The sequence below is a fragment of the Oryza glaberrima genome, chromosome 11 (assembly GCF_000147395.1).
Source record: "Oryza glaberrima chromosome 11, OglaRS2, whole genome shotgun sequence".
Lineage (NCBI taxonomy): Eukaryota > Viridiplantae > Streptophyta > Magnoliopsida > Poales > Poaceae > Oryza > Oryza glaberrima.
This window is the reverse complement of record NC_068336.1, coordinates 5016417-5123463: the sequence shown is the minus strand read 5'-3', so window position 1 is coordinate 5123463 and position 107047 is coordinate 5016417. Positions and strand designations below refer to the sequence as shown.

The following is a 107047-nucleotide window of genomic DNA, read 5'->3' as shown; positions in this document are numbered from 1 at the left end:
ATTGGGTCGTGGCAATTCTGTATTCTTGGCCCATTACTTCATAAGTCTGTATTCTTCACCCAAGGGCTTGGGCCAATGAACTTGGCCGTTGTTTTGACGGCCTAGGTGGTTTCGGCAGGTTGGCTGAAGACCCTCATGACATACCTCCCCAACAGTATTCTTCCACTCAAATCAACCACATACAGAAGTAGGGTGTTACGCTCCCATAGCGGCCCGAACCTGTTTAAATCCCTTCCATCTTCAATCGCTCCTGAGGGGCCCGACCCCCTCTTACCCTCTCATCGGTTCTCAGTCTTTCACCCGTGTCCCCGGTCCGAACTAGGCGGCGGTGGCAAACATGGGCGTCGCAAGGGATGATCTCCTTGCCGACGAGCTTCGGCTCGCTGGCTTGCCGGCCGCCTCTCCCCTACCTTCTCAGACTTGCCGGCCACCTCTCCCGTCGGCCGCCTCCCCTTGCGTGGCTAACACCGAGGCTGGGGAAGAAAAGAGAAGAAAGAAGAGGGCGTGGGCCCTATGTCTTTTCTTGTCACTTACATAGGGCCCCACATAATATTTTTATTTTTATTTTGCTGACTAGGATGCTACATCATTAAAAGCAGGCATCTATATTGCTGTGGGATCTAAATTGCACGGTTTTGTATAATTTAGAGTAAAAAAACACGACGTAAAAGTCGAGGAACTGACAGGTGGGCTTATTGCTAATTACTTCTACTACTAGGATGGAAGGAAAGGGACCGTGTCCGTTTGGTGTTGGGTAATCCAGCCCAGCGAGTTAAGTGGGCTGGGCATTGGTTCCAGGTACACCGTATCCGATTCCTACGAGGATAGGTATCCGCGTCCGCGCATAAGGGAGAGAGGAGGTCGGGCAGGTTGCGGCGGCGGTAGGCGTAGCAGTAGAAGATATGAAGCGGCGAAAAATTCACAAATCAACAGCAAGCCGGGGGCTCAGATCCGGCGTACAATCCCCAAAAAATCCAGGGAAGAGAGCAGCGAGTCGGAGCGGCGCCTCCTCCTCCGATGGCCCCCGCTTCGGCAGATTCACCTGTTACCACGGGGAGGAGGAGAAGCGATGGCACCCTCCGGCCAACGAAATCCTCCGGTCCATACAGAAGCTGTACGACGAGGCGGCGCGGCGGCTGCCCTTGGACGAGATCCCGGAGCTCGTCGACTGCCTCGGCGAGGTCGGACACTGCTTCGGCCTCGCCGACCCCGTCAGCAACATCATCCTCAACGCCATCGCCCACCTCTCCGGATCACCGCCCCTCCAACTCCAAGACCACCCGCCGCCGCTCCCCCGGAAGAGGACCCGCAGGAGCTACAGCGAGTGGTGGGGGTTCATCTCATCCACCTCTCTCAACGGCCTCATCGCCTTCATGAAGGTCTATTTCCGCTACCTCATCGGCGACCAGGCCAGGCGCTACCTCTACCTCGCCTCCTACGACCTCCTCCTCGCCATCAAGCTGGTCCACCATGACCGCCATCTCCCACTCCCGCCATCCCCCCTCCTCCCCGACGGTGGCAAGATGAAGAACGCCCTCCGGATCGCCGCGCTCAAAGCAGGCCACCCCGCGCCCGACGACCTGGCGCGCACCATGACCGCGCAGTACCCCTCTCATCTACTCTCCCCTATCGTCCACAAGCTTCAGGGGTCGGACCTGTTCACCACCCATGACGTCCAGTCCATCAAGGACCTGCTCCTCAACGCATTCCAATGGCCCCCGCCCAACATGGACTTCTTGTGCTGCCCAAATGGCGAGTCTTGTGCTCAAGCCGCCCCCGACCGTTTTGCTGGAATCTCACCAAATCATGTTCAATTTCAGAAACTCCTATACATCTCGGATCTTACGATAGATAGCGCAGCCGTAGAGACAAAGCTATCAAAATGCGTAGCGAAAGTGCTTGGTGGTTGTGAAGAACATGGACATGTGAACTATGATGCCTCCCCGCCATGTGAGCACATATTGTCCCTGAACATGTGCCTCCTCGACACCATCCATTGCTTCTACATCAGGGCACTTGCCGTGCTGCCCCTGCCCGTATCCGATGACTCCATGCGCCGCGGACGCCTCCTCCGCGCAATCCTCATGTCTGGACAATGCTTCGGCCCCTTGGATCCCGTATCAAACATCATCATCAACACCCTCTGGTACGACGCCGCATACCCTCCCCTGTATTCAAAGGAAGGCGGTGGCGGCGATTGTGAGGTTGAGTTGCCGCAGGATATCTCTGACACCCGAGCCATGTCTCGCATTGCATCCCGTTCCCTCAACGGCCTTGTCGCCCTACTCCGTGCCATCACCACCACCACCACTGGCTGCTCGCTCTCCAAGCATGAGGCCGTGGAGTACCTTTGGTCCAGGCAGTGTGACCTCACTGACAAGCTACAGCAGACGGTGATGACGAACAAGAACCCCTACTCTGCTGCAGCCAAGGCTTCAGAGCACCCGCAGCACACCATGCTTGGGTCATTCCTCATGTCCCTCTGCGGCGAGAACCTTGATCGCCTGCGGCACTTGCTGAGATCCATTAGTGATGGCTCCGGCTGTGTAATCTCCAACGCTGATTGGGAGCAGCTTAACGCGATGATCCAAGAGCAGCTAACCACGATGATTGGCAGAAAAAGACTGCCTCCATTTGATACACAAGCTTTAGCAGCATTATCGAGGAGAAGGTCAGACTATGTGAACCGGCAAAGGTTTGTTCGCAGCAAGCTGGAAGAATTGCTAGTCACATACTCCAGACAGCATCCTTGGGTAAATTTAGAGTATAAACGTTTTTTTATTTTTGTTTGATTGCTGCATTTGCTTTCTTCCAGTGTGCTAAGACTTCGTCTACCCTTGTTTGTTATTGCAGGAACCAAGATATAAGCTTGACCTCATATGTGGAGTGGAGGAACCTCAATCCCACTACTGGAGATGCTACCATGCTAACTTCTTGGCAAGCACCCATGGCACTGTGCTCAAACTAAATCGTGAGGCAACCACAACACCAAACCCTAAGCGCACACTCTTCTTTGCTCAATTCTGGGACTCACAACCTGGTCGATTTAATGAATCAAACTCGAAGCCCATCTGCTGCCCTGTTCAAGATAGCACATGTTTTGGTGAGTCACTGAACTCTAAGTTGTGGTGCTCCTAATTTATTTTTCGTCAAGTAGTACACAAATTGTAGCAACCATTATTGCCATTGGCATGTATGTTGATGTCTTTGTTTTGGCTTTATGAACAGGTCTTTGCACCACTTGTGAGGGCAATGCAAGTACAATTTTGCACCCACCATCTGGATATCTTTTTGAGGATGATGTTGATGACGCCATTGAAGTTTATGATGTTGATGCTGCTATTGATGTGTTTGGTTCTGCTTCGTGCAGTCTTAGTAAAGATAAAGATAAAGGCCTGCTAGAGTCAGATTTCATATATTTTGATCATGGAAGGAATGCAAATCTTACAAAGATTCTGAATGACGACTCTATTTTATGATGAAGACAATGGTGATGATATAGCTCTGCTGTTAGATTTGGAGGGGATTTATTGACATATATTGAGGTGTGGAATTATTTATCCTCGAACCCCTCCAATCCCTCTGAACAAGGCTTAATATGGATGAGGAGGGGATCATTATTCAGGTTACAAGTTTGTCTAGTCATTGTAATAACAGAAGAATCTATATTTGCTTTTGGACAATGAGTCGCAACACTGTATATTTGTATATTTGCTGTAACTAGCAATGGGGCCGTGCTTTACAACGGAAATTACAGTAACCAATACAGAAAAACTGTATCCCGTCGGAGGGACAATGTAGAGTGTGTTTAGTTCACGCCGCCAAAATTAAAAGTTTGGTTAAAATTGGAACGATGTGATGAAAAAGTTGAAAGTTTTTGTGTAGGAAAGTTTTGATGCGATGGAAAAGTTGAAAGTTTAAAGAAAATATTTGAAACTAAACTCGGCCGTAGTTAACGATGTCCATCCATCATTACACCTCACGTGCGGTGCGCTGAGCTGAGACGAGCCGTCCGCCTCAGGCCGCACGACACGTTGTTTCTGCCAATGCCAAAGCTAGCTATTTTCTCCGTAAAAAAAAAAATTAACCTAGTGCTATAATGGGTGATTTTTTTTTTTACGAAGGGAGTATACATGCTAGCTGCATGCTACTGTCTATTCTCTTCCTTTTAAGTATCACCTGCAAAAAAAAAAAATTGTGACTATATATCCAGGCCAACTCTTCTATTATCTTCTCAAATTTCATTAATCCACTTTTTTTTCGCGTGTGTATGTCTATTCTCTTCCTTTTAAGTATCACCTGCAAAAAAAAAATTGTTACTATATATCCAGGCCAACTCTTCTATTATCTTCTCAAATTTCATTAATCCACTTTTTTTTCGCGTGTGTATCTACATGATATATATCTCGTCCTTTCTTTTGTTTTTCTTCAATTTGTTTTTGCGACTTTTGTCAAATTTTATTAGAATTTAGTCAAAATTTGTTAAATTGTAAATAATGTCATGCAAAAAGTTCCAAAAGTCTTGAAATTACCGAAATTTTGACCGTTTCTGCAAGTGTTAACCCTAAATACGCCTACAATATCTATGATACAAACATTAAATATAGATGATACTCATGAAACTTATGTGGTACTATGATATCTCGTGGTGCCTTCAAATTTCATGTCACTGTTACCATGGTACCACGTGATACTTCGTACCACGCGATACTTCCTTGTATCATAGTACTTTTCCAATATCATGTTACTTAGGGGTGTTTGGGAGAGAGGGACTAAATCTCTCAAAAAATAAGTCTCTTCCTAGGGACTTATTTTTTTTGTGAGAGCTCTCTCCCAAACACCCCCTTAGGATATCATGATATCTCGTGGTACATCTAAGTGTTATGGTACTTGCAAGTATCATGGTATGCACGATACCAATGACACCTCGTAGTACCTCTCGGTATTTATTTATAGTACCTAAAAGGGTATAATGTTATCTACAGTATCAAGCATGATACTTACATGTATTAGGCATGATATATAGGTACTAGGGGATGATACATGTGTATTAGGTCTGATATTTATGATATTTATGGGTACCAGCTCTGATAGCCATGTACTAGATTTAATACGTAGTAGTACCAGGTCTGATACCTTATGGGTATCAAGTACTAGCTGATAAAAGTAGGGGTGGGTAGAAAAAAACCGAACCGATAAGACCGAGACCGAGAAATTCGGTCATCAATTCGGTCCTAGGTAGTGAAAGACCAAATTTTATTCGGTCAATTCAGTTACTCTCCTCGGGTAGCCGAATAGACCGAAAAGACCGAATTATCAAAAATGTCTAAATGCAACATACAATCCACTATGTTTAATAGGATTAAACTCTAATTTTCACATCCCTACTTCTTCTAGGCATGCAACCTAATAAGAGTCTTTACTTATAAGTGCTTACGAATTTTTTTTTGTGATTTTGTGTTGAAAATTTCCATTATTTATTTGTATATATGAAAACGTTGTTGAATTTCGGTCAGGACTGAGACCGAGACCGAATTTGTCGGTCCTAACATTTTTGCGCTGAAATTCGGACTTCACCTTTCAAAGACCGAAAAGACTGGAAGACCGAAGACCGAGACCGAAATTTTCGGTTAGACCGAATGCCCACCCCTAGATAAAAGTGAAGAGTAGAAGTGATTTAGCTTAGAAGGTTAACTTGGAGGTGAAATTATAGGAAACCTTAGTGTAAACTGATTTAAATCAGTTTTACCTAGACTCGGTGACTATTTCGGTAGTGCTATCAGGTGGTTAGGCTAGATTTAGTTCGAACAATGCTCCCAACTGTGAAATTATGTCATGATTAATATATGTGATGAACAATTGGTTGTGCAAATGATTTAATTAAAGAATTGGTTTAAATAGATATGTGGATGTTGGTGTGAGTGCGTGTGACTAATGTGGATTAGGTTGTTATATCTGTGCTCAGAAACGGTTGTTTTTTCTGATTGTGTGTAGGTGACTTGAGGTCAGCCTTGATCAATGGTGAGGACCGGGACTATGCTCAGGGAGGAGCAGAGGTCTAGTGCGGTCGAGATATCATGTGAGAAGGTAACTAGAGTCAGGATTCTTAGAGGTCAACTTCGGTCAACGGTTGGGATCGGGACTAAACTCAGGGAGGAGTTGAGGTCCAAACGGTTAAGGATACTGCGTGACGAAGTTGGATACAAGATGGTATACGGTGGATGAACATCATGTGGGAGAAGAGATGTTCGTAACGGGCTTCACAAGGTGTGTGTGCAAGTGTTGGTGTTCGTGAAGGAGATTGGATTAAATTTGAGGAGGAAAAGGGATGCATGGTGAAGCATGTATGTGTGCATGATCGGTTGCACCGAGCAGCGGCAGAGCGGCTCGGTGGTCTTCGGTGGCAGCTGGCTGGAGGCCGAGCTGGTCCAGGAGTAGGAGGCCCAGCTGGCCCATGCGGCAGGAAGGACTTGCGCACGAGGAGTCCGAGTGCGTATGGGACACGCGTCGACAGCGGAGAGGAGTCCGTTTCGATGCTGGATTTTATGTGGCCGGTGCGGTTGCATGTTTTGAAAATTAAGGTAATATGTCCGTGCTAACGCTACGATAATATTTGGTAATATAAAACATGATTATATTTTTAAGAGCATAATCACAATCATAATTTAGAATCTATCTATATCGAAACATATAATCTGTCGAACTGATTGTATACATCATCATAAAACTTACAAAAGTAAAACAATCTTATTAACAACAGAAATGCATAAAAAGGTACTAAAGCAATTGGTAAACAGGGTACATATAAAACTTGAGTCCTCCCCCAATTTAAGGATCCATCAAAGTTGGAAGGATACATATCCTTGTCAAATTTGTCCGCCCAAACATTTTTTCATGTAATTTTTTTTTCTTGTTGACCTTAATTTCTGTGGATCCACAGGTAAATCCATAAGTATATCATTGAACAAGCTTCAGTCAATGCCTCATGTTACATTAGAAGGCCATTATTCCTTTCATTTAGACTGCATGAACTATCTGTGTACTTCTGCCCATAGCATAGGTTTTTTTAAAAAACTTGGCCATATCATAGTTGCTTGTCATTTCTACTATTGGCGTACCTGTTAGTGTCAACAAATTCAGTAATCAATAATGGACAAAGGCTCTTGAAAGAGAGATAATAAGATACATCGATACGATATGTAACCCTGTGTGCCAAACTAAACTCTTATAATTTTGATACAAATAAAACAGTAGAAACTTTTATTCAGTAAAAATAGGATGCTAGATCTCACAGAAACGACCTACAATCATTTAATAAAGTAGTTATATCCTGAAACTGTGATAGTAATACCATAGTATATATTAAGCAACAAATTACATTCTGTAGATAACAAATAGTTAGAGGCAATACCAATTTACGAATCGTGGTGTCATTGCCGGCTACCACTATGTGAGGTTCTGCTAGTGAACCTACAGAACACTGCAAAACCAACTTCAAGATCATGTAATAAATTATAATTTGTGTCGCATAAAAAAGCAAAAAAAAACATAAATTTGTGTCTGTAGACAAAATCATTGTCTCATCATCTAATTAATATACTCTAGCATGTGTACGAAGTTCTGGAAGCACAAATGTAAATACTACCCAAAATGCTTCAATTTCCATACTTGCAACAACTGAAATCAGGTCATAGAAATTGATTCTTTATGTGCATATAATTACTCTGACACTTAATAATATACATGCACGGACCATTTCATACTTTGGCATTTCAAGATATGGTGGGTTGTTCACATGATACGGCGTGCAGATCAGTAACAAAGGACTCTGCACTTTGCTGCACAAATTAATACAATATTCAATTTAAATGATAAGGAAATATGATGAGAAACTGTTTTCTTCGCCTCAAGTGCAAGTGACATAATAACGATGCGCTTGAAGACAATTGTAAACGTGCACAATTCTGGTTTCATGTTCTTCCCAATAGTAAGTATGCAGGTTATGCTTAAACATGTATGCCTGTTGGACTGCAAAGGGAAAACTGTAACCATGCACGACATGAGTTTAAAATCAGATACATACCTTATATATTGGCATTGATCTTGTAAAATAAGATGCATGAATTTGTTAGCAGCTGATTGGAATAGAAAACCATTCTGAACAAGCACAAATTACCCGCTTCCAGATGTAACAAACATGAAGCAGTTATTTGCCCGGAGCTTGGCCACCATGGTGATTCCAATCACGTTAGAAAGACGTATATTCTTGCTCATTGTCACAGTCCCACTTCAGTGATTAAAGATTGGACTCAAATGAAACAATAAGCCATCCTGAGCCACTGATCAATCAAAAGTCATTGACAGGGGTGAACTTTGTCCAAAAAAGAACATGCATCTCTCTCTCTATACCCTATATTTCCTGAAACAATCATCCACTTGTTTTTGATTTTTGATAGCAGGGAATTACACGATGATAAATGGAATAAAGAAGGAACTATTAGGAGTAAACTATTTTTTTGCCATTATGTTGTTTCAACAGAAGACCAAACTTTCTTTCGGATAGTCAGTACTTCCAAATTAGAGAAATCTTCAAAACAGGAACTAAATTTCGCCGCGATTACCTTTCCAAAATTCCAGTCTCTTCTACACAATTTTGAGATTTTTGTTGAATCCATGATGATACTGAAAAGAAAAATCAAAACATGTTTAAGATCTCCCAAACAGGTGAGTTAGCTAGTTTACTTGAGAGGAAAAAATATTTCTCACATGGAATACATCATAGATCAACTGAATGTAAAGGAGTCAACCTCTAGTGCATCCGAGTATCAGACACAATGAGGAATGCTGTATTCAGCCAAAAAAAGTACAGAATTATTATTTTAAATTTTTTTATGAAAAATGATGTTTGCATGTGGCTTCTAAGCATCAATTTGGTTTTACTGAAACCAAACATGGAAGAAGTATATTGTACCTAGATTTGGAAAAACGATAAGCCAATAGTAATATTTTGCTGCAGTAGTTAAGAACCGAAAATTCATACTATTTAATATATACTCATTTGATCTACAGCAGTCCTTTGCTCTGAAATTTTGCTCATGCCAACTCTTGAGATTAACCCTTAATATTTTATCTGCGATTAACCAGCCTACCATACTATTCGAGCTCATGCCGGATTTCAGTTGGCAAAACACATCCTAGCATCACCTAGAGTTTGAGAAATCTACAGAGGAGTTACAGACTGAAATTAAACTTATTACTCCAAATGAATTATAAGAACCACATCTACGTAGCTTATTTATTTGTTTAGAATTACAAATTATAAGGGATTGAAGGGGCTTGTGCTTCAGATTATTTTCTCGTAGCTTATTTATTTGCTTAGAATTACAAATGATAAGGGATTGAAGGGGCTTGCGCTTCAGATTATTTTTTCATGGTGAATTGAATCTTATTTATCCATAGCAAATCCAACTGGGACTTTTTTTTTAGATAATGGAATATAATATCCCGGCCTTTACTCAAAAGAGCTACAGCCAATTATTACATAGTAGTTTTCATGAATATAGTGTAAATCTAAATGAATAGAACACACCGAAGAGAAAAACAAAGAAACCAGCCTAACGTAAGGAGATCACAATTATTGAAGTCTATTTGTAAATCTCCAACCATAATTAGCAAAAAGTTGTATAACTGTGGTCTCCAACTTTCGGCATGCAAATTTCAGAAACTCTTCATCTTCATCACACCTTTGTAGTTGTGTCCAAAACCGGAGCCAATGAGTTGCCCTGAAAATGACCTGCATATAGGAAAATGATTGTTGTCGAAACGACAACCGTAAACGTCGAAAGACGTGGTTACTCAACAGTGGTTGGAAAAGAAGTGAAGTGTATTAATTTGAGAATTTTTTACTTGGGATCCCCACATTACATGGCCCTATGGGGCTATTTATAGCCCCCATTACAGGTCTTACTACTAGGGCTTTGGTTATGCAGGGGAATTTACATGATTGCCCTTATGAGAGGGACATTTACATGGGTATATATCGTAATTGCGGTCCATGGACCCTTAGTGGGCCGACGGGTTATTGTCGACCCAATTGACCCCTAGGCTTGATGGGCCAGGATAGCTTCTTCGGCCCTCCCGGGGCCGAACCTGCTACGGCGAAGTCGTCCCCCTTCGGCATATGCTCTCCACCTTGCGCCCTTCGCCCAGGAGGCCTCTAGTTTGGCTGCGATTCCCTGCCTCTCGCTGTCCTTGCTCCATATTTTTCGCCATGGGGAGGGTTCGCCTTGACTAACCCTGACGTTTCGGGCTTGAATCCTCATCGGTCGTACGCTTTCGGCAGGTTTGGTCGAAGCCCCTCACGGGCAAGGGTGAGATAGGAGCTTCAGCCGAGACCGTGCAAACCATGTGATATGGTATGTGGCGCCCCCTTTCGACCGGTGCTCCTGCCGAAACCTACATCGTTCCTGCAAGTAAAGTTTATTTGTTTCTATGCTCAGAGAAAATTTCTTTGAGAAAAAACTCCTCTTCGCATTCGTTGCAAAGCGTCGACCAGGGGGGGGGGTTATTTAGTCTCTTTTATTACTATGAATAGTAATGGGCCCTGTGGGCTTTTCCTTCTCCGTATTCGGGCTTTTTACTGTTCGGCATCGTTCCGATGGGAATTTACCGTTTCGTTTGCCCTTTGACACGTGCCAGAGCTTGATTGGTTGGCAGGCAAACGGTCTCTCTACGGGGTTATATATACTCCCAAACCGGCCTACCATTTTTCACTCTCCCCGTGCTCTTCCCTTTTTTTACCGTTTGACACGCTCCGTGCTCTCTTCGCTCTCCTGTTTTTTAGCTTTTTCGCCATCGTCGTGCTCCTAGCCTTTCGGCTTTTTACCTCTCTTTTCTGTGCTACGAGCCTAATGGCTCCCCGCAAGCCTACCAAGGCCGGGTCAACTGGCGAAGATCCTGGAAGCCTTGGCGAAGGATGGTCGTGCTTCCTTGGCAAATCACTTGTCAAATAGGTCGACTTAGGCAAATTAGTATCATCCGGTTCTCTCACAGAGGGCCAAGGGTCGTGTGGGGGCGAGGCCGTTGTTCCCTCACCTAGGGATGGGCGAACGGTTGTCTTTGCCACATACTTCGCTGCTGGGCTTCGCCTCCTGTGCGACAACTTCTTGCCTTCGGTGCTTTCGATGTATGAGGTTAGGCTTCCCCAGCTTAGCCCATCGGCGTTCCCGAAGCTGGCGGTTTTCGCTTGGATGTGCTGGACCTGTGGGTTCGCCCCTACCGCCGAGCTTTTCGCCACTCTGTTTACTGCATGCGCCTCGACCAAAGACGTGCAGACGCCGGCAGGTCCGAGGAAAACCGTTTTCGGCTGCGTGAACTTCATGCTGCGGCCGGAGCATTCAGATGCTTGGCCAGTGCCTGCGTCGATGGTGAAATGGGACAGGAACTGGATGCAGAAATGGTTCTACATCAGCAACCCCTACTCCACCGAAGATGCTCAGGCAAACTGGCTGCTTTTTGAGCGTTCTGCCGTCTGCATCAACGCGAAGCTAAACATGGAGATCGACGGGACTCTTGAGTCTCGGCTCATTCTCCTTCGCAAGGTTGCCCGGCGGCTGAGCACCCGGGATCTTTGCGAGGAGTTTTGTCTCCTTCGGATTTCCCCTCTCGCCCGTGTGTGGGACGTTTCCGTGAACGAGGGCGAAGAAGTTCTTGGGCTTCCCCGCCTAGTTCTCCCCGCCAGGGCCGAAAGTAAGGTTTTTTGTTTTTGACTTAGGCCGCATACTTCCTTCATGAAAACACTTTTTAGGGTTAAACGGTTGTGTTTCTCTCTTTTCGCAGTGCGGACTTTGGAAGACGCTGAAATTGAGGCGTCGAAGATGATCGGGGCTCTAACCAGAGCCGAGTTCGCCCGCTTGCTCCAGCGCCAAGCCGACGGCCGAGTGAATTGTGTTCATACCGGCGAATTGCCTAGCTGATCGAACCCCTCTTGGGTCGGCGATGATGAGGCTGGCACTTCGAAATAGCGCAAGCGTGCGGTCGCGAAAGGCGACCAAGTCCGAACTCGCCGTAGCGCGAAGGCCGCCGTCGAAAGTGATGGGGAGGAGGAAGAGGAGGAGGATGCGGAGGCCGGTTCTGAGGAGGATGGCTCTCATGGCTATACCCCCAGCCCTACCCCTGCGAAATCTGGGCAGTCTCTCATGTTTCGCCTACGCGACCACAAGATATTGTCGTGGCGAACACCCTCTTGGCGATTTCCAGCATAGCCGCGAAACCAATGATGGCTGTTAGAAGGAAAAAGAAGAAAGGGAAGGTTGTGCAGGTCGGCCATGGCTTTTCGGACAGCGAAGGGTCTGACGGGACCCCTACTTCGCCGGTGTTGCGGCTCGTAACTTCTCGTGGTAAGCGCATGTCTCCGCCACCCGCTAGCGATGGCGAAGCGACGATGGGCGGGAGTGCCTCAGCCCCAGCCGCTGGGGCGAACGTTGCTGAAGACAAACGGGTTGATGTGGTCCCTTCACCTATTCGCCAATGAGAGGGGAAGGGGGCGGCGGTTGAAGCAAGCGTTTCGGACATGACGCTTACCGCCCCACATTTTGTCCCCGCCGACTTCGCCACGCGGCCGGAGATCACTCCGTTCGTGGACGGGGTGTGCCAGGTCATAACGCAGACCGAAGGCCTTGGGCTCTTCACAGAACTAAACGAGTTCGGCGAAAGTTGCGCGGCTGTGGAGAGCCTATTTGTGCGAGTATGACTTATTTTTGCGTGCTGAATTTTGCTCTTTCGCTAGCTCTCTGATGTAATGTATATTTTTTTATCAGGGCCTTGCCACGCACCTAAGTGCCAGGAAGTCCGCCTTAGAGCGACTAGATGGGTACCGCCTTCGCCTTCGCAAGTCCGAAGAAGATCTTCGCCACAAGGAAGACGAAAGGCGTGTGGTGGTAGAGACTTTGAAGAAGGCAAATGGTGAAAACAGGTCTTTCCGCTCTAACCTTGAGGCAGTACGTAAGCGGGACGCCGAACGAGACTGACAACTTGCTTCGGCCGAGGAGAAGATTAAATCCCTTGAAGCCCGTCTTGCGTCGGCCGAAGCTTCTGCCGAGACCCTGGTACCAGCCACAGAGTCCGCCAAGGAGGCCTGTTACACTCTCAGGTTGGTCCTTAACGACCTTGGGGCGCGAGCAGAAGGTGCTCCGGGCGAAGGCGGGACTGCACTCGATTTCTTCGAATGGACACAGGAGGCGCCCGGCTCGGTTGTCGAAGTGGCAGGCGCCTACGGGGACTGTTGCGCTCGTGTTTCGGCGGGATTCGTTCTCAGCCTCTTGCACGCGCACGGCTGTGACCACATTGGGAATTTTCTCGATTTCGTGAAGGAAGAATGGCCTAGCAACACGCAGTGCTCCGGAGCTGCGTTAAGGGCCTTTCAGAAAGGGTTTTGGGAGGATGGCGGCCGGGATTGCGCAAAGATTCGACTCTGCGAGAACCTTGAGAGGATCGCGAGGAACGAAGAGGCCGCTGCCGCCAACTCCGAAAAGGGTCCCGGGCCATCAGAACGGTCACCCGGGCACGAGGGCGGAGGCGACAGAGGCCAAGACCACCCTGAGGTGTGAGGCCCTTCGCTCTCGTGTATTTTTATTATTTTTATTTTATTCTTGATCTTTCGGACCTTCTTGTAGCCTAAGTTTTTGTATATAGGCTTTTTGTCTGTCCGGCTTTAAGCCGTGTATTTAATATTGTCTCTATTCTACTGGCAAAAGTATAACCCTTTCGCTTATTTAACTGTTCTATTCGAAATCGGGACTGATCTTTATCTATATTTGCCTCCTCTTTTTTTTTGGCGCTTTGCCTACAGCCGCTCGGCCGAAAGGTTTGCGTACGACCTCCCGCTAAAAATTGGCGAAACAACAATGAGAAGTTCGTGGCGTTGAAGGGTTTGCCGAAGGTGCGATGCCCATTTCGGCCTGTTTATCACGAAATGGTGATAAACGGCCGCAGCTACAAGGTGTTCAATGTCGCCGGCTGGATGCGGGCGCACCCCGGACGAACCTTAGAAGGCTACGACCTTGTTCATACAAGGCGACTGGAGGATATGATTTGCTTTTGGCGAAACCATCAGAAGACTGATCGGCAGGAGTTAATCTTCCAGTGTCGTTACAGTCTAGTCTGTATTTCGCCTCCTTCTCCTGTTAGGGTCGTGTATGACATTAGTAGTGATGACGAACCTAGTTCGCCTGATCTTTCCTTAGAGGAAGATATTGATCGCGGGGGCGTAGATGTAATCTATCTGTAAGCTGGGCTGTAGCGCTATTGCTCTTTTCTTTTCACTTGTACCATGTTTGTCGGGTTTGTATTCTTTGATACATCAATAAATGTGCGTTTTATTTCCTTTTCGCTATTTTCGCATTGTCACCTTTCGTGCTTTCGTTAGGTCGAAACATGTCGGCCCCTTTGCGTATAACAGCGCAATAGGTATGCTAACTTTTCAGCTTTCGACTTCCGTTTTCGATCTGTGGTATTCCGCGCTGGAAGAAGCGCTTTTGTTTTCACATTGATCTAGTACAACGGTGTTCGGTTAGTTATTTCCGAAGTAAGTTGTCGCGGTTTCAACGTTCGGCGAGCGATGCTTCGGCCGATTCGTTTCGCCCCCCTAGCATTTTCGTTGATCAGGCGTTTGCCTTGGGGTTTTTCCACGAATTATCATTTACACAGGTAAAGAGGCGAAAGACACAAAGATTTTATACTGGTTCGGGCCTCCAAGGTGGATAATAACCCTACATCCAGTTTTTTTTTCTTTTTTTTCATTTTCCTCTTTTTTTGCATTTTTGTGTCGAAGGCCTTACATAGTGCCGAAAGGCTTACATATCAATATGTACATTTTTACAAGTTGGCGATTTGGGTGCCACCCGTCTTAGACATAAAAACGCTTGAGAGAGGCAGCGTTCCAGGAATGGTCGAACTCTTCGCCTTCCAGTGTCGCCAGTCGAAAGGACCCCGTTCTGGACTTGTGCTTGATGAGGTACGGTCCTTCCCACTTCGATTCAAGCTTGCCAACGGCTATCGGGTTCGCCTTCTTTCTTAGGACAAGGTGACTGGGCAACAGCTCCATCGGTCGAACTTTTTTGTTGTAAGTTGCCGAAGTGCCTGTGGCATACTTGCGCATGTGCTCGAGTGCTTCGACTCTTACCCCCTCCAAGAGTTCGAGCGACACCTTGCGCCCCTCTTCGTCCCCAGAGAACGTCACCCTTGGTGAGTTAGCCCTTAGCTCTGTTGGGGTCATTGCCTCATCGCCATAAAGAAGCATGAACGAGCTGAACTTGGTTGGTCTTGTGGGGGTCGTTCGAAGTGCCCAGAGAACAGATAGCATTTCCTCTGGCCATTTGCCCTTCGCTGCCCCCTCAAGCCTTTTCTTTAGTGCTTCTAGGATCTGTTGATGAAAAACACGAGGCCTGGGAGATCTGCTTAACTCCAGTGCAGGTCCAAAACTCACCTTCGGGTATGCTAGCGTGCCAGTTGATTTGATCCTGCAATCGACAAGAAACAAAGACAAGGAAACCGCGGTTAAATCCATAAATGATAGTCGATCGGCTAAATGCCGATGACATATCATTTACCTCTGAGCCGATGTCATGTGTAAATCGATCGGCGGCTGGAAATAGATAATAAAGAACTAAATCTACTCGATCGGCTGTAGATATTAACAATATATAATTCTTATATCGACATATACTTAAATCAAGTGATTGGGATAGATCGGTCGCTATGCCGAGACAGTATAAATCACTTAGATTGGAATATATGTTAATAACGGAACTATATATGTTTACAGCATAGCCGATCAGATAGATCTAGCATGTATCAGCTAATACTCCGATACAACTCTATGTTAAGATATTAAAACAAGCAGAATATACCAAACAGAAGCTTAATATACGTAAATGCAACAATATCTTGACATAAAGGGCATATTTAACATATCAACGAAGCATGTAGAGCAAATGTAGTTAAACCAGATAAGATCGGCTGAAACTCCGATGCTACCCTAATCGGCAACTAGAAAGCAGGCTAGAGATTGATATTCTAAGCACGACTTAATAGATCAAACTCAACTGATACATCATTAAGTATGAAAAGAAGAACAAATCTAGACAATCAAGCCGCTGGAAGTTTCATAGAGTGGTAGATATCCTATATAATCTAAGTCAACATCGATATCTAACCTAATCGGCTGCCCTCTACCGACAGATGTTAGCCGATTGTAGGTTAGATGACGATATTGTCAGAGATTATGTAAGATATATGATAATTCGACGAATTACATAAACAAGATTAGAATATCATAAAGATGGAAGCACTAATCCCGAGAACGCAAGCCGCCATAACAAGTTTTACCTCTTGTTAAAGATCGAAACCGATGCAGCTCAACTCGAAAGCAAGAACTCGTCGAAGTAAAACAAAAGCAAAAGGGTGGCGATGCGCCGAGATTGTATTGAACGTGTGTGTTAAAAATTACATAGGGCTCGGGGTCTTATTTATACCCGAGAATTACAAGATATGTCCATACCGGACACAACTATTATCTCTAACAAACTCTAATATACCATAAGTCTTTGTGGCAGACTTTTGCCCAAGCATATCCCTAAGGAAATTACATAAAATATCCTAATTAATAGATACAATTGCCTTCTCAGGACTCTATCCATGCGCGGCAATCATCTTGAAGCACCTCAATTCAACCCGATGTCATACACCAAGTTGTATTGTCGGAATCGGCTGCATCAGCCTACCTAGTCCGACTCAGACTCAGCTGATCCTAATCGTAGCCGATCTAGACTCTAGCCGATTCCTGCTCTGTTCCCGAATCGATCTCCGCCTCCGACTCCACTTTGATCTAATCTTCTTTTTCGATGCCGATGTTACCAAATTTGGTTGTCAACACATGCCCCCCAAGTCTGGAATATTTGGTAATGTTTCGGATTTGCCATACATCGACTCCGAGCAAGATTCGCACTCTGCCGTTTCCTGACCGTTATTCCAGTGTTTTAAATACTAACCGTTGCACCCGAGAAACTCACACCGTTTTCCTCCGTTTTCACCGCCAAAGTTAACTTTGCCCTCTCTCTCTTCGACGATTCCTCCGACGCACAAGGCGATCCCCAGGCGATTTCGTCTCCGGTTAGATCTCCGCCCGCGGTGATGTCATCCTCCGCCAATCCATCCGCTGCGCCATCGGCCGAATACGCAGAGGTAAGTACCCATCGGCTAGATCTCGTTCTTTCGCAACAGATTGATTTTCTCTTGCCCCATCTTGTTTTCATCTTCTCTATCCCCATTTGCCTCTATAGCATCTGTCTAATCTGGTCGCAATTCCAAGTCTATCGCATGAGAACCATTACTTTCTCGGTCCAATCGGCAACCTTGACCCCATTGATTTTATCACCGGTGAAACCAACAGAATCCCCTTTAGATTATCCAACCCTAATCTGGGTCACTGGAAGAATACCTTCAAGTCTTGGCCATCTCTTGAGAAAACCACCCCTGAGAAGAGTTGGACCATATGGTACAAGCGTGTATCGGCTAGTAAGGCAGTTCACTGGGATGAGATCGGGATCGGCCAAGCGCTTGCCCTTACCATACCCAATTCCGCTAAGGACGAACCTCTGATGGCTGCCGCCACCTATTTCTGGTCCAACACCATCAACGCCTTCCTATTCAACCAAGGGCCGATGACCCCAACTTTGATCGACATCACTATGATCACCGGATTAGATGTAACTTCATCGGCTAATCCTATGAGCTTGAACACCAAGAACCAATTTGACTTCAGGACCAAAAGCATAGGTGGTTGGTCTGGTTACATAGCAGCATATATGGGTAAAGGGCCTATCACTCCTCGAGAGCATGTAGCCTTTCTGCTGATGTAGCTGGAGAAATTCCTCTTTTGTGGATCAAGCTGTGGCCCTACAATCAATTGGCAATTTATAGCCGAAGCCCTAGAATCAAAGAAACAATTTCCCTTGGGCAAAATCCTCCTCGGCTATCTATACCAAATGTTCAACAATGCATCGACCAAGATAGCCGTCGGCTCAGTAGTTCGGGCAGGTGGACCATGGTGGTTGCTGCAGACCTAGTTAAACCTGGTGGTTATGAAAGTCGTCAATCGGCCATCTGTGACAGAAGCTGAATTTCCGAGGTTGGAGCCGATTGTGGAAGATGATGGAGAAGAACGTACTCAACGTAGATGCATGTCATATGGAGAATATGCATCTACGCCAACTGATGCTGAAGCAAAGCTGTCGGCTGAGCTGCTTAAGGATTGGTTCTGCAGCTTTTATGAAGGCTTTCATAAAGATGCCCGGGTTTGGTTTCCTTACGAGGACTCAGCAGATCTTGAACTTCCATCAGACTTCAGATTTGAAGACATCAATCATGAAAAATACCAGAAATCTAGGGATATTCTTACAGCTGCAATCAGCCCATGCATCCTTCCTGTTGGCATTCATCAGGGCAGAAACATCCAAGTCTCTTATGAACTTTACCACCCAATGAGCTCGGCTAGACAACTTGGATTGGGCCAACTCCCAATTGGCTTATTCTTTGCCGGCAAGATCCAGTGCCGAGGAGAAATCTCATCAACTCTGATGATGGATCGGCTGCTTAACCTCTAATGACCTCCTCTGGGCAATATTGAAAATATTGAATTGGCAGGATTCAAGAGTAGAAACTTCGATAGATGGTGGGGCTAATGGAAGCTGCACCTATTTCATCAATCGGCCTCGATGTATATGACAGATCTATTCCCTGATGTTGTACCCCAGGTAAACCTTATCATTACTAACCTGAGTAATTGTTAGCCGATTCATTACTTGACTAATCTTCTGTTCTTGTTTTGCAGACAATCGACTCTTCCCCTCCACGTCAAAGCAATAGTGGCAGAGACATTGAATATGCTCCAGGTCTAATTCCCAATGGAGGTGGACCATCTCCCCCTGTCATCGGCTATCATGCCCCCAGGACTTCAACCCTCCTCCAAGGCCTAATCAGGGAACCAGCCGATGCAGGTAAGAAAAGAAAAAACCAGATCATCGGCTGTGGACACATCAGCTCCGGCTCCCAAGAAGAAAACCAAATCAAAGAAAACCAAGCCAACTGATGACCTGCCTGCCTTGGATCCATCCATCGAACAAGCTCTGGATGAAGATGATATTGATCAGGCTGCAACCAAAGTGAGTGATACAGAAAGAACACCATCGGCTTCGCCCAAGCAGACACTTCCAACTCCTTCTGCCCCCACTCATTTCTTAAGAGTAAGCATCTCTCTTCGATTTCCTCTGTAATTACTTTACCTTTCGGCCGATTACTCATAGATTTATAATCACAGAAGAAGAAAACTGCCGTGAGGAAGAAATCGGCAGCACCAACTCTCAAACCGGCTCCACCAGTAAGATATTCTCATTCCTCTCATTAACTAATCTTAGCCGATTATGTCTAACACTTATCTTTTTACAGCCTCCTCCTCCTCCTTCGCCTCCTGTACAACTAGAATCAAGCAACCGTACTCCATCAGCTGCAAACAGTCACAATGTCGAAGAGGAAGAACAACCAGTTGCTCCTGCTATTCCAGTAAGTTTTTGTTAACACAACTCTGAGATCGGCCAATCATGCTTTGATCCTTAATCATCCATAACATTATCTCTTGCAGGTCTTAGCCGATCTGTTTTCCTTCGACATCAAGGATTATCTCGATGAAACAGAAGAAGACACCACCAGTAAAGCCATAGCTCCTCTGTCCGATGATGTGAAGAAAATGCTTGAGGATATCTCTCATCGGCTAGAAGCATCACTAGACAACTTGGTGACCAACTGTGGCTCGATCCGGGCAAGGTTCACAGATATCCAAGCTCTACTCCCAGATAAACTAGCCGATGCCCTTCCTCCAGCCGTTTACCTTGAGCAACACCAATTCAAGTTGGAGAAGGCCAGGCAGAGATTAGCCGATCACCGGGAGCGCAAAGATATTGAAGCTACAATCCAGCACAATCGGCAACTTGTGCACGTAGAGAAGTCTAAGCTTGATCAGCTGTCTGAGGGCCCGATCAAGTCAAATATCGATCGGCTTGAAGCTCGTAAGATTGATCTCATGGCACAACTTCAAGAATGCAACGGCGAGCTGGATATGGAGCACAAAAAGTTAGCCGATCTCCCGAAGTCTATCGAAAAACAAAAAGCTAGACTCAAATCGGCTATAAAGAATGTTGCGGATCTGACCAAGTCTCTGAAAGTCATCCCTGGAACCGATGCTCTAGATGCCCAAGCTATTGAGGAAGTAGAACAAATTAAGCAAAGGGCTATTTCGGCTATCCAGCGATACTTGTCTCAATGACTTTCTGTGTAATAAACCTTAGAAATTCCTGTAATCGGCTAAGATACTCTAGTACTTTACTGTCTTGACAATCCTTTGTTCCAATTAATACAACCTCTAAATTCGCTCAAAAATTTCCATTATTTGTATATATATGCCCCCCCTAATTTTACAATGTCAAAAGCATTGATAAAATTATAAAAACAACTAAGGGCGATATAACAATATCGGCCATTGTATATCGGCAAATCACAACCGATTACAAATGGAAGAAAAATGACTAAGGGCGATAGAACAATATCGGCCATCTCAAGGCGATGAAAAAGCATCGGCTATCATGTATCGGCAACATCAGCCGATCATGCATTAACCCAAACACTTGGGTAATATTTCTTCAAGTATTTGCCATTTAGCGCTCTGCCATAAACTTCTCCATCAAGTCCTTGCAACATGTAAGTTCCTGTAGATACCACCTTATAAATTTGGAACTGTCCTTCCCAATTCGGCGATCACTTGCCGGATTTGCTATCCCGAGTCCCAATCGGCAAAATCAATTTCCATACAAGTTCTCCCTCCGAAAAATCTTTGGGGACTACCTTCTTATTGTAATGCCGAGCAACACGCTCCTTATCTTTGGTAACTTTTGCAATGGCTCGCAATCGTGACTGAACCAGATCTTCCCTCTCATCGGCCATAAGGTTGTAATACCCATCGGCCGTTAAATCAGTTTGTAATTCCGTTCTTCTAGAGCCGATTCTAACCTCCCATGGCAAAACAGCCTCATGTCCATAAACAAGCTTATAGGGAGGGACTTGAATTGATCCATGACATGCCATCCGATACGACCACAATGCTTCGGCCAACCGAGTATGCCATTGCCGAGGATAATCAGAAATCTTCCGCTTAATCAATTTGATCAAGGTCTTGTTAGATGCCTCAGCCTGCCCATTAGCTTGTGCATAATATGGTGAAGAATTCAACAATTTGATACCCATGCTATCGGCAAATTGAACAAACTCATCGGACACGAAGATTGAGCCTTGATCAGTTGTAATAGTTTAAGGAATACCAAATCGGTAAATTATATGCTCTTGAACAAACTGTATTGCATCCCAAGAATCAACTTTCTTTAAAGGAATCGCTTCCACCCACTTAGTAAAATAATCGGTCGCCACCAATATAAACTTATGTCCTTTACTCGATGGTGGATTTATCATACCGATCATATCAATTCCCCAACCTCGGAATGGCCATGGCTTAATAATAGGATTCATAGCCGATGATGGCGCTCGCTGAATTGCCCCAAACTTCTGACAATCTTGACACCCTTTGTAATATCTGAAACAATCTTCCAGCATTGTCGGCCAAAAATACACTGCACGCCGAAGCAACCACTTCATCTTATAAGCCGATTGATGAGTGCCACAAATTCCTTCATGAACTTCGCCGATTGCAACTTTAGCCTGATTGACACTCAAACACTTGAGCAACACCCCATCAATCGTCCGATAGTAAAGCTCATCATCCAATAGAGTGTACTTCAACGCCTTATATCTCAATTTCCTAGAAGCCGATTGAGATGGATTCTGTAAATACTGGTGCACATCATACCTCCAATCATCGGCTGTCATAGCTGCAATTTCAACCTTAACATCTTTGATCATCGGCTTATACCCCGATACCCCCTGGGCCAAATCATTAGCTTCAATATTTTGTTCTCGAGACACATGTTTCAAAGTAACCAGCCGAAATTCCTTCATCAATTCTTGGCACTTCTCATTATAAACTATTAATGTATCATTCTTGCATTCATATTCTCCTGCCAATTGACTAATTACCAGCAAAGAATCCCCCATGATTTCAATAGCTTCGGCTTCAACTTCCTTGAGTAATTGCAACCCTTTGAGCACTGCCTCATACTCAGCTTGATTATTAGTTGCATAAGGTGTAATAGTATAAGCAAACTCGAAACATGCCCCTCGAGTGGAAATTATAACCAATCCGATGCTACAACCATGAGTACATACCGACCCATCAAAGAATAAAATCCATGGCACAATCTCGACCAAGCCGATTGAATCATCACGATGTTCCACAATAATCGGCTATAGCTTGTCCCTTAATTGCCTTTGGCGACTCATACCGAAGATCAAATTCAGTTAAAGAGAATATCCACTTTCCAACCCTTCCTTTCAAAATTGGAGCCGATAACATGTATTTGACAACATCGGCCTTGCAAATGACAGTACACTCGTTGGATAGTAGATAATGCATCAATCTTGTACATGAAAAATATAGGCACAAGCATAACTTCTCCACAGGTGAATATCTAGTTTCAGCATCCAAGAGCCGACGACTGAGATAGAATACAACTCGTTCCTTCCCTTCCAGCTCCTAAGTCAAAACTGAGCCAATTGACTTCTCACCGGCCAATAGATACAATCTAAAAGGTATTCCTTTATGTGGAGGAATCAAAACATGAGGAGAGCTAAGATTTTCCTTAATATTATACAAAGCCTTTTGCTGCTCTGTCCCCTAAGTAAACTGCTGATCGGTTTTTAATCTCAACAATGGTGTAAGAGGCTCTAACCTTCCAGACAGATTAGAAATAAACCTCCTAACAAAATTTATCTTGCCGATCATTTCCTGTAGTTCTGTCTTGTTCTCTGGAGGCTGAATCTTCTTGATCGCATTAACACTCCTTTGAGTCACCTCAATCCCCCTTTCATGAACAAGAAATCCCAAAAACTGGCCAGCTGATACACCAAAAGCACATTTTGTCGGGTTCATCTTCAGGCCATATTTTCTGGTTCTCTCGAAAACATTCCTCAAATCGGCTATGTGGTCCTCTATTTCTTTAGACTTAACAACCACATCATCAATGTAGACTTCAACCAACTAGCCGATTAGATCATGGTAAATGTAATTCATAGCTCTTTGATATGTAGCTCCAGCACTCTTCAAGCCGAAAGTCATCACAACCCACTCAAACAAGCCGATTGCACCAGGACACCTGAAAGCTGTCTTATGGATGTCTTCTTCAGCCATAAAGATTTGATTATATCCCGTGTGTCTATCCATAAAACTCAAAATCTTATGTCCCGAAGCAGCATCAACTAGTTGATTGGCTACTAGCATTGGGTATTCATCTTTCGGGGTAGCCTTATTCAAATTTTGGAAATCAATGCATACCCTGACCTTGCCGTTTTTCTTGATAACAGGAACTATACTAGAAACCCACTCAGCATACCGGTAGGGACGAATAAAACCAGCATCATATGATCGTTTAATCTCAGCCTTGACAGGTTTAAGCATGTCGGCTTTGCATCTCCTCGGAGGTTGTTGATGTGGCCTAACCCCTGGTTTGATAGGTAGCCGATGTTCAACAATCGATCGGCTGAGTCCAGGCATCTCATAATACTCCCAAGCGAAGCAATCTCTGAATTCTTTCAACAGCTCTATCAACTTGGTTCTAAATTCTACAGATAAATTCTTACTAATAAATGTCGGCCTTGGTCGATCACCTAGACCTATATCAATTTCTTCCAAATCATCGGCCGACATAAATCCCTGTCCTTGTTTGTCATCGAGATCATCTACTGTGTCCTTGCTGTAGACATCTGAACCCTCCACGACGCCCTTAAAATAATAGCTTGGGTTCTCCATCTTCAATTGGCTGTATATCAGAATCGGACACTTTTAGAAAATCTCCATCCCAAACTTTGCCAGATAAACAATCAAGACCATCCATCTCCCAGAGAGCTAAATCAGCACTGGCAACATTGACTGACCTGTCGGCTGGCACAATTTCAATCTTGTCGCCTTGCCACTGAATCAAGCATTGATGCATGGTTGAAGGAATGCAACAATTAGCATGAATCCAATCCCTTCCAAGCAACAAGCTATAAGAACCTTTCCCATCAATGACAAAAAATGTTGTAGGGATGGTTTTGTTGCCGACTGTCAGCTCCACATTCAAAACTCCTTTGGTTTCTGATGGGTTGCCGCTAAAGTCTTTGAGCACCATGTTTGTCTTTATGAGATCTTCAGCGTTTCTGCCCAACTTTCTGAATGTAGCGTAAGGCATTAAGTTCACTGCGGCCCCACCATCGACCATCATCTTGGACATCGGCTTCCCATTGACATAACCATTTATATACAATGGCCTAAGATGCCGATTCTCTGTCCCCTCTGGCTTCTCAAAAACTGCCTGCTCTGGTGACAAAATCAATTTAGCCGATTCTTCTTCAACTTCATCAACGTCGGCTTGCTTAATCCCAAACTCAGCAGGCAATGTGAAAACCATGTTGACCGAAGCAGTTACAACACTTTTTCCTTTAGCCAACCTTTTTGCCTCATGGGCTGCGGCTTCATCGGCTACAGGAACTTGATTCTTGACACGCCACTCCTGCCTCGGCTTTGTCTTCTTCAGCCGATGGTTAATTTCCAGCTCGACCTCCTGAAAGCGCTCCCAGCTCCTCAATCTTTGAACGCTTCTTTTTTGATTCTTCGTAAAAATACCAGGAGGACACCATTGACTTTTCCTGTTTTCATTGTCCTCTTGGCCACGATCCTGATTCACTGGACCCAATCTTTGATGAACAGGAACTCTTGTCTGCTTTAGCCGATTGCCCCTACTATATGATCGACTCAAGCTCTCTGCAATATCACTGCACCCAGGACAGTCTTCAATAGATGGCAATCTCATACCTTCATTCCAACAGAATCTAAAGAACTCGCAACCCCAATGAGGATCAAAGCCATCGTCATCTGCTTCATCATGCTTCTCCTACTGCTTGTCATACCTCTTCTGATATTTGCTGATAATCTTAGCCGAATTTACCTGAAAACCCCTTGCACGGCCCCCATCGGCTGTTCGGCCAGCTGTATGCACCATATTAACAGGAAAAGGATTGCCATCAACCTTCATCAGCCTCTTAGAATCGTCAAACTTGATCTTGCCTCCTTCATCGCACCATACTTGGGCAGCGACCGGTTGAGCTTGCAGTTGCACGTGAGGGGCCGGATGCGCTGCTGCGGTCGATGGCTGCCCGGCGAAGTACATTGGCGCTTGCGCGACTTGTGGCGGAAGGGGCTGGGTCAGCACTTGTGGATAGACTTGGGGTGGGACATAGCCTGCCGAATACTAGAGGATTGGGGCCGAAGTGACCTTAGACTGCCTTGCCGCCTCGTATGCTTGCTGCTGTTCTTGCATTTGGCGAAGCATGTCTTGGAGTCGTGTCATGTTCTGTCGCATGGCTTCCATGTCAGTTTCAGTTTGTGTTTCGGGGTCAGGGTTGACTTGGGCTTGCACAGCGGCGAGCGCAGTTGGGGCCGCTGCCAGCTACGACGGAGCGGCTTGGAGCGCCAGCAGTTGGCTTGTCGAAAGGATCTCCGCCCTAGTCTGGAGTGCCCTTGCCGCCGCAGCCGCCTTCGCCATGTCAGCCGCATTCGGCACCTGCACGGAGCTGGCAAGGGCTGAAGGCAGTAGTGATGGCGCAGGTGCGGAAGCAGATGGCGCTCCTCCATCTTCGGTGACGGGCGCCGAAGGCTCCGCTCCTTCTTCGGCGGCCATATCCACCCCGGCGTCGCTTTCCTTTCACCTTGTAACCTTCTCCTTCACGACCTTCTTCGGTGGCATTCGCTCTCAGTGGTTTTGCTCGGAGGTCCCCACGGTCGGCGCCAGCTGTTGTCGAAACGACAACCGCAAACGTCGAAAGACGTGGTTACTCAACAGTGGTTGGAAAAGAAGTAAAGTGTATTAATTTGAGAATTTTTTACTTGGGATCCCCCCATTACATGGCCCTATGGGGCCCCATTACAGGTCTTACTACTAGGGCTTTGGTTATGAAGGGGAATTTACATGGTTGCCCTTATGAGAGGGACATTTATATGGGTATATATCATAATTGCGGTCCATGGGCCCTTAGCGGGCCGACGGGTTATTGTCGACCCAATTGACCCCTAGGCTTGATGGGTCAGGATAGCTTCTTCGGCCCTCCCGGGGCCAAACCTGCTACGGCAAAGTCGTCCCCCTTCGGCATATGTTCTTCGCCTTGCGCCCTTCACCCAGGAGGCCTCTAGCTTGGCTGCGATTCCCTGCCTCTCGCCGTCCTTGCTCCATAGTCTTCGCCATGGGGAGGGTTCGGCTTGACTAACCCTGACGTCTCGGGCTTGAATCCTCATCAGCCGTATGCTTTCGGCAGGTTTGGTCGAAGGGCCTCATGCCATATCACCAACAATGATGGTGATTTGTCAAAAACCATATCGTTCCTACTTAATCATATTGCCCAACAAATGGCAGAAACTCCAATAAGTATCAGTTTACTCATTTTCTTATCAACTCCCAAAAGCCACCCGTTAAAAATATGAGATATGCTAACTGGAAGATTAAAATCAAAAGAGCACTGAACTGCTCTCCATAGACACTTCGCAAAATGACAATCCATAAAGAGATGTTGAATAGACTCATTCTTCAAACAAAAAGAACACCTCAAGCTGCCATTCTAGTTACGCCTTGCCAAATTATCCTTAGTTAACACGACCCCTTTAAGCAGGTACCACATGAAAATTTTAATCTTAAGTGGAAACTTAAGCTTCCAAATACACTTGTTTCTCTCGATATAACCATTATTAATTAAAGCTAGGTACATAGACCTCATCGAGAACAAGCCATTCTGATGAAAATTCCATCTAAAACTATCAGACGAATCATTCAACTGAATATGTACTATAGAGGCACACAACTCATGCCAACAAACAAGATTCTGACCAACTAAAGCTTTCCTGAAAGAAACATTAAGCGGAACAGATCCCATAACAGTGGCAATAGAAGATGTTTTCCTCCGAACAATTGCGTACAAAGATGGATATTTATCCTTAAAAGCCAAGTTACCAATCCATCTATCTTCCTAAAATCTAATTTGTTCCCCATTATTGACAATCCAAGAACCCATATTTAAGAAAGTACTTTTGACATTCATAAGACCAGACCAAAAATGGGAATCACCTTATTTCTTGTCAACTTGGGTTATAGATTTATTATAAAGATATTTTCTCTTCAATAAATCATGCCAAACCCCTTCCTCATTAATTAACTTAAACAACCATTTACTTAAAAGACATTTATTTTGTATATCCAAATTATGAATCCCAAGACCCCCCCTGGTCCTTGGGTTGACAAACAACATCCCACCTAGTGAGCCTGTATTTTTTCTTATGGTCTTCCCCTTGCCAAAAAAACCGTGATTTATAATAATCAATTTTACGAAGAACCCCTTTCGGCATCTCAAAAAAAGATATCATAATCATGGCTAAACTTGAAAGAAACAGAATTAATCAACACCAGTCTACCACCAACAGATAAATGCTTGCCTTTCCAACTACTAAGCTTTTTCTCAATTCTCTCTTCAACAAGTTTCCAATCTTTATTAGAAAGCTTCCTAAAATGCATCGGAATTCCAAGGTATTTAAAAGGAAAGGTACCTAACTTACAGCCAAAAATATCAGAATATTGTTCATAACATTCCTTTGCCTAACCAAAGCAAAATAATTCACTCTGAAAATTTATTTTTAGGCCAGATAACTTTTCAAATACCGATAAAATCAGTTTCAAATTCTTTGCCTGTTGCAAGTCATGCTCCAAAAAGATGATAGTATCATCTGCGTATTGCAAGATAGACAAACCATCATCAACAAGATGAGGAATAACCCCATTCAAGAGTCCCACCTCTTTAGCCCTATTAATCAATAGAGTAAGCATGTTAGCTACTATATTAAAAAGAATAAGAGATAAAGGATTCTCTTGCCTAAGACCTTTGTAAGTTTGAAAACAATTACCAATTTGATCGTTAACTTTTATACCAACATGACCACCTTGAACAAAAGAAGCTATCCATTCACACCATCTAGGAGAAAAGCCTTTCATTCTCAAAGTTTGTTGTACAAAAGGCCATTTAACTTTATCATAAGCTTTCTCAAAATCAATCTTAAAAATCACACCACTTTTATCTTTGCGATGTAATTCATGTAAAGTCTCGTGTAAAATAACCACCCCTTCCATAATATTTCTCCCAGGAATGAACGTTATTTGAGTAGAACTAATTACCTTTTGATCGACATCCATTATTCTATTTGTAGCAACTTTGGTAAAAATCTTAAACCTAACATTAAGTAGGCATATAGGTCTATACTGTTGAATCTTTAAAGCCTCAGCACACTTAGGCAAAAGAATGATAGTACCAAAGTTAAGCGAATATAAAGGCAAACTCCCAGAATGTAAGTCCTTAAACACTTCTAAAAGGTCAAATTTAATGACATTCCAGAAAACTTGGTAAAACTCAGCAGGAAATCCATCTGGACCCGAAGCTTTGTTATGTTCCATTTGGAAAATAGCATCCTTAACCTCATTTTCCGAAAATTCCTTAGTTAAGGCTTCATTCTCTAAATATGAAACTTGAGGAATGTCAGCAACATAATTCTCATCAAACTGAAGGTCAGACTCATCAGGAGGGCCAAAAAGACCTTTATAATAAGTGGTAATATGCGACTTTAAATTGGCATCACCACTTATTAAATGATCACCCTCCTATAATTGATAAATTCTAGTTTTCCTATGTTTTCCATTTGCCACTAAATGAAAATACTTTGTATTAGAGTCACCCTCCAAAATATCCTTAGTCTTAGCCCGCTGATACCATTTAATTTCTTCTTCCCTTAGAATGACAGATAACATACTCCTGAAAAACCATCTAATATCAACTTCCTCTTGAGACAGGAGAATAGTCTCTGCCTTTTTATCCAGCGCCTCCAACTTATCTAAAATCTATTTTTTCTCTTTTTTGTATAAACCGCTGGTATGTTTAGCCCATCCCCTAAGATGCTGTCTTAGGCGGCGAATTTTCGCTTGCCAACGCTCCATAGGAGTATTGCCCTCATCAACCCCAGACCAAACTTCCTTTACCATATCAACAAATCCATCACGTAACAGCCAACCAAGTTCAAACTTAAAACTATGTTGAGTGTTACTAAAAGAGGAAGATTTTGTATTCTGGAGCAAAGGAGTATGGTCTGAAATATCTCTATTGAGAGCAACAACAGAGGATAAAGGGTATTTTTGCTCCCATTCCGTCGACACTAAAACTCTATCCAGTTTCTCATAGGTTGGGTGTGCCAGATTATTTGCCCAAGTAAAATTCCTACCAGTCATTTGTATCTCCCTAAGGCACAACCCATCAATAATAGCATTAAACAAGAAGGGCCATCTATCATCATAATTATCATTATTTTTTTCATTAGGACTACGAAGAATGTTAAAATCACCACCAATAAGAATTGGTAAGGTCTCATGACCGCACATGTTAACTAATTCTGCAAGGAATTGGTCCTTAAACTCATTTTGTGCAGGTCCATAGACCAACACTAAGGCCCACTTAAAATTATCAGCTTTATTTCGCAAATGAAACTTAATATAAAAATCCCCCTCATCAATCAAACCAATGTCAGAATTTAATAAATTAATACTCAAAAGAAGACCACCAGATCTTTTAGGGGGAACAAACTAAATAACTAACTAAGAGAAGAGCATCATCCAGATCTAGAAGAAGCTAGGGTTAACGCAAGAAAATTCCACACAAAAATGGGTTGGAGATAGAGAGATGAATGACAAAGAGGATGTGTATGCTCACCGGGATGCAGCAGGACGATGGTGCTCCTCTCCTCCTCTGCTCTGCTCGTGAGATGGGGATTGGAGCGGAGGCGATGATGCGGGCAGCGGTGCCGGTCGGCAGGGGCCGCGGAGGAGATGGCAGCGTTGTGGTTCGGGGCGTCGCAGGATTCGGGCGACAGCGATCTCGGCGGTGTCAAATGGGGCGGTGCAACACGATGGGACGACGGCGCCCTCACCTCCCCTACTCTGCTCGCGACTCGCGAGATGGGGATCGGAGCGGAGGTGGCGATGTGGGCGACGGTGTGGTCTGCAGCGGCCTTGCATGGATTTGGGGGGCGATCACACCTGTGGCGGCACGCGAGGGATCGGCATGGCTCTAGGATTTCGCCGGTGGTGAGGAGAGGGGGAAGGATGGGCGGAGGTGCGTGAGCCGTGGGACGGCGACGACGGCGTGATTTGTGGAGCCGGTGAGGGTGGTGGAGGCGATGCGTGATGGGGTGCGGCGGTTGCGGGAGAGAAGGAGGTGCGCGAGAGAGGGAGGATGCGGGAGAGGCGCAGATGTGGAGGGAGGAGGTGCGTGCGGCGATTGCGGCAGAGAAGGAGGTGCGAGAGAGGTGTGGGACACGTGCGGATCCGGGACATTGCATCATATGGTTTTCGATCGTCAGATGTGTCACATGATGAATGAGTAAAACCATTTGTTGAACTATAGGGTAGATGAGTCCTATTGGGAATAGGAGTTTTACACCTACTTTGAGTAGGGGGTTTTTGTGGTATAAATAGAGAGGGAGTGTGAGGTCTCCCGGTATCGCTTTGAGAGCAATTGAGTTGCTAGTTTAGCTAGGGTTTCGAGTTTAGTCGAGATTTTTGTAAGGGGTGCTGTTGTTGCACTTTGTAAACACAAAGAGAAGCAATAAAGTTATCATCTACTTTGAGAGTTCTTCGATTTGTGTTTCATCGGGTTCGGCGGCATCCCGATGGTCAGACCGGCAGCATATAGGCGGTCAGACTGGCGGCGGCGATAGGCGAAGGCAGGCGATCTCGGCAGTTCGACCGATCGATCTACATCGGTCAGACCGACGTGTTCCAGGCGGTCAGACCGGCGCATCTACTTCGGTTAGACCATGATCCGTCGAATTTGAGGGTAACTTTTATTTCCGCTAAAAGTTTTTGGGTTTTTGGTTTTCCCTACCATTCACCCCCCCTCTGGTAGGCTTGGTTACTTGTGTTCGATCCTACACCAACACTTCTCCCCCTCTTCCTTCTTGGTTCTACACTGGCAAACTGAGTGCAAAAAATGCAAAGGGGACACTGATGCTCGGACAGTGGAACGGCGAAATTGCTAATTGGCGCACAACTCGCGCGCGTTTCCGGCCCAAGCCTCACACGCGGCCCACATCCTCATCCGCGTATGCACGATATGCTTATCGGTGCATGGGGCTAAGCCCACACCGGCCCACAGAAGCGGAAGCAAGCACGTCTGACTTGTTTTTCTCTTTCTCTTTTCTATCTCACGTGATTAGCTTCATATCATTTATATACACAGTGTATGAAAAAAAATGAAATTCGAATGAACTTTATACTGAAAATTTAAAACTTTCAATTTAAATTTGAAAACTTTTAAGTCAAGATTTGAAAACTTTCAACTCAAATTTGAAAACTTTCAACTTAAATTTGAAAACTTTCAGTCAAGATTTGAAAATTTTCAACTCAAATTTGAAAACTTTCAATTGAAATTTTTAAACTTTCAAGTCAAGATTTGAAAACTTTCAACTCAAGATCAAAAACTTTCAAGTCAAAATTTGAAAACTTTCAACTCAAATTCGAAAACTTTCAACTCAAATTTGAAAACTTTCAACTAAACTTTCAATTTGTATTTTAAAATTTTCAACCCAACTATTTTATTTATCATTTCATTAAAAAATCAATTAGTGTAAACCGCTAAAGATTAGCACTAACACATATATTAGCGGAAGGCTCGGAAGGTGCTCGTGTGGGATTGGGAGCAAGTGCGCGTCTGCGCGACTTTGCTTGGCAGCGCTTACACGCCTATTAGCATCACCCGTGGAACGGTGGCAATGACAACAAGAAGAGATCCCCATAGGTGCCAATTTGGTATGACGTTACGCAGTTTTCATAACCCATACATATGAATCTGACAGTTATCACTCAAGTACCAAGATTTTATAATCCGATCCAACTAACAGTAGCTCAACTAGTACACATAATACATATCATAGAGTACCATGAAATAACTCAAGTATCGATAAGATTCACTACTGGAAAAAGGATCTTCAATCATGCTTCATAACCCGACTACAAATACAGGACTAAAGATGTCCATCTTCCTGGTTAAACTAACCGAGATCTAAAATGGATTTTTGTCCCGGTTGGTATTATACCATCTTTAGTCCCGGTTGGTATTGACTATAGTTTTTTTCATTTTATTTTATTGCATTCATATTGATCAAATCATCCCCAAATCGTGAAATCCCCAAACCATCTCTAAATCACAGATCAAATACATCACAAATTCTAAAAAAAAAAATCACAAATACATCACAGATAACTTCACATATTCAATACATCACAAATTCTCAAAAACAAATACATCACAAATCCTCGAAAAAAAAATTCTTCGTCGTCGCTCCACCGCCGCCGCCCCCGCCCGGCCGCTGCCGCCTCCCCTCCCGCCGGATCTGGCGGAGCGGAGGGAGAGGTCGCCTCCTCCCCCACCTAGCCGCCGCCGCCTTCCACGACGCGACGGCTGCAGCCGCCCTCCACGACGCGACGGCCACGGCCGCCTGCCACCTCCCCTCCGGCCACCCCTTCCCGGCAGTCGCCGCCCTCCACGACGCGACGGCCACCACCGCCTGTTGCCTCCCCTCCGGCCGCCCCTGCACGTCCTCCGCCGCCTGCCGCCGGCCGCCGCGACATAGAGGGAGAGGGGAAGGGGAGGAGGGAAAGAGGAGGAGGATTGAGAAGGAGTGGAGGAGGAGGAGATAAAGAAGGAAAGAGAGAGAGGGGGGATAAGATATGGTAGGCAGCCGTGCCAATCGAGGAGGATGTGTGAGAGATTTATTTCTGGTTGATAGTACCAATCGGGATTAAAAATATGATCTTTAGTCCTGATTGGTATCACCAACCGGGACTAATGATCCGGGGGGCCTAACAGCATTTGAACCGGGACTAAAGATCACATACTCCCGTTGCGTTTATAAACCGAGACTAAAAGTTCTTTTTAGTCTCGGTTTTTAGTGCAATCGAGGCTATTGTGGATTTTATCCGACCGGATAAAGATGGTTTCTCCAGTAGCGATTGTATTATTCAGCTAACAAGTTGTAGTAGTAGCTACAGCTATTTACAATAAATCCAGAACCATGTATAGGTAGCCATACTGGTGACACATAACTGTGCTTTGCACAGCCCAAAGCCAAAGGAAGGCCAAACCACTGCTACGGTATACCCTACCAGGTAACCTCATGTTGGTGCGGAGAGCGGAGCTGTGGTCTACTGGTCTGCAGAGCATGAAGCGATACCGAGAAGGAACTTCGTGGACAGCGTCCGAGAGCACAACTGCTTCCATTGGTGGAGACGTACTTTTTAGTCCCGGTTCGTAACCCCTCTGTAGTCCCGGTTTTTAAACCGGTTCAAATACCCGGGACTAAAGATCGATGATCTTTAGACTAAAGAGAGAGGATCTTTAGTCCATATCCTATCAGAATATTGGTAACCGGAACTAAAGAGAGGGTAGCGGCATTGAGATGGTCCCCTTTCTTTTTTTTCTTTTTTATTTTCTCCCGAATCCAGTGGGATATATATACCAAATCAAACCCTAAATCCCCAAATCAAAGTAACATCCCAAATCTACATCACAAATCTTAAAGTTACTTATACACACAAATCAAATACATCACAAATCCTACAAAAATTACAAACATATCAAATACATCACAGATCTATACAAATGTGCAATTATTGGATTACTCAAGACTTCCACTGGATATGATTTTATATGGATAATCGTGGATAGACTTACTAAAACTGCACGATTCATTCCTGTGAAAACAACTTACACTGGAGCACAACTTGCAGAACTCTATATGACAAGAATTGTATGCCTGCGTGGAGTACCAGAGAGAATTATCTCAGACCGCAGTACTCAATTTACTTCACACTTTTGGCAGAAGCTTCATTATGAACTGGGAAGTTATTTGGATTTTAATACAGCATTTCATCCGCAAACTGGAGGACAGATAGAGAGATTAAATCAAACACTAGAATATATGTTAAGAGCTTGTGCTCTAGATTTTTCTACTAGTTGGGATAAATGTTTACCTTATGCAGAATTTTCTTATAACAATAGTTATCAAGCAAATCTGAAAATGTCACCTTATGAAGCCCTTTATGGAAGAAAATGTTGAACACCATTAATATGGACTGAAAGCGGAGAAAGAAGTATACTCGGAACAGACCTTGTAAAGGAAGCTGAAGAAAAAGTTCAACTTATCAGAGACAGACTTAAAACAACCCAATCTCGACAGAAAAGTTATGCAGACTCTAGACGAAGAGAGTTAACTTTTGTAACAGGAGATTATGTATATCCAAAGGTTTCATCTTTACGAGGGATAAAGAGATTTAAGGTAAAAAGAGAAACGAGCCCTTCGATATATTGGACCCTATCAAATAATTGCTAAACATGGAGAAGTAGCCTATCAATTGGCTTTACCTGGCTACTTATCAGACGTATACCCTACATTTCATGTCTCGCAATCAAGAAATGTTGGCGCATTCCAGAAGAAGAAATATCAGTAAGTATTGTTGAAATCGACAAAGATCTAACTTATCTGGAATATCCTATCAGAATATTGGAAGAAGCACACAGAACAACTCGTACCAAGGTGATACAAATGTTAAAAGTCCAATGGAATCATCATACAGAAGATAAAGCAACCTGGGAATGGAAAGATTATTTGCAATCGGAATTTCCGTATCTTTGAAGACTCTTAAGCAAATCTCGGGACGAGATTTATTTAAGGGGGGTAGGTTTGTAACATCCTCAAATTTTTAAACTAAAATTTGACTGCATCATGCTGGCTTTTGACTGGTTTTAATCTTAGATTAGCAAAATCAAAATTCTCTTTAAAAGTTCTCCTTTTATTTTTGATTTTTGGTTCGAGTATTAACCTAGAACCCCCTTAACCTAGTTTACCAATAAACCATAAATTGTTGCCCTATCCTAAACCTTAGTGAATTTAGCAAATTTCCTTCAAATTCCAAAACTTAGAAACTTTCTCTAGATTACTCCTCTATTAGTGAGACTTTGCCTTAGAGCAAAATCTTAGCAAAACCTTTCCAAAACCCTAGATTAAATTCCTTCTCTTTTAGGCAAAATATTCAAAATTTCTAAATAATTCTTTTGGGCCGAAATCCCTTTTTCTCTCTTCCGGCCCATCCCTTTCTCTCTTCTTCCCTTGACCCAGTCGGCCCAAGAGGCAGCCGCCTCTTTTCTCTTCTCTGTGGGCGCGTGTGTGACAGTCGTTGCCGTGCGCCAAGGGAGCGCCGCCACCCACGGCTTGCGCCGCCACCGTCGCCGTGCCGTGTCCTTCCTCTCCCGCCGCCAAAAACCCCTGCAGTCGCCATGTACGCGCGCCGCCGTCGCCGACCAATCACAGGACGAAGCCGGCGCCGCTTTCTTCCGCTCCACTCCACCGGCGCCGTGTTTCCCTTCTCCCTCGCCTCTGCGAACCGCCCTTCGCCGCCTATAAATAGCCGGCCATCCCTCCTCTTTTCCCCAAATCAAACAGAGCTCTCTCTCTCCTCCTATGCCGGTCACCGGCCGATCTCCCTCACCGGTGCCCCGTCGGCCAAGCCCTTGCGCCATCACGTTTGCCTCGACGAGGAGAACCCATTTCACCCCTTTACCCCATCCCTTCCACCTTGAGTTAAGCCATCACCGCCACCTCCCAAATCGGCCGAGCCAAGCTCTTGCCGCCGGCGTTCCGGTCTCCTCCCTCTCCCTCTCCGCCAGCCACCGTCCTCACCAGGTGCATGGTGCTCGGGAACACCACCCGCCGCCGGCGTCGCCGCCTTCCGCCCGCCGGAGAGCCTACGCCCCTCCTCTCCTTCTCCTCTGTTGCTCGGCTGGAAAGAGAAGAAAAGAAGAGAGGAAGAAGAAGATGAGAGGAGGAGAGAGAAAAAGAAAAGAAAAAGAAAGGAAGATTGACAGGTGGGCCCATCAACAGTAAATTTTCGTATTTTCTCTATTTAATTTGAATTCCAAACTTTACAAGCCCATATCTTTTAAAATATAAACCCAATTCCAGTGAAACTTGGGCCAAAGTTCTTCTAAAATCTTTCTCTATCTTTTGAGACCACTTTTTCTATTTTCTTATTTTATTTTATTTTATTTTTGCCTATTTTTGGATTTTATTTGAATCTCTTTTGAATTTGAATTTTATATGCTTAACCCTAGGTCTTGAGGAGTATCCTGACCTATTAGATAATCTCAATCAATCTCACGACATCGAGCAAGGCAAGTTACTATACACCTTTTGATCATTTAAGCCTATATTTTACAAACTATTTATTTATAGCCATTCTATTCAATAGTTTATTTTATTATGCATAATTCAACTATATAAACCCAGATAATTTAGTATTGCTTATTTTGCTTACAATCTAGTAAAAATATCTTATACTTAGATTGGGGCAGTATGTTAGAATTGGATGATTTCTGGGTGGCTAGTACTGTCTCCATCGATATAGTTATTATCAGGTACTTATGTCGAACGAACGGGTACGACCGCAGTTTCTAGAATGGGGACAGACCTAGTCATTATGTTACTTAGCAATGTGGTAACTCTGTGTAGTGGTTCTTATTTTTAAGTCCTCGAGCAGGAGGCAACTATAGTCGCGAAGGGCAATTTCTACCATTACCATGTACAGGTAATTGGTTTGTTGAGCTCAATTATAATTATGGTTATAATTCTAAACCCTGATCGAGATGACGTGGTGTCATATGATCAGTTCCCCTCAAATACCCCGGGAACGCCAGAACTCCTCTCGCTGCTGTTAACGTCACGTTCAAAGCACATGAGGATATAAGTTCATGGAACAGGTACCACAATTGTTAATAACCTAATACTAGGCCATGACTAAGCTAATGAATATTGGCAAGTCGTGGACTGCGGGTAAAGCGTACATCTACTACAGTAGAATATTCATGAAACTATTCGAATAGCCGTGCTCACGGAATTGAGTACCGGGACTCATATGATACCCTGGTTAGAAACCTAAAGTATATGTTTTACAAACTCTTACTTTAATATTTCTAGATTGTCTATAATTGCTTTCTGCAAAGAACTCTACTCCATGCCAACGCATAACATGTTTCCATGGTAACTTGCTGAGTATTGTGAATACTCGCCCTTGCTCTTATTAACCCTTTTTCAGATTCGGGTCAAGAGGAGGACCCCTATGACTATTACTATGATGACCCTGATAACTTAGAAAATCCCTAGAGGTTATATACCTCCCTATTCAAAATGTATTAGAACCTCCGCTGTGTAATATTAACACCTATGTTTAATTAGGTGAGTACCTAACCTTGTAAAACCCCTAGTATTGTAAACTTTAACGTATGCAATAAAGAACCAGCTATATTACATGTATCAATATTTACTGATCCAAGGATTGATACATTAATCTCAGTCGGATCCAAGTTATTAGTTTTGGGACCCGACACATCGGCCGCCGCTGCCACCCGTCCGCCGCACGGCCGCCTCGCTCCGCCGCCGCCACACGGCCGTCGCTGCCCGACTGCCTCGCTCCGCCGCTGCCGCACGACCGCCGCCACCGTCCGCCGCGCAGCCGGCTCGCTTCGTCGCCGCCGCCCGGCCACAGCAGAGAGAGGGGAAGGAAGAGGAGGCGGGGAGGGGGATCGGAGGAGAGGGGAAGGCCAGAAGGGGGAGAAGGGGAGAGGAAGAAGGAAGAAGGGGAGGAGGCGGATACCGAGACTTAGTCTCTCGGCGGTTTTTAATGAAGGAGAGAAAAAAGGGGAGGGGGATACCGAGGAGATATCGGCAGTTTATTTTGGTCCTGGTTGGTATAAACAACCAGGACAAAAAATAGATCTTTATTCCCGGTTGTTTATACCAACCGGGACTTAAAAATAATTGGAGCTTGACTGTACCCACCAACTTGTTTGAACCGGGACTAAAAATGATTAGATCAAAAAAATTTTAAGCGGAACTAAAGATAATCTTCACTTGTGGAGAAACCATCTTTGGTCGGTCAGCCGAAATCCACAATAGTCCCGGATCCAATTAAAACCGGGACTAAAGATGATCTTTAGTCCCGGTTGGTGGCTACAACGGGCATATGTGATCTTTCGTCCCGGTTGTAAAGATGTCAGACGTTGTCAGGCCCCCCGGGATCTTCAATCCCGGTTGGTGTTACCAACCGGGACTAAAGATCCCCCCTATATATATGCCTTCTTCCTCCTCCAGCCCGAGAGCAAGCTTCAAAATTTCTCAAAGAAAGAGGGGAGGTCATGCCAAAATTTCTTTTGAAATTTTTTTAGTGATTATATACAAATCGGAGGTGTCTAAAAGGTTAGTAACTTCATCCTCCAATGTTTTTTGTTGTTATATTACTTTTGCAGCTATGTTTCACACATTTTTTTTTGTCTCCAAAACTTTGTTGTAAGTTGATGAGAGAGAAAATTTGTGTGGGGAAGAAGAATATATAGAAATTTTGTTTGTATACTTAAAAGAATTTTATTCTCATAGTTTAAAATATGATGAAAATTAATCTTAAAAAATAGAAAACAAACTAAATTGTAAATTAAGAGAAGTACAACATTAATATTAGTTTAGAACTTCAAAAATTGTTAATAAGAATTATTTGTTGGATTATTTTATAATTATTAATTGTATGAGTAATGATATGTCATTATTGTATGCTTGTCGAAAGAGTTTTTAATTATTTTATCATTACTGTTTGATTGTCATTATTGTACGAAAATTTATTTATGTACGATTTTTTTTCATTTTACGTAGATGGATCGGCAATGGATGTACGCTAACCGGCGATCCAAAGAGTTTATCGAAGGCGTGCATTATTTTTTGAGAGTGACCTAAGCTAACAAGCCTAATGGTTTTATTTGTTGTCCATGCAATAAGTGTAAGAACCAGAAGGAGTATTCTGCATCCAGGACTATTCATTTCCACTTGTTTGAGTCGGGGTTCATGCCAAGCTATAATTGTTGGACATCCCACGGTGAGCAAGGGGTTGAAATGGAAGAAGATGAAGCGAAGGACGAGAACATTCCCGACTGGGCTCAGTACGCTAGATTTGAAGGAAATCAAACGGGCGAGGTGGACAGGGATGCTGGCGATAACGACGCTGCGGATGATCTTGGTCAGATGTTGCAGGACACAAAGGAGGACTGTGAAAGTGAAAAGGAGGCCCATAAATTGGACCGGATGTCAGAGGACCATAGAACGTCGTTATACCCAGGTTGTGAGCAGGAGCACAAAAAGTTGGATACCACTCTTGAGTTCTTGCAATGGAAGACAAAAAATGGTGTTAGTGACAAGGCATTTGGCGATTTATTGAAACTCGTCAAGAACATTCTTCCAGAGCGAAACAAATTGCCCGAGACAACGTACAAGGCTAAGAAGATAGTCTGCCCTCTAGGACTGGAGGTTCTGAAGATTCACGCATGTCCGAATGATTGTATCCTATATCGCGGTGAGGAGTACGAGAACCTAGAAGCATGCCCTATTTGTAAAGCACTACGATACAAGATTAGACGAGAGGATCCAGGTGAAGTTGACGGGCAGCCAACAAAGAAGAGAATTCCTGCTAAGGTGATGTGGTATTTCCATATATTACCACGGCTAAGGCGTTTGTTCAGGAACAAGGGAAATGTTAGAATGATGCGTTGGCACGCTGAAGAACGTCAACAGGACGGGATGCCGAGACACCCCGCCGATGGTTCGCATTGCCAAAACATCGACAGAAAATTTAAAGACTTTGGAAAGGACGCACGAAACATACGATTTGGTTTAAGTACGGATGGCATGAATCCTTTTGAAGAGATGAGCAGCGGCCATAGCACTTGGCCCGTTACGATGTGTATCTACAACCTCCCCCCTTGGCTATGCATGAAGAGGAAGTACATAATGATGCCGATTATTATTCAACGCCCCAAGCAACCTGGTAACGACATCGATGTGTACCTAAGACCACTGGTCGAAGATCTTAAACTGTTGTGGAAAAAGGAAGGTGTCCCCGTGTGGGTCGAGGACAAACAGTAGGAGTTTAACCTACGAGCGCTGCTATTCGTAACCATCAACGATTGGCCTGCACTTAACAACCTTTTCGGGCAGTCCAACAAGGGGTACAAGGCTTGCACTCACTGTATGGATGAAACAGAAAGTATGTATTTTAAGCATTGTAAGAAGGTTGTGTACATGGGTCATCGTCGATTCCTTGCTGCAAACCACCCGGTACGGAAGAAAGGCAAGCACTTTGAACATAAGGTGGACCACCGTACGAAGCCTAAACATCGCAGCGGAAAAACAGTGTTTGCTATGGTTAAAGATCTTAAATTAGTGTTTGGAAAGGGGCCTGGAAGCCATCCTATAGAGAGCGAAGATGGTCACGCGGCGATGTGGAAAAAGAACTCTATATTTTGGGAGTTACCCTATTGGGAATTCTTGGACGTCCGCCATGCAATCGACGTGATGCACCTCACTAAGAACCTTTGCGTAAACCTTCTTGGTTTCCTAGGTGTATATGGAAAGTCGAAAGATACACTGTAAGCACGTAATGATCTGAAGCATATGGAACAACGCGGCAACCTTCACCCGGAACCAAAAGAGAAAGGAAGCCATTACTTGAGTCCAGCCAGCTACACTCTTAGCAAGGCAGAGAAGAAAAGCATGTTTGAATGCTTGGAGAGCATCAAGGTACCGTCTGGATACTCCACGAGTACAAAGCGAATAATAAGCACGAAGGAGAAGAAGTTCACAAACCTAAAGTCTCATGACTGTCACGTGTTGATGACACAACTACTACCAATTGTAATAAGGGGTATCCTTCCAGACAATGTCCGGACAACAATAACAAAGCAATTTACTTTCATGAACGCAATTTCGCAAAAGGTCATCGATCCGGATAGATTAGAAGCCCTTCAGAATGATGTGGTGCAATGTCTTGTCAGCTTTGAGTTGATATTTCCACCTTCATTTTTCAATATAATGACGCATCTGCTTTATCACCTTGTCAAAGAGATCGGTATTCTCAGGCCTGTGTACCTACACAACATGTTTCCTTTCGAGAGGTACATGGGCGTTCTGAAGAAGTATGTTTATAACCGTGCTCGTCTAGAGGCAAGCATCGCCAAGGAGTATGGAACAGAGGAGGTCATTGAATTCTGCGTAGAATTTATTGAAGACCTTCGCCCAATCGGGGTACCTGAATCACGCCATGAAGGGAGACTACGGGGAAAGGGGACTCTTGGAAGGAAAGCAATAATGACGGTAGACAACAATTTATTCCGTAAAGCCCATTTCACGGTTCTGCAACAATCTTCATTGGTGGCTCCTTACATCGAGGAGCACTTGGCTCTAGTTCGCGCCAGAAACATCGGTAAGTCCGATGCATGGATTACACGGCATCACATTGATACTTTCCCCGCGTGGCTGCGACAACATCTCATGGGTAACGAGACGATTAACCAACAACTGGCCTTTCTGGCGAGGGGATCATCTGGCTCGATCGCGGCATTCTAGGGATATGAGATCAATGGGTACACATTCTACACGAGAGCCCAAAACATGAAGAGCACGAACCAAAACAGCGCTGTTCGTATCGATGCCATGGGACACGATGGAACAACTGGCACGTATTACGGTGCCATCGAGGACATATGGGAACTTGACTATGGTCCTCTCAATGTCCCTCTATTCCGGTGCCAATGGGTTACGTTGACTGGTGGAGGCGTAACGATTGATGACAGTGGGATGACAACGGTTGACCTTAACAAGGTTGGATACTTGGACGAACCTTTTGTCCTTGCCAATGATGTAACGCAAGTCTTTTTACGTGAAGGACATGTCTAGCAAAGGAAAGAAGGGCAAAGGGCCTGACGAGCCGAAGCGCCACGTGGTTCTCCCAGGCAAAAGAAAAATCGTCGGAGTAGAGGACAAGACTAACGAGGATTACGATCAGTTGGATGGGCAACCCCCTTTCACGGTGACGATTGACCCTAGCATCCTCCTATCAAATGAAGACACCCCTTACTCACGTAGCGATCACAAGGAAGGAACAATAGTGAGGAGAAAGTACGTGCGGTCAACCGTCACCGCCGATGTATTGCCGTAATTGTTGTGTACATGATGTAAACTATTTTGGGTGTATTGAATATCCATATAAATCAATTGTTGTATGGCATATGTTAATTATGTATGATTATTAGAATTTTTAACAATTTTAAATCATGCATATGCTAGTTATGTGCGATAATTAGAATTTTTAAAAGTTTTAAATCATGCATGTGGTATTTACATATGTTAATTAGAACTTTTAACAATTTTAAATCCTGCATATGCTAATTATATATGATTATTAGAATTTTTATTAATTTTAAATCATGCATGTGGTATTTACATATGTTAATTAGAATTTTTAACAATTTAATATCATGCATATGCTAATTATATATGATTATTAGAACTTTTAACAATTTTAAACCATTCATGTGCTTATTACATATTATCCACTTAATTTACTACAGACAACAATAATTTTTCGAAGTAATTGTCATTAATTTTTCGACTTTAAATAATTTTAATGCATTATTTACTATTTTAGAAACACATATGTAATGAAATTCAATATTCAGTGCTATTATCTGTAGTCCCGGTTCTTAACCCTAACTGGGTTTAAAAAGAATTTAGAAATAGCGGGAAAATATCTTTAGTCCCGGTTGGTGAGAACAACCGGGATTAAAGATATCTTTACTCCCGGTTCGTAAGAACAAACGGGACTAAAGATCGTTTTTAGTCCCGTTTGTTCTTACGAACCGGGAGTAAAGATATCTTTAGTCCCGGTTGTTCTCACCAATCGGGACTAAAGATTTAGGGGTATATATATTCCTGATGCGCCCTCGTCTTCTCCACCAACACTTAGAAGTTTTTTCCCCGATCTCGGCTTCTCCTTCGCCGCCACTGCCTAGGGCATCCCCGCGCCGACGCCGCCGTCGTATCTCGCCGTCGTCTCGTGGGCGTCGTCGTTGCCGCCTCCGCCGCCTCCCTCTCTCTCTCGACCTCGATCTCTCTCTCTCTCCATACCGCCGCCGCCTCGTTGCCGACGCCGCCGCCGACGTTGACGCGGCCGACCCCGACTACGCCTCCCACTGATGCCGACCCCGACTTCGATGCGGCCGCCACCGCCGACGACGTATAACGTCGCGCCGCCACTGCCGACGACGCCGACGCCACTGCCACGCCGCCGCCCCCGCCTCGGCATGCCACCGCGCCACGCCACCGCCACACCGCCGCCGCCACTACTGCCCCGTCATTGCCGAACATAGACTAAACGTGAATGAACGTGAAGGAGCGAACAAAACGCGAATGAACGTACGTGAACGAAATGTGAACTTAACGAGAACGCGAACGTGAACGAACGTGAATGAAACGTTAACGAATGTGAACGAAACGTGAACGAACGTGAATGAAACGTGAACAGCCGCCTTATACGACACTACGTGAAATACAATATATGTTACTTTGCGTTTAGACTAATACATTTTTTTATATGTTGCAGAAAAGACGTCGTCGTCGTCGTCCCTCATGCCGAAGTGGTAGCTAGCCCTCGAAGGAATTCGCGCAGGCAAGTGATGTAAAGATATGATTGTTAGATTTTTAATATAAGATTATTAGATTTTTAATATAAGATTATTAGATTATTAGACTTACTAAATGTGAGTGTTAGAGATTATTATTAGAGTTTTAGACTTAGCATATGTGAATGTTATAGATTGTTAGAGATTTAATATAAGATTATTATTAGAGTTTTAGTATAGGATTATTAGACTTAGCATATGTGAGTGTTAGACTTAGCATATATGATTATTACAATTTTAATATAAGATTATTAGATTTAATATACGACATTTAGATTTAGCATATATAATTATTTGAGTTCTAATATACGACATTTAGACTTAGCATATATGATTGTTAGAGTTTTGATATAAGATTATTAGATTTTTGAAGTCGACGGCAACGAAGCCGGCGGCGGCATCCTTGACACAGTTGCAGACGGCGACGCGGTTGGTGGGATCGGGGCCATCCGGTTGTGCACGTCGAGGGTCGAGGCTGTTGCAGCTGTAGGGCGTCATCCCGGGGGCGCCGGCGAGGTACGGCATGCACGGCGCCATCAGCTGCGTCACCTGCCCGCACTGCACCGCCGCAGACGCGCCCCCCGTCGCCGCCGCCGCGAGCATGAGGAGGAGGAGGAGGAGGAGGAGGGGCGCTGTCTGAGAGGCCATCGACCGGCGAAGCGAGGACATCCTGTATCTCAACGTCGTCCATGGATGCAGGCAATCTTGGCGGCGTTCATGGCTTGCTCCGACGAACCTCGGCGCGCGTGCTTCGGCAGGGTAGCAGCATTCTTCTACCGAGTGGCTCGATGATGAGCGTGAAGCAGATATCTCAGCGCCATCGTGAGGAAGAAGAGAGCGTCGTCGAAGATGAGCATCGCCGAGGTCGCCGTGGTCGCCTTAACTTGATCAAATCAAAATCTTTACTTTGATCGACTGAGTTTATCCGGCCGGCGACGCGTAAAATACGATAATTACTTCACCCTCAATACTATAAGCATGCATGGCTCATGCATGTACGTACGCAATTGCTCCACCGGCCAATTAGCAAATGCTAGCCGGTAGCCGGTAGCCGGAGCAGCCGCCGCGCGCGGGAAGCACTAGCAGTTCGTCGGCTCGCCTCCGCCTCGCCCTGCGACGGCGGCAGCGACACCCATGAGTCCGACCACCACGCCCCGCCCATGGGTCCTCCGAGCGTCACCACCACCACCATCAACAGCAGCAGCCGGCACAGACTGCCGCCGTCGACACGCAGCAGGCGTCCTCGCCGCAGTTCCTACCGCAGGGCTGGGCCGTCGACGAGCTCCTCTAGTTCTCCGACTGCGAGACCGTCGACAAGGCAGGCCCCACGTCCAACTCCGTGCCCCACGTCGCGGCATCCGGCCCCGCCTCCGCGCCCAACGCTGCGGCACCCGCCCGCGTGGGGCCGCTTCGCCGGCCGCGGCGACGCAGCGCCGTCGACGCCATTCGCGACTGGCTGTCGCCCTCGCTTTCTCCCGCGTCACAGCCGCCGTCGCCACCGCCTCCTCTCCCGCCTCGCCCTGGCGGCCTCCGCCCCCAGCCGCCGGCTGGATTGCCGAGAGGAGTGAAAGAAAGAGAGACGATGAAGGGAGAGAATAGGGAAAGACAGAGGAAGGTGACGTGGCCACGCTGACATGTGGGGCCTACGTGGGTCTCACGCTGACTCAGCAGCCATGTAGAATAAAACCAGGATCAAAACCGCCGAGAGACCTATTGTGACCGGTTTTGTGTGGGACTGCCTACATATTTGTCGGGTGATTTTTAACAAAAAAAAAAATCACCCAGATTTTTTTACACTTAGATTTATATCCAACGGACTACAAAATAAAATAACTAATACAAATTTACTTATTCAATATTTTTATCAAAATTATAGTGTACTTACATATCATATCAACTAAATTTATATATGTAATTTTAGTTATATAGTACATATGTAATTTTAATTATATAGGACTGTAATTTTATATTTTAAATACTTACATGTCATATCAACTTAATTTACAAATGTAATTTTAGTTATATAGGACTGTAATTTTATATTTTAAAGAAAATAACAAATATATATTTACTTACACTTTATTTTTATAAAAATTACAGTGCACTTACATGTCATATCAACTTAATTTACAAATGTAATTTTAGTTATATAGGACTGTAATTTTATATTTTAAAGAAAATAACAAATACATATTTACTTACACTTTATTTTTATCAAAATTACAGTGTACTTACATATCATGTCAACTGAATTTACAAATGTAATTTTAGTTATATATGTCCGTAATTTTAGTTATGTATAAGTTACAGTGTAATTATATACAAGTTACAGTATAAACACTATGATTGTATCGTAATTACACGATGATTGTATTGTAATTACATCTATCAAATTTCTAGAAAAAAATTTATCGGCAAATATATATAAAAAGTTGAATAGAACAGGTTTCTAGCGATGGTGGATTTGTTAGGCATGGCTGCATGGTGGTGTAATCTAGTGTGGGATCCTAGCTTTGGCTTGGTTCAGACTTACGCACAAGATTCAAGTGCAGAGAAGGTCGTCCCGTCCGGCGATCGTCTCCACTCCTCATGCCCAAAGGGACGAGCACAGTGCGAACAAGATCATCCTGACCGGCTGACCACGCATGCAGCCTCCACCATCGTGCGGTCAACAAATCCGTGAAATCACCGGGAAAAAAATCACACGACAGATTTCTAGCGAAATCGGTTTTGTGTAGTTAAGGGATCCCGCATATCTGGTTTTGCGGTTGGAGGACGATTTTGTATCCCGATGACAAGTTGAGGGACCTTCGGTGTACTTTTTCCTTTCACATAACACTGGGTAATATACTAATATTACCTTCCATTGCACTTTGGACCAGGTTACACTGATTTGGGCCGCCATGTCGTCTTCAGCCCAATCCACGTGAGCAGTGGCTGGTGGACTCAGTTCATGGAAGAATTATGCGAAGCCGCCGAGACACGATGCGTAGAAAACTCTGTAAAACAGAAGGCGTGAAAAACTCTGGTTACGGCGAGAGGAACCGCGCGGGAAGTCACGTGGGAGGGCGCGAAGCCGACACCGCGAGGGTTCCAGTGACGCTCTGCCGGCAACGCCGCCACCCACTCAGTAGACGGCAGCCCTCCCTCCCCCAGGCTGTAGCACTGCCCTGATTTGGATTTGGTCGGCCTAATCAGGATTTCGCCAGCGCTGCTCAGTGTGCTGTGGCCGCTCGGCTGCTCTCCTCTAATCAGGATTTGGCCATCTGTTGTAGCCATCAAGCAGCAATGGCTCCATCGTTCTTAATTCTTGCACGGATTGTAAAGGTAATCTACTTTAATCTTCTTCTCTCCTGTGTGTTGGTCCCAGAAGGAGCACATTTCAAAGTTCAATCAGTGCACTTTGTATGCGATGCAATACTAATTAGGATTATTACATAAATTGCACACACTACATAGATGCACTAATAACAGAGCTTCTGCAATTGTGTACTGAATGAATTAGTTTAGTTTCTGAATGTGTGTGCATTTGCACAAGTAAGGTTGCAACCAACTATGTAGTAAGATGTAGCTGTCAGTTTTGCCACTGAAAACAAACAAAGGAGGGCAGGTATATGTACATATTCTGATGATGAGAGATGAGATGAGGCCTTGTACAGTGAATTATTGCCACAACATAGCAAAGATTGTACTTGGGACAATTGCCCCTTGCATTGACTTCTTGTCTTTAGTGGTACTTACCTACAAAATAAAACAACTTAAGTGACTGGTATCTTAATTGGCTAGTAAACTACTTATAAATTAAAATAAACTAATCATTTAAATATTTTTTTCCTAAAACATAATTTCCGATGTTATATTGTTTTAAATGAAGTTGTATTATATATGTTAGCTTCTCCTATGATTCATTTAAACAATTATTGCAAATAGCATTTATATATATACATATGTTGGTGATATAGGATGGCTGGTGAGTATTGGACACTCCGAGTTTTCAAACATGATCGTGGACCAAACACTGATATTTTGGAGAAAAAGATAGAGAGAGATAATATATGCTACTCCAACTTGATCAGGCTAGTGGAAACAGAGGATTATGAATCAAGTGATGACTTATTTTTCACAAGTAGCGATACATACTGTTGTGGCACTTTGACCAAGATTGAAGGTGAAACACATGTGAAGGACATGATCATGGAGAATGACAAGAGCAAGATGGCTAATTTACACTTGTTCAAGGCAATTCAGAGAACACCCTTTTCTCCTCTGAAAATTGATAATGTTGAGGTCATTGCAGGGTCATCTCAGCAGGAAGATAACATTGATTACAACCCTGAACTGATAGGCGTGGCGGACAACCAACATAGCCTTTCAAGTGATGACACAGATCATGAACAAGAAAAGGTCGATTATGTTGAGAAACTAAACGAGATGAAGAGGAAGAGGGAAGATCCAATGACCCATTGTGAAGGTGACACTGATATTGATGATTTGTATACCCCTGAGGACACTGATGTAGATTTGGGTGTTGCAGACATGGACGATATGTCATGTGAGCTGTCTGATCCACCTAGTGAGGATGGTGGATTGAGCACACTTGAATGTGAGACAGACGAAGAGAACAAACCACCACCAGGGAAAAGGAGGAGAGGAAAAGGAATTCAAGTTCAGAGGATTTATTTTGACGAGAGCAATATGATGGACACAAGCCAATTGTGCAAGGGCATGTGTTTTACCGACGCAGGACAATTTAGAAAGGCTTTGAAGTCGTACCACATTGTAAAAGGGAGGGATTATAAGTACACCAGGAATAAAGCTGATAGGATAAAGGTGAAGTGTAGTCAAGATAAGGTTAAGTGTGATTTCTTCATTAGAGCATCACAAGTTGGGAGCAAGAAAACCTTCATGGTTAGAGAGATGATTGCTCCCCACACATGTCCAAGTCATAGAAACTGCACCCGAGTTGACAGCACATGGCTAAGCGAAAGATATGAGGATGACTTTTGGAGTGATCCAAATTGGAAGGTTGAAGCTTTCATGGCCAGATGTGAGGGAAAAAGGCACAGACATATCAAAAAGTAAGGCTTAGGCCATTCCTAACCCAATGACTAGGATGATGTCTATGGTATTAAATAAGCTGCCACCTAGGATGAAAAATGATGTGGCAAGTGAATAAATAAGGAAAGAGAAGAAAACCATGTCTTGCATGAGACATGTTTTATACACAATATCTAAGACATCATGTGAAATAAGTAGCATTAAATTTAAGTATGGAATAGTGGTGTTTGCATTGGAAGAGTAGTATCTAGTACTAGTTTCTTGATGATGTGGAGTTTATGAAAACTATGTCTAGTGTCTTGGGTTGGGAATGATCTTATAGAGCAAGGAGAAAGGCTACAGAGAAGGTTCTGGGCAATAAAGAAAAGCAATACAAGAGGATTAGAGACTATTTGCAAACATTAATTGACACCAACCCAGGCACTACAGCAGTGGTGACAACCATCAATAGAGATGCTTTAGGATTAGCACCAAGATTTAGTGGACTATTCATATGTTTCAGTGCTCAGAAAGAAGGTTTTATAAATGGTTGCAGGCCTTTCATAAGTGAGTTAATAGTATTTGTAAGTAATTTATGACCTACCTTTGTATGATGTCTTTCTGTACTAATATATATATGACTGTAAATTTCAGGTATTGATGGTTGTTTTGTGAAGCTAACAAATGGTGCACAGGTGTTGGCAGCTTCAACAAGGGATGGGAATAACAACATGTTCCCAATTGCATTTGCAGTTGTCGGAAAAGAGGACACAGACAGCTGGACATGGTTCTTAGAAATGTTGAAGTGTGCAATTGGATCCGTAGAAGAACATGGTGGTTGGACCTTCATGTCAGATAGGCAGAAGGTACATACATGTCTAGATTAAAATCATTTCTCGTTAAGTAATGATATTCTTTCAATAAAAATGATCTTATTACTTTGTAGGGCCTTATGAATGCAATCCCAATTGTTTTTCCTGACAGCGAGCATAGATATTGTAAAAGGCATTTGTTGCAAAATATGGGCAACAAAGGTTGGAGAGGTGAGAAATACAAGGGCTTTGTTGATGTTGCAGTTTATGCCACAACTGTGTGGGACTATGATAAAGCTATGGAAGACCTAAAAAAATTGAACTTGAAAGCTTGGGAATGGCTTACTGCAATTGGCAAGGAACACTTCAGTAGGCATGCTTTCTCACCTAAAGCAAAGTCAGACCTAGTTGTCAATAATTTGAGTGAGGTGTTCAATAAATATATTCTAGATGCAAGGGACAAACCCATTGTCACTATGGTCGAACACATAAGGAGAAAAATAATGGTAAGGTTATCTTTAAAGAGGCAAGGAGGGGATGTTGCACAGTGGGAGATTACACCAATTCTGGCATGAAAACTAGAGATGGAGAAGAATCATGCAAGATATTGCTGGTGTTATCAGTCTAACTTAACTACTTGGGAAGTTCATTGCTCAGATAGATCTTTTGCAGTGGACATAAGTGCAAGGACATGTGCATGTCACAAATGGCAACTAACAGGAATTCCTTGCAAACATGCTGTTTGTGCTTTATACAAGGCAGGGCATACACCCGAAGATTATGTCGCTGATTATTTTAGGAAGGATGCTTATATGAGAACATATACTGCAGTTATCTATCCAGTCCCTGATGAGCACTGCAGAAGCAGATGATACCAGTTTTGAGCTCACCTAGCTGTAAATTCGTAGTCGTCAGAGGCATCGAACAAATTTACATTGTAATAGTCCTCTCTAATACATTATTCATTGCGACAAACTAATACATTATTCATTGCGACAAAGAGCAAATGTTGAAGAAGCAGTGGAGATTTGCACTACCTTGGAACCTGGGCTTCTAAGGGCTTGTTTGTTTCAATTTAAGATTATTGTAATCCAGATTATTAAGCCATAGGGATGTAAGTGAGTAGTCTCGCTACCCGTATAAAAACCCGCTTGTTAATTCATTTCTCACATGATAGTACAAATTTTAGAAGAAAAAAAAGAACTAAAAGTGAGATAAGTGGGCTAAAAAAAACATGCTTGCCCGCCCCGCTTGCATCCCTATTAAGCCAAATTACTATAAGCTAGATTATAATAAGCAATTGTAGAATAAGCTATGAGTTGTTTAATAATTCTCTGGATTATTGAATACATGAATTATTGGGTTTGGGAGGATGAGAAGGCGGCGACAATATGGCTTGAGGAAGCAGTTGGGGCATAGGGCGAGGGCTTGGGAAGGATTCGCACGCTTGGGGAAGGAGCCGAGGTGCAGGGTGAGAGCTTGGGGAAGGATTCGCGCGCTGGGTGGGGGCTTGGGGAGGATTCACGCATGACTAGGGAGAGAGGAAGCGGAAGCACGCGAGGAGGCGCTAGATTCACGCACGACTAGGGAGAGAGAGGAAGCGGATGCATGCGCGGCCAGGGGAGAGAGGAAGCGGATGCGCTCCATCTGTTGGGTTCGATGGCAGTGGTAGGTAATTTGCATAAAATTTTTAAGGGTAGTGGGTCTTTAACCATCCAATAATCTGAAAAATCACGTTTAGAGAAGATTACCATATTATACTAATATGATTTATAGATTATAATAATCTATCTGTTTGTTTTAAACTATTGCTAATAATTCAGATTATAATCATCCTAAGCCGAAACAAACAGGACCTAAAGCGTTAAGAGTAGAGTAAAATTCAAGTATATGAAAATTCAATTTTTGGTTGTGACTTATAAGCCAATAAGCAAACAATGAGGTTGTATGCCATTATACATGCCAAAATAATTAGTTGTTCTCCCACAAGCTTACTGAGAGATCATGCAAGAATGGCTAGGCACGCCAAGATGGCAAGATGCCAACAGTTTTAAAATATAGTCTATAGTACGAGTTCTAAGCACAAATATTTTTGGTGGATGCGATCTAAAATACACTCTAGTGGTAATCCTCTCACAAAGTAGACTCTTGAATGACTCTTTGTGCTCGGATACTCCACTAAGATTATCCGATGATCATATTATCATTAACCATCAAAATAACCACAAAGGGACCTAATATTTCATCTGGAAGTACCTGCCATGCCCACCTATAATGACCACCGTCCACCGAGCTTGTTTCAATGGGGAATTTAACTATTTGCCACTTTTAGGTTTGTCAATTATCCAAATGTTGCTTTTAGGTTTGCGCTTAATCATTTGCAACTAGAGAGAGGTGATTTCTTAACTAGTTGCCACTTTTGCCTACGTGGCGAGCCATCGGGCCTGCCCGCGTGAAAAGCGATGTGGTCCCCATCGTCAGCCTTCCTCTCTACTTCTTCTCCACCTCCAACCGTCGCAACCTCTACATCTTCCCCCTGAGCTAGTCCAGCTCGGCTGCAAGCGCCGCCCGCCACAATGGTCTCCTCTGGTGCCACATCCCCAAGCCCCGCGTCCTGAGCCACCGCCGCCACGGCGACGAGCACGAGCAGCACCAGCAGCGCCGCCGGTGCGTGCGCGCCTCTAGGCCCGAGGAAGCAGTGGTGGCCCCGTCGGCATCGTGGTCGTCGTCATCCTCCTCATCGTTAAGAAGCTCGCGCAAGTGGAGCAGCTTTGACGGCAGCAAGAACTCACGGCCGCCTTCGCCCACCCTGCCGCCATGGCTGCCTCCTTTCACCCCGTCGTCGCGGTCGCCAACTGCCGCCGCAGGAGGAGGTCGGCGCACGAGCAGCTGTACGCGGCGAGGCGAGCCGAGGTGGAGGAGATACGCCGGCCAGAGGTGGAGAAGAAGGAGAGGGGAGGGGTTGATGGGTGGGGTCCACGTCGCTTTCCACGTGGGCACGCAACGATGGCTCGTCACGTAGGCAAAAGTGGCAAATAGTTAAGAAATCATCTCTCTCCAGTGGAAAATTATTAAGAGCAAACCAAAGAGGGGCATTTGGATAATTGACAAACTTAAAAGTGACAAATAGTTAAATTCCCATGTTTCAATACGCTAGTTTACCGGAGAGAGTAGTTAACCAATTATATGTTTATAAATTGATTTAAAGGAGCTGCATAGCATGTAAATTGGAGTATTTTTCAGCAATAAAAAATACATCATAATTGTAAAAATTGGAACGAGTACAATTTTTCACACAAAAACCATTGGTAAAAGGTGTGTTTAGTTCACATCAAAATTTGGAAGTTCGGTTAAAATTGAAAAGATGTGATGAAAACGTTGGAAGTTTATGTGTGTAGAAAAATTTTGATGTGATAGAAAAGTTGGAAATTTGAAAAAATATTTTGGAAGTAAACACGGCTGATGCAGAACGCGACGAGCCAACGAGCGGGAATCCGGATAGTTCAAATTTCCAAAAATGGAAACTGAGCCATGGGGGCTGGCCCACTTGTCAGCGTCACCGCATTAAAAACGCACCAACATCTCTTCCTTCCCTTTATTCCCCCTCCTCGACCTGTCGGCTTCTCGCCTCTTCGTCTCCTCGTCCGCCCAAATCCGAGCTCCCTCCGCTGGCGGCGGCGCCGGCGATTTCTCACGCGCGCTCCTGCTTCACGAGGTGGGTGAGCTGCTAATGGTTGACCCGGAGAGGCCTCGTTCCTGCTCGCACACGCTAGTTTCTGCACTTCTTGTGTCGCCTGATCGGTTCTTGGCTCGTTGCTCCGCAGGGTGGCGCCGACGCCCGCCGCCTGTTCGACGGAATGTCTGGGCGAAAGGAGGCCAAGGGATCGGCCGGCGGAGACCGCATAGGGGCCCTCCCGGACGAGGTGCTCCACCGCGTGCTCTCCTTCCTACCGGCGCAGGATGCTGTCCGGACGTGCGTTCTAGCCCGGCGCTGGCGCCACCTCTGGAAGTCCGCCACGGGGCTGCGCGTTGACGAGGACGAGAGCAATCTGGGGAGTGTGAAGGAGCAACAGGAGTTTCTTGACCATCTGCTGGTACTCCGTGATAGTGAGCCTCTTGAAACCTGCGTGCTAAGGTTCAATGGGTACGAGGACGATGACATTGAGGATATATTCCGGCTGAACGTCTATTTCAGGTATGCTCTGCACTGCAAGGTTCGGTTCCTTCGGCTCGACGTCTGGCAGGAAGAAGAGTTTTGTGACCATGTTCCAATAGATGAGCAGCCTATTGTCTCCCAGCACTTGACAAAGCTACAACTTTATGGTATAGTGCTAAACGATGGCTTGCTTGACTTCTCAAGCTGCCCAGCATTTGAACATCTAGTGTTTGACTCATGTGTATTTGAGTGTGCCAAGATCTCATCTAACTCAGTAAAACATCTGAGCATCACATTTTCCAATTTCCCCTCTGGGACCTTGCGGGTTCGTATTGATACCCCGAGTCTTGTTTCTCTGCGGCTGGATCGCATCTATGACCGTAAGCCAGTGCTTGAGAGGATGCCATCATTAGTTGATGCATTTGTCAGTGTCCCAAGCTCTAGTGAAGACTTCTGTGGTGAATCTGACTCTGGGGATTGTGGTCGTGACGACTGTGAATCTTGTTATGATTTCACGAACAACAATTGTGTGCTTTTGGAAGGTTTGTCGGAAGCTAAGACGTTGGTGCTGATAAACGAAGATGAATCGGTATGCTTGCACTTCCATCTTTAAGTCTGTTATATTATCCAATTATTTCTTTCTATTACGGGGCTTATATCCATTTGAACCCTGAGGATTTGTTTATGTTCTTGTTTGCATGCTGCTCAGTTTATTTTCAAAAGGGATTTGAAATGGTGCCCAACATTTAGCAAGTTAAAGACTTTGATACTCAATGGGTACTGGTGTGTGCCTGATGATTCTCACATGCTAGCTCGCATTCTTGAACACTCTCCGGTCCTAGAAAAACTCGTTTTCCAGCTTGGTTACCAGGTAGTATATTTTATTTAAATTGACAACTGTTGCCTGGTAAAGTTATTACTTAGCATCACGCATTTTATATTTTTCTTTGTGAAATGTTTTTTATTTGCTACAGGCATATAGACGTACTAATAAAATTAAAGGAATTCTCAATCCAATGGAGAGATCAGCTGGAATATCAGAACACCTCCAGATAGTTGAAGTTCAATGCAATGCGATTGATGGTCAAGTTCTTAAAGTTTTGAAGTACCTGTCAACATTTAAAATATGTAAGATCTTCATACCTTTTCTTTTACAGTTTTGAGAATTTCCTTCACTGAAAGCCACTCTGCTATTTAGGCTGTAACTCTGTTCTGAGGAGCCACTGGATTCATTTTTCTTGCCATGAACCAGCTGTCACTCCTAGAATGTAACGAAATGCCATGTTAATTTGTGGTTTGAGTAGCTATGAACTTAAATAGAAGTCTGTTAGTGCATTTTAGGTTTCCTTGGATGTCTATGAACTTAATTCTAATGCATGGCACTTTTCATATTGTGCAGATTTCAGTTTGGAGGAAGCGATGATTGAGAGTTAGATGATCATGATGATGACGAAAAAGGATTGATGCACAAGCTCTTGACCATTAGAAGTTTGAGCTGGGAACTACGTTATCTTTCCTCAATGTGTTTCTTAAAAGAACTTTAGCTTTGACTTGCAATGGGCCGTTTACATTGTCTACCTAGAAATGGGTTTCTCATATGCAGATGGTTTGAAATTGATTGTAAAAGAACCTATTGCACCAAGTAGTGCTAATTTATCCCTTTTAAGAATGGCTCCAGTGGCTACATTTATGCTATTTCCCTCTCTGTGGATCATGCATGTTTTTGTTTGTTTGTTCTTTTTTGGCTGATTTCTTGACTGATCTAAGCTGGCATGCATTGTGTCTCCAATCAATAGCTGAGCTGCTATTAACATGTCAATAGCCTAGTTAGTTCGTTGCATGCCTAGTTATATTTGATGGATTGATCGTTCAGGCAGTGGTGCTGCCCTAATCCACAAGGATGATTATCATTGTTTTTTCTCTTCGAAGCCAAGAATAAGAGTATTTTCAGAAAAAAAAAACAAACAAAGCATCCTATCCTTTCACATACTAAGGACCCATTTGATTTGTAGAAAAAACATAGAAATTTTGATTGGAAAATTTCCTATGAAGACCTATGAAACAGAGAATTGAATCATATCCTATCCTTTGAAATTTCCATGAAATGGATAATTCTATAGAAATTTTGAAGAAAACTTAACAAGAGCTCCAATTTCTTGAAAAATTCGTATATATCTTATTCGATTTTTGTGTTTTTCCTACGATCTAATGACATGGTGTTTCCTATATTTTTCTTACATTTTAATAATGTGTTTCTCATATTCCTCCCTTTTTTTTTATTCATGCGATTCAAATCGGCTCTAATTGTACTGTAATTCAGATTCTCATATTGAACATACAAACGGGGTGGCACACTCGTCCACTTCAGGAAGCCTACCTTCTCAGGATCCTGGTGGAAAAAACCAGACCGGGCCGGCGGTTCGATCGGAAAAAACCAGAACATGCATTCGATCCGGATTGAATCGGCTGAACCGGGCGGGTTTTGACTAAACCGGCCATTAAACTGGCTCGGTTGGACCGGACAATGGAGATTAATGGGCCACGTTAAGGCCCAATCCATTGCCTACAGGCCCACGTGACTGACTTTTTTACATAATACATAGAAAAGGGTTGTGGAATAGGGATACCTGGGTCTGTGCACTCAGAGTGCATAGCTTTAACCACACCTTTGCTTCGTTGTGTGTTAGAGAGATACATGTTGTATATATTAACCTATTGAGCCGCGGTTCAACCGGCGGTCCGCCGGTCAGACCGTCGGATCGGTGAACCAAGGTATCGTCCGGGTCACTCACTGGTCCGGTTTTTTGCACTATGCTCAGGATTCATCTCCTCTTTGCCCATGCCCATCGTCCTCCGATCCGGCGATTCCTCCATTCATCCTCACGCGCACTCCTGCTGCCTCGCCATCGCACAATCGAATGTTTGACATGGCCTGCTTCCTGACCAGAAATACAGAACGTTGGCTGGACGCCTGGGTCGCGATCGAATGCGAATTAGACACGACTGACAACTCGCACAATCGATTTTTGGGGCATCGACGATACTGTCCGGCTGAATGTTCAGTTCCTCGAGCTTGGAGTCTGCCAGAATGATGTCAATTTTGACCAGGTTCCGATCGATGAGCTGCCTCTGGTCTCCTGGCAGCACTAGACAAGGCTACAACTTCACGGTACAAAGCCAAACGACAGCGACAGCTTCCTCGACTTCTCGAGCTGTCCAGCATTGGAGCATTGTATACTCGAGTGTGCCAAGATCTCATCTACAGCTCCGTAAAACTCTTGAGCATAACTGATTCCAATTTCAGTGAGACCTTGCGGGTACATACTGATATCCCGAATCTTGTTTCTCTGTGGTTGGATGACTTTTGTGACCGGACAACGGTGCTTGAGAGGATGCCAGCATTAGCATTAGTTGACGCATTTGTCAGGGTTCTCGACTATTGTCACGGCAGCGACAACTGATGACAACTACAGTACAAGGAGCACACAGCCTAGGGCCGGTCCAAATCTCAGGTCAGTGAAATGCTTACCAAGGGAATTTTTCAGCCCAGCAGCAGTCCATTCTCCTCACCTGTGCTTTTAGTCAAAAAGAAAGATGGCTCTTGGCGGTTTTGTGTGGATTATCGCCATCTTAATGCGATTACTGTGAAGAATAAGTATCCCTTGCCTATCATAGATGAATTATTGGATGAATTGACATGCGCTCAATGGTTTACCAAGCTAGATCTTCGCTCCGGTTATCATCAAATCCGGATGAAGGTGGAGGACGAACACAAAACTGCATTTAAAACACATAATGGACACTTTGAGTTTTGTGTGATTCCATTTGGGTTGACTAGTGCACGAGCCACATTTCAAGGTGTCATGAACGGTATTCTCTCCTTCTTGCTGCGTCGTTGCGTTTTAGTCTTTGTTGATGATATCCTCATCTACAGTAAAACTTTGGAGGATCATGAGGCTCATCTTAGGGCAGTTTTTCAAATCTTGACTCGACATCAACTTAAGGTGAAGCGCAGCAAGTGTTCTTTTGCTCAATAGCGGCTAGCCTATCTTGGTCACATTATCAGTCCAAATGGGGTCGCCACTGATGACGAGAAAATTCAGGCAGTTCGTGATTGGCCACCTCCTCAATCAGTAAAAGAATTGCGTAGCTTCTTGGGATTGGCCAGGTATTATCGCAAATTTGTGCGCCATTATGGAATCCTGAGCAAACCTCAGACCAATTTACTTCGAAAGGGACATATGTTTCTGTGGACACCGACAGTTCAGGATGCATTTCAGGCTCTTAAATCTGCTCTTGTTTCAGCCCCTGTTCTTGCTATGCCAGAGTTTTCTCAACAATTTGTTATTGAGACAGATGCTTCTGATAAAGGTATTGGGGCTGTGTTAATGCAACAGAATCATCCCATAGCATTCCTCAGTAAGGCATTGGGACCACGTCATCAAGGTCTATCCACCTATGAGAAAGAAAGTTTAGCCATTATGTTGGCTGTAGAGCATTGGCGCTCTTATCTTCAACATGATGAATTTTTTATTAGGACAGATCATCGTAGTTTGTTTTTCTTGACAGATCAGCGGTTAACAACTTCGTGGCAGCAAAAGGCGTTAACTAAACTTTTGGGACTCCGGTACAGAATATGCTATCGACAAGGACTTGATAATAAGGCTGCTGATGCCCTTTCTCGTTATCCTGTTCCTGGTCAGGAGGAATTGTCGGCTTTGTCTGTATGTATTCCTGAATGGATCTCTGAGGTTGTTGCTGGATATGCACAAGATGCGGATGCTTTAAGCAAAGTGCAGGTGTTAAGTTTCAGTGCACAGGCAATTCCTGATTTTCATCTTAAGGATGGAGTTCTGTATTATAAGAACCGTATGTGGATTGGCAAGAATACAGAGTTGCAGTTAAAAATTTTGAGCAATCTGCACACAGCTGCCGTTGGTGGGCATTCTGGGGCGAATGTGACTTATCAGCGGGTGCGTCAGTTGTTTGCTTGGCCTGGTCTCCGGTCATCTGTTGCTAAATTTGTGCAAGCTTGTGACATTTGTCAATGCGCTAAGTCTGAACATGTCCGTTATCCTGGTATGTTACAACCTCTGCCTGTTCCGGATCATGCTTGGCAAATTGTGTCGCTTGATTTCATTGAAGGGCTACCGAAATCTGCATCTTTCAACTGTATTTTGGTGGTGGTGGATAAATTTTCCAAATATAGTCATTTTGTCCCTATTGCTCACCCTTTTACAGCACTGGATGTGGCTGAAGCATTTATGCAACATATTCATCGTCTCCACGGCTTACCTCAGTCCATCATCTCTGATCGGGATCGGATCTTCACAAGTACTTTGTGGACGACTCTCTTCCACTTAGCTGGTACTCAATTGCGAATGAGTTCTTCGTATCACCCTCAAACGGAGGGCAAACAGAGCGTGTGAACCAATGCTTGGAGACCTTTCTTCGTTGTTTTGTCCATGCTTGTCCTTCTCATTGGGCTAAATGGTTGGCTCTGGCCGAGTATTGGTACAATACCTCTTTTCACTCATCTCTGGGCACGACTCCTTTTGAGGTATTATATGGGCACAAACCACGTTATTTTGGATTGTCTGCCAATGCTGCTTGCTTGTCTCCTGAGTTAACTGACTGGCTACATGATCAGGCTAAGATGCAAATTCTGATTAGAGAGCATCTGCTGCGCGCTCAAACACGCATGAAAGTGCAAGCCGACAAGGGTCATTCTGAAAGGTCTTTTGCTGTTGGCGATTGGGCATATCTGAAATTGCAGCCGTTTGTTCAGCAATCCGTGGTTACCAGAGCTAATCGGAAGTTGTCTTTTCGTTTTTATGGGCCTTTTCAAATTCTGGCTCGCGTTGGCACAGTGGCTTATAAGTTAGCACTTCCTGAATCAAGTCTGATCCATCCCGTGGTTCATGTTTTGCAATTGAAGAAGGCTTTGGCGCCAGGAGAGTCATTTCAGGATTCCTTGCCAGTGCTCAATCCTGACGAAGCATCAGCGGTTGTACCAGCCGAGATTTTGGATCGCCGTCTGTTTCGTAAGGGCTCTAAGCAGGTACTTCTCGTCCAAGTTCGTTGGTCTGGTAATGATCCTACCATGGTTACCTGGGAGAATTATCATGAACTCTGTCATCGTTTTCCTGGAAATGAAGCTTGCGGTCAAGCTTCGTTTCATGCACGGGGGAATGTCACGGCAGCGACAACTGATGACAACTACATTACAAGGAGCAAACAGCCCAGGGCCAGTCCAACCGCACAGCCCAGGATATCAGGCCGGCTCAAGAAACCAAATACCAAGTATTCGGGAGAGGACTGGGTCCATTAGTTGTGGGCCACAGTCAGTGAGAGAGAGAGGTCTTCTAGCGCTGTGCTATAAAGACCGGCAGAAGCTTCGAGAGGAGCAGAGAACTTTGTAATCAAATTTCGAATTCTAAATCTATCCTCTCTCTTCTGCTAATTTCTGAGTTCTTCTTCTTCCTCACGTCTCTCTCTCTGTGTTCTTCCGCTCAATTCTTTTCCGATTCCTCCAATTTCTTTGATTAGTGTTCGTCGGAATCTCGAGAGCGTGACAACTATACTCAAGACTTATGTAGTGAGCCTGACTTGGATTGTGGTCGTGAGGGTTGTGAATCTTGTTACGGTGTCGAGGACGTGAGTTGCGTACTTCTAAGGTTTATCAGAAGCTGAGACGTTACTGCTGATAAATGAACATGAATCGGTATGCTTTGCACTTCCTTGTGCAACTTGTTTATGTGATCTCATAATTCCTCTGTGATCTTAGAATCTGACAATGCAAGCGTTGTTACTGATTTAAACGCGACAAGTGTCTCAAGAGCAGATTGGAGTGTCATGATCTCAGAAGTTAAAGCGGCGATGCAGTGTTTGACACAGATGCAGGTGCAAAAGATAAAGAGAGATTCTAATAAGATGGCTCATGCTTTAGCCCAAATGGTAATGGGTTCAGGAATTGATCTGGAATGGAGATTATGTGCTCCTGCAGAAATTCTTGATCTCCTGGACAAAGAATGTATAATCCTTTGTTTAGTCATTAATGAAATCTCTCTTTACCTTAAAAAAAATTCCTCTGTGATCTCATTTCGCAAAAAAAAAAAAAAAAAAGCCTCGTTTGGATGGGTTTTCATACAGGCCCATGAATGTGTATGGGCCTAGGCCCATCCAAACAAGGCCGAAGTGAAGTGAAGGCCTATCGCCTCCGTGAAACGTGGACACGTGTCACACGTCTCTCTCTCTTTAACCACCGCCTTCCTCCGCTTCTCGGGGTCGTCGCGCCGCCGCCGCCGCCGCCGCCGCCGCCGCGCTCCTCTCGATTCTTCCATTCCACGGTGATCCCTCGCCTGGTTCTCCTCCGTCCGCGCGATCCGATCGCCTCGAGCCCAGCGAGCGTCGCCGCCGTTGGTACCGGGCCGTGCTGCGTCTCCCTGCTGCTGCTGCTGCTGCAACTCCGGCCGGTGGAGGCGCTGCCGGCAGCGAGGCGAGACGAGGTGAGGTGAGGTGCTCTGTGGCTGTGCCGGCACTGGCGAGGCGGCCTCCGTGTTTCAGTCTCTTTGGTCCATCCACGCCCCCTTCCTGTCTTCTGATCGGTTTCTGTTTCGCAGAGCGCTAACGCCCGCGGCCTGTTCGACGAAATGCCTACGGGGAAGGAGGGGATGGAAGAGCCTTTGCCGACCGACGCCGACCACATTGGGGCTCTCCCGGACACGGTGCTCCACCACGTTCTCTCCTTCCTGCCGACGCAGGATGCCGTGAGGACGTGCGTGCTCGCCAAGCGGTGGCTCGACCTCTGGAAGTCTGTCACGGCATTGCGCATTGGTGACCGTGACAAGAGGAAGCTGTGGACCGTGAAGGGTCTCCAGGGGTTCGTGGACCATTTTCTGCTGCTCCGTGAAAGTGTGCCTCTCCACACATGTCTGCTCAGGTTCATCGTGTTCAGCGAAGACCTCAACGAGACATCCCGGCTAAACCTCTGGATTAAGCATGCTCTGCTGCGTATGGTTCAGTTTCTCCAGGTCTCCATCCGGCAGAATACAGCCTTCTATCACCAGATTAATCTAGGCATCCTGCCTTTTGTCTCGCGGCACTTGTCGACGCTTGAGCTTCACGGTGTACGGATGGTGGGCAGTTTCCTTGATTTCTCCAGATGTCCGGCTTTGCAACATCTAGAATTTGACCGCTGTGAGTTGCCATGTGACAAGATCTTATCAGAGTCCCTAAAACTTCTGCGCATCACTCGCTGCAAATTCAGTCAAACATCACGGGTTCGTATTTGTGTCCCAAGTCTTGTTTCACTGCGGCTTGATGATTTTTATCGCCGTACTCCAGTGCTTGAGAGGATGCCATCATTAGTTGAGGCATTTGTCAGAGTCGTCCACAGGACTTATGATTGTTGTGGGTATGATTATATTAACTCCGGTGATTGTGGTAATGAGCACTGTAAGTCATGTCATGGCATCAAGGATGACAACAATTGTGTGCTTCTGGATGGTTTATCAGAAGCTAAGACTTTGGCATTGATTGATGGAACCATATCGGTATGCTTGCATGTTAATTCAATTATATTTCCCATTATTTCTATTGTTGTTTCTATATCAACATCTGGATGTTCATGAAGATATCTTTTGAATTATCTTATTCACATCCATTCTAGTCAATTATTGTCTTTTGAATTATCTTATTCAGTACGAGACTTGTTTATCCTTTCTTTTTCTATTGTCCAGTTTATTTTCAATAGGGATTTAAAATGGTGCCCTACATTTAGCAAGTTAAAGACTTTATTACTCAATGAATACTGGTGTGTGCCTGATGAGTTTAGTGCACTAGCCTGCATTCTTGAACATGCACCAGTTCTAGAGAATCTCATTCTTCAGCTCTATTCCGAGGTACACCTTCTCTAATTGGACAGCTAGTACCTTGTTGAAGTCATTAAACTTTTTTTTTTGATATTAGAAAAAAAATGTCTGTATTTCTGGCAGGGTCCTAAGCATACAATGAAAATCAAAGGAAACTGTCATCCAATGGATAGATCAGCTGCAATATCAGGACACCTTGAGACAGTCGAAATCAGATGTGAAGTGGTTGATAAAAGAGTACTCAAAGTTTTGAAGTACCTGTCTACATTTAACATACGTAAATAACATACCTGTCTACATTTACCTTCATACTTCATTCTTTCTATATTTCAGAATTTTTCCTTTACCTTCATATGCATGAAACATAAGAAGCGGTATTCCAACTATTAGATGGAAATGTATGCTATGAACAGGGTAAATGAGAAATGAAAGCATGCTCTGTATTTGATCTCATTGGAAGACATTATCTAATGTACCATTTTGGTTGGTTCTTGGTAGTATCCACAAGCTATACAAAGACTTCTTAAAATTTTCTTGCATCACATAACCAATATGACATGTTTGTAATATGTTTTTCACTATATGTTTCAAACATTTGATTGATTTTCTTTCCCATCAGTTATATATTTTTGAGATATCGATGTTGTCGTCTTGAATTCCAGTTTATTACTTGTTGTCTTGCTCTTACAACTCGCTCGCATGTCATTTACCATGTGAACAAAGTACCTCACAGGCTGCTTATCTCCTTTTCAAATTCTACTATTGTGAGAAAAATGCTATTCTTCTGTAATGCTAAAGCTTACCCTACCAGAGGTGTCGAGTATGCCAGCCGGCTGCACTTTGCCATCTTGCTAGTCAGAGCAGCTAGTTATGATTGCCAATAATTAGATATGATTGCTTAGCTTTTTTTTTTGTTTGGCCAAGATATCTCAATGTTTTTTTTGCATCACCAGATTATATTTGTGAGACCACAGCGTATGTCTATTGAAGTCTGGAGTGTAAGCATCTTGTTTACTAATTACCAGAATTATCATGTTATAGTTCGTGGACCATGTCGTTTTCTTTATCATCATGTGCTAGGCTATAGAGAATCCATCAACTCTGCAGTATAGGATGCAACCATGTTGTAAAGGGCCAGTGCATTCTCTAAGGGAGGGCATTTTATTATGTTTCTCTTCTTTGAATAAGTAGTGGATATAATCAGATTTTATTGCTGGAGAATTAGTGAAGTAGTTATATCAATTTGTATTTTGAAGAACTGATCCAATGGACTAAATTTGTCAATGGATTTGAAGTTCTCTTTTTGAAGTAATTATAACTTTAAGTGAATTTGTCAATGGAGCTTACAACGCTTTTCATATTCATGCAGTTTTCAGTTTTGAGCAAGTCAAGATTTCTGAAGAAGATGACAGTGATGACAATGACCAAGAGGATGAGGAAGATGATGATGACGACTTTTATGGAGAGGAGGAGGAGGAGGAAGAGGAAGAAGAGGATGATGAAGATGAAGATGAAGATGATTGATGCACCACCTTTTGATTATTCAGAAGGTTGACACCACAAGGATGATAACATGATGTGTTTTTCTCCGTGAGTAGCTTGAAGGGCAGACTTCTGGATTCGTAACTGGTTGCTATTAGGGATGGCAATGGTACCTGTTTGTCCGTTTACCCGTGGGTGAAAACTCTATTGAAGTTAGATATGTTCTCATTTTAGTGCCTGTCGGTTCTTATTGGATCAAAAGCTCTGCACGATGGATAAACGGGTACGGGACTACCCATGCCTGGTTCCTCCCAGTGCTGCTCGGTCCCCTGACGCCGACGACCTCTTCGTCCGCCCAGAGTTTTTTATTTATTGTAATTATTAATCCTTAAACTAAATAGTTACTAGTAAATCACATATTAAATTTGCAGAAATAGGATGAACACTATGTCCAATGCTGTCTAGATTCGAACGTACTTTTGAAGAAGTGCCTAATTAATGATGTCAGTTATTTGTTAGGGGTGGCTGTCGGTTATTTGTTAATCCACCTTGGCCAGTCAATCTATCAAAACTAGGTGATTCGTCGCTGCTTTGCTGTGGATGTTACTAAATGACTTTTAATATTTTTTTAATAATTGTGTCAAAATTACTAAGTAAATTTTATTATTTTTTAATAATTGAGCTAAAAGTAAAAATTATATTAGTTATTAACAACAAATAAAACTGGTTTGTCAAACTATGTTAAGAAAGAAATAAATTTAGTAGAATGTGTATGAAATTGTAGATTAAATATGATATCCCGCACTTTGATTATATGGATGAATATATGTGTTGAGTATTATAAAAATGATGGATATATATATATGTTAAAAGTATTGTAAAAATAATGTGAAGGAAGATGATTGGATGTTGATTTGTAAAATTCAATGAATTATAGATGATGTTGTATGCTTGTATAGGTTTTCCAAGTAATTATTGCTAGTGGATGATCAGGTGGCATGTTTGCATGCTGAGCTTTAGAATTAGTGGGTTAAACTTTATAGCAAGAGATTCGGAGCATCGATTTTTTTTTTTCACAACATATAAGTTATATTTCATTGACAACATTTAACCATGTGATTTATTTAGTTATTCTAGCAAAGTGGTTGTGCGTTAAAGGAGGAAAAAAAATCTAAAATTATGATAGAATTTAGAGGATTATTTTTTCATGATTTGAGCTTAACATTTTCATGATCCGAAATAACTCTTAGTGTAATTTGAGGTGTAAAAATAACTTAGTGTCTATGTAGTTCCAAATTAATGCTCTAATCCGAAATTGATGTGCAAATCATAAACTTTGCATTTCTTTCCCTCAAACAGCCAGCATAAGGAAAAAGAAGTCCAATAACTCCCAACCAAGTTATTTTTAAAGTAAATTTTACTTTGGATCACTTTTTGTTACTGATGTTTTGCTTTGGACCACCCTTTAACTAATGTTTTCACTTTGGACCGGGTATCTTTACCTTTGTAGCACTTTGGATCACCCTCAATTCTTTTATTCATTTACATCCAACTTGTTATCGAAGAAATAATCTTACGTAGTTACGAGAGTTTATTGACGAGTAGTAGCCAACATACTCAAGATCATTTATATGCATGAGAAGATAATCGGGTGGTTCAAAGTACAACAAAGACAACATTACCCAGTCCAAAACAAAAACATTAGTTAAAGAACAGAAACATCAGTTAAAAGGTGGTTCAAAGTGAAATATTGGTAATAAAAGTGTGGCCCAAAGTGGAATTTACTCTTCTTTTAAGAGAGAATGTCATTTGGTAGCTTTATTATTCGAACAGCATAGTTATATTGTTAACTAAAGTGCTTAGAATAAAGTCGGGAGGGACCCAATACAAAAGTCTTTTCTACTAAAAGCTATGTTGGCCAGTTCATGAGCAACTTTGTTTGCTTCCCTATTAAGATGTTAAATAGAAATGCTATAAAATCTCTCCAGAGTAGATTACTTCTTCGTTTATATCAGCCGTCATCGTTGTCGAAAATACTCCATTGGAACATGGTATTACAGCATGCATGCAATCGGACTGAATAACAAACCTATTGATTCCCAAGCTTTGGGCCAACAGTAAGCCATCTCTCAAAGTATATGCCTCCGCCATTGGTGCGTCGAGAATATATGGTAGATTTACGCCGCCACTACACACGATCCATATGCCTTTCTAGGTCTCGTGCTTTCGCTTCTCGAATCCACGTGAAAACCTACTTCAACATTAATTAATGGCGTCATATATTTTGAAATGGAGGGTGTACAAGGCTTGTTGCAAGGTGAACTCAAAGTCTCAAACTATGGATGAAAACGGTCGGAAAATGTCTTAACCATTTCCATAACCATATTTTTTTCTCAAAAATTTAATCAAAAACAACAAAGCCAGAAATGAAAAACGGTATCGAAAATATCAAAAATGGGGAATGGGACCTATACTGGTGGAAACATGTCAGTATGGTTGAAAACATATATCACCTCTGTCCCAGAATATAATTACTTATAGGGTTGGACATAGTTATTAAGAAAGTATGTTGAGTTGAATGGGAGAAGGTTTTGATTGTATGAAAAGTAGAGGTAGGTAGAAAATTGAATGGTGGAAGGTTACGATTGGTTGGGAAGAAAATATTGGTGGAAAAATTGTCATATGCTGAGACAAATTCTGAAGGCTACAGTTGTTATATTTTGAGATGGATGGTGTAATACATATCGAAAATATTAAACCGTAAAACCATAATATTTAACTTTGCATAACTATATAATATAACGAAATAAATTCAAGGTTACACTATGTGAATTACAAAGTATCTTCCTTTTTAACTTTGTACACAAGTTAGGAAGTTGATTGAGTTGGTGATGAGCCTCTAAACTACGAGTTCATAAATATTAACGTATTTAGAAATACGGTAATTATAATTTTATTGTAAGGCCCTGTCTAGTTCTAGGGGTGAAAAGTTTTGGCGTGTCACATCGGATATATGAACACACATTTGAAGTATTAAACGTAGTCTAGTAACAAAACAAATTATAGATTCCACCTGTAAACTGCAAGACGAATTTATTAAGCTTAATTAATCCGCCATTAGCAAATGTTTATTGTAGCACCATATTATCAAATCATGACGCAATTAGGCTTAAAAGATTCGTCTCGCAATTTACACACAATCTGTGTAATTAGTTTTCTTTTTTTCTATATTTAATCCTCCATGCATGTGTCCAAACATTCGATGTGATAGGGTGAAAAGTTTTTGCGTGGGAACTAACGAGGGCGGATAAAATTCGAAAACGATCTGTAAAATCAATTTTTTCCACTTTCATAATTATTGTTGTCGCTAACCATTTTCATATTGCTCAGTATATAAAAAATCTGAAACGAGCATATATAATATCGGTCAGAAATTTCCGCGACCAATTTCATCCCTTTTATATCTCCAACTACAGCAATCGGGGGATGCATAGCAGCTTAGACAAGTGTAGAATATCACAACGGACGTTTCGATCGCCTTCGCCGCCGCCTCTATCCCCGAAAACCCTAACCTGATTCATACCTCGCCGCCTCGCCCGCCGCACCGCCCCCTGCTTCGCCGTCGGCCTCGGCGCGCGAGCTCAAGCCGTTCCGGGGAGGCGGAGGCGGAGGTGATCCGGTGAGTGCGCCGTCGTTCTCGACCTCTCTCCCGTAACTTCTCTTGCATTGCGTCGTACTGTACTGAACCTGTTTCTTGCATGCGCTCGCAGTGCAGCGCGCACGCCGCCTGTTCGACGGAATGCCTCCGGCGAAGAGGGGCCGGAGGATGGTGGACCAGGACGGCGGCGGAGGCGGAGACCGCGTCGGCGCGCTCCCGGACGAGGTGCTCCACCACATGCTGTCGTTCCTGCCGGTGCGGGACGCCGTGCAGACGTGCGTGCTCGCCCACCGCTGGCGCGACCTCTGGAAGTCCGCCACGGGGCTGAGGATTGGGAGCGACGAGGAAGACACGGCGCGCGTGCGGGAGATCAGGGAGTTCGTCGACCACCTCCTGCTCCTCCGCGGGTGCGCGCCTCTCGACATGTGCGAGCTCAAGTTCTGGTTTGACAGCGACGAGGACGACGAGGAGGAGGACGAGGAGAGCAAGAACGATGCCCGCCGGGTGAATCTCTGGATCCGGAGTGCTGTTGCCTCCAAGGTTCGTAATCTCGTGCTCAACAACATCTGCAGTGGAAGCTTTGAGCTGGATGATTTGCCTCTTGTCTCTCGCCACCTGACGAGGCTAGAGCTCTTTAACCTCGAGCTAACCAACAGATTCTGCAACTTCTCGAGCTGCCCGGCGCTGGAACATGTAAAGATTGCCAACTCCACCGTATCATGTCCCAGGATTATCTCATCATCCACCGGGTCACTACTACGTTTGATCATCACTCGATGCTCTTTCGTTGTCGGTACTAGCTTCCGCACTAAAATCTGTGTCCCCAGTCTTGTTTCACTGCAGCTGGACAGCAATTCGAAGACTCCTCTACTTGAGAGTATGCCATCGTTAGCGGAGGCAACTGTCAGAGTCACCGCTGGATGTTCTGACGTTTGTGGAAATGCTGATTCTGGGTATTGTGGTTTTGAGGATTGCAAGTACTGTTATCCCATCGATGACAACAGAAACTGTGTGCTTCTGAATGGTTTATCAGAAGCTAAGAATTTGGCATTGACAGCTGAATGCAAAACGGTATGCTTAAATTCTTGCTTTTAACATTAACTCCTGTATATGTTATAGAGCCATTAATTCTTGTGTTCATCTGTTGGTACCATCTGTATCTACTGCTGGACATTTACAAAGGAGCTAAATCTCAAACAGCATTTTGATCTCATATAGAATGCGAATGATTGAGTTGTACATTGCATTCTGTGTGACATTAGTTGATCTTTTGTCCTGTGTTTTGTTTAGTTTATTTTCAAAAGGGACTTGCAATGGTGCCCTACATTTAGCAAGCTGAAGACTTTATTGCTAAATGACCACTGGTGTGTGGCCCCTGACTTCCATGCATTAAGCTGCATTCTCAAACACTCACCGGTTCTCGAGAAGCTTACTCTTCATCTTTTTTCCAAGGTATATATATTCTCTCAACAGATTAAAAGTTGTTATACGCTATTGATTGACCTTAGTATAATGTCCTTGTTTTCTTCAGGGACCTGAACATAAAGTAGAATTGAATGGGAGTTTTGGTTTGATGGACAGACCAACTGGAATATCAGAGCGCCTTAACATAGTGGAAGTCAAATGCAAAGTGGTCGATGAGAATGTTTCCAAAGTTCTGAAGTTCCTGTGTGCATGTAACATACGTAAGCTAACTAACTGTTCTAATGCTTAATTTTAGTTTATCTAAAATTTGTCTTCAACTCTGTGTGGATGAAAGCAGCAATTATTTTGTGTCTATCAGAAAAAATAAATAAAATAGGACTAAATAAATTGTGAAATGAATACACCGCACTTATTTGGTGGGTACATAGCACGAACAAAATCTAAGCCATTTTGTTTGCAGGTAGTATCCACAAATGCATGGAGAGGGTTATTTCATTAAACAGATCAGTTCCATACACAGTATGGCAAGATGTTGATGTGTTTAATAATTCTGGATATTGGACTTATTAGTTTTCTATCAATGAATAACTGCATTGAATAGGTGTTACAAAAAGTTAGCTTTCTAGCTAAAATAATTTACAAATGCTTGATTGCATTGGAAGAAGTAGAAAATCATCAACTGCACAAATCCTCTAGGGGAAAATGAATGAATGAATCCAATTTTCCGTTGGTCGTAATGCAGCACATCTTTGTTGAAATGACGTTTGCATCATCCATTTCTCTTTTTCATAAAGCTAACTGCATGCATTTGAATCGCCAATGAAGCACTTCTCCAGTACATTATTTTCTCATTACTTAGTCACCCCTGTTTAGACATAGATTTTTCCTTTAGCTTTTTCTTGGTTCTTTTATCTATGAAAGCAAACCTTCAGCTGATTGTTTTTAGTGAAACTTCATATTCCCCTTTGATGACAAACCATTAGTTGTCATGGGCTTTGGAATTGTAGCAAGGACAGTACTAATAGAGTAACAACAAAATTAGAAAGAAGATTGCTTTAATTAATAATTAGAGATATGGTTTCTTAGGAAAGTAGCATCTTCGTTGTTGTAGCAGGAAGACCCTCCATATAAAATACCCATGTACCCCATTATTAATTAAGCATATAAAGAATCACAAAACTAGGTCTATCTTAATCAAAAGATCTCCCAGCCACCAGGATTAGCCCTTGCAGATGAAACTATCTTGCCAATCCTGGACTTTGAACCCTCTATCCATGAATTAACGTCCATAACATTTTTTTTCACCTCGCATCACATAAATAACATATTAATCAGATTTAGCTGCCCGGCGGACAAGTGAAATTTATACTCATCAGAATCTGTTTCATATTTCATCTGTCAACTAAACTGCACATTGAAAACTTCTCTATATGAGAACTGATTCTGAACTTTGTGTGCCTTTCCTTCTCTTTTACAGGATTCAGTTTTCTGTAGGGGTGGATAAATTTGGATTGTCGACCAGTCTACTATCTCTTAATTATATATATATTTAGAGTGGAGGGGGTTAAGTTTGATGCAACAAAGTTGCTATGTCTCAGCTATATGTATTTTTTTCTTTCATTTGCAGTTATTGCTGACAATTTCTTTGAGTCAGAGTGGACAATATCACTTTTCTACAGCTCTAGATCATCTAGTTGTTCCTTGTTTATCATGCCTTGCTGTTTCAGATGTAAACCTCTGTTGTGTGCGGATTTGATCAGTTATCTGAAATTCTTAATAGACTAGTGTGTCTTCAGCATATCTTGATCAGCTTAATTGGCTCGCCTATTGTTACACTTGCATTCCGCTCAAACTTAGGGCACGTTATGGACCAACTGCCAAGGAAGGAAATGCAACTACTTCCTCCGTTTCACAATGTAAGTCATTCTAGCATTTTCCACATTCATATTAATGTTAATGAATCTAGACATATATATATTTATATAGATTCATTAACATCAATATGAATATGAGAAATACTAAAATGACTTACATTATAAAATGGAGGGAGTAGAACCTTAGCTAGGTTTGTACAAAAGCTATTTAAGGCATACTATTTGCTTTTGTGGTAAACTTTGTGGCAGTATTGTTTTGTACAATACATACTAACAGAAATGATATGTTTGAATATTTGAACCAGAGTTTGTAAAAAATATCGGAGATAAGTGTGCTTAAGGAAGAAAGATAAATAATCTAGTGGTGTACAACATGTATGGTGATCAAGATAAACCATATCAAACTAAAATCATACGAAAGAAAGCATTCTTGAATTGCAACTCTTCTTTGGTTAAACAAGATGACCAACACATGATTCCGGTAAACAAATTAAGAAAGAGGCCAACCTTGCAGTAATAAACTTAACCTAAACAAATGCATCTTAAGTTATTTGAATGATATTTACTCTACTTGAAACTTATAAATTCTCAACTACTCATAAATGACAGACATTTCTGACAAGCTAGCTTTCTTTGAACAAGATGTTGCTTGACCGAAATTGGAGGTCACTGGGGCAATGCTAGCTAATGGCCGTAACCTATAAGCAAGCTACTCCATACAATATCAGCCGTTATTTTATACTGGAATTTGAAATGTCATTTTGGCGTTTGAAATTGAAGTTTTCAGTCAACTGATGTTAACTGCTTCCTTCGATATTTTTGTATGTTTGTTAGACCCCTTCAATGGTTCCATTTGTAGTGTTCAACATTGTCTATAATCATTTGCATATATGTGTGCGCCTTGGTCCCGAGATATTTTTTTAAGAAAAACATGGTACAAATGTAGACGCTCACAACATGCACACTCACAACCCTATAAACACCTCTAAAAGATTGGGCCGGAGACAACTTGAGATTGACAAAGTCATCACGAATGTCTCGTTGTTGAACACTTTATCTATAACCATTTGCATATATGTATGTGCACAGTCTAGGCATTGTCTTTAAGAAACACAGTATAAATATAAACGCTTACAACATGCGCATACACGCACACCCAATTCTATGAACACCTCCGAAAAATTAAGCTGCGCATATCTTAAGATTGATAAAGCCATTATGGGCGTCTCGTTGTTAATGGATATGTCACCTACGCTCACTTCGTGGTCTCGAGAAATTTTCGGATAAACAAATCAAGACAAGTATTCCATTAACACTCGGACAAACAAAATAAAAAATATATTTGTACTGTGCATTACTATTCTCGCATATTTTTTTATTCAAATGCACACTATATTTAGCCTTGTACTAATTTCGTGCATACACTTGTGGCACATAATTTATATTATTATAATTCTAAAATTTTATATAATTATCTGAGTAGGTAATGGTAATGCCATCATGGGGTGCATACCAAATGCATGTAAAAGATTCAGTTGATTCTAATGGATGTTGAATAGTACAATCAGTTGCTGGCTCTAAATTTAGACATGTCACCTGTATATATCTTAACTGATAACTTTTACAATATATAATAGAATTTACTGTCTCCTATATTATGTAGAAAATTTATTTTATTATATGATGGGTCCCAACTTCCTCTCTTATTTTTTTTCTCTATTAGGTACCCCTCCATCGTACGAGATAATTTGATACAACCAAATACAACAAATCTGAATAAGCAACACACACATTGATTTGTATTATAGCTCACGAGAAAGTCTGTAACTCAGGAGACCCATCTTGCTTTGAAGATTGTGCCGGAGAGTTTATATAAATCTCACGCTGTAACTTAGGAGACCCACCTTGTCCCCGACATTTTTTTCTCTCTCTCTAAATCTCTCTTCTAGCTCATCTGAAGTCTGATGTGGCGTTTCATGGAGCCTAATGAACATGGTTATTGTACCTGCTCTTACATATTTATATATCTAAATTCTCATCTAAATTCAGAGAATACAGTTATAGAATTAAAAAAAAAGTAAATTAGAAACCAGAAACTAAAAGGCTTTTTTTTTTAGGAAAAAAAAAAAACAACAGCTACTCCTCGGCTACTTACCCCGTTACTAGAATTACCTCGCCACCTCCATCTCCAAAGGCCCAAAACACCTCTCCCCCCACCCCCGCGCGTCGCCGTCGCCCACGCCGGCGAGCCGCGGCACGCAAGCTCAAACCATTTCCGGGGAGGTGAGGCGGCGTTGTTCCGGTGAGCTAGTGCGCATCTCTCTCCTGCGTCATCTGCAGCTGAACCGTATCTCTCCTGCGCCAGTGAGCGCCCGCGCGCCCACAGCCTGTTTGACGGAATGCCTCCAGCGAAGAGGTCCAAGAAGGACCAGGCCGGCGGCGAAGACCGCATCGGCGCGCTCCCGGAAGAGATCCTCCACCACATGCTGTCGTTCCTGCCGGCGCGGGACGCCGTGCAGACGTGCGTGCTCGCTGGCCGCTGGCGCCACCTCTGGAAGTCGGCCACAGGCCTGAGGATTGGGGGCGAGAGTGAGGATTGGGTTTGGTGGCGAGTGGAAGAGAAGCCGCGTGTGCGAGACATTAGGGAGTTCGTGGACCACCTCCTCCTCCTCCGCGGATGCGAGCCTCTCGACATGTGCGAGCTCAGGTTCTGGTCTGACTACTACGACGACGACGACGAGACCCGCCGGGTAAATCTCTGGATCCGGCATGCTGTTGCCTCGCAGGTCTGGCATCTCGTGGTCAGTAACATTGCCGGTGGAGTCTTTGAATTGGACGACCTGCCTCTTGTCTCCCGCCACCTGACGAGGCTAGAGCTCTTTAAACTCGACCTAACAGACAGATTCTGTAACTTCTCAAGCTGCTCGGCGCTGAAACATCTGAATATTACCGACTCCATGATATCATGCCCCATGATTAGCTCATTTGCCGGGTCACTGCAACATTTGAGCATCAGTCACTGCTCTTTTGGGGCCGTTAGGAATTTCGCACTCGGATTTGTGTCCCAAGTCTTGTTTCACTGCAGCTGGATGACTATTGGTGCATGACTCCTCTGCTTGAGATCATGCCATCATTGGTGGAGGCAACCATCACGGTCAACTCTGGATGTTCCGACTTTTGTAGAAATGATGGCTCTGGTTATTGTGGTTTTGAGGATTGTAACTACTGTTACCCTATAAATGATGACAGAAGCTGTGTTCTTCTGAAAGGTTTATCAGAAGCAAAGAATTTGGCATTGGTAGCTCATTGCAGAACGGTATGATTACACACTTGTTTTGTCCCCAACTCCTTTACGTAGTACGTATTATAGTCCCATTGTTCTGTTGGTAGTTTCTATATCCACTGCTGTACACTTACAAAGGTGCTCAAAGTCTCAAACAAAAATTCTCATATGCAATGCCACTAACTGGATTATACATAGTATTCGGTGTAATATTAGTTGATCTTTTGCATGTCCTGTTTTCTGTCTAGTTTATTTTCAACAGGGACTTGAAATGGTGCCCTACATTTAGCAAGCTGAAGACTTTATTGCTAAATGACCACTGGTGTGTGGCTCCTGAGTTCCACGCATTAAGCTGCATTCTCAAACACTCGCCAGTTCTTGAGAAGCTCACTCTTCATCTTTTCTCCTGGGTATGTATTCTCTTAACAGATTAAAGTTGTTATACACTATTGATTGAGCTTGGTATAATGCCCTTGTTTTCTTCAGGGACCTGGACATAAAGTGGAAATGAATGGGAGTTTTGGTATGATGGACAGACCAGCTGAAATACCGGAGCACCTTAATATAGTGGAAGTCAAATGCGAAGAGGTCAATGAGAATGTCTCCAAAGTTCTGAAATTCCTGTGTGCATTTAACTTACGTAAGCTAACTAAGAACTGCTCTTACACTTTCGGTTTATCTAAAAAAATGTCTTCACCTTTATGTGTTTGAATGAAAGCAGCAATTTCTTGTGTCTATCCGGAAAATGATATAGTACAGTAGGACTACAAGATAATTTGGTGGGTCACGGGTATAAACTGGCTGGTAGTATCCACAAATGCATGGATAGGGTTATTTAGTATAACAGGGTTGCATATATAGTATATGCCAAGATGTTGATTTGTTTAATAGTTCTGGATATTGTACTCCTGATTAGTTCTCACCTAAAGAACGACTGCATTGAATACGTGTTACAAAAGGTTGGCTTTGGAATTAATAAAATTTACAAAATAGCTGGTACATGGGCATTTCCATTTTTACATGTTCATGTTTTAAGTAAAAATACAATTACACACCAAGAGTGCAAAATCTCAGCTAGTTACATCTTGGTGGTTACAAATCCTTGATTGCAACGGAAGAAGTAGCAAATCATCAACTGCACACCTTGTAGGGGAAATTTAATGAATGCTTGACCGATTTTCCATTGGTCGTTCTATGCAGCAATTCGATAAAACAATATGCCTCACATTTATTAAAGAATTGTTATGGTTGCACACCTTTGTTGAAATGAATTTTGCATCATCTGGTTGTTTTTTGATACAAGCTAACTGTATGCATTTGCATTGCCAATGAATAACATCTCCAGTACATTATTTTCACAGTACTCACTCAGTCACCCCTTTCTGTTAGGAGTTTTTTACACATGTATATTTTTCCTTTAGCTTTTTCTTGGTTCTTCTTTTATCCTTGCACGCAAACCTTTAGCTGATTGTGTTTTATTGAAACTTCACATTCCCATTGATGACAAAAACATCAGTTGTTATGGGCATTGGAATTGTAGCATGACCAATACAACACACGGTAACAACTAACAATATGATTAGAAAATAATTGGTTTAATTAATAATTACAGATATTATTTCTTAGGAAAGTAGTATGTGCAATGTTGTAGCAGGAAGACCCTCCCCCATGTACCCCATTATTAATTAAGCAATAAAGGATCTCGTAGCCATCAGGATTGTAAAATTAATTGTATAGGATTGTAAAATTAGATCTAGCTTATTAAAAGATCTCGTAGCCATTAGGACAAGGCCGATGTGGATGAGAGCTATCTTGTCTTTATCCTTGACTTTGGACCCTTGCTCCATCCATGATAATTGATGTCCATAACATTTTGTCATTTCATGTTGCATAAGTAACATATCGATGAGATTAAGCTGTATGGTGGGCAAGCAAAAATTTATACTGATCAAAATCTGTTCCATAAAGTTTATTTGTCAACTTACTGAACACTGGAGTACTTCTCTAGATAATACTTGATTTTGAACTCAATGTGCCTTTCCTTTTCTTTTACAGGATTCAGTTTTTAGAAGGGGTGGACAAATTTTGGACTGTCGACAGATTTACTATCTCTGGATTATTTATAAATTGTAATGGAGGGATTAAGTTTGATGTTACAAAGTTGCCATGCCTCGTCCATATGTTCCTTTTTTTAATGAACCGGCCGAAGACGGAGCCTTAAAAACAGCATATACATGTCCTAAAAAAGGAAGAGTTGTACAAAGAAAGTTAAGTTATAAGCTCAGATAGACACTTTGCCCCTGTAAGGGCCACACTCCTCCTCTTTGATTTTCCCCAAGTAAATTTGAACCCATATACTTTAAGTTCATGTTGCATAGTTTTGACGTGTTACACAACCATATGCATTATGGTTCAATAGTTTCACAAAGCCACACCATGAAACAATTTTTTTGTTATATATTATACATATAAATTCTAGACTTTTATATCTTGTTTGATCCATTGTATAAATGTTGTAGACATCTAAGTTAATTAGTTTTCATTGTGCTCGAATGTTAAGTTAAATTAGTCAACGATGTGGTTTCATGAAATATTAAGACCGTAATACCTAAGTTATGTGCCACATGCCAAAACTAATTTGGTTCTAGGAAATTTACTATTTCCCCAGCTAGGCTAAGCCCTAGATGAAAATAGATGACAGCTAGATTTTTTTTTTCTCTTACTGGATGCTATATTTAGGCTGAGTTCGTATATGAGTTTAGATTTTGCTACTCCCTAATTTGCCGTGAGCACAATTCTCAAACTGCTAAACAATGTATTTATTTTTTTTTAAAAAAAATCTATGTAGAAGTTTTTTTTAAAAATCAAATAAACTAACTTTTTAATTTATAATAATTATTACTTAATTAATTATATACTAATGATCTATCTCGTTTTCTAAGCTGCCATCAGTGATAGTCAAAATGCTCTTCTGAATTAAGTGTTAGTATTGTAGTCCTTTTTTAAAAAAAAAAATCAAGAACATGTTTGGTTTGTACCAAATTTTGGTAGTGTCGAATCCTTGACAAGTTTTGACCGTATCAAATTTATTAGTATGTAATTTAAACTAGTATGACAAAAATTGATACCAAACAAAACATTCATTTGGTACTACTCTATATTAAAAAGTTGTCAACATTTGGGTATGGCCAAAAATTGTCTATCAATCCAGATAAGCCTAAAAATCATGTGGCATAGTAATATATTATCATTTGAATAAAAATAATCTCGAGTTCCACGTTGATATGGGTGCATTGCATGCACAAGAGAAAGTGTTTTCATTCCTCGTTTATTGCATATGCCATTTAAATATTTATAAAAATATGAAAAAAATAATAAGATGTGTTAATATGAAACATATAACTTCACAAACATGCAATGTTAAATTCAAGTTTTATAAGTTGTAACTGCGAATGTACGTTAAGGGTCCCTTTTAATTAAAGAATTTAGAGGAATTTTATTGGATTGAAATCCTATAAGAAATTTTCCTATTTGATCTTTTGATTCAAAGGATAGGAGTTGTTCAAATCCTATACAATTCCTATGATAAGGTATGACTCATTGCATGTAGGTTTTGAATCACAGCATATTGTTTTCAAAGAGAGAGAGAGAGAATCACACCATTGTTTTTCTTAAGAAAAATAAAGTTTTTTTTTTAAAAAAAAGAATCACCACATTGGCATGAGGCCCATATGTCAGTGACAGCTCAGAGGATATGCTGCCAGCCTCGGCGCCTCCATCTCCAAAACCGGCCAAACCCTACCGTCTGTCTACCAATTCGCCCCGCGCATCGCCGTCGCCAGCGAGCCCCGCCGCGCAAGCTTGAACCCTTCCGGCGAGGTGACGCGGTGTTGCTCCGGTGAGTGCGCCGTCATTCTCTCTCTCTAGCTCTCTCGTCGTCTGAAGCTGAGGAGTTTCTTGCCTGCTCTGCGCAGAGAGCTAGCTAGCGCACGCCGCCCGTTCGACGGAATGCCTCCAGCGAAGAGGGGCAAAGAAGGCGGATCCGGACGGCGGCGAAGACCGCATCGGCGCGCTGCCGGACGAACGAGGACCTCCACCCACGTGCTCTCGTTCCTGCCGGCGCGGGACGCCGTGCAGACGTGCCGGTGCGTGCTCGCCCGGCGCTGGCGCGAACTCTGGAAGTCCGCCACGGCCGGGCCTGAGGATTGGGGGCGACGGCGACGACGACGACGACGACGACGGAGAGAGATGGCGCGTGTGCAAGACATGATGGAGTTCATGGACCACCTCTTCCTCCTCCGCGGGTTGCGCGCCGGCGCCGCTCGACACGCGCGAGCTCAGGTTCTGGTTTGAAGATCACGACTACGACGACGTACGCCGCTCGCCGGCCGGGTGAGTCTCTGGATCCGCCATGCCGTTGCGTCCCGGGTTCGGGCTCTCTTGCTCCAAAAACAACTTGCAGGACTTTGACTCTTTGAGGTGGACAACCTGCCTCTTGTCGATCTCCCGGCACTTGAAGAGGCTAGAGCTCGTTTCGCATAGTGCTAACCAACAGATTCTGCGACTTCTGGAGCTGCTCGGTGCTGGAACATCTGAAGATTGACGAGTCCAATGATGTGTTAAACTATAAACTTGCTCTGAGGGAGCGATAAAGAAAAATGTGTTGTGTGGGTGACTGTTTGACTGACCCCGGCCGTGTCAAGTGTCAACAGTCAACCGGGGATCGGGTGCGTTTTAGGTGTGTTTAGTTCGCGAAAGAAAATTTTTAGGTGTTACATCGAACGTTTAACAGGATATCGGAAGAATTTTTCGGATACCAATAAAAAAATAATTACATAACTCACTTGAAAACTGCGAGACGAATTTATTAAGTCTAATTAATCTGTTATTAGCACATGTGGGTTATTATAGCACTTACGGCTAATCATGGCTAATTAGGCTTAAAAAATTCGTCTTGCGATTTCTATTCAAACTACATAATTAGTTTTTTAAAAAATCTATATTTAATACTTCATGTATGTATCTAAAGATTTGATGTGATGTTTTTAGAATTTGGGAACTAAACAAGGGCCGAGTTTAGTTCCAAACTTTTTCTTCAAACTTCCAACTTTTCCATCACATCAAAACATTTCTACACATACAAACTTCCATCTTTCTTCATCATATCGCTTCAATTTAACCAAACTTTTAATTTTGGTGTTAACTAACCACCACTGAAGACCTGTAGCTGAACTAACCCAGTGGAAAGGCCTACCGCCGCATTTGATGAAACCCTAATAATTTCCCCACCCGTCTCCGTCTCTCGACCGAAATCGAAATCCCCTCTCGATTCTCTCCAATCTCCGCACGAAGTTCTCCCCGGGACGCACACACCTCGTCGCCGGCGACTGGAGCGCCACGCATTCTCCCTCCATGGATCCTCCTGCCGCCGCCGGCGAGCGAAGCAGACGACGGGAGGTGAGCACTTCACTTGCAGCGAACCAACCTGTTGTTCGACGCTTGGAGCTCCTCGTGCTCACGTTTCACGTCCCCCTCCTCTCGCCCGCCACCCGTTCGACGGAATGGCTCCGACACGGGGCGGGAGCAAGAGAGCTTGCGTGGGGAGCGGCGGTGGCGGCGACCGGATCAGCGACCTCCCCGACGAGGTAATCCACCGCGTGCTGTGGTTCCTCCCGACCCACGAGGCTGTGAAGACGAGCTTGCTGTCCAGGCGCTGGCGCGAGCTCCGGAAGTCCACCCGTCGCCTGAGCATCGCGGGCTTATCGAGGTCTCCCCATCTTCTTAGCACCACCGGCAGTGGGGGGAGCTCGCCGGCCACTGTGGACAAGCTGAGCAAGTTCGTCAACCACCTGCTGCTCAGCCGAAAGCAGGGTCCTCTGGATGAGTGCAGGTTCAGCTTTGATGGTTTCAAGGACATGGATGGTGCCCAAGTCGACATGTGGATCCGATATGTTCTGGACAATGTGTGGCAGCTTCGAGTGCTACTGATCAATCTTGGAACCAGCATTCACGTTAAGCTTGCAGGCACGCCTCTCGTTTCGGAGAACTTGGTGAGATTGGAGCTTAGCGAGGCAAAGTTCAAGGGCAAATTTCTGGATTTCTCGTGCTGTGCGGGCGTTAGAATATCTGAAGTTGCGTGCTTGCTTTATCAGTGTTGGCAAGATCTTCTCCCAATCTTTATCAGTGTTGGTATTAAATGATTGTGATGGTCAAACACCCCTCCTTGAAAGCATGCCATCTTTAGAAAGAGCATTTGTCAGGCTTGGATGGTTTGCTGTGGACCACTGTACTGAAGGTATTTGTGGGGAATGTCATCGTCCATGTGAAAACTCTTGTGATAATGACAACAACAGTTCTGAAAACAACAGTAGTGACAATGGCAACAGTTCTGATAACAATAGTAGTGATAACGGCAACTGTTCTGATCAGGACAATTATGATGCACTATGTGGTCTGTGTGCGAACTGCCGTGATAATGACAACATCAGTGGTACCTGTCTGCTTCTCAGGGGTTTGTCAAGATGCACATATTTGGAATTGTCACCTTCCTATCAGATGGTATGTATGGTAGCAATTGCTTCCACCTCTATTCATACATGTGATCTTCTTTCTATACTTAATACTTGTGTTCATTTTTGCTGTTGTTGCATTCGATACTAGTACAAATATTGAACTGATTTCACTTCTTTGCACTTTCTTCAGTTGACCTTTGAAAGGGATCTAAGATGGTGCCCCACATTTAGTAATTTAAGAACGTTGGTACTCAGTGATTATAATTTGGACGGTGGCTTCCATGCACTACTTTGCTTTCTTCAGCACACACCTGTTCTACAGAAGCTCACACTTAAACTCCGTAAGGTATGTATGTGCCATATACACCTTCCAAATAAGATAGGGATTGGTGTTACCTTGTATATCACACGCATAATTGATCTGTATAGAATATTTTGTTTGGAACAGATACATGGCCCTACTGTGGATATATCCAGCTATCTCAAAAGACCAGTTGTACTGCGGCATCTTAGGATAGTTGAAGTTAAATGCCCAGTATCTGTTCAAGAAGAGATTTTCAAACTTTGGAAGATCTTGATTACCTGGGGGAGATATATTGTGCAATTTAATATCGAAAGGTTAATTTGACATTTGAGCCATGATTCCATTGTAAGGTAATTAGTTGCTCGCTCTCGTGAACCTTGTTTTTTCTGCAACTGCCCTATGTTTAGATATACCCAAGCAATGAAGAAACTATATACTTAATCTAAATGTAAAGGTAAAAAATTTAGAAACATTATACACCAGATTTTTCATTTTAGTGACATTGGAAAGCAGATTGAGTTGAGACAACATTTTCTTAAATTTAATTATGATGTGAAGTCAGTCCTTTCTATCTCCGGTGGTTTGAGTTAACAGATTGGTATATATGAAAATATGTGGATTTAGAGAAAAGACATCCAATATCAATGTGAATATGAAATTGCATTCAGGAAAAGTGACGACCAAATATCTTGACGACACTACCATCACTCTTTCCATCCATCCGTCCATCTTTAGCAGCAGTTGTGTTTTATGTGACAGTACACATTACAGATTAGATTGGACAATCAAAATGCCAAAATTATCTGGCAGATTAGCGAAACAGCACAGGAGTATGGCCAAGGAGGCAAGGAGTACCACCCCTGTGTTCATGTGTTGCTATGCTCACATAGATTGCAGTGGGCAGGCCTCTGGGGTGCAGCGCCTTCGATTATCAGTTAGGGGAGAAACTTCGGACAAGAATGTATTGGTTGAGTAGACCATGTGTGAGAGAATTTTATGATGGATAACATGCTCACAAGAAATTGTGCCACTTCTGCTCGCATTTGGGGCACAAGATGTATTCGAGAAGAGAAGGCATTGGTTACCCATTGCATATTTGATAACTGCAATTATTTCCTCTTGCAAAACAGTTGAAACTTAAGAAATTTCCATTTGGGCCCAGATGGCCCTTCTTGAGTGCTTATTTGTGCTTTTCATGCTTTGTACAGGGTTCAATTTCGAGCAGAAGGGAAAACATGGAAAACGAGGTTGCTGTATTTTGTCTACCAGAAAGATGCACAGTGCGCCTGCACCATTGGCCTCCAGCTTAGAACTGTTAATGTAAACTTGCCTGGATCATGTAGTATTATGGACCTGGCTTCACCTTACTAATCACCTCTAGCTTAGAACTGGTAATGTAAACTAGCCTGGATCATGTAGCATGGACCTATCTTTACGTGGTAATCACCTCAGTCCTCGACCGAGGCCTATATGTTCTAGTTGGATGTCTCAGTGACCTATCTAGTATAATCATGGCATGATTTATTATTAGTATGTGGATGGATAGCTGTTGCAGTGCTGATGGTGATGACAGTGACAAAATGACTAATATGCAGGGTTACCGTTGGTTTATTTGCAATAGGTTCGTTCATTCTTGTACAGCAACTGAAAAACAGAGGCTCCTCACTTGGGAAACGGCGCACCATGAACCTTGATACAGAGCCTTTACTGGGTTCTCCTTTGCAAGAATCACTAGAAAAATCAGCGCGCCTGTTGGCGCACCGATAAATTTATAGCATGTATATTTTATTTAGGGCTTATTTAGAATGTAGAAAATTTACGTACCTCTTATCGAGGTATATTTATCACTCTAGCAAACTTCATATCAAATAATGAGATGCGGCAATATTATGTTTCCTCAAAACTGTGGCAATTTTATTAACCAAAAAATGGTGTATAAGGTAAAATAGTAAAATGCACATTCAAAGAAATTTGTTTTTTTTAAACACGGTACAAACATAGACGCCCACAACGCGCATACGCTCATGCCTATGAACCACCCATATGAGCATATTAAAAAGACTGGGTCGGCATATTTTGAGATTGACAAAGTCAGCACGGCTCATAGTTGCATCGTTGTTGATGGATATGTTGTCTATCACTAAAAAATATTAGCCGTAAATACGAGCACTCGTCGTCTGGGCTGGTTTCACCACAAGTAACTTATCCAGTTGAGTTACACTCACTTCACACATTTGAAGAAATAATGGTTCTTAGTATTGCAAATTTTCATCTAATCTTTCACCTTATTTCTGTTATTTAGTTTTTTATTATTTATTTTGTAGAAATATATTTCTGCTTGGTCCTCTGTGCACCCTTAGCCTGATAACGCAACAATGCAAAATGATGTAGCAACAACGGCGCCGGACGACCAGGCCTAGGGCAGGCATTGCGATTGGGCTGTACACGCCAATGCATTTTTTTTTTCGATTTCACGGTGAAACTTCCAGTTCCCACCTAGTACCAGTGTTTCCTCCACATGGACACGTGTCAAATTCTTGGCTAGGGCATTGGCAAACTTACAGAGCTCCACGTGGCCCAATAGTAAGGTAGAGTTTGGTCCCTGAAATCGGTTTTAAAGATTTGGAAATCGATGCAATTTGTCCAACTGATAATAATTCGGAGTTTTCCGTAGGTTGAAGAGCAGCCAATCACTAATTGATCTGTGGTTGCCATGTGTTTGTTTTCGAGAAAAGGTTTCTGCTAGCAATTTTTCTCACCAGTGAAACAAAATACTGAGAAAGATGCTATGATCATGCCCGATAATAGGAAGTAATGTAGGGGGTTTTTATTCAAAACGTCGGAGGTTTATATGCAGGTCTTGTTCATAACTCATGATAGGTTGATGCTGCTAGAGCTCCCAAGCAACTAGTGATGTGATGGCAAAGCCACAAGCAATAACCAAGGCAAAATTTGGTCGAACCAAAGTCGATGAGAAGTGGTAACTGTGGTGTGAGGCGAGGAATAAAATGGTGGAAAGAAGACGTGGAACTTTCTCCCAGAAGGAGTACCCTTTTTTTTTACAAATTGATCCTTCTCAAAAACTTATTTTGAAACTAGTCCTTAAAAAAACTTCAATCAAAAATAGGCCGTCGACTTAGCGCCATGGATCTTGGCATTGATCTATAACGTCTCAGCACCAACGTCATTGGCGCTAAGCTCTAATCCGAGGTGGCATGGATTGGTAGTCATCATAGCTTAATTTGGCACTGAAGTCCTGACGATTTAAATTATTGTGCATTCATTTCCAATGAACCACCTATAGCACAATGGTAGTGAGCTTCAGCTGTAACCCCATGTACCAGGGTTCTAATTTTTTTTCTTTTCAGTTTTCCCCTTTCTCTTCGAATCCAGTCTCTCCCAAATTTTTTTCTTTTCAGTTTTCCCCTTTCTCTTCGAATCCAATCTCTCCCAATTTTTTTTCTTTTCCGTTTTTCCCTTTCTCTTTTCTCTTTTTCAGTTTTCCCCTTTCTCTTTTCTCTCTCTTTATTTATATGTTTTTTTATATGTTTTTCTTTTTGGTTCTCTAAGGAGTATCATTGATGAGAAGTGGTAACTGTGGTGTGAGGCCCGGTATATGAGGGGCAATCGAAACATCTCTGAGGCCACAGGGACGTCTTCTCTACGCTGAACTGAAGAAGTGGTTTCCACAAGTATATGTTGTATACTTTCTGCTCTTTTGACTATGCAGTCCTAATTAATGCTGCTTGTATGACTGATTAGTAGCATGTGTCATCCAGATGTAATTCTTTGGAGAATGTGGTCTTTGTCTTTGAAAGGAATGGCTGCTCAGTTCAAGTCCTTTTATTGATTTTCATCTTTGCCAGGTTTACTACGTTAGATGATACTATCCTACAAGCTAAGCGGAGAAACTCGCAAAATCTAATGATCACTTTGGACGCCTAAAGTTTTCACAGTTTTGGGTTGGAAAGAAATTAAGGTACACTGTTTAATTCAGGCTGTGTTCAGTTTCCTTTAAACTTCCAATTATTCCGTCACATCAAATGTTTGGACACATACATGAAGCATTAAATATTAACAAAAAAAACCAATTACACAGTTTGCATGTAAATTGCGACACCATGATTTGATAATGTGGTGCTACAATGAACATTTGCTAATGACGGATTAATTAGGCTTAATAAATTCGTCACACTGTGTACATGAGGAATCTGTAATTTATTTTGTTATTAGTCTATGTTTAATACTTCAAATGTATATCCGTATACGTCAAATTTTTTTTTGCCAAAACAACTAAACACAGCCTCTGTTACCGTGTTACGGTCCCTAAAGTTTTCACAGTTTCCGGTTGGAAAGAAATTAAGGTGCATTGTTTAATTCTGTTACGACCCATGGCCATACCTTTCCGGTTTCTTTTGATGTGAAACTTGATGGAAGTCGACCTTTGGTAAGTTCAGTTTGATTCAGATGGAATCAACATGCCATATTATATTATGGGACATCAACTTTGAAGCATGTTAAATTTTGTGCTTATGGGAATCAAGGAATGAATCATGGCTTAAGAAAAATAGAACCACGGATTCAAGGCATAAACTGGGGTATTGACTAGATACGATAGTAGTACGGTAATCCATGCCCACATAAACGGTACAACTACAAACTCATAGCTGACTTACGTTGTTCCTACACGCAGATCTCAACAGAATCCCACAGATAAAACACGTAATTTCAAGTATTGTGGGTGCTTCCCTGATGGAGCATTCCATTTCCTTCGAGCAGTACGTCCATCTTCTTCCCAACCCTTCTATTTCTTGAAAGTGAAGCCTGAGTAGAAAAAAACATGACGAGGAAACGTAAGAGGCAGAAATAAGATTCAGCGCATAACAATTTCACTTGAAAGCTTGACATACGTTATACGAAAACATGACATGGTTCCGTCTATTTTGCGCCGTTATATACATTGTTCATCCTATAGAACTTAACAGCGCAAAATGGACGGAACCCTAACGGCGATGGTATTTTTGGGACAAAGTTGTTTATACGATGGCATTTCTTGGAACTCATACTTATCGATGGCATTTCTAGGATTTGAACGCTTGTCAATGGCATTTCTTGGATTTTCTCTTATAAGAAGGTCAGTTAAAACAATAACAAAGCTCACTGCTGCTGCTCGAAACAACTCAATTCAGACATAATGATCTGAACTAATCACATGTCAACATCTCATGAATGCAACAAGTTTTGAGGACTTATCAAGTACAGCTTTGAGGATTAACACTTGTTTTTGTTCTGTACCCACCATATGTAATGCGGGTATTAATTTTTCTCTCCAATTGATGTAACATTCAGTGTTATTCCAATGACATAGTTTCTTCATTCATTCCCACATGGAAAACATGAAAGACTCTTATCTACATATATGTTTCCGTATGACAATTGTTAACTTATTTAGAATCCCAAAAATTCACTGCTTCTTTTACTAACCTGGGAGTTTCCTAGTTGCTTGCTTTTCTATTCCACATTTAAATGCAAATCGAATGAATATAAAAGGCATGAGTGCCAGTAGTTATCTTACATATGTTAAGTGAGCTTAGGAACTTCAAAACATCGAGAACACTCTCATCAACCACTTCACATTTGACCTCGACAATCTCAAGATATTTTAACATTGCAGCTGACACCCCCGATGGATGGCGGCTTCCCTTCATTTCCACTTTATGTTTAGGTCCCTGGAATGAACAGAAAACAATATTATCAATGATGCACAGTAATTCTATACAGCTCAACAACTGCTCATTCGTAAAATCTGCATACCATCGAAAAAAGTTGAAGAGTGAGCTTTTCTAAAACAGGTGAATGCTGAAGAATGCATGCTAGCGCACTCAAATCGGAAGGCACACACCAGCATTCATTGAGTAACAAAGTCTTCAAATTCCTAAAGATAGGGCACCACTTCAAGTCTCTTCTGAAAACAAACTGAGCATATGGAAAAGATCAATGATCCTCACTGTTAAATAAAATGCAAAGGTGAATATGATCATGTGGCGTACCATTTTAGTTTCAGCTACCAATGCCAGATTCTTAGCTTCTGATAAACCTCGCAGAAGCACGCAGTTCTCAGCTTGTACGCCACGACAACCGCCGCAGAATTCATGATTGCAACCCCCAGAAAAGTCATCAAAACTACAGAAATCGCGACACTGACTATTAAGTTTGATGTCTGCTTTCACTAATGATGGCAATCTCTCAAGCACAGGAGTCCTTGTTATGGTATCCAGATGCAGTGAAACGAGATTTGTGGCATGCACATGAGGGCGGGAACCAGTATAACATTTAATGATTCTTAGCCGCTTTAGCGACTGCGATGTGATATTCGTCAGAGAAGAAGAGAAGTAACATTGGACAATGTCTAGATAATCCAATGCCGGGCAGCTCGAGAAATCGAGGAAGCTGTCGTTTAAGATCAGACCAGAAAGCTCCAACCTCGTCAGGTGCTGGGAAACCAGAGGCAGTTTGTCCAATTGACAATGAGGATGGAAGTGAAGCACGAGCACTCGGACTTTGCACATGACAATGTGACGAATCCAGAGGTTCACGCGGGGAATGTCTTGTCTGCGGATCTGATCGAAGGAAAGCTCGCAGGTGTCGAGAGGGGAGCCCCCGCGGAGGAGCAGGAGGTGGTCGACGAACCCCTGGAGCTCCTCGACGGTCGCCGGCGGCCGACCGGCGGCGCGGACGACGCGCAGGCCTGGGGCGGACCTCCAGAGGTGGCGCCACCGCCGGGCCAGCACGCACGTCCGCACGGCCTCCTGCGCCGGGAGGAGGGAGAGGATGCGGTGCAGCATCGCGTCCGGGAGGGCGCCGGTGAGGTCGCCTCCGCCCGCCGCTGCCGCTTTCTTGGCCTTTTTTGTGGGAGGCATTCCGTCGAACAGGTAGTGAGCAACGGCGGCCGCACAACGGCCTCACCTCGCCCGGCTGGCCGGAGGAGGAAGCCGAGAAGCCGAGGGTTTTTCTTTTTCTTTTTCTTTTTCTTTTTTTGGTTTTTACTGAGAAGGCGAGGTCGATCCGTTGACCGGCAGAGGATGCAAATCTTATCTTAACTAGGATCCAGGGTAGTTCCCAAACAAAATACGCTGTCACATAAAAAATAAAATTACACAGTTCGTCAGGAATTTGCAAGATGGATATTTTAAGTCTAATTGCACCATAATTTGATAATGTGGTGTTACAGTAAATAATTGGTAATGATGAATTAATTAGGTTTAATAAATTTCTCTTACAGTTTCCTAGCGGAATCTATAATTTGTTTTGTTATTAGACTACATTTAATACTTTAAATCTGTGTTCGTATATCCGATATGACATATAGGGGCAAATTTTTTTGCCAACTAAACAAGCCCTAAGTAAAAAATTTGTAACTTTTCGTTTGTCACCTTGTTTTTGTCCGCGTTTTTGTTCGTCAACACGCTAATTTGGTTGAATCGGACTCGAGTTCATCGGAGAGATAAAATTAGGGTTCACCGAAGAGATAAACTTGAGTTCAAGCTCGATACGGGAGCGATTGACCTGGATTTCCTTCAGTTTCTTGAGGGGAAAGATAGAGTAGGAGATATAGATCAAAAGCCCTCACTAATTTGAGATTATCTGTGCCTTTGGTTGAATCGGACGCGGGATTGGGGTGGCGTCGGGTGTAGGCAGGCTCTGGCTTGACTGGAGCTTGAAGAAGCTACTGTAGTTACAGGGAGATAAATAGACTTATGCTGGGAATTTTCTTCCTATGCCCGATTGAAGGAGGATAAAAATTGAACTTTAAAGGATAAAGGAAACAAGCCAGAAAATAGAAGCTGTATCCCATGTGTGCTGGCCGGTATGTGATTATGATTTGGATTAAATCTAATTCTAATTATAAAGATAGAGCGTATCTTTACTATTTTAAAAAAACATAGTGGTGGTGGTGAGTCCTAAACAATCGAAGGCTAAGATTGCTCGAAGGATCCTCCCGCAGAATCAACGGTCCACGCTCGTCCGCATTTGTTCCTGACTTCCTCTTTCTCCACATGACGGCATCTATTCCTCCGCAACGCCCCGCGCTCCTCTCGCTCACCCACCCTCTCCCGTCGCAGCCCCGTCCGCGCCGCCACCCCGCTGCCGCCGCCCTCGACGCCTCCATCCTTCGCCGCCCCGACCTCCGGATTCGTCACCCCCTGGTCCCCGTCGCACGGCGGGCGCCCGCGCCACCTCCGGCCTCCGCTGCGACCTAGACGCAGCCTCTGTGGCGACCCAGGCGCCCTCTCTGCCCCCTCCATCGTGCTCCCGGAGCTTTTTCTACTGCAGCCCCATCGGCCCCCTTTTTTTTTGATGATTTGGCTTTTTTTGCACACTGTTGATATTGTCAAAGCGGCCGTTCATCTCTTTCTTTGTCACTGTGAATTACAAGGGGAAGTCAAAGTATGTGTAACCAATCTGATTGAGCAGTCCACAGGTTCCTTAATTTGCTCTTGCTCACTGTTGTTGTAAATGCACCTGTTTATTTCTTTGTTTGCACCTTGAATTATGAGGGGGAATCGAGGTATCTAACCAACCTGAATTGGACATTAGCAGTTTCCCTGAATTTCTTTTACTTACATTTTTGTTCTATATAAATGCGTAGAAAGATCCAAGTAGGTAACAGCCTCATGGTACTGAAGAAAGAAGAAAATGCCTGGAAGTGTGGGTCTTTTTTTTGTGCAACATGCTGCCTGTGAATGCTTTTATGAAACATAATTAATTTTATTATATAACTTCATTAAACAAAAATGCTATGGTTCCTGCAATTCTACATGCTATTCGAATAATAGCCCAAATTTAGGCTAGATTTCCCATGCTTCCATATGCTACTGTTAGGCTGATGCTTGATTGTTTCCGGATTTACCAAGTTTCAAATTAAATCTCCATCAAATATTAGAGAGTCACAATCAAGCATAAAAGGTCATTCGTTTGGTGAGTTTTTGATTTTATCATCTCTCTGATTCCTTGACCTGAATTAACATTATTTTGTTCTTACAAGAAAAGATCATTGTCTAGGTAACATATAAATATTCTCTATGAGTATCTCACATGATCTGAAGTTACAGCTGAAACTAACATTGTCACTGAAACAAAATTGCAGAGTTTTTAAATTGTCATGGATGCTCATGTCTGAGTTTAAGTCGTGTGGTAACAGGTAACCACCTTTATCCCGTGGAATGGCATTTGGCATGGCCATGCTAGTGGGTGGTATAAAAATCACAAATGTCTAAAATTTGAAATGGCCTTTGAGGCTGAATGATTTGTCAAAAGGTTATGCTCAGGTGACAAAATTCTTTCGCATGTGCGATTGGGAATCGGCTGATGAAACGAAGCCCATATGGGTAATGCAACACCTGATTTGTTTGTTATCTAGAATTGGTGCCTGCATTGCAATTATCACATGAAGCATGCCTTTGATTTTCTCAATCTTCAATAGCCGCATGAAAAAGATTTGTATTCTATTTTTAATCAATTTTTGTTACCCAGGTATGCGTTCCTTTACTATTACTCCATGCACAGGTAATTTGCTTTCCAGTTAGCAGCACTAACTTTGGTTGTCCTAATGTCCTCTTTAATAACAATACTCTTCTGCACAAATTGGTTCTTCATTTAGAAGGTTGTTAAACGGGTAAAATCCATGTAAATTCGTGAGTAATAATGTTACTCATGTTGGCAGCTGAGCACTCTGCTATATATATTAAATTTGGTACTGCTCAATCTAATCCCATGGTAAGTAGTGAGAACCTGTTTATGAAATTTTTAAGATCCCATGCTCATTTTATTCCAAATTATGAAACCTGTATATATAATGTGCAAGACAATATCCTGGCCAAGATGATGTTGTTGCAAGAATGGGAGAAGAAGGATGATCGGTTTATATATGTCTGGCTTCTTAGTTTTTTTAACTAAGAGATTCAACAACAGTCTCATCTTATTTTTGGATCACAGTAAGTCATATATCTAACTTCTATCACAATCATTTTGAATATGTATTATGGTGCTATAATAACAATGCTTGCATTGTTACAGGTTAGCTGAAACTCTGGTAATGAACATAAAGGTTAAGAGAAAAAAAAAAGGTCTTTTAAGGCAGGTAGAGCCATAGAGCATTCTTTTCAGAAAAAAGAATTATAACAAAAATTCAGCATATTTGGTACAGAACAAGCATGACTCCTTTGGATCGGATTCACTACAGGTTCCTTTAGCACAGGTGTAGATTTAGCAAGACAATATTTGAATTTTTTGTATAGATGATGGACACCAATTGATCTGACAGGTTTGGTTCTAGGTGATGATTAATCTCTTCCACAGTTTAATTTGCTGCATTAATTATTTAGTTGATATTTTGTTACGGAGTTTTGTCATATCCTTGTACGGACAACTGGAAGAGGGCTAGGCAGACAATGGCATCTATGCCAGCACATACATAAATCTAACCATAATAACAGGAAAATGGTTCGAATGGTCATAATGCTTGTGGCTAGCGGCAGCTCAATTGTGACTAGCAACAGTCAGCGATTATTGGAAGGGTCTAGCCACCATGATTACTTAATACTATCACATTTTCTTTTTCACCGTTGCATCGCACGGGCGCTCAACTAGTATTTGATAAATCTACATCATTATATCTAAACATGGACGGAAACTTTTTCTAGATCCACTATGATCAATGGCGTATATTTTTTCTTTTAATTAATGTGTTGATTTCTAAGCCACAAATATGCATAAATATTTATTTATTACTGTAATAAAATAATTTATAAATCTGTGGAAAAAAACATACATATATATATATATATATATATATATATATATATATATATATATATATATATATATATATATATATATATATATATATATATATATATATATATATATATATATATATATATATATATATATATATATAGTGCTTCTACACGGAAAGAAAATATATGTTACACTATGTTTTGAAAAAAAAATGTCATTTTAAAGTTATTTGATATTTGGTGTACTTTTATCTTTTTTCCGTTGTAACGCATGGGTACTTTTTCTACTAAAAGCAAGAAACAGGTGTTGCAAAGCCAACGTAAGCCGATCGGTTTGCACGGTTTTTCGACATTTGACGTACATTGGAAGATTCGATAATATTAATTATTTTAGACAGAAAAACAATAATTATTATTAACAATATTCTCAACTGATTTAATTTATAGACTCGACTCGTGATGTTCCTACACAGGATCTGAAAGAAATTCAGAGAGAAAACATTTAATATTAGTCCAAAGTTCACATTTCATCAATGAGCTCAAATAAATTTATAACGTGACGCCATCTGGCATCTTAATTGGCAAATAGAAAAATACATTGAGATGAAAGGGAAAATGAGGAAAAAAAAACTATTGTGGATTCTACTTTTTCTTTATTATTATATTGTTGTTTATTATTTATTGATATATGGTGACGTCATTATGAAGCTTTCCATTTCCTTGAAGCGGTAACAGATTTCATCTTCTACCCAACCGCTCTATTCCTTCAATTGAAGTCTGCACAAGTAGAAAAGCATGAGAAGGAAACGTGAGATGTAGTAGCTATAAGATTCACTGCATCAGGATTTAACGACTTTATGCTTTCAGTGGGAATTTTTCAGGATACTTTCAGTGGTAGGGGTTAAGTTTTTCAGGATTTAATAACTTTATGCTTTCAGTGGTAGGGGTTGGGTTTGCTTGCGTCATACTGTGTAATTCTAAAAAAAAGATTCATTCAGTGCATAAGAAATTAATTTAAAACTAGATTAAAAAAAGATTCATTCAGTGCATAAGAAATTAATTTAAAACTGGATAAAAAGAGATTCAGTGCATAAGAAATTAAATTAAAACTGGATAAATGTTCTACGAAATTAGAGAGTAGATATCATCCGCTAAGGTAAGGAGGGTTGGGTTTTTCAGGATTTAACGACTTTATGCTTTCAGTGGTAGAGGTTGGGTTTACGTGCGCTGTACTGTCTAATTAAAAAGACATTGTGCATAACAAATTAATTTAGAACTGGATAAAAAAGATTCAGTGCATAAGAAATTAATTTAAAACTGGATAAATGTTCTACGAAATTGGAGAGTAGATATTATACGCTAAGGTAAGGAGTGGAGGGATGCACAGGTCGTTTTAGTTGGTATCGGTAAATAAAAACAATGATATCTTCAGTAATAGAAATGGGATGAAAGTTTTTCTGACCGTTTTGTGGATAATTGTTTTTGTTCGGTAAATTTCGAAAGATCCCCAGCAGCCCAGCCAGCTTAATCCATCAGGACCCATGAATAAAGGAGGCCTGTCAGGCCGCAACCTATTAAGAAGAGAAAGTGGCCAAGGAAGAATGTTGTTAATCCTAGGACATGACATGTGGACTTTACTAAATTTTGGTTTTCTCAACTTATCCATGTTAAAGTATTGTTGAATTTTGTTTATATTATTCGTCAAACTTATCATCCTATTATTAATCATCATATAATTGTATTATGTGGAGTGTGATGATGCAAAAATGAAATTATAAGATCATCTTCATGCATAATTAGATGTGTGATCATGCCACATTATTCCCCTGTTTTCGACGTGAATTTTTGACTTTCGACTAATATCGGTAGATTCTGTTTTGATGGTTCCGTTTCCGATATACCGATATTATCGTTACCGTTCTTGGCTCAATGATTCCGTTTTTTAGAAAATATATATGGTAGAGGGCTAGAGGGTTTTTTGACAGTTTCCGACAGGACCACCTATACATTTGTCGACAAATTTTCTCCTAAAAATTTGACAGATGTAATTATAGTACAATCGTAGTGTAATTATACTGTAACTTGTATGTAATTACATTGTAACTTGCATATAACTACAGTGTAACTTGCATGTAAGTTTGACGTAATTTTGAATCGTTAGATCTATTACAAGATTTGTTTTGGTGAGGAAGAAAAAAAATCACAGCACACACATATGTGAAAGGATTTGTTCACACAACCTCCATTTTACCGAAATAACATGTTACGGAGAGATTTTTGAAAGTTATATGCAAGTTACATTCTAGTTACAGTGTAATTACATACTTACACTACGATTATACTGTAATTATATCGATCAAATTTTTGGGGGAAATTTATCGATAAATATATAGCAAAATTGGTTTCGGACCCTCGCCTAAGGCGAAGGCGACGGCGAGACAAGACGAGGCGAGGTTGAGCGGATCAAGCCGCAATTTGGGCTTTTGGTGTTGGGTTTCGGATTGGGCCGAAGGCTGTGAATGAAAACCCTAACGCGCCATCGCGCGGGAGAAGAGAAGGGAGAGCGCGCGCGTCGCGCGCCAATTCCACCGCGAAAACTCCTCCGTCCACCGGCGACGGCGAGTGGAGCTCACCGTCACCGGTAAGGCAGTAACACTCTCTTCTCCGTTTCTCCTCCTCTCCTCGCTTCCCGAATCCCAACGCGCTTCGCCTCGTGGTCCGCAGGCGACCGCCCGCCGCGTGTTCGACGGAATGTCGCCACGGCGCAAGACGAGGAAAATGTCCGCGGCGAGCACCGGGAGGGTAAAGATCGGGGACCTACCCGACGACCTGCTCCGTCGCGTCGTCTCTCTGCTGTCGGCGCGGCAGGCCGTGCAGACGAGCGCGCTCTCCCGGCGGTGGCGCCACCTCTGGAGGTCGGCGCCGCTCCTGCAGATCCTCCCCGACGACGGGTTCCGGACGGTGCGCGGGCTGAACGAGTTCGCCAAGCACCTGCTCCTCCTCCGCGACCGCGCGGCGCTGCTGGACGCCTGCGTGATCAACTTCGACTGTTGTGAGTTCGAATCCTACCAGAATTTACCCGACGATCCGGACGTCGGCCTGTGGCTCCGGCACGCCGTGTCGTGCCAAGCTCAGTGGATCAGAGTCGAGATCTATGTGGAGGATGATCCATTGTGCCTGCCTGATCTGCCTCTCGTATCCAAGCATCTGAGGGTGTTGGAGCTTAAATATGTGAAGATCAAAGACAGTTTGGTTGATTTCTCGGGTTGTCCAGCATTGGAGCACCTAAAGTTTTTGGGTGGATTCATACATGCTCACATGATCTCGTCCCCATCAGTGAAACATATGATTATAGATGGATGTGGTTTTAATCGGAAGTTCCGCACGCGTATTTCTATCCCAAGTCTTATTTCACTGCAGCTAAAGCATTTCTGGGGCGCTACTCCTTTCCTCGAAGACATGCCATTGTTGGTTACAGCATCTGTTAGTCTAAGTGATGACTGTAGGGATCGTTGTGTGAACACTGAATTTGGGAAATGTGGTGATCCTGGATGTTTCGATTGTGGTGCTAATAAGGTCATTGATTGTGACGGTTGTGTGCTTCTTCAAGGTTTATCAGGCACTTCGACTTTGGAGTTGAAAGCTGAGTCTAGGGTGGTATGTCTCAACTTCTGGCACATCCCTGCTGTTTTGCTTCTTATTATCCAACTACTTATCTTGCAATATTTGCATCCATTGTCATATGTCCCTATATTAATTTATTTTCAGATAAGCTGTTTTTTCTACATTTCCATCGGCAAATACGTGTAAATTATCATGTTTCATTGATGGCATTCCAAGCGGTTGATATTTTGTTAAGAAAAGAAGTTCAATTCAGTTTTCAATTTTTCATACTATGTTCCATACTCCCTTGCAGTTTAAATTTTAGTGCAATTGAAAAGTTATATTGATATGCTAAAGAAATTTCTTAGATGGAGTTCAGTATAGTATATCTTATTAACATATCCAATATGGCCAATCGCCAATGTATATATAATTAGACATACCTCTATAAGCTAGAGGAGCTTATATGATAAAAAATAATCACTTGTACTTTTTTGGCTGTTAATTCTCAAATGCAAAATTCCCTTTTGTTTCCAAAGTAATTCTTGACTTCATCTTTCTCCACTGCATCTTGTCCAGTTTATGTTCAGAAGGGATCTGAGGTGGTGCCCCATGTTTAGCAAGTTAAAGACTTTGTTAATCAATGAGTGGTTCATGAATTCTAATATGTCAGAGCTAGCTTGCCTTCTTGAGCACGCACCACTTGTAGAGAAGATCACTCTTCAACTTTCTACGGTATGTCTTCCTGATAGATTGCTTTGTACAATTATAATTATTTCTTGGTTTGTGTTAGCAACAAGTTTACTTGCTATAGGATCCTTATAATTTTGGGGAAATTGAAGATAGTGACAAGCCATTGAAACAAGCATTCCCATTTAAGAACCTCAAGATTGTTGAAATCAAATGTCATGAAGGTGATGAAAGAGTAAATACAGTTTTAAAGATCCTGAGCCAAAACAGTGTGCCTCTGGAAAAAATTAACGTCCTACAAACTAAGAGACGTCCTAGATGTAAGTTATCTTACTTTGCTTCACATAATTCTGTGTTTAGATATATAAGATGTGAATAAATTATCAAGCTAACTAAAACGTGCAAGCCTAAGAAATGTATTAGTAGCACACACATTTGTTAAACCTCTTTTCTCTTTATGTAATCCAGTAATTAATGTGTATCTTGATTAGGTAGTTTTTATTGGGTAACTTTCTAGGTTGCATCTCTGTTATGTTTTGAACTCTGCTAGTTGGTAAGCAAATTTTAGGTCTGATATGTGCAAGAAATATATCCGACATTTTATTTAGTAAACAAATTGCACCAGTAGTATCTTAGTTTGTGATTAGTATGCCCACTTCTCAATTTTTGGACTAATATTAAGAAACGAAGAAACAGTTTTGAGATAATTGTTTGAATAAAAGCTTTCCATTTCCCTAAGCTACCAGCTAATAGTTTGGCATTCTAAGAACTGGACAATTTGCTGTCCCAGTACTGGTTCGTCTTGTCCTTTTAGTCCAGTCAGCTCTGTAAAGTTTGATACCTTTATTTAATAAGCAAATTTGTACGAGACACTTTTTTTTTCTTTCTTCTATTTGTATAGACTGATAAGTATCGTGTTTATACACTAGAGGCAAGAACTTTGTGTCAAATGCTTATACGTTTCGATTCCAACAATCTAGCCTAAAGCACACTTGGTTTTGCTTAGGAGGAAATGTTCAAATGTCAGATATATGTCTTCCAGATAGCTAACACAATTATTTCGCCATGTTATACTAGTAGCTAATAAGATATGTTCTGTAAATTAGGTAAAGACTCATGTTATTCTAATTTAACTTCTTTGTTTTGAGTCATTACTGGTATAAGCCACTAAGATTTTCCTTTTCTTTTTCCTGAAAAGAAGCCTTACACAAGTTTATTGTTACTTTTCAGGATTTGGTTTCCTCCCCATGAAGAAATGGGGGTTGCAAATGATTGATGTTTCAGAACGTGTGGAGTAAGTTTTTAGCCGTGATGTTGTTATGGTCTGTATATCCAAGACGTTAAATCTAAGAAATGGGAGCTTAATTATATCTGTTCCATTGGTGGGGATGACTCTAGATTGCGTACTAATTTGTCCTAGATGCAGTCGGGTTCAGTTTTAGAACTACTTGTGTTTTCTCTTGCACTTTTGGATGCTCTGTGCATTGTTTTGTAAGACTGCTACTGTGTCTCAGGTGTGTACGTTGTAACGCTGCTGAAGACAACTATCTGTCCTGTCCTGAATCTGATTCAGGTTCGTGTGCTCTGCTCTTAAATATGGAGCCAGTTTGCTAAAGTGTCAGGAATTGTATTCCCGTACTATGGAGAGTTTAGAGTTCCTTAAATTGGTTTCAGTAATCAGAAGCGTACAGAATGTTGGTGAAACATGAAATGTTTCGTGTACTATTCGTATGTAATGTTCTAGCGGTTTAGTCATGTCTGCCAATATTTGTCTCTTTCATGACTTCTTTTCAAGATTAATTTTAACGAGGCCACACTTCATGGATTCACAATTCCATTCGAGTTATGTTTGAATTTTATCAAGCTCCTCTTGGTTTGTGTTGAAATTTCATGAAATACATAATCTCTCCTGTACTCTCATTCCATCCCCAAAACTCAGATTGCGAATCCTGTCTTGCTCATGGTTTGTTTTATCACCAGTAAAATATTTTAAATAATTGTAATAGTACTCCAAAATTATAATTCCTCCATTTTGAATTATGGCATTGTTTCTTTAAAAAAAATACATTTTTGACTTCTTGACATGGCATTTTACGTCTTATTAAAACATATGTAAGCACAATTTCCATTTTGAATTATGACATTGTTTCTTTAAAAAAATACATTTTTGACTTCTTGACATGGCATTTTACGTCTTATTAAAACATATGTAAGCACCATTTCTTTTGTTGTAACTTGTGTACTGTTAAAAGTACTTTATGCATGACATATATTTTGTATATTTATCCTAAATTTTTAAATAAAAAAATGATTGAATGCACTTAAAAAAATAAAAAATGTAATATATTTAAAATGCATGTCATAAATTTTTAATAATTTTTAATAAGATGAAAAATACTTTGTCATCGTAAAACATACCAACCTAGTAATGAATTGTACATATCTTATTATAAAAAAAATCTATACAAACCATCCTAGTATTACAAATCAAAACATTTCTGTCCAGATTCGAAGTACTAAGGATATATCCATATCTAATACTTAATTATATTTAAAAATGGAGGGAGTGTGTTTAAAGTCTAACATCATTATATTTTTTCACGGAAAAAAACATTGTATTTCTATAAATATCAAAAGATCGAGCTAATTTAGCTAGTTCAGTCCAAATCAGATAAGCTCCCCGTTGTACTCCACAACGTCAACTAAACCCTAGCCTGCGGGGTTTGGATATAGATCGATCCGGACGGCGTGATCCAGATCGCCGGAGCAGCCATGTGCCGGGTGAGCCGCCGAGACGATGACGACCCAACCGGCGGCGAATCTGTAGCGGCGGCAGCGCCGCCGCGGTTGCCGCCATCCTTCCTCATCGGCGCCCTGTACGGGTTCTGGGGCGGGCGCATCCGCTTCGTGCGCGCCGCCTCGCCGCGGGATAGGGATACTGCCATCGCCGCCGCCGTCGCCCGCTTCTTCTCCAGGTCCGACGGAAACGGAGATGGCGGCTACGAGCCCGTGACGTCGCGCGGCGGCCTCGTCGTCCTCCGCCGCGCGCGGGTGAGCGACGGCGGGCAGGCGGCGCCCTCCGACCTCTGCGTCTGCGACCCCGTCGCCGGCCGCCGCTTCTTCCTCCCGCGCCCCGGGATCCACGACGAGTCCCACGTGCTTCTCTTCTCCGGCGACGGCAGCGGCGGCGGCGGCCATCCTCCCCGTCGCCAGATGATCATCCACGTCGTCAACCTCGAGCTCCTGAGGCACAAGGTGCTGCAGGTGCAGACGTTCTCGCCGGAGACGAACGCGTGGGGCCCCGTCGTCGCCACCCACGCGCACCTCCCCACGAGCAGCTTCATCCGCCCGGCGCCGCTCGTCGTCGGCGGCGCCGCCTACTGGCTGTGCGTGTCGAACGCCGCGGACCTCGGCTGCTACGTCCTCGCGCCCCGCCTCGACGCGTCGTCGTCGTCGCCGGCGGCGGCGCAGATCGAGCTCCCCCCGCGCTCGCACCTCGGACGCGTCGCCAAGCCGAGCCTGGAGATGCTCCTCGTGTCGCCGCCGGCCGACGGGACGCTCGGCCTCGCCGTGGCGAGGAGCCACGAGATATCGATCTGGACGCTGTCGTCGTCGTCGGCGGCGGCGAGGTGGATGCGGCGCGCCGTGGTGGACCTGGCGAGGATGGCGGCGCCGGAGGGGATGATGCCGCCATTGACGGCAGACGAGGAGGTCCGGCTCGAGTGCTTCGCGGAGAGCAGCGGCGCGGTGCTCTTCCGGCTCTACCATGGCTGCCTCTTCGAGCTCAGCTTGACGACAATGGAGGTCAGGTTCATCGGCTACTATTCCAAGAGAGACACGTCGTCGATGTGTGCCTACGACATGGATCATCCTGCTTAATTTGCTTAATTAATCAGTGATCGCCAACACACACTTGTGATGTTTAGTAGGACTGTTTGGTTCACAAACTTTGTCAAGCCAAATGTATTTGATTTAGAAATATGTAACATAGTACTTTGTTAGGCAAAGGCAAATGTACCGTTGATTGCAGTGAGCTACACTTTATCGATCAGCGCTCTGGAATCTGGATTATACACATATTTGCACTTTGATGCCTTATCAAACTTTGATAATTCGCACCAAAGTTTGTCAATTTAATTTGGTGCTGTTGGAATTTAGGTAGGTGTTTGTACACCTGTCCATTTGAGTTCAAGTTAGAGTTTGCACCGATGATCCTTTTACGGGTAATTATTATTTCAGTATTGTTGGCCTAGTCTTTGAGATTTGTATGGGGTAAAGTGTAAGTATTTGCATTTGTGTTGTGTTTTATGAAAAAAAAAAGCTCAGTGCGATTTTAAAATTATTATGTTACTAGTATACTACCTCCGTCCCATAAAAATTGAATTTCTACCTTTGAACCTTTGTCCCATAAAATTGTATTTTTACTAACGTGTGACCCAGTAAACTGATTACATTTCTTTGTAATCTTCTTTCCTTCCATCCCATCTCTAATCCATTGTCTTGACAGTCCTTTTAATCAAGTTTATATATGAAATGTGTGCATGTAATGTGTTCATTAAATAGAATTATTGTAGTCATTTATCTATTCTCCTAATATATCCTTAATTCCATAGAAATTCAATTTTTATAGGATGGATGTAGTACTAGTCTCATACCCTCATGTACATTCCAAATGATAATTATGTCTTTCTCAAGGTCTCAACTAGGACTAGAAATGTGGGGACGGTTCTAATCCCTCAGTGGATGTTCACTCGTTTAACTTTTGCTTTTAAATTTAATGTAATTAAATTGTCAAAAACTTTAGAAAAAAGGGTAAAGTAGAATATAATAACATCTACCACTTCACCAGAAATCATATTCAAATTCAATTCACACATTCAGAAACGAAAAACACAAATCGTTATTCTCTCCGAGAACTGCTAATAAAATTTAGCATTGTAGATTATACACTTCACCCAAAATTTATATTCAAATTCGATAGAAACAAAAGGTCAAATTGTCATTCTCTCCATGAAGTGCAAATAAGGTAAATAAGTGTAGTTTAAAATAACCAACAAATTCATGTACTGCCAAAATTTTGGAATCCTCAATTATTAGTAGGGTTAATTAGGGCGTGTTAAGCGTTAACCCGAGCCCAAACTTCTCTCTCGTTGATCTCTATAGTCTAGGGTTTGGCGGCGCCGGCGGAAGGCAACGCGGGCGAGCAACTCCTGCCTCTTCCTACTTCGAAAGTTCGAATTCCAATCTCCTATCTCCGCCATCCCCGACGAGCGCGCGCAAGCCGTTCGACGAAATGCAGTCCCCGCCACCGCCGGCTAAGCGCCGGCGCGAGGTCAAGGACAACGAAGACGCGCCGTCCGCGGCGAGCGATGCCGACGCCGACCGCATCAGCGCCCTCCCGGACGACGTCCTCCACCGCATCCTCTCCCCGCTCCCGGCGCACGAGGTGGTGCGGACGTGCGTGCTGGCCCGGCGCTGGCGCGACGTGTGGAGGTCCGCCCCGGCCGTCCGCGTCACCGCCGCCGGGGGGTGGTGGGACACCGCCACCGAGATCAACGCGTTCCTCGACGGCCTGCTCCGCCTCCGCCGCCGCGGCGGCGACGGCGACGACTCGCGGCTGGAGTCGTTCGTGCTCGACCTCGACGCGGCCGACCTCGGCTTCGCCGGGTACCTCCCCGGCACCGTCAACGAGCAGCACATCAGCCGCGCGCTCCGGCGCGCCGTGCGACACAACATCCGCGTGCTCCGCCTCCGCCTCCGCTCCTTCCAAGAACGGATGCTGCTGGTACTACCTGACCGGCCTTTCGTCTCCCGGCATCTCACGACATTGGAGCTCACCCATGTGAGTGTGACCTCCGGAATTCTTGATTTCTCGGAATGTCCATCATTGGTGGATCTGACCATGAATCGCTGCTACATCATTGCGCGAATTTCATCTCTATCGCTGAATCGCCTGATTTTCAGAGACTGCGCGTTGTGCGATATACGCATTTATATGTCCTTGCCGGGTATCCGTTTACTGGAGATAACCCTGCATTCAGGCAGGGCACCATTGTTTTTTGAGAGCATGCCATTGCTAGAATCGGCAACTGTCGTGCTACGTTATGGTTGTGATGATCGGTGTTTTTACTGTATGTCTGATCATTGTGGTAATCGGTCCGATGGGGGTTGCTATGGTTATATTAGGTCTGATGGCATGAAAATCTTCAGTCTGCTCGAGCGGCTGTCAGAAGCTACAAACTTGTGTTTGTTTGCTCATCCTGGAATGGTAACTTTGCAACTGCTTCCTCTGTTAATTGCCGCTATCGTTTGAGTTCTTTTGTTGTTTCTTCTGTAATAGTAATATGCATTCTATCATTACAATTGCATAATATTATGATATGCACAATGAATAAGAGGTTGCTTGCATGCATTAACAGAGAGTTCATTCTTCCAAATCATCTACTCCCTCCGTCCCACAATATAAGGGATTTTAAGTTTTTGCTTGCAACGTTTGACCATTCGTTTTATTCAAATTATTTTTGCAAATATAAAAAACGAAAAATTGTGCTTAAAGTACTGTAGATAATAAAGTAAGTCACAAATAAAATAAATAATAATTTCAAAACATTTTGAATAAGACGAGTGGTGAAACGTTGAAACCAAAAACTTAAAATCCCTTATATTATGGGACGGAGGGAGTACTTATCTACTCTAGTCTATCAATGATGATCATGCTATGCTGTTGGAAAAATAAAGTAACTTATAGTTTGGGTAACTAAATTAATCATGGAAAATACTTATAGATATGGGATTTAACATCTTTGCTTACTTCCTCTGTTTTTCTTCTAAATGTCGTCAACCATAGCGGAAATTCATATTCACTAAAAAATGTGTGCATATTGTTGTTAAAGATCCTAACATGTTCCTTATTTTAATTGTCTTGTTCTTCCACACTTTTCCTAGTTTATTTTCAATAGGGATTTGTACTGGTGCCCTACATTTAACAAGCTGAAGACTCTAGAACTCAACGATTGGTGTGTGGATTCTGACCTCTATGCACTATTCTATTTTCTCCAACACTCACCTGTTCTGGAGATGCTTACTCTACATCTTTCTAAGGTACAAATTTTGCATATGGATAGCTGTGTGTTATCAAGTTATTATCCACGATTGATTTAGTTAAATATCATCTTTTTTAGGTACGAAAAGATTCATTCCAAACAACTGGAAGTTACAAGCCACTGGGTCAATTGGCATCTGACCGTCTTAAAAAGATTGAAATCAACCATTATGAGTTTTTTGATGAAAGGGTTCGCAAGATTTTCAAGATCTTGAGTACCTATGTCACACCACTCCAAGTTTATATGAGTGCTAGATGTGAGTTAATCATACCACTCCTCATGCTTCTATTCTGCATTTTGTCAAAATATATATAAAAAAAATATGACCATGCAGTGAGGAAAATATTTTGCTAATTAGAGGGAATAAATTGTTTGGGAGAGGTAAAATTCTCCATATTTCATGAATAGAAAGTGAAAGACAGCGTAATCCGTGGTTCTAACTGTTAAGCATTATCCATAAGCATATAAAATGAGTTCGGTTTGAATTACAATGTACAATCAAATTATACATTCAGTAGTTTCAAGTTGTATAAAGTGATGGCATCATCTGGCACTGTTCTCTCGGTTCTATTCTTGCAAACTGTAAGCAAGCATCCTCATGGGGCAAATATCTTCCTCTGTGCAACCTTTGATGCATAGCAGTTGTAGTCACCCAGATACTGTGACATATCATCAGGCTCTATATTGTCTCTATAAAGCCATATGTTGATCAAAGTGAAGTTCTTAATTATTAATTACAAGTAATTATAATTCCCCATTCAATTTAGAAGTCATGGATCACAATATCAATTGTTTCTTTCCTCTCAGTTCTATATATGTTTCATCTCCATGTAGAGGTAAGAAAATCTGGTTTGTCATGTATATCTCTTCTATTCATTGAGATTATTAGTTACATATGAACCCAATTCATGATGATTTTACTAGAAGGATAAATGGACTGATACAGATTTTTTTTTTCAATATAATTGACCTGGGTTCATGACTCAACACTTTATTATTGTAAGATACCTTATGTCTTCATCAAGTAAGTTGTTTATTGGTAATTGCAATTTGAAACATAGTTAATTTGAAGATATCCTGCCGGCGATTATATCCACAAAGTTAACTGAAACTACTTTACACTTCTTTCGTCTATATGATCTGTGCCTATGCAAATAAGCTAAACTAAATCAATTTCCATTAGGGGTCCTTCGGAACACAGTTTTCATAGGATTTTTGTAGATTGACAATTCTTCTGGATTTGGCATTGTTCATGCGTTTGGTTCACAGGAATCACATGTAGCAACAATGTGAGAATGTAGGAATTCCGAAGCATCCACTCCAACCTCATTTTGTTAATTGCCTGGTTTAGGATGAATGCCAATTAGTCGCGTTGTCAATTGTTGGGGGGGGGGGGGGGATCCATTAGCAGTGACTAGATGGAAAATAATATTGTATTTCTTAGTTAATCTTTGAGATGAAAATAATATTGTATTGCTTAGTTAATCTTTGAGATTGCTATTGCTTGTGAAATTATTGTGGTTTATATATTCCTGTATTCCAAATGCTCCACACCATCAAATTATTATGTTTTTCAATCCTTTGTTTTGCACATGCAATTCTAAACTATTATTGTATTTTCCCTATTTATTTATCTTTCTTATTCTTTATTCCAAAGGAGCCCTAAATTTTAGAATTTCGGTGGTTCAAAATATAGAAGGTAAAAATTTCCTGTATTTCGTCTTGGGAAGAATTTTTTTCTATGAATGGCTAGCAGGACCTTCACTAAAATTTGAAACTCTCACGAGTCACACTCCTGGTAGTGGGGAACTACACATCACTATAATCAAATAACACATCATTTTCACAGTATAACATATTTATTGATATCCAACAAACTAGTGTCCTTGAAACTGGTATAAATTGCCATGTATCATGTACGCACTAGAATATTTCTCAATTCATAAAAGAAAGTTTACGGTCCTTTGAAAAGGTACTAAGAGGTACCATATTTTTTAGTGTAAAATTTAGTGAGGTATCAAGAGACGCCAAATAGTTTTATACTAAAAAGGTGGTACGTTCTAATACCTCTCAAGGATCATAAAGTGACTCATTTCTTAAAGTGGAGTAGACCTGGGTTTTGATTCATCTAAATATAGAGTATATGTTGTTGTTGTTACAAAGGCCATTACTTGGCCAATATTTGATCTCATCAAATCTCATCAAGGGGAGCAATCAAGAGTTGTAACAGCCATATTAAGAGGAGATTCAGTGTGTTACAATGCCTAGGATTCTCCTAGGATTCAAGGAGGTTTTATGCCTCTAATGTGGCTGTTACAAAACACTAATTCCCCTCTTAAAATGGCTGTTACAACTCTTGATTGCTGCCATTGATGAGATCAAATATTAGCCAAGTAATGGCCTTTGTAACACTCCCCCTTTTGATCAAGTCCATCTTGAGATCAACTTGTTCTTTATTTCCTTTGAAAAACCCTATAGGAAAAAAATAGGAATAATATATTGGTGATTGCTCTATTAGAAACCTGCAAGGTTTAAGGAGTAATCCCTGCCTTGTTTTATCTCTAGAAAAAACCCCTGTGGGAAAACATGAGATAATGCATAAGCTTGTATCTACTATTGTCTCATTAAAAACTTGTATGAGAACAACGGGATGGTAAAAACTCACAAAAGGAAAAAGAGTACAATATGAAGCGATTCAACAAGGTCCATCATTCAGAGAGTCTCCCCCTGAAGCTTGCAAGTCTCTTAGCAGTCTCATACCAATTCCCTTAACACATCTCTCGAACGAGGAAATAGGTAAGGATTTAGTGAAGAGATCTGCCAGATTATCACAAAACTTTGTCTGTAAGATGTTTATTTCTCCACTTTGCTGAAGCTCATGGGGATAAAACAACTTAGGAGCAATATGTTGGTGATATTGCTCGTGCAGTAGCCTGTTTGCATCTGTGTAATACAAGCAGCATTGTCTTTATAGATAATGATAGGTGATTCTGAGGAACCAATACCACAAGATTGCTCAATGTGGTTTATCATCTTGCGGAGCCAACACATTCACGTGATGCCTCAATCAGTGCGATGATTTCAGAATGATTTGTGGAGGTAGCCAGTAATGTTTGTTTAGATGACTTCCATGATATGGTCATTCCTCCATGGAGGAATACAAAACTTGTTTGTGATCTGGCGTTGTGGGGGTCAGACATATAGCCAACATCATTGTACCCAACTAAGCTAGGATCAGTAGTTTTCTGAAAGAATAAGCCAAGATCCTTAGTGCCATTTAGGTACCTGAGAATTTGTTTTCCCCCGGTCCAATGACGCTTAGTTGGAGCAGCACTATGTCTTGCTAATAGATTTACTGCAAATGCAATGTCTGACCTAGTACTATTTGCAAGATACATAAGTGCTCCAATGAGACTGAGAAAGTGATATTCTGGTCCTAATATCTCCTATTCTTCTTCCCGTGGTCGAAAAATGTCATTTTCTTTATCGAGAGAT

The 107047-nt window shown here is 42.6% G+C and overlaps 10 protein-coding genes and 1 pseudogene across 13 annotated transcripts; 9 read left to right on the top strand and 2 right to left on the bottom strand.

The window, feature by feature from the left end:
* The first annotated feature begins 836 nt into the window (after positions 1-836).
* On the top strand, positions 837-3845 carry LOC127755273 (uncharacterized). Its single transcript, XM_052280932.1, has 3 exons — positions 837-2753; positions 2854-3103; positions 3229-3845. The coding sequence occupies exons 1-3, from the start codon at positions 903-905 to the stop codon at positions 3477-3479; spliced, it is 2352 nt and encodes a 783-aa protein (XP_052136892.1). The 5' UTR covers positions 837-902; the 3' UTR covers positions 3480-3845.
* A 40465-nt stretch (positions 3846-44310) lies between these two features.
* On the bottom strand, positions 44311-44595 carry LOC127754675 (non-specific lipid-transfer protein 1-like; the record flags this gene model as incomplete). The annotated part of the gene is made up of 1 exon (XM_052280245.1): positions 44311-44595. A coding segment is annotated over exon 1 (279 nt), but the record flags the coding sequence as incomplete, so codon positions are not given.
* A 3309-nt stretch (positions 44596-47904) lies between these two features.
* Positions 47905-50365, top strand: LOC127754674 (uncharacterized). The gene is made up of 4 exons (XM_052280243.1): positions 47905-49019; positions 49322-49545; positions 49633-49844; positions 49925-50365. Exons 1-4 carry the CDS (start codon positions 47905-47907, stop codon positions 50363-50365), a joined length of 1992 nt encoding a protein of 663 aa, XP_052136203.1.
* Positions 50366-53408: 3043 nt separating this feature from the next.
* On the top strand, positions 53409-55635 carry LOC127755198 (F-box protein At4g09920-like). The gene is made up of 5 exons (XM_052280857.1): positions 53409-53505; positions 53615-54535; positions 54656-54817; positions 54921-55074; positions 55346-55635. The coding sequence occupies exons 2-5, from the start codon at positions 53648-53650 to the stop codon at positions 55378-55380; spliced, it is 1239 nt and encodes a 412-aa protein (XP_052136817.1). The 5' UTR covers positions 53409-53505; positions 53615-53647; the 3' UTR covers positions 55381-55635.
* A 5556-nt stretch (positions 55636-61191) lies between these two features.
* On the top strand, positions 61192-64926 carry LOC127755196 (F-box/FBD/LRR-repeat protein At5g22660-like). Of its 2 annotated transcripts, none has more exons than XM_052280854.1 (5): positions 61192-61454; positions 61569-62501; positions 62688-62849; positions 62943-63096; positions 64189-64926. In XM_052280854.1, the coding sequence occupies exons 2-5, from the start codon at positions 61599-61601 to the stop codon at positions 64341-64343; spliced, it is 1374 nt and encodes a 457-aa protein (XP_052136814.1). In that variant the 5' UTR covers positions 61192-61454; positions 61569-61598; the 3' UTR covers positions 64344-64926. The 2 variants fall into 2 exon arrangements, with proteins under 2 accessions (XP_052136814.1, XP_052136813.1); XM_052280853.1 differs by having other exon boundaries at positions 61192-61459; positions 64189-64925.
* Positions 64927-68084: 3158 nt separating this feature from the next.
* On the top strand, positions 68085-71046 carry LOC127755197 (MEIOTIC F-BOX protein MOF-like). The gene is made up of 4 exons (XM_052280856.1): positions 68085-69030; positions 69250-69411; positions 69491-69644; positions 70862-71046. Exons 1-4 carry the CDS (start codon positions 68101-68103, stop codon positions 70876-70878), a joined length of 1263 nt encoding a protein of 420 aa, XP_052136816.1. The 5' UTR covers positions 68085-68100; the 3' UTR covers positions 70879-71046.
* Positions 71047-73466: 2420 nt separating this feature from the next.
* Positions 73467-77310, top strand: LOC127755210 (MEIOTIC F-BOX protein MOF-like; annotated as a pseudogene).
* Positions 77311-79758: 2448 nt separating this feature from the next.
* On the top strand, positions 79759-82740 carry LOC127754407 (F-box/LRR-repeat protein At3g26922-like). Its single transcript, XM_052279919.1, has 5 exons — positions 79759-80591; positions 80971-81099; positions 81244-81399; positions 81502-81707; positions 82566-82740. The coding sequence occupies exons 1-4, from the start codon at positions 80103-80105 to the stop codon at positions 81679-81681; spliced, it is 954 nt and encodes a 317-aa protein (XP_052135879.1). The 5' UTR covers positions 79759-80102; the 3' UTR covers positions 81682-81707; positions 82566-82740.
* Positions 82741-85670: 2930 nt separating this feature from the next.
* LOC127754402 (F-box protein At5g03100-like) lies at positions 85671-88396 on the bottom strand. The gene is made up of 4 exons (XM_052279918.1): positions 87408-88396; positions 87172-87333; positions 86933-87086; positions 85671-86181 (listed from the first exon to the last, which is right to left on the bottom strand). Exons 1-4 carry the CDS (start codon positions 88275-88277, stop codon positions 86162-86164), a joined length of 1206 nt encoding a protein of 401 aa, XP_052135878.1. The 5' UTR covers positions 88278-88396; the 3' UTR covers positions 85671-86161.
* Positions 88397-94591: 6195 nt separating this feature from the next.
* LOC127754401 (F-box/FBD/LRR-repeat protein At5g56420-like) lies at positions 94592-98262 on the top strand. 3 transcript variants are annotated; one of them, XR_008012822.1, is made up of 6 exons: positions 94594-94797; positions 94881-95813; positions 96339-96494; positions 96574-96769; positions 97680-97743; positions 97964-98262. XR_008012822.1 is itself a non-coding variant. In XM_052279916.1 (5 exons), coding segments are annotated over exons 2-5 (1260 nt in total). In that variant the 5' UTR covers positions 94595-94797; positions 94881-94907; the 3' UTR covers positions 97682-98262. The 3 variants fall into 3 exon arrangements, 2 of the variants coding, with proteins under 2 accessions (XP_052135877.1, XP_052135876.1); XM_052279916.1 differs by having other exon boundaries at positions 94595-94797; positions 97680-98262; XM_052279917.1 differs by lacking the exon at positions 96574-96769 and having other exon boundaries at positions 94592-94797; positions 97680-98262.
* A 3480-nt stretch (positions 98263-101742) lies between these two features.
* LOC127754673 (MEIOTIC F-BOX protein MOF-like) lies at positions 101743-103867 on the top strand. Its single transcript, XM_052280242.1, has 4 exons — positions 101743-102571; positions 102614-102717; positions 103395-103550; positions 103631-103867. Exons 1-4 carry the CDS (start codon positions 101743-101745, stop codon positions 103865-103867), a joined length of 1326 nt encoding a protein of 441 aa, XP_052136202.1.
* Positions 103868-107047: the final 3180 nt, after the last annotated feature.

Coding starts and splice junctions, on each gene's coding strand:
- LOC127755196 (XM_052280854.1), top strand. CDS start 61,599: ATGCCTACGGGGAAGGAGGGGATGGAAGAGCCTTTGCCGACCGACGCC. Junction 62,502..62,687: donor TGATTGATGGAACCATATCG/GTATGCTTGCAT, acceptor TCTATTGTCCAG/TTTATTTTCAATAGGGATTT. Junction 63,097..64,188: donor CCTGTCTACATTTAACATAC/GTAAATAACATA, acceptor ATATTCATGCAG/TTTTCAGTTTTGAGCAAGTC.
- LOC127754407 (XM_052279919.1), top strand. CDS start 80,103: ATGGCTCCGACACGGGGCGGGAGCAAGAGAGCTTGCGTGGGGAGCGGC. Junction 80,592..80,970: donor CTCTCGTTTCGGAGAACTTG/GTGAGATTGGAG, acceptor TGTTCTGATCAG/GACAATTATGATGCACTATG. Junction 81,100..81,243: donor TGTCACCTTCCTATCAGATG/GTATGTATGGTA, acceptor CACTTTCTTCAG/TTGACCTTTGAAAGGGATCT.
- LOC127754673 (XM_052280242.1), top strand. CDS start 101,743: ATGCAGTCCCCGCCACCGCCGGCTAAGCGCCGGCGCGAGGTCAAGGAC. Junction 102,718..103,394: donor TGTTTGCTCATCCTGGAATG/GTAACTTTGCAA, acceptor CACTTTTCCTAG/TTTATTTTCAATAGGGATTT. Junction 103,551..103,630: donor TTACTCTACATCTTTCTAAG/GTACAAATTTTG, acceptor CATCTTTTTTAG/GTACGAAAAGATTCATTCCA.
- LOC127754402 (XM_052279918.1), bottom strand. CDS start 88,277: ATGCCTCCCACAAAAAAGGCCAAGAAAGCGGCAGCGGCGGGCGGAGGC. Junction 87,334..87,407: donor TGGTAGCTGAAACTAAAATG/GTACGCCACATG, acceptor CCATATGCTCAG/TTTGTTTTCAGAAGAGACTT. Junction 86,182..86,932: donor CCTAAGCTCACTTAACATAT/GTAAGATAACTA, acceptor TTTTCTACTCAG/GCTTCACTTTCAAGAAATAG.
- LOC127754401 (XM_052279916.1), top strand. CDS start 94,908: ATGTCGCCACGGCGCAAGACGAGGAAAATGTCCGCGGCGAGCACCGGG. Junction 95,814..96,338: donor TGAAAGCTGAGTCTAGGGTG/GTATGTCTCAAC, acceptor CATCTTGTCCAG/TTTATGTTCAGAAGGGATCT. Junction 96,495..96,573: donor TCACTCTTCAACTTTCTACG/GTATGTCTTCCT, acceptor TACTTGCTATAG/GATCCTTATAATTTTGGGGA.
- LOC127755198 (XM_052280857.1), top strand. CDS start 53,648: ATGTCTGGGCGAAAGGAGGCCAAGGGATCGGCCGGCGGAGACCGCATA. Junction 54,536..54,655: donor TGATAAACGAAGATGAATCG/GTATGCTTGCAC, acceptor CATGCTGCTCAG/TTTATTTTCAAAAGGGATTT. Junction 54,818..54,920: donor TTTTCCAGCTTGGTTACCAG/GTAGTATATTTT, acceptor TATTTGCTACAG/GCATATAGACGTACTAATAA.
- LOC127754674 (XM_052280243.1), top strand. CDS start 47,905: ATGGCTGGTGAGTATTGGACACTCCGAGTTTTCAAACATGATCGTGGA. Junction 49,546..49,632: donor TGGTTGCAGGCCTTTCATAA/GTGAGTTAATAG, acceptor TGTAAATTTCAG/GTATTGATGGTTGTTTTGTG. Junction 49,845..49,924: donor TCATGTCAGATAGGCAGAAG/GTACATACATGT, acceptor ATTACTTTGTAG/GGCCTTATGAATGCAATCCC.
- LOC127755197 (XM_052280856.1), top strand. CDS start 68,101: ATGCCTCCGGCGAAGAGGGGCCGGAGGATGGTGGACCAGGACGGCGGC. Junction 69,031..69,249: donor TGACAGCTGAATGCAAAACG/GTATGCTTAAAT, acceptor TGTTTTGTTTAG/TTTATTTTCAAAAGGGACTT. Junction 69,412..69,490: donor CTCTTCATCTTTTTTCCAAG/GTATATATATTC, acceptor TGTTTTCTTCAG/GGACCTGAACATAAAGTAGA.
- LOC127755273 (XM_052280932.1), top strand. CDS start 903: ATGAAGCGGCGAAAAATTCACAAATCAACAGCAAGCCGGGGGCTCAGA. Junction 2,754..2,853: donor ACTCCAGACAGCATCCTTGG/GTAAATTTAGAG, acceptor TTGTTATTGCAG/GAACCAAGATATAAGCTTGA. Junction 3,104..3,228: donor TCAAGATAGCACATGTTTTG/GTGAGTCACTGA, acceptor CTTTATGAACAG/GTCTTTGCACCACTTGTGAG.